A 144,179-nucleotide genomic window follows, 5' to 3' on the forward strand; every position below is an offset into this window, starting at 1 on the left:
TCTTACAGTAGACGAATGCTTTAAATGCTACTTCATTAGGTTAAAGCCATCTAGAGCGGTCAGCAACCTTTTAGCAGCCAAGGGCCACATAAGTAGTTAACGAAGTTGACGTGGGCCGTACTTTGTTAATATTTATGACTTTATCAGACATTGTCGTTTGTCAATATTACATACAAAATAGCCAGGGAGGCTCGCGGGCCGCGGGTTGCCGACCGCTGATCTAGATCCGCTGAAAACTGCATTGAAAGAGCCATTTGTATTATTTCGGTAGTTTCGAATTTTGTATATGAGTTCAATGTTTTGTAAGTGACAGGAAATTATTGTGCTCGCTAAAACAAATAAAAGCTTGGCTCTTGATAAACCTGGCTCGTTCATGCCACTTTCCTCCTTTAGAGTGCCCGTCTTGAGTGAGTTTTAACTAAAAATAAATAGTTCTACGAATTGAAGACCAAAGCAATTTAGCTTAGCATATACATATGACAAAATTTTATTTACCTTGTTTTTAATTCTAACTTTTTATTAGCATTGCGTTACAAACCGATATATTTGTTTCAAGAACGTAACATGAACCTAGAACTGGCTATTTGGATGGTAATGAGCAATACTTAACGTTTTAATTTTTTTAATGTTCAGATTCAGATAAGTATGTTCGGTTCATAATAATACACATTATTTTTTAAATAATGGTTTATACGTTAGTGCATATCCATTTATCAGTGCTGAACATTTTTGCGCGCCCTATTTAATGCTTCGCAATGTGGCAATAGTCGGGTAAAAGGTTCTTTTCAGTTAATTTAAATTTTATCAGCTTGTATTCGAGTGCTTCCATTTTTTTTGTCTATTGTTACATTTGTTACTTTGATTTAGGTATAAGTTATTTTTAATTTGTTGACAGCGCCATTGGCACTATTTCGGTGTTTAGAATTTTCTAATCAAAAATAAATTATAACATATTTATTCAATATCTTTAATTTATTAGTAGTCAGTCTCAAATATATTACGACGCAGTTCAGGGAAAGAAACCAAACCTTATGAAATCAATTTTGTAATTGGAACCCTTCAGCTTAAATTGAGCCTACGGTCCGAGCCAAGGAACTACAGTTTATATCGGAATGTATGATACTTGTGTAGGTAGGTAGATTTTTTAAAGTTATCTTTAACCCAATGAAATGTATTAGTGTTCCGTACAAAATTGTTAAGGGATCACTTCAGTCTTGTTTAATTTACAATGTGCAATTAGAATTCACTTTACCGTTCAGACTGCAGCTCCATCTGCGTTTACTTTGCTCATTGAGCCTAATTTATATATTGCCGTTTTATTTACATTAAAATGAATTTAAAGTACAGATGTACTGCATAATTATTTTCCTTCGTATTTTCACGGAAACTGACGAACGTGTCTTACTATTTCAGTCAGTCTCGGTACAAAATGTACTGACACTTATTGAACCACCATGACATGAATAAGAATAATTTATTTATAATAAAATAGGTAGGCAATCACAAAGGTGTCCAGTAAGCACCAAACTAGGCTGAGCCGGTATCTTGGGGCTTACAAAAGAGTAGGTAACATACGGTAACTAATAAATAATAATATTTATTTACAAATACGAACGTTTCCGAGAAAATACGATGGAAAACAATTATGCACTACAGCTGTATCATGTATGTAGTTGTTTAGATCCGCCATGAAATTTATTGAAAATTATCATTAACAGAGGGGGTTATTTGCCATTTTACATGTCCCCTTTCACTCAAGTTGTACATAGAACATAGTGTTGATGAGTATCATTAATAACGGCGTAAACGGTAAATTCCTATCACTCGTTAGGTTAATACGGAACGACACACAGTATCAATGTTTGTCCTGTAAATATTTTTTATAATAAGAATGATAAGATAAATGTGTTTTGTATTCATTCGGTTTCTTCAATGTGGGGATTTGTATGTGAATAAATCATGTGGTCCGTTATTAGTTTTTTTTTATAAGACATGAACCCAATTTCTAACTTTCAGAAGGTAACTTCAATGATCAAAGACAGACGGCATACGAGGGGTTAAGAACAGTTAGATAGAAAACATTGCTAAGATTGTCTGAATTTATGGTGTTTTGTCTGATATTAATTATTATCTCAGTGACCTCACTGGCCGTATGACCGAGTCAAGCCACTTTTGTATGTTTACATAACTTTATATTTAAAAGGAGACATATTTTTACTACCTACTAAATACATCCGAAGGTATTTTATTGAAAAACTTTTAAATTTACAATATTTTATTTTTCACACATTCGGATTATTCGGAATGAACATTTCGATTGGATTTGTGTAAAAATGAGTATGAAATTAAAATGGTTTTACAATTGATGTCACAACATGTACTTACACGAATGAATTAAATAGCAACAATTAATCACATTTGCAATCAGCAGTACTACAGAAGCTAATCATCGGTGTCCCCTCAAATTGTTACTAATTACTGTATTGACCTGTACATAAACATTCATATAACTCCATATAAAGAAAAAAACATTTTCACAGCTCACATAGTTAATGATGTCGAGAAATTCTTTAGCAAAATTTCAAAATATTTACAAATGCAACTTGTTTCGTTTGCATCCGAGTTAATTATAATCAGAAATTAGGACTCTGGTAATACTTAATTTACAATGTACTAAACATAAAAAGTAAAAAAAAATAAAACAGAACCGATAGCTGTGTTCGGTTGATGGCTAAAGCTTTGGATTCCTCCGAAAACGGTGCCGTCATATGACGGCCGTCATATAGCGGCCGCAAAAGACGGCCGTCTTTACGGTGGCGACATGTGGAAAGTACCACGGCGTCATAACACACCGTCATCCACCAAGGTCAAAGCGGCAAATTTGAAAAATGTAGGCGCGATGGGATAACATCCCATAGAAAATTTGAATTTCGCGCCTTTTCCTACTGACAAGATTTGCTTGATCATCTATAATTTAGTTGGAGGATGAAATATCATCAGAAGAGGAAAATAATCGTAGTACGGAATCATTTATTCAAATCTCGTGTCATTTATTCAAAATGGCGTCACCGCTATCTAATAAAACGTTCACGAAACTCTCGACACCGTCATGACGGCCGTCATCTTACGTTACGTTGACAATCAACGCAACGTAACGCCGTCTAGGAAACCGCGCCATCTTGTTTACATAGACAACGTTCTAGTGACGTCAGTCAACGCTATATAGCGGCCGTAATATGACGGCACCGTTTTCGGAGGAATCCAAAGCTTAACCTTTAAAATCTACAGTAATAACAACAAGGATCATAAAACTATCTCAGTCTTCATTCAAACGTATTAACATTCACTCATGATTCAGTGTTATCGTTTGCCACTTCACGATGCGCTATCACAGGCATCAAACACAATAATCAAAATAAACGAACTATAAAAAGTGGTGAAAAATCTCGACAACATCGATATATTTACCCGTCACTAACTGTATTCGCTTGTTTCAAGCACACGAGATGAAACAATCAATTTTCTTCAGCGATCAAAGAAAATGACAGTTCCTTACACACACAACTCAATATCACCATAATGTGACTAGTGTTCAAGGCTGTCATTATTTAAGTAGTCAACGAAATTTTACATAGTCATCAAGAAAAACATGTCACGGCGTGAGCCGGTTCAGCGATTTTCTACAGGATATCCAAATACAATTAGACACTTCTAAATTTTACCTAATTGGAGGATCTGAGCGTGGTTTAACTGCTTAGTCAATATCATCAATGTGCAAGTTACGAAAGTTTCCAAAAAGTTCTCGAAAATTTCAGGAACATTTCACAAGTAAAAAGTTTCAATTTTGTAACTGGAAAGTTTCGCTCCCAATAAATGACGAGGAGCTTCCGAAATGGTCCCATATGGAAAAATTGCAAGAATTTTCTGAAGGCACATTAGAGACGGTAAAAGCATGACGAGTAAATCGTGAACTTTGGGATCTTACGAATTATATTTTTTCCCTGTCGTGTTTGCTTAGAATCTTAGATGGTTTTAGGTTCACCCAAGCTTTTAAACCGCACTGAAATCCACCCTATAATGTTGAATAGACATGCCTGCACAAATACGTCACTAAGTTTAGAACAATGTCGAATTTTTGGTGTCGTTGTTTAATATAACTACATACCTACTAATTTCGTAATGTTTAGAAAAAAAACAAGTGCCTAAAATCGAGTGAGGACATTTTCATAGGGCTACGATCGCCAGTAGCACCGTTATGTCGTCTGGTTTGCCCCCTGCAAAAAAAATACAGATAATTAATAACAATACAACTATACTAAAGGGAAAACAATCAGGTACCATCATTCTAAACTAAACTAAAAGTCTAAAACCAAAGCATTGCGATATATGCAATTGATAGTATCCACAAAGTGGTTGATCAGAGACATTCAAATCATTCAATATTCACCGTAGCTTAATAAAGGGATTATTACAAATAGATGTCTGCGGTCTACAAAACTCTCGCAGACAGCTTTTGAGAATAAATAAAATTAAAAATGACACCCATTAAACCGACAAAAACGGTATCATGCGCAAAAAATGTTATTGAATTGACTTTGGTCGCCATTTGAGTTGACCGATGGGTGGGTAGGAACGCATCATCAAAACAAAAGAACGTCGCTTTGCAGGGCAGGCGTTACTGTTATAAAACGTCAGTTTTAAACAAAAAAGGACGGGTCACAAAATTATTTTTTAAGCGGCAGAAAACAATGACAACGTACGTACATAATGCTGTCTAGCGTTCTTTACGAAGGGCGATATGTGGAGTACAGTCTGGTGAAGTCTCAATGGTAGAAAAAATAATAGAAACACTCACCGATAGCATCAATTCCATTCTGCCTAGCGCTCTTAGCGAAGGGCGACATGTAGCAGCCGTCAAAGGACAGATTCCTGGCCATCCACGCGATAGAATTGGCCACAGCCTGCAGACGCGGCGAGTCGCCGGCGAGTGTTTTCGCCCGTCGCAGCTCGGCGAGCAACACTGGTTCGGGCACGTTGTCGAACACGCCATCGGTGGCGACGAGGATCACGTCGCCGCATTCCACGGCGAATTCTGATGTGTCCGCCGACTCTGGGCTGGAAAGAAAGACATTTAGTCATTTATTGTGGAGTCATGTGTTGTGGAGTCTATTTGGAGACAAAAATTGTTAAAACTAGGTACAGCTCGCGACATACTGTTGTATACAGTGTGTAAATCCAATACGGGCGAATATTTAAACGGTGGTTAGCATAGGACCTAAAAAGTATATTGAGATAGATTTTACTTAGAAATGCATTGAAAATTATAACCATACAAAATAATTCGGCCCGCAATGTAATACACCACACACGTTACGGGATACGAGCTTTTTAAAGTAACTGTCAACGCTTGTTGGCAGTTACTATGAAAAGCTCGTATCTCGTAATGTCATTATCATCTTGTTTCTTAATGTTTACAGTACATTGCTGCTCGGTACATGTGGAAAAAATTAATCACGGGGTCATAATTAAGTGTAACTTAAAAAACATCTTAATTAATGATAAGACGGGTAAATTCTATATCTGGTTTAATTTATTGCCCGTATTTGACTTACACACTGTATACTTTCATAGTAAAGTTTACCCCCTGTTCAAACACTTAAGGCATGGTTTCGGTGATGAAAAGTTGAAAACCATCCTGTCCTTCACAAATTTCACCTTTATCGGTTCAACGTATTAAAAGGTGACCGGCAGAGTTATACATTCGCATTTATAATACGTATTAAGTAGGGGTCTAGAGATGCTGGTTTAACATATGCGCAACTGGACTCACAAAAAAGGATAGGTACTTAAGACCGTGCGAAGTGCAGGAGAAAGTCTGAAAGCGGACTCCGAACCTACTGACCTATCATTCCTCTCTTACGCTCTTTAACTTAAAGTAACCGTATTATTTGCTATGACTAGACTGACTTATGACTGCTATATATTATATGCATGTATGTATAATTATTTGCTATATAAAGTTTTGCGGCTAGTCATAAAATGTACATGTATCGCTCGTCTGTTCAGGGTGCCCCGAACTACGTTTACAAATATACGAACTCGTAAATCATATGCTTCAATTCAGCTGCTATTTATACCTACATATCTACATACAAAACATATGCGAGAGTATAGGTCGTCACTCATAAATCGGAGGTAGGAATAAATAGGACATTTATTGGCCCAGACCATAAGGCGATTTAGAAGAGTTAAAACCATCTGTGCCAAATTGAACCTGACTCCCTCGACTGGTTTAATCCAAACATTATAAAAACATAACCTGTTTGAACTACCCAATCTGGAGGAAGCTGTACAAATGCAAAATTAGCCTTTGGATAGCAGTCAGATTCACATAATTGTGTATACAATTTTATACCTTACATCATTGTAATAGCGGTGTAGATTAAATAGGTACCTAATGTCATGGTTATAGGATACATTATGTAGTTAGGATAAGCGGATATGTTTGTGACATTGTGTATAAGAGAATATAATGAGATTCTTTAAAAATACGTAGGTTAACTGTGCCTGTGCATTTGACTCAACGTGCATTTGATACCACTGGACATTGCAGGCGTCCAATGGCGGCAATAACCACATATCAGTACGGGCATACGGGCTGTCCCTATACGTGACAGCCACCAGGATGGTAAACAAAGCTGGGCTCTTTTTTGATGCACCGAAGGTTCAAATTCGTTAAAAATAAATTTGTATTCCACAAATTCCAGCATGTTTATGCTTTCACATAAAATTCAGTCACGAGCTCATTTACAGTTACATTGAATACGAAATGCATGAAAATTACCATTCCGAACTTCGCAATCTTCGCATCATCACCGAACGCATTTAGACCACAGCGCGCAAGAAAACCACGGGATGTTGTAATCTAATTACAAGCATATGAGTTGAATTGGATAACACGTGCTGGTCCCCCGTATGATGCATCCTACCAGATGTAAACAAAACAAGTCATGGGATTATGTACATATTACATAAAATTTAAACTTATCACGTGAATTGGCAAAGGTCCAGGAAACTAAAAATTCTAATATTAGAAGTCGAAATACAACAACACGATTGTGAAATGAGCACATGACTTCTGATGCCGAATGCGAACATTTAGCTAATTGACAATGTTGGGTTCCTTTGTCCTCTGACACCTAGAGATTGATTACAATGTAGATGTTTGTTGTTATATGTTTTATCAATCGGCGCTTCTGGTTGTTTATCAATAAATAATCGGTTAGCTGGACGACTGAAAAGTATTTACGCTGTAGTTGATCACTATAGGAATGTGTAAGATTGCGTACAGATAGAGGTAGATACTAACAATCTTCTTTACAGATTGAACAATAATATCGCTTTCTTATCAAAGTAAAATACCTACCTACTAGGTACTCTATCGGCGAAAAAAATAGATCAAATCTTAATCATCATCATAATATATTACTAACAATCGTATGGATATCTGAAATAAATTGATTGATGATAATACAGTCATACTCTAACAACGAGACTTTTTACTTGTTTCTGCCATAGAGCTAGAGTAGTAGATACAGACCTTTACCGAGACTTTTCTGCGTAGAATTCGTATTCGCATTGCCTATATACTTTCATAGTAAATTTTACCCCCTGTTCAAACACTTAAAGGGATAGTTTCGGTGATGAAAACCATCCTGTCCTTCACAAATTTCACCTTAATCGGTTCAGCGTATTAAAAGGTGACCGGCAGAGTTACATTCGCATTTATAATACGTAATAAGTAGGGATCAAAACTGGGGATTATGGAGAATATACTAGTGTAGGTCTTCCAAGGGTAGTGACTTATCCCCTGAATAATACATTTTGTTAATAAAATCCGTCCTCACAAGACACATTTTACAATGCTCGCGCAATGTATAGCGGACGTTCTAGCACGCTCATGCTTCTTCGTGTGCAAATAATTAGTACTTACATGTTTGGTAAGACTGTCTGAAAAATGACCTATAATGGCCGCCGTTATGCTTGTAACTGAAGTTTGCTTAACCTTGTCGTGACATACCGAGGACATACATATGAAGCGTAAGGTAAACAAGGTAACAAAACCAACAAAACGTTAGTGAGATTAAGCATTTGTAAACATTTTTAACTGCAATAGCTTTTGTTTACATACGAAATGTACTGTACCTATTACTAAAATAAGCTGAAATAGCTGGTTCTGTTTAGAAAAAAAATACAAGAATCTTGAAGTAAACCTACCCACATTTGCCCATTAAATTAAATTTCAATCCAGAAAACTGGCCAAACTGCGACTTGCTCGCACGCTATGAGGGTTACATTTAATTAAGGTTTTAACATGTATTAATTTTCGTTAGCCCTAATACTCATACTGGACCTCTATTTATTTCATGATTCTTTAGATACATACATACATTACGCTTGACACAGACAGACGGACGAACGGTCAGCAGAGGCTTAGGTTCCTTCTATCACCTTTTGAGTACATAACCCTATAGAATAGATTCTTAGGTAAGATAAGATCTAATATTGATACTGATCAACATTCGATACTTATAAATGAAATCTTGCTCTAGCCGATTATGAATAACATGCTTTTTCATTATTTGATAAAATATGTCCCGGTTCCATAATTAGATAACATTTTCGTGTTATCTGGCACAATTCCAAAACAACATATAAACAGATAGATGCATTTCGAATTCCAAGGTTTATATTCACGACATTGTACCAAGCGTAAACCATTTTAAGGCAGACAATACTAGCTTAAAACCTATAAAATAATAAATATTTACTTTCCTGCATATTCCTGGTTAGTCACCTGAACCAACCTAATATAAAGCTCGAGTTCTCTATACTTATGTTTTCGAATTGTTCTGACAAACTTTGTGTCACAGTAGACCGTAAGTCGAGATCTAACTCTAAGAAATCTACGACAACCTAGCATGATAATCGACTTGTTATTTTAGTGTCTAGAAGACATATTTTTGACAAAATGGTTGCGTCAATATCTAAGTATAAGGCCATTACTATATTTTTTAATTAACTAAACAAAGTGCTGCTTTAAAATTGTACTCGTGCTACAGGACCAAATAGTGCGTATACATATATAGGAAAAAAATCTTGAATCTCAGATATTTTTACCTCATTCTTAATATAAATATAGCCTTTGGCACTTTCCTCATTTTTATTTAGATAGGTAGGTACACGGATTTGCAAAGCGATTGTATTTATATATTCTCGTCTCATCTTTGCGTCAGAGATAATTACCATATACTTAATAAACTACACCAACAACTGCTTTCCGTTTGGCATGGCGTTTAGCATAGCCTATATTAAACTTTATTACCTAAAGGTAGGTTCCTAATATAAATTTCCAAATATGTAGTCATTATGATCTTTGGGTGCATGGAGCATTTGGATATATCCTATTAACGTGCCGTGAGTGTAAACTGTGTAAACTTATGTACACTGCGTGCCTTGTCACAATAATACCTATGAGACTACTAACGGCTTTCATATTACTTGTCACTGATGTGACGCTCGAATAGGCAAGAGTGATAGAGAGGCAGATAACGAAATTTCGATTTTCGTTCAGCAGGTACGAAAAGGCGTAGAAATTTAACTGTACCATAGAGAAATATAGTAAGACAAGAGTGCTCACTCCATACATCAGTTCAGACTATTACTTTCAGTGTCTACATCTAGCATCGAGTAGCGGAACTATCAGTACTGCTACTTGACAATAGATGTCGCACCGACCGGAAAGTCTTATCTCAACAGCATAAGACTTTCCGGTCGGTGCTACATCTATTGTCAAGTAGCAGTACTGATAGTTCCGCTACTCGATGCTAGATGCTAATAGTCTTTTTGATACTAAAACTGATGTATGGAGTGAGCACTCTATGTACTTTTTTCTCTATGACTGTACGTAGTATTTATTGTACATATAAGATTGTCTAAGAAATAACCGTACCCGCGTTCGACTGAAGGTTCCAAGTTTTTGTGGTAGGTAACTGAATTGTCAACTTTTGACAAGCAATGTACGGAGCGGTAACATAAACTTTCAATTTTAAAGTATGATATTCGGTTATTTGATTAGTTTTAATTAGGATTAATTATGAAATCCTGATTGTTTGATTGTTGAAAGCGTATTCAGCATCTCATTACGCAAATGATGATACAAAACCTTGACTGACTGTTTACACATTTATCTAATAACCTTTTGCTTTACTTCTTACAGCCATAACGATAACAACACAGCGATATATTTAATTGATCTAATAGTCTCAAACGCATTTCATAAATAACAATAATTATAATGTTTGTTTTTATCATTTTAATGTGCTATAAATGGTTATCCGGCATACGCAGGTCATTCATATAGTTCCTAGCCTTTATAAAAATAAAAGTTATTGATAGCATCATGCTCCCGAGTGATGCCAATTACGTCAATTAATACATTAAACATTACATATAAATCTCCAAACCGATACCGACCGACCGATAGAATAAACCGGCTTTCAAGTTATAATACGAGTAATTGTATGAGAAACATCACATCAGAACTGAAAGTGGGGCAAACCGGGTGTAAAAATATGGGTGTTAAACTTCCTCAAAAATATGTCCTTAGTTCGCTGACATAAGAGCTATGGGACACATGATTGAGATGATTTGTGCACCCATATATTACACTAGACCAGCGGCCGGCAACCTGCGGCCCGTGAACCTGTCACTTGCGGCCCGCGAGCCTCCCTGGCTATTTTGTATGTAATATTGATAACCGACAATGCCTAGTCTAATCATAAATATTAACAAAGTGCGGCCCGCGTCAACTTCGTTACCTACTATGTGGCCCTTGGCTGCCAAAAGGTTGCCGACCGCTGCACTAGACTGTACCAAGAGTCAGGGGCCTAACATCGAAATATTCGCCATATCAACGATTCGAGCGAAAAATATGATAATAGACGATCGAAGACGAAAACGTAATTTAATTTTTGAGGTAAGTAACCCCCCCAACAGGCCAGCAGGTGTACGATGGACGCTAATAGGCGTGACAAAGCACTTTTATACCGTGCAGTTGGTCTATCAGGTAATGCGAGGGGCATTACCTGATAGACCAACTGCACGGTAAAACGCTTCACACAAATTACTTAATTTAGTAACTGACGACTATGCGACAGCTATGCGTTGGCACTTCTATGTATTGCTTCGTCCCTGTCGTCAGTAAGGTGTGTGAGGTTTAAGGGTCATATACACTTATAAAATACAAGGGTAATACTGTCGCATAAATTATTTTGCCCTTGTCTTGCAAAGGTGCTTGTCTTGCTATAATCTATATGTACATTTATGAATATCAATATGGAATGTCCGCGCGGTCGTCATGCGCGACTAATGGCTAATAAGCTAATTATAGATGGCGCTGTTACATCCATAAAATGTATATACATAGAAAGATAGACAAAGACAGAAGATGGAAGGTCCTTAGCTATGTACATATATTCAGAAGGCTTTTGTTAGGCAAGTTAATTAACTTTTAAAGGAAATTAACTTTAATCCATAACCTTTTAATGCTAGGATTTTTCTGAAAATGGTGGATTCCCATTTCGGAAAAATTCGGGTCGAAATAATGATACCTTTTCGCAAAAAGACTTCCCACCATATCAATTTAGCTGAACATGTTCCAGTCGTGGCCTCCCGGCAACAGACTAAGCTGGAAGGGTGTGTTGAACTATACTATCTTTTTTAGCATTAGAACTTCACAGAAGCAAACTTGCAGTTTTTATCGGGCTCTTAAATTGTTAATAATAATCGAATAATTATCTTATGTAGCATGGTTATAATTTACTTCAAAATTTTACCGAAAAAGTACCCGATTTGGAACCACGAGCTTACTTCTGCGTAGTTTTTTCTAATGCGAGAATAACGAAATAGGTATAGTGCTCCTGCTCGTACGAGAGGCGCGGCGAATTAGGACTGATTTAGACGGCGCGCGAACTCGCATGCGATTTTAGTTAATACATTGCGGACCATTGGGGTGACAACGATTCAGCAACCGATCAAAAGACGCAATGTAATGAAACTCGCACCGTCTAAATGAGCCCTTAACCGCCGTGGTGATGTTACCTGTCGCTGAGCACGTTCCTGTCGTGGCCCGGCGGCGGCAGGCTGAGCTGGTACGGCGTATTGAAGTAGTGCTGTTGCTCGTGTGAGCGGTGTACGACGCGACCGCCGCGCACCACCATGTAGCCGCTGTCGCCGATGTTGGCCGCGCGCATCACGCTCTCCGTCCGGTCCAGGATCATAACACAAGCTGTGCTGCTGCCTGTATCAACAAAAGTAGTATCCATCAGTTTTTATTTACATAAACTGTTAACCCATTGACCGCCACAGTCGGCTGTGGCCGTCATCGGAAAGTCCTGCCAAGGGCGCCAAAGACGGCTACAGCCGACAGCTTCACCAATGCAGTAGGGACTTACGCGGAACTCCGTAAAGTTCAATTTCGCTTAAATAATCACGATCGCCTGGCGTCCGGGGCACGGCATATTCCTTCGTTGTCTGGCGTTCAAAAGGTTAACCGATTTGGTGCGGCGTGCCATCAACCATCATATTCTATGGCGTAAGACATGCCTGCCTGTCGTGTCATGAAATAATTTTCGCCGCAACAGCTAAAAGTTTTCGAAAATGGAACATGCAACGAAACAGTTAAACTGTATTCAAGCTTTTACTGTTCTGTATAGAATTGGAAGTAAAGGGCAGGTTTTATTCTTTAGGTAAGAATGACCTGAAGTAGACAATACGGAAACTAATAGGAAAGCTACTTTGAGCCCTACAGCCTAATGATAAACAAACCAATAAGAACTGAGCATAATGAAAATAGAGTGTCTAGCACAGTGGTTCCTAACCTTTTCAGTCCGGTCACCCCTATGACTAACTAGGGAACCTGATTTTACCCCTCCTCCCAATGGTAATAAAAAATAAAACGTGTACGTTTGTTGTATTGTTATATTAGGTTAGCTTATTACCCCCGTAAAATACCAGTTACCCCGTAAAAGACAACTGTTTTCAACTGATTATGAGCCTTGTAGCTTAAAATAAATGTTTTTTTTTTAAATATTATTTTTATTTTAGGTAATTTCATACTGCTTTAGATGATAATGGTTTCCAAAGTATTAAAAATTAGTGTGATATTTATTCCAGCTACCAGATGTAGTAAAACATTCAATAATATGTGAGCATCATTGCAATATATTTACATCTAACAGTTCTTTCATTTCATATGTCATTATGTTTTGGAATATGTAAGGCATGTTGCATATATATTTTTGTTGCCGACTGTACAGCCCTGGAAAAGTTACAAGTTTGCTGCTGACTATACCAGGAAGGAGCAAACATAAAAAAAACATTGCACTTAACTTAAAGCACATTATGAGTGTCATAGATAATCATTGACATAATAAATTGCACATTTAGCACAGTATATACTTATGCACATATTGCAAATTAAAAGGAAACATTTCTTAAGTGAAGGGTAAACAAGTTTACCGGTCATATTTTCCTTATACAAAGAATGAATTTAAAACCTTCAATACTAAGTATTTTTATATACGTGTATATGTGTGTAGTAGTGTAAAATTTCGTTTTTTAAACAGGAAGAATTAATGCTCATTAAGGCACAATTGACATCAAAGATATGTTCAAAACTTTGGACCTTACTCCACTGCAATAAGGCAATAAATGTGTAAATAAGTTTGACATCCACCATCCAATGCATCTGGAATAAGCACTTTGTACCCGCTTGAACTGGATGTTTAGTTAGTTCTCATATTACTCATTTAATCATCAACTTGGACTTTGGACCTAATGTAAAACTTACCTAGTATAGGCTTCTTGTGTTCAAGTAGCTCATAGTATGACTTGGCTAGGAGGTCAGCAGGCTCTGACAACTTGAAATGGCCCATTTGGACCAGTCTCTCACATGTCTTCATTAAATAGGAGGAGAATTCCCCGGGATCAATTCCGTAAGCACGCCAGCCCCCCACTCCGTCTGCCACTCCTGTAAGAGTACAACAATAAAATAACCTATAAAACATAATAAAGGTAATTTTAGTGCAATTAAGCTAAGACCTTGAAGTAAATAAGGACATATTTGCATGTCAAATCTATAATGAAATGTGTCTATACCATTGAGTTGTGCAGTTTTCAGATTATAGTTATGAATTTCAAATATAATATATAGATTAATAACAACAGCTAACATGTTAGACAAAAACAAAATAGGCAAGATAACAAACAGTACTCAAGCAAATACCACGCTATTTCTTGTAGTTAAATTGAGACTTCCATAGAAGAGTTTGCAAGATAATAACATTTAAAATAGAATACAAACAAAAACAACATCAACTCACCAATAACGTCCGCATTGTTGAACTGAGTAGAGAACCATGCGTCGTCCCCAAATTGCCCTTTACGAGTTCTTCCATTGACAATGTCTTTGGGAAATCCACACACAACTGATACTAAATATGGATGTTTCTTGCTCGAAACGTTTAATTCAGCAGAGCTGGATAGGTTTGAAATCCCATTCCTTATAGCACGTGATAGCACTCTGCCTGTCCAGAAAATAGACTGCATCATTCATTAGTTGTTTTGCACTTTGACTCGTCATTCACAAACAAACATCTGGTATCAATGACACCATGGTTATGAAGGGATTTATGTAGAGACACGCAATAATAGGAGCACTACTCGATTAAACAATAATAAAATAATTTATTTCCTATTACTAGTCTTGTGACCCAACAACCATAACCAACCACTCGACACACAGACGTAGTGATTATATGCGCACACAGACTGAATTAGGTGCGTGCGTCGCGATATTATGCTGGGGTACTGCGACTATCCAAATCTGATTAATCTGACAATATTTGCCATCCTCTCTCGCCATGCAAAAAGCGTTGAGGAAAAAGGGAGATAGAAGTAATATTCTCAATGCACACAAAGCAAATAAATGCCTCAAACGCAGATTGAATTTCGGCTCTATTACAACAGTATTAGAGTTTAGTTTAGTTTCCAATAAATACTTTTGACAGCATTTGACCCCTTTTGTCCTTTTCTTACATCCACAGATAAGTCAAAGGAAATAAGGAAAGTACACACCATTCTAATATAATTCTTTATAATATATCTCAAAATAAACTAATAGATATCCAAATAAAGATAATTATTCGGATTTAATGAAAATAATATTAAAATTATCAAAGTAATATATTTATTTATTTAATGCAAACATTCATAAAATTCTTCAAACTAATATCGATCCATAAACAATGAGTACTGTGTCTGACGTTTCAGTTTCATAGATATAGGCGTTGTAGAAGTAAGCTCGTCTTCGGTCGGTCGAAGTATTATATCGTTCATTGATGACGGCTACTAATGCATTGATTAATCGAGATTTGGAGCCGTTTCACCCCGTTTACGCCTCCTAAACTAGTGATAGTACGCGGTGTCGGGTCTTGTTTCTAAAGTGTAAAGAAAAGGCTTAAAACTGGTGTTCGACAAGTCACTTGGCAATATGCCTGCCGTAAGGGGTGATGGAATGCGAGGACTCGCAGTCTTCATATCGGATATAAGAAACTGTAAAAGTAAAGAAGCAGAAATAAAAAGAATCAATAAGGAACTGGCAAACATAAGAAGTAAGTTTAAAGGCGACAAAACTCTCGATGGATATCAAAAAAAGAAGTATGTCTGCAAACTGTTATTCATCTTCTTGCTGGGTCACGACATCGACTTCGGACACATGGAGGCGGTCAATCTATTGTCTTCCAACAAGTATTCCGAAAAGCAGATCGGGTATCTGTTTATCTCCGTGTTGGTCAACACCAACAGTGATCTGATCAAGCTCATCATTCAGAGCATCAAGAACGACTTGCAGTCGCGCAACCCCATCCATGTCAACCTCGCCCTCCAGTGCATCGCCAACATCGGCAGCAAAGACATGGCGGAAGCTTTCTGCACAGAGATTCCGAAACTTCTTGTCTCAGGAGACACAATGGATGTTGTGAAACAGTCAGCTGCTCTCTGCCTACTCAGACTCTTCCGTAAGTCTCCTGAAATCATTCCTGGGGGTGAATGGACTTCTAGAATAATCCACTTGCTAAATGATCCCCACATGGGTGTCGTAACCGCAGCCACATCTCTTATAGATGCTTTGGTAAAGAAAAATCCAGAAGAATACAAGGGGTGTGTTACCCTGGCAGTGGCTAGGCTCAGCCGCATTGTGACTGCCAGTTACACTGACTTACAAGACTACACATATTACTTTGTACCTGCACCATGGCTCTCTGTTAAACTTTTAAGATTGTTACAAAACTACACTCCACCTTCAGAGGAGCCTGGGGTCAGAGGTCGCCTTTCAGAATGCCTAGAAACTATCTTCAACAAGGCCCAGGAACCACCAAAGTCCAAAAAAGTCCAGCACTCAAATGCTAAGAATGCTGTTTTATTTGAAGCTATCAGTCTCATCATTCACAATGACAGTGAGCCTAACTTGCTGGTGAGAGCATGCAACCAGCTGGGACAGTTTCTCAGCAACCGTGAAACTAATTTACGTTACCTGGCATTGGAATCCATGTGCCATCTTGCAACTTCTGAGTTTTCACATGAGGCAGTAAAGAAACACCAAGAAGTTGTGATCCTTTCAATGAAGATGGAAAAAGATGTCTCAGTTAGGCAGCAGGCTGTTGATTTACTGTATGCTATGTGTGACAAAACAAATGCCGAAGAGATTGTTCAAGAAATGTTGGCATACTTGGAGACTGCCGACTACTCCATTCGGGAAGAGATGGTGCTGAAAGTTGCCATATTAGCAGAAAAGTATGCAACTGATTTTACTTGGTATGTTGATGTGATTCTTAATCTTATAAGAATTGCTGGAGACTATGTATCTGAAGAGGTATGGTACAGAGTAATTCAGATTGTCATTAACAGAGAGGAAGTCCAAGGCTATGCAGCTAAGACTGTGTTTGAAGCCCTACAGGCACCCACATGCCATGAAAACATGGTTAAAGTTGGAGGTTATATTCTTGGTGAATTTGGCAATCTGATTGCTGGTGACACACGGTCTTCGCCTTTGGTCCAATTTGAATTGCTCCACTCTAAATATCATCTGTGTTCTGCTGCTACTAGAGCACTATTACTTTCTACATACATCAAACTTGTCAACCTGTTCCCGGAGATCAAAAATCGTGTCCAAGAAGTATTCAGAGCTGACTCCAACCTACGTTCTGCAGATGTTGAGCTACAGCAACGAGCATCTGAATATTTGCAGTTGAGTATAGTGGCTAGTTCAGATGTATTGGCTACAGTATTGGAAGAAATGCCTGCATTCCCTGAAAGAGAATCCTCTATCTTAGCAGTGCTCAAAAAGAAAAAGCCAGGCCGCATTCCTGATACTTCTGATATGAGAGAATCTAAGAGCCCTCAACCTTCATCAGCAGCTGCACCAGCTGTCAACTCCACAAACAACACTAATGCGTCAAGTGCAGATCTCTTGGGATTGTCCACACCACCCGGTACAGCTGCCCCCACTGCAGGCAATGGATTGCTTGATGTCCTTGGAGATCTCTACACCACTCCTAAAATTAGTCCAAGCAATGCTGCGCAAAATAATATCAAAAAGTTCTTATTTAAAAATAATGGTGTTCTCTTTGAGAATGAATTGATTCAAATTGGAGTCAAGAGTGAATTTAGACAGAATCTAGGCAGAATTGGCCTGTTTTATGGCAACAAGACACAATTTCCAATTCAAAGTGTCAATCCTGAACTGCACTGGACTGATATGCATAAATTAAATGTTCAGATGAAGCCTATGGAACCAGTTTTGGAGGCAGGAGCTCAGATCCAACAAATGTTAACTGCAGAGTGCATCGAAGACTATCTGGACACTCCAAGCATGTCTGTTTCCTTTATCTACAACAATGTGCCACAAAAAATTACAATGAAGCTTCCTTTGACATTGAACAAATTCTTTGAACCTACTGAGATGAATGGTGAATCTTTCTTCGCAAGGTGGAAGAATTTGGGAGGAGAGCAGCAAAGGGCACAAAAAATCTTTAAAGCTCAAGGGGCAATAGATATTGCAGCTACTCGCACCAAACTGGCTGGCTTTGGGATGCAACTGCTGGATGGCATTGACCCCAATCCTGATAATTTTGTATGTGCTGGCATCGTGCATACCAGAGTCCAACAAGTAGGATGTCTTATGAGATTGGAACCTAATAAACAAGCTCATATGTTCAGACTTACAGTAAGATCTAGTAAGGAGACAGTCTCACAAGAAATTTGCGATTTACTGGCAGACCAGTTTTAATGATAAATAAAATAAATTTACGAATACGAACAACATTGTTATTGGCAATGTTAATTGCTGTTAGGTTCACAGTTGCAGAAAATTCACAAATGCTATATGTTATAATGAAGCAAGAAGCATGTTAAAAAGTCACTTGTGAACATTGCACTGATTCAGTAGGAATTTGTTATAACTCACATACATTTTGAGATGACTTTTACTTACTAACTGACAAGATAGGCTTTGTGGTTTGAAAAAGATAAAAATTTGTTTGAGTTAACTCATACACTATAGGGATCATATTTTCGAGTAGTCCATTACTATAGTCCTATATATTATATGTATCTATTCAACAATCTTTCTTGTAAATCAGATTCCATTGATAGATAAATAATATCATTTGATGGGCTATTGTATTATTTAATTTATGAAGTTAAGTAAAACTTACTGACAAGTAAGTTTAGACTTAAATTGAATATATTTTTATTTAGACCATAATAGGTTTTTGGATTTTTTATGTTACTCTGTACAATTCATATGTGGTACAGCGCATAATTATAATCATTTATTTGTACATAGATTTTTTATAAGTTGTGGCCAAATTTTGGCTAAGTGTTGGATGTACATTTGTTTCTCATATTCATTGAAAATAATGTATTGTATTAATATTTAATCTAAATTCAGGTGTAATGAGATATGATAAAATGTATAACATGATCATACCAAAGTTAAATGTTTCGGCTGTTATGTGGCATGATAATTTATATTATGTAATCATTCGGTTGGTTTATCTAAAGTATTTGCCACATGAATATAAATTCTGGGTGTGATCTGTTAGCCTATAATGAAAACTTATCATCATTCAAGTTAAATACGTATTTATAATTTCGGAAAAACAATCCATTTGGGTGGTACTTATTTTGTTGATTTATAATACTGAGCACCACTTGGTAGGTCAATCGTGTAATTTCACATAAAAAAAGTGTTTGACCACTTTTGGAGTGAAAACAATAATGAACTATTTTCGCAAGGGGGCGTGTTGTATTACCTATTTGACGTTATTAAACATTACGGTTTTTAAATATTTTTTATTAGAGTTTTACGTGGCACCACCTAAGGAATTTATTTTATTCCTTAGCGGTGTTTAATCGTTATAGGTACTCGAAAAAATTTAACATCATCACAAACGTTTTTTAACGTCATATTATAATACATACTTACATAGGTACATCGGGCCTATCGGATAAAAAATAACAAATACTTTTTGCTAAAGTACTGTAGGGTTTTTTTTCCTAATCACCAAATTTGTACAAGGGTCAGCTATGTTTTTAATATCAAATAAGACAATAAGGGGATGCCCGGCGAAAAACATAACAAAAAAAAGGACCACCCAATTGTAGCAGATGGACTTTGTTGATGAATATTTTTTAGGTTTTTTATTTACTTATAATGTTCCTGTTAATTGTTAAAATAACGTATGCTTACCAGAGATTTATTTTGGAATCGTTACGATTCAGACGTCGTCCTTTATATTGATATAAAATATATTTGGTTAAGTAACGAAACATTTTTGTTATCATGTGTTATTCATACATTCCTCATATCTATTTGGTTAATATAATAAACCAAAAACTATTAGTGATTTTAAAAATATCTATGCATGCAATTTATTCGGACCTTTAGCTCTGTGAACGGAAATATACATATTTACGGTATAAGCTTGTATGTAAAGCTGGAACAAAATCCCATTGTCTGTCATTGTATGCGTACTGATAAGAAAAGGAAGAGAACTGAGCTCACCCAGTTATCGTTTTACATGTGAATGTACTCATATTACGAGATTAATAATGTACAATACAATGTGGTATGTGTTATGGTTTGTTCATAGGAATCTCACCACATAGAATATCATAGTTGTACCACATGATAGTGTAGGTTCGTAGATACAATTGGTATTAGGGTAAATGGCTTGGAAGAAAGTTCATATAACCAGTTGTTCGCGAAAGAGTATTAAACATAAAATGTTTAACATTGAGTAGGGGCATAGTAAAATTTACTTTGCATGGTAGGTGATTAAAGAGTAGTAAGAATATTCACAACAAACTGTTTATGCATAACTTCATCTCGTTAAAACACGTGGTATGAGAATTATATGTATATTATGAAAGTAAGAATGTGTATACTAATACTAGACTTGCTTATTTGATAAATACCTTCAGTGTATTGTGTGAGTTGAATATCAAAATGTACAATATCGCATGGTTAATAAATTGAGCGTGATACATAGATTATATAGAAGTTCGTTTCCGCGCTTGAAGCCACTTTGTAATTGTCTAACCTAAATATTTATCCAATATATAATATATTTAAACTGAATTGTTTTTCATTTAAACAATGTATGCAAGAAAAACGGCAAATTACACAAATCACAAAATCTTTAATATTAAAACAATGAATGCACTTACTTAATGACATTAGAATTATCTTATTTTCCTTAAATATGTTTACGTAAAAGCTTAAGTTAATCGAACCACTCTTCAACATTTGGGGAGTTCTCCAGCACATCATTTGATTCACTGTAACAAAACATCATTTCTTAGTCAGTTCACCTAAGCAAGGAGTTAAGGTTAAGGGTTTTCGTGGTATAGATTTAAAAAAATGAAGCAGTAAAAAATTAGACGTGTACCGGCCTTGCAACATCTTATACGTCCTCGAATCTCTCGCTACGCTCAGGGTGCTGCTTACCCTTTTCTAGGCCGCGCCAATGTAGTTTAACAAAGAAATATCTCAAATAGTAGTTTTGCATTGGTGATTAATTTGTAAAGTGAAATGTTGCATTAGTTAAACCCAAATTGAACCTTAAATCAGAATGCTAAGGTTGAAATTGTATTGACACGTATACATTGGCAGTCTTTGAATCAATCGTATTAGAAAATAAAATTGAATTTTTTTTTTATAAATCAACCGAAACAAAAGCAACTCTTCCCTTTCATTGTAGGTAATTATGTCTTGGGGGTTGAGGGGGGAGCGGGGAAACTATCTCAGGGCCAAACAGAACTTGTTAGGCTTATTACTGTCTATGGAGGATTAATAATAATAATAAATATTATAGGACATTATTACACAAATTGACTAAGCCCCACGGTAAGCTCAAGAAAGCTTGTGTTGTGGGTACTCACACAACGATATATATAATATACAAATACTTAAATACATAGAAAACAACCATGACTCAGGAACAAATATCTGTGCTCATCGCACAAATAAATGCCCTTACTGGGATTCGAACCCAGGACCGCGGCTTCACAGGCAGGGTCACTACCCACTAGGCCAGACCGGTCGTCAATTCTACTAATAATATTTGCATCCTCATCTTACCTGTCAAGTGATGGGTCATTACTAAACATCTCCGTAGGTACAGTTGGCGGCGCTCGCTCAGGAAGCAGTTCCACATAGGACTGCCGCGACTGCAGATGTCGCTCCACCTCCTCAGGTGTCATGTGCCCGTCCCCAGGCGATAGGCCGAAGCCGAGAGCGGGGGACGCCTTTGACAGCATGGCCATGTTGGTTTGGTGCTGAAAATGTTTTGTTATTTGTAATGTTTTTACTTGCTGTCTCTGCTGAGACGAATCATAGGAAATTTAATAATAATCTTTATTTACTTGAAACCTAATACAGTAAGTATTACAGCCTTATACAATTACAAAAAAGGAAACAAAAAAAAAACTTATAAGTATTAGGTTTGTATCAGTTTCATTTTGGATTGAGCCTCTGTTTCCTGAACTAGGACAAAGCCTGTGACTCAGGATTCAGCGATTCCTCCGAGGAAAGTGCTACAAGTTATTTTATAAACTTAAGTACTAAAGGAACATAAGAAGTAAAAATAAAAATAAATACTACTAAGATAGAATTTGGACCCCTGTTACATATGACGCGCCATCGTATACTTTATTGGAACGCATGAAGGTTTATTTTACACTGTAACCGTGCGCTGTTTCAGTGTAATATAAGTACATATATAGACCTGTAACATTAAATCTGTGGACACGAACCGAGGTTCGAACAAACTACCTCCGGTTTAGAATTCGCACACCTAACACAACCACTTAACTTGATGAGTTACCTACTTAGAATAGAATCGTAATATCCATATCACAAAAACAGAATGAAATGAATGCCATGAACTACTTGTACTTGTAAGAACATCTTTGGTCGTTCGTGCGTCTAAGTGGTTCGTGCGCTCCATTATGCAAGAGCGATAGAGAGGCAAATAGATGAACCAAATATATTCACTGTTTTAACAGTGGGGAGACACTCCTCCTTTCGGGAAAACTCGGCTCCATTCGGCTCAGCATTGCTCCGAACAATTATTAGGGTTGGCACCACTTCACGTCCTTTTGCTTGCACGACCACAGACAAGTTAAAGAAGAGTATTTTGATAACCCTAAATAGCCGAAAGGGATAGTGCCATACATTATAAAGGGATAGCATGATTCGTCCCTGAATAGCTGTCAAACTTTTGTTTTGTAGGATGTGTACTTTCTGTACGGTGTACGCCGTACGGTAAACTGTAGTACTATTCTTTATTCTGTGGTATTAATTATAACCCGGGGCTGGTTAAAAAAAAGCGGCCAAGTGCGAGTCGGACTCGCCCATGAAGGGTTCCGTATTTAGGCGATTTATGACGTATAAAAAAAAAACTACTTACTAGATCTCGTTCAAACCAATTTTCGGTGGAAGTTTACATGGTAATGTACATCATATATTTTTTTTAGTTTTATCATTCTGTTATTTTAGAAGTTACGGGGGGGACGACACACATTTTACCACTTTGGAAGTGTCTCTCGCGCAAACTATTCAGTTTAGAAAAAAATTATATTAGAAACCTCAATATCATTTTTGAAGACCTATCCATAGATACCCCACACGTATGGGTTTGATGAAAAAAAAAATTTGAGTTTCAGTTCGAAGTATGGGGAACCCCAAAAATTTATTGTTTTTTTTCTATTTTTGTGTGAAAATCTTAATGCGGTTCACAGAATACATCTACTTACCAAGTTTCAACAGTATAGTTCTTATAGTTTCGGAGAAAAGTGGCTGTGACATACGGACGGACAGACAGACGGACAGACAGACGGACAGACAGACAGACAGACAGACAGACATGACGAATCTATAAGGGTTCCGTTTTTTGCCATTTGGCTACGGAACCCTAAAAAGGGTGAGAAGTGGATACCTAATTGCATTAACTCTTCAGGAAAGTAACGTATTTTATAGTTTTTATACCACTGACTTAATATAAAAGAAATAGACACACAAAGCAGAACAAAAACGTCAAGAAATGTGGATCCCAATGACGTTTCGCACCATTTGCATTGATGATAAAAACGCTTACGTAAATTTTGAGTCAAGATAAATGTTTCGTACAGAAAAGAGCTTAATGTCGTAAGCATTAAGTGTCAAATTTGCATACATAAGTACCAACACTGTTAAAAAATTTAGTCCGATGGCACTAAACGTAACGTATTTACGTCAAGCAACGTCAAACGAGAATAATGAACGAATGGAGTCACTTTGGTACACTTGAATAGGTATTACTGTACAGAAAAACCAATTGAAGTAATAAATAACACAAATTTAATTTAATCGGGAGTTTAAATAAAATTAATTCGTGGTTCAAATTCAAACAAATTAAATTTTGAATAAGTAAGTATACGTCTTTAAATACTAATTTCCTTGAAATAAATTCAACTTATTAAATAAAATAACTGTGTATTTTAGATCTACATTTACTCATCGCACGGGTGCACGGGGACATTTAGGTACTGATTGGATTTTTTTTATAAAGTCCATACTTTATAAAAAAAATCGGGTTGTTCCCACTAGTTACCACCAAGTTGATATCAGTGGTAACTACTAGGATTTTTTTTTCCCACCTTTTACCACTGGTAACTACTGGGAAAAATAATTCCCACTAGTTACCACCAAAGCGAGTTGGTGGAAATAACCCAAAAAAATCCTGTGGTTGTCACTGTGTTCAGACAGGTTTAGCATTTACAGTTAGTCGATATAAGCCCTTATTGGTTGTCGGAAACAGGGAAATGGGCCGATCACACAAGTGCCGTTTTGCTTTGTTTAAAACTGCATCACCCCTATCTCTTGCTATAATTAAATAGCAGTCAGTGATAGCAGTCCACTTTGCACGTCGCATAGGTTTTCTTGGAAATCTTGAATTTAAACATAATATTATTCCTTACGAATTCCATATAAAAATAAAATAAATATTGACCTCACATCGACTCATTCGATTTTTGTTCCTTGACATCCCTTCTTTGGTACTAACAAATTAATTTATTCAAAACCATAAAATTACCACCAGATAACATAAATTATGTAATGCTATCCAAAGAACTAACCGAAAGAAATACATTCCATCCTTTTTCCTTGTTTTATCATTGTTATTTTTACATATTTTAACGGCACATTTCGTAATTGTTGACAACTTCACATTTGAGCGTTTCAAACGAGACTAAACGAAAAAGTAACGCGTGATCTGTTTCAACGTTACTTTTGTGGGGCCATTTTTTGCGGCTGATTGGGTATCCAATCCAGTTCTTTATTCTATATCAATGTTTTATACTTACAAGGTGCGTAGTATTAGGAGGCTTCTTAGGAACCGCTGCTCTTTTTCTTTTCACCGGATTGGCATTCTTGTTTGGCGTGGCAGCAGCAGACACAGTTTGGTGGGCAGAACTCGATTCAATTTTCTTTCTGAAGGACATTCATAGAATTGAGCATAATTGTGACGTTATATCTATGAAAAGGGACCTTATTGTCGATGGCGCTTACGCCATTATTAACGATGCTCCGATATAAATACAATGCCGCGCGACGTTGTGCGGCGTAAGCACCATCGACCATAAGGTCCCTTTTCATAGAGAATGCCCCAATTAAGTAAGTTTTTACACAGGATGTTGCATACGATTAACCTTTTCGACGCCAACGACAGATATATCGAATCGCAGTTCCAATCTCAGACCACAGAGCATCATAGACCGACGTGCATATGCATAAAGTTCAATTTCAGTTTTGACACTTCGGTGATGTGGCACCTGAGGTGGAGTGACAGCTTTTGTGTTTGACACGGCGCGGCGTCGAAAAGGTTAAACGAAGGCCAATGATAGGTCATAGCATAGATAGAGGGCCTAAAGAGCTACCGATTTGATGTACCTAGTACACGTACAGTCAGCAGCAGAAGTTGCTAAGCGGGCCAGGTGTCAAAATGTTCTTGACGCGACTTTATTGTTAATGGAATAAGAGCGTGTCAAGGTAATTTTGAACACCTCGCCCGCTTAGCAACTTCTGCTGCTGACTATACCTATAAATAATTGTTTCTGAGAAATCATCGGATATGGGTCCTTTAATATCAAATGGCTAATACTAATATGTACTAGATTCTGCTCTCCTATATTTTGTAAGGGCATATTTAACTTACATTCATTCTTTTTAGGGTTCCGTACCCAAAGGGTAAAAACGGGACCCTATTACTAAGACTCCGCTGTCCGTCCGTCCGTCCGTCCGTCTGTCACCAGGCTGTATCTCACGAACCGTGATAGCTAGACAGTTGAAATTTTCACAGATGATGTATTTCTGTTGCCGCTATAACAACAAATACTAAAAACAGAATAAAATAAAGATTTAAGTGGGGCTCCCATACAACAAACGTGATTTTTGACCGAAGTTAAGCAACGTCGGGCGGGGTCAGTACTTGGATGGGTGACCGTTTTTTTGCTTGTTTTGCTCTATTTTTTGTTGATGGTGCGGAACCCTCCGTGCGCGAGTCCGACTCGCACTTGGCCGGTTTTTGAAATAATTTGTTAATAGAATGAAGATTAATGTGAACTTCCGTAAAATGTTCCAAGATGTAGGTAACACATCGACGCAGAGATCGGCCAGCGGATCTATGCCGCTATACAAAAAGTACGGTCGACATACGATAATTACTAGGGATGTACCGACTAGTCGCCGACTAGTCGGGAAAGCAGACTATTCGGCCTCATTTGTAGTCGGCGATTAGTCGGCGACTAGTCGGCAAAAATGGCCGATTAGTCGGCACTTTATAGTGACAGAAAAACGGCAAAAATAAATAAACAGCACATATTTTCATAAGCTTTTTACCTATTTTACCCAAATTTTTATTTATGGTGCTTACGAAAACTTTTCGAAATTATTGACCTTGTGGTCGCTTTTTTATGACCGATTGTGCGGTCGCCGTATGAAATATAACCTTAGGATTTTTTTTATTTAATTTTTTAGCGTTACTATATGATAAATAGCGCGACGAAAGGGTAAAACGATTGTTTTTTAGTGCATTTGAACCGAACTTAGACCAAACTAATGATCTGGCCGACTAATCGGCCATCCGAGCGCCGATTAGTCGGCCAAATCAATAGTCGGTACATCACTAATAATTACACATTTAGGTAACACATTTAGTTTAAACAAAGATAACTGTTTTAGTAATGGTACGGTGCCAGTTGTTAACAATTTCATAAATGGTGCATAGCTGTTTCTTATATAGTGAATGCTCCCGGTACTGAGTTTGTATGGCGAGAACCGGGAATTCCCGGTTTCCGGTACTGTATTCGTATAGAAAGCCAAACTTACACATATTATAACTTATTGCTCAATCACTTGTCAAACAAAATTTATATACTAAGGGTCGGTTGCACCAAACTGTTTGTATCGTTAAAGAGTTCGCAAAATTTTTATGTAAGGAAAGGAAAGTTTCATAGTAGTTGGCGCGCCGTCTGACATTGATCAGTCTGTCAAATGTGGTTGATGCAACTGGCCCTAAGTGTAGTTTAAACTCCTTACTTTTTCAAAGCATCTGCACGGTTGTAGTCTGTGTCATCAGAGGATTCTGTTTCATCGCTCTCTGAAGTGCTACTATCAGGCTTCTCATACTGCAGCAGCCTGTCGAGGAGGAAGCTGCGATCCCGGGACACCTTAAGGAGTCGCTTCTGGCTGCATCTCAGAGCATCTTGGAAGCACTCATTTTCCTGTAGAGGGAAAATCTTTAATTATTATCAAAATATTCTGTTAATGTCAGAAAGAGGCCCGCGCCACGTCAGCGCGCAGACGAGGGGTCATCAAAAACGCAACGCCAACCTAAAAATTTCAAACTAAATTTGAATACTACGCTAATTTCTTATTGCCATTCTATGACCAGCAAGTGTGCAGGTCCTGCTAATGAAATAAATATATGTTTAAAGTGGTGTTCAATAAAAATGACAAATAACGTAAACAAACCAGTTTACCTTTTTTTTGTAATCTCGCACTTTTAAGTATACTCAAAAAGAGTGACTTGGCTGACAGGACAATATTTACTATAAACCTATTATTATTTACTAATTACTATAAAACAGTTTAAAGATTGTTTTCTTTAATTAGTGACAATAGGTCATGTCCTGTGCTGCTATGATAAAATGGTATTTTTATGCTTTCTCCAACTTTTTAATTAATTTGCTTGAATTAGCAAAGTGTCATATACAGTTAAATAGCACCAGCTGTCTTAGATATCCACAATGCTACCTTATCACTACAAAAAGTACCTATAGAGCTCACATAAATAAGATATTTCAGCTTTTTCTTAAGTGTAAGGTAATGTGACTTGTAGTTAGTCTCCGGCTCGGGTTCGCTGCTGCTGTCACTGGAGTAGTCTTCGCGCGGCGGCGGCTGCGGCTCTGCGGGCACATTGTTGCTCATACTGGCGGCCTCGCTCGCCTGCATATTGGCTATGGAGCGGCAATACCACCCATCCAACATTTTCTGCAAAATATTATTAGTTCAATGTCATGCCTTTTACTAACACTATCAAACTGAGAGCTTAATAACGACGACTTCCACTGATAAACGGCTAATAGACGCCGAGGCGCGAGGTATAAACTAAACTAATTAGTGGGGTTTTGGTGCTCTCGGAATTGTATACCTTTTTCTGTGGCTAGCTCTAAAACTATATAGATAGACGGTTGCGATATATTTAAATATGGGTAGAAGGGAATCTATTAAAGTTATGTTAACTATTTTATTTCCATTATTTAAGACAAAAACGATAAAAAATTTAAAACAAATTTTACATACATACAGACATTATTGTACCTTAGTATAATTTTCTGACGCCAGCCTGTTAGTTTTTCCAAAACTAGCTCAGCAAAATACCTATTATTTCACTAAGAAACGTGTTAATTATTGCGATTTATCCACTGTTTTATGTATAATCAAAACTTAAACAAAAATAGTAACCTCAATGTTTGACAACGAATATGACAGTTTTGACAGCAGTGAGCAGATTAAGCAGATAAAGTCCGTCAACCAAATCTTGTCAGTAGTAAAAGGCGGCAAATTTGAAAAATCGCGGGTTAGCAACACTGTGTTCAAATAATTCCAAAACGCGTGTCATCTGTGTTTTATCTGTGGAATGTGGATCGTGAACGACAGCCGTCACCTTATTTGTTTTCATTCTGAATCGTTTCTGAGCGCCTACCGCGAACCACGTTCGACGTTTTGCCTCTCTGTCGCACTTGTAAATTCGTACGTAAGTGTGACAGGGAGGTAACACGTCGAACGTGGTTCGCGGTAGGCCCTCTGTTTCAAGAGATATTTCTGCTGTCACCATTAAATACCAATACATTAAATAAGAATAAGCAAAGCTAAGGGGCCTACAATGTACAATCATGCTCGTTGGCGTTGTTGATGGTAAACATTACTAAAAATTGAGGTTATGACAAGTATTGGAAGAACTCTTTCGAACTTTTAAGATTATGTTCAGTCTTTTGTTTTAGGGTTAAAAGGCATAAATAAAATTAAAACGTATGCCTAAATCTATCCAACAAGACCATAAATTGTGTCCTGGAAACCGTCCATAGGCCCACATGTCTAATATTTTCAGCAATCAGTTGTGACTATTTACAAAGGTAAACCTTTTAAACAGTATAAGAGCCTTGATTATATCGCCGTTCTTTCGCAATATCTACCTAATCCATACATGTTTGTTGCAGGATTAAATCTTGCCCAATATAAGGCGTTCGTAGTAGGTAGTATCTTTTCAGACAATACTTACCTATGGCGGTTTATGTACGTGTACAACGCAACCAAGTCGAAAAGTGACCCTTATCTTATTTACCTTTAAATTAAATAAACACCCAAATATCAGTTGTTTTATTTTTAATATGTATATTGTACAATATATACCAATCAAAAAAATTACACAGGTATGTCATATTCATCCAGAACAGTACACTAATTTACATTAACAAGTGGCATATTATATTGTAAATAACAAATATATGCACTATCTAATTATCTGCATTTTGATATGATTTTATTTTAGTAAACTTAGAAGACATAGATAGGGAACAAAGAGAATATAAGCAGTTGTTTTTGATATCTTCAAATTTGTTCATCATTTTGATTAACATTGTTTTAACATCGCTTTTAAATTGTCCGTCCATGTTTCAATTTTTTTCAATAAACCGCGAGTGACAATTTGAATTGACGTACGCAGGGCGCGCTCAGCGGAAAAAAAAATCTGTTGGTTCGATGTACATTGCTGCTTTTCTTAGCGCAATACTGCTCTTTGAGTGTTGCCCTACTTTAGTTTTCTTTACATTGCTACTGACAAGATTTGGTTGACGGACTATATATGCAGTAAACTTGGAGGATACAACTAAACGGAGTAGCCATTAACAGGCTTTCCCCTTTGTCGAAAATAGGCGGCCAACGATCATACACAATGTATGGACTGACGTTTATCTGACATGGCTATTTTTACGTTACGCATACATTTGACGTTCCCCTCCCCCGCAAAAATCGGCAGAAAATTACAGACATGGCGTCTCCGTTTGATTATATCCTCCAAGGCAGGAAATGAGACAACGTTCCAAAACGTATCGATTGTACTAAATACAAATTATTTATAGTTTGTCAAACCAATTTGTCAGTAAATAATTGGTTCTTATTTACTGACAAATTGGTTTGACCAGCTATAGTTTGTTGTTCAATGGTATAGTTGGTCAAACCAAATTTTCAGTAAACAAGAACAAAAAAAAACTATACTCAACCTTTTTTTTTTAGGTGCTAGTACTAGTGTAAGACAAAGATAGTATGATTCCCTCTGTCTATGTTTGAAATGAGACAGTCCTTTGACAAACTATGTATTGTTACATGTATAGCCCCCTTAAAGTTTAAGAAAATTTATCTATATACCCCTTAAAAGTCAGGAAATATATGAGTGCATCTCGTTTGCACATGTGCAATTATGTATGTATACATCTCTTTCATTTAATTTTGGCTCCGCCATCTATACATACTCTATATGTGGTCATTGATTTAAAAAATTAGATATTATCCGGAAGAGGTCGCTACTAGCGCTGAAACAGAAAAGTCATTCCGACCATATTCCGACATAAAAAGGTATGTCCAAAATTATCACTTCCATTGCTTACTTGGATCTTGTCAACTCTGTCTGAGTATTATACTTTTGCGCAATGTATTACGTTTAATTTTGTAATGTTATTTTAACGGTAAAACTGTTGTTATCGCAGTAAAGTGGTATTATTCGCCTGAATTAAATGAGTGGGATTCTGATAGGATTTACTTTTTGGTGAATACCAATTGGAATTTAGCTTCATTTCAGGGAGTACATTACACTGTCAGTCGAAATTGAACCTTAATTGTACCGCATGTGCTGCTTCAGCTGAGTGTGGGCCGTGCTTGTCGCGGTCAATCGGTGCCGGATTTGTTCCTCGTGTTGTGATGGCTCTCGGAAGTGAAGTGAATGATGAGAATTCTACAAAAAATACTTCCCAAAAAGTGAAAAACGGTTCGGCTAGCCACAATGTGAAGGACAAGAGTGGTAGCGAGAATGTTATCAAAGGTAAGTTTTAACTTTATAAATGTTCATGCATTCAGTTATGTAACATTGAGCATGGTTATTACCAGATTCTATTATTTTAACTATGTTTTCTTAGCTAGAACAAAGTTCATCCAGTCAAAATTTTAGGTCATGTGACGACCAAATTTTGTAGTTCAGTATCATGTGATCAGCTCGGTCTCTTGTGCACTTTGCACGCATTTCTCTGATATCTGAAAAACATGCAAGTATGTTTTGTTCTAGTTTAAATGTTTTTAATTATGTAGTGAACTCAAGACAATTTTGCTGCATATGCACATACTATAGGAGTCCCATGTAATACTTGTAAGAAGTTGTGTAATGATTACATATTCAAGGTAATGTCATTCATTGTCATATTATTCGTTTTTACTACTACTCTACATTAATAAGCGCAATACGGGAGATATTTGAGCAAAGATTAGTTTGCATGTGGTAACTATTAATATAGGAAGGGCTTATCATATCTAGTTGAACTGCTTCTTATTCAAGTAGATGGTGTGGCAAGTGGCAGACAGTTAATGTGCAATGTTAATACATACATAACAAAATATTATACTTGCCAATGCAGTACTACCGTGACCTATTGTGCCCTTCATTTCTAACTTTGAATAAATAAAACCAATAGTATATGATTCTATGTTGCCTGATAAAGATCAATTTACTGTTATCTTCAAAACTGCTCTTTTTAAAACTAGAGTAACAGAAGTGGAAAACAGAATTAGCTTTTGTTTAACAAACATTATTTTAGTAATTAATACTATTTAGAAGTCTTTCAGGAATAGAGACTTCTCCCAATTTTAACAGGTGATTCAGAGATCAGGTTATCAAATAAATTTAAACAAATACACAATACTCATATTATACAGAACATTTATGAGATTAATCTATTGGAAATCCTTACAAATGTATAGACTATAGGTATTTCCTTAAAGAAAACTTTATGCAACTTCCTTAAAGTGTATAACATTAATTAGCATATAAACATCCTATTCATCCATCTGTACTTTTTATAAAATATGTATATAGTCCCTATACCCTCTAGACTTTCAGAAGTTTAAAAAAAGGCCTTGAATTCCATCTTTTTTCAGAAAAACAAATCACATTTGCCTTGAAAGGTTTTGCATTGATTTTGGCTAGGGCTAGGTGTTTAATTTTCATACATTAATATTTGCTATTCTTGCTGATCTGATCTGATCCAATTAGGATAATTACCGCTGCCATGGATCATCAAGAATTGTAGAAGCTAAGCTATTAGTGTTTTTTTATAATTGTGAAAAGTACAGTGGTTATTTATTACACAAACAATCTAGTCATATGGACTAGACTAATTGATTAAAAAAAACCTAAAATAAGAGTCTTTTTTTATTACATCTATGACAATAAAGTCAGTCATTCTGTTGAATTTGTGTATTGCTGCCACAGGGTTATCTCATGACACCTAATTATTGTATTCAGGGCAACTAATAGTGATATCCTTATTAGCCAGTTATCCATTTGAATAACAAGAGATGTGAGTTGTATTCAGAATATTTGACTGAGTCAAGTATTATACAAACTTTTAATCTCCCTAGCATTACCTATTATCCTTGCCGTTATTGCTCTTGACAAATTAATTAACAATACCAATAATGTACAGTCAAGAACACAAATATCTATAGCAGTATAACAAATATAAATTCTTATTTTAGAATTCCATCATCTGAGAACAAACTAAGAGTACAAAAATGTATGAATATTCATGTTCTGACATATTAAATTCATCATTGTCATAATATTGAGTAGTTTTGGCAAGTCTGTACCATGATCAGGGATCTTGATACATCACACTTTTAGTTCCACCCTTTTCTCTCTAAAATCTTAATTTTTCCTTCTCTTTAGTGTTTATCATTATTTTCAGGTCTATCTTATTTTCTTTTTCTAGCTGTTTTGCTAATGTATTATGGGTTTCTTTTTGTTGGCTTTGCCATCCGTCAGTTAATGTTGTTCTCCCTAATTGCATTAAAAAAATATCCCAAATTATGTTCTTCTAATGTGTCATGCTCTTTCAGCTAATTAATGATAGCTAAAAGGTATTTAAAGCTCATACTTAGGGATCAGTGCCTTATGATAATATGAAAATGGTATTTAGATTAGGAACTCCACTTTAGTCCAATCCATCCAATTTGACTACCTATTTTTTGTTTGGGTCATGTAAGTTCTCATTTTTGCTAAGTGTCAGCAGTGTCATCACCATCACTTTTTGTTTGCTTTTTGCAAATACATAATTATGTTTAGACTCTTTAGAGCACTGGTTCCTAACCTGGGGGTAATTACCCCCGTGGGGGTAAAACTGGTATTTTACGGGGGTAATAAGCTAACCTAATATAACAATACAACAAACGTACACGTTTTATTTTTTATTACCATTGGGAAGAGGAGTAAAATCAGGCTCCCTAGTTAGTCATAGGGGTGACCAGACTGAAAAGGTTAGGAAGCACTGGTTTATTTAGAGCTATGATTCTATGATACAAATGAATATGGATACAGTAGATAACTAGATAATAAATTTGAGTATGAGGAAATTTTCAACTGTTGTCTGAAACCTACAAAAGATTGGCTCTCTTTGCTTCTTGGATAAAATGAGATACAAAGCAGTGTTACTATGCTTAGCATATCTTTACCTTAAAATAGAAATTGTTCTTTTACAATATCATATCCGGTTCTTTTTCCTAGTGAATAAATTATCTTATCTAAGATTAAATGCAGGGTATATGTAATGTATACATTATCTAACAGTAGAAAAATAAGGTGTATACAGTTTCGGAGAATGGTTTGCACCTTTGGGTCACCCTGGGGTCACCAAATCTAATAGAAGTTTCGGAACAATTTGATGGTGACAGACGGACAGACAGACAGACACACGAATGATCCTATAAGTTTCACGTTTTTTCCTTTTGAAGTGCGAAACTAAAATTTTTCTAGTTTTCTGGCAGTGAATCAAAATATAAAAACGAATTGGTTGCATGTAGGTACCTATTTCGCAGGCTAAACCACAGCAGTACGCCGCGCCGTTATAGACGGAGAGATAGCCCCGGAAAAGGATACATAGCGGAATGTCCAAGTCGCAATATGTGCAGGCTACGTAAAATGAGCAGATCGCAAAATGTGCAAATCTCATAATGAGAAGATCGCAAAAGGTGCAGATCTCATAATGATTGGATCGCAAAATGTGCAGATCTCATAATGAGCAGATCGCAAAATGTGCAGATCTCATAATGAGCAGATCGCAAAATGTGCAAGCAGATCTCATAATGAGTAGGTCGCAAAATGTGTAGATTTTGAAATAGAGCTCGGATTCTACAGTTCCAAAAAGCGTAATCGTTGCCATTCTGTTGATTACCGAATGTTAAAATATTTTGAAACAAGCAATAATTGGAATAATATATATGTCAGATTCCATTTCTCATCCGCTTGCGTTGTGTGAACCTGAACTTGTGTGCCCGTAACTATATGATATTCACGCAACGCAAGCGATGTGGCATCTGAAATTTCAGTCCATATATTACAACCGTGGTGTGCTATATGTTGTGTATATGTCAGCACAGACAAAAATGTAGCGTGCAATTGCAACGTTTATAATTGCATTGAAATGGTACCTATAAATAGGTAACGTAATTGGTATTCAATTTTCATTTATGAATAAGACAGCAAGTTACTTCTCTTGGGAACTGCGCTACGATTATTTTTTTTAATTTAATTAATCAGTATTACCAAGGCACCATGCTAATATTATTAGACACGCAGCTATCATCTATTGATGAATAATTTTTAAGCGTCCAAATTACGGTAATCCGAAATTGCTTCCAAACTACTAGATCTGCATATAAATAAATAAATATCAGGGGACATCTTACACAGATCAACCTAGCCCCAAACTAAGCAAAGCTTGTACTATGGGTGCTAGGCGACGATATACATACTTATATAGATAAATACATACTTATATACATAGAAAACACCCATGACTCAGGAATTTGTATCTGTGCTCATCACACAAATAAATGCCCTTACCGGGATTCGAACCCAGGACCATCGGCTTCACAGGCAGGTTCACTACCCACTAGGCCAGACTGGTCATCATGCTCGCTCAGCGCCACTTGCACCATCCCACTAAACCAGGGTTAAGCAGGTATAACCAGGTAACCCCGGGCTAGTGAGATGGTGCAAGTGGCTCTCAATTATTTATATTTTCAAGTTAATTCGACGGTCTGGATGTGGGTTAAACTTGACTTGCAAAATCTGGGTAATGATAACGTCGTAATCGCAATATCTTATACCTTTAAACGAGCAATTCTTGTATATTTATTTATTTATTTATATGTATGTATATATATTTCGGGGATCTCGGGAACGGCTCTAACGATTTCGCTGAAATTTGCTACATGGGAGTTTTCGAGGGGGGGGGGAACGATCTAGCTAGGTTTTATCTCTCGGAAAACGCGCATTTTTGGGTTTTTATGTGTTCTCCGAGCAAAGCTCGGTCTCCCAGATATTGTACTATTAAATTTATTATCGTCCATAGGTCGTTGCTATAAATAAAGTGTACAAATACTCAATAACGTATTTAGGCGTGTCGGCAATTGTAACTACGAACGAAGTACCCACAAGTACATATATATGACACGACAATGAATACGGTCATGCTTGTATTAAAATTAAGACACGTCCTTAAATAGTTTTTACTTTTTTGTGCAGACTTGACTGCTCTAAGCGAAGACGACAAAAAACAGATAGAACCAGTGGATGCCCCCCAGGTCTTTCGACACGTGTTTATCATATGTTTGTCGAAGGTATCTTTTGACACAGTGGGCCCGGCATATCACCGGGAGACATGATTGATTACGTAATTAAATTACGTTTCTTGTTTTCATTGCGATACGATGGGTGGAGGCCGCAGAATCGTGATAAGAAATGTACAGAATAAGATACTAATCATGTATGAGTTAGCGTTATAAATTATAATACTTTACATTTTGCTTATTAATTCTTCTATCGTTGCCTGAATTATCTGGTTACAGATACAGATAGATACTGTCGTCTGTAGAAATATGTTCCAGTTATGGCTAAGCTTTAAATGGGTTAAAATATTTATAGAACGCTAAAAATGTTATTACGCCACTTATAGTTTTCACACTTAATTTCGTTTTGGGAATTAACAGACCCATCCTATGAATAACTCGACCGCTATAATAAAATAAATAAATCAGGGATCGGAACCGGTTTTTTGCAAAAACTTAGAAATAACCATATTTTTCGAATTATTTTATACTCGAAATGTAGGACTCAGTTGTGTTTTTAGGTCACGACTTCGTATTATTAGATTGCCCAATTAGAAATGAAGTAATTAGCAAAGAACGAAAAAATACCGTTTCCGTCCCCATACAAAAAATACCGGTATCCGATCCCTGAAATAAATATGTGGGGACAAACTTACACAAATCAACCCAGCCCCAAACTAAGCGAAGCTTGTACTAGGGGTACTAGGCGACAATATACATATACATACCTACGTATATAGATAATACATACTTAGATACATAGAAAACATCCATAACTCAGGAACAAATATTGGTGATACACACACAAATAAATGCCCTGACCGGGATTCGAACCCGGGACCTCCTGGTTCATAGGCAGGGTCAGGTCACTACCGACCGAACCTCCCGAATTTTAAGCGACCTCTTTAGTTTTTGTCATCCCATTCCAGTCGTGTGCATCTTTTTCGTACACTTCATTAACCCATTCAGGGCCAGCGACTCAGCGTATGGGTCATGCTCAAACAGTTCCGCAGGGCCAGTGACTCACATGTGAGTCCTGAATAAATTCTGATTTAAACTTAAACGAAACGTAATTTGATGTAATAACGTAAGTAGCATATAAGCTAACAATCATTTCTATAAGGCATATTAGGATAAAAATTATAAACACGTTTTTTTTAATGAAAACAGGGTCTCGAATATTCAAGTTTGGTTTACTATCAGTGCAATATAGTAAATATACTGAAATTCTAGATACATAATGCGATGCAAGCAAACTGAAAAATCTATATTGAAAAAATACAAAAAATATATATATTTCAGAAGTTATTGACAGGGCTCAAGGTATGGGTCACCGTGGCCTGGCGCTACTTGTAAAAACTGTTAATGTTTCCGTAGCAGGCTAAAATAAACTTTATTGGCTGGTTTTAAAGCTTATTTCATGTTGAAGCTGTTTGATATTGTACCATTTTACAACTGATTACTGTTTGGATGATGGTAAGCAACAATTTGTAGGAACCAAGCCGTAGTATAATAATATTTTGTTTTGTATGAGGGGTAAGGCAACGAGGATTTTCGCCCACTGTACTTTTATGTCATAATATTTGGTGATCGTTGTATTGTATCTTAGGCAATTACCTACTAACAATGATGTTAAAGTTAATTTTTTTTCGTTTCAATATAGAACAAGGCGGTTGAAACAGTCACCACTAACTAATATGTATTGTATAACAAATAGTTTGTGACAAATATTTACAAGTTTTTTCAAACATCGTGGTTTCTACGGCAGATTAGAAAGTAAGTACTATAATACATTTTAAGTTCTCTATTGTTACTAATATAATGGCGTTTACCAAAACAAAGATAATGACCGACCAGGTGTAAGCGTATCGGACACACTTGGACAATAAACAAGGAATGCATCCGAACGGCGGCGGCGGTATTATCTTTCATGTGGTATTTGTCACAAGAGTTCAAGATGTGATTCATCCCATCCCCCCAAAGATTTGCCCCAAAAAACAACAACAAAAAACACGGCAAGTTAAATAGAATCAGACTAAGCTAAGTTGGCAGCGATTTTGATAGCACAGGCTGAGTACCTAAGTGTAATTTAAATGTCATACTTATATGAAATTATGACGTTTAAATTAACACTTGCACAGGCTGGGCTATAAAATTTGCTACCAACTTAGCTTGGTCAGACATTAAACGCTTGTAGAAAGTAAAAATATTCACTCCTACAAACTGCAATAATTAGTTTCTTTTTTGATAGGCACAGAAAATCGGTGGTTAGTAAAAATGTTGCATAATGCTGTCCAACTGGCCGGCTTCATAAGCGGCGATTTATTTACCGTTCGCGCCAGGCTCGAGACCCATAAGCTGAGTCATGCGTTTTAGCTAAAAACGATTTGTATGGTGGCCTGGCGTATTGTGTACGCTCGGCGGTTCGTGGCCATGAATGGGTTAAGTAAAGATATGCAAGAGCTACGCCACATTTTTCGGGCATGTTGTTCATGTTTTTGATTTTTTTATACGTTTTCCGTTTCAAAAGTGCTACTAGACCTGCGCATAGGTCACATTAAGAGTAATAATAGAGTTGAGCACTTAGCGACAATCACAATTCACATCGTATTGATTGTGTTATGGTGTAACCATTGTCGGACCCCTGTATTGTAATTGTATCTAGCTTTCATTTCTAGACTGATTATTGTGTGCACTCTTCCGATGTAAACATGTACTTACCTTGTTATTTCATTTTAATTTTGACTACTTCCTGTTATCCGTTTGAATATTAAGCGGGTTGGTTTCACCAACACGCTATATAATTTGCATATAAGATAATTATTGTATGTAGTTGCTATTTAAAGAACTATATTTATGGTATGATATTTATTTGAAGTACATTAGGTACATAAAAGGGTGGACATGTAAATTGAAAATGTATTCCACAGTAGGTACGTATTTCACGGACACATTCTTTCGTACAATGGAATTTCATACCTATACGATATACCCAATTCTCTTGTAATTCCAGATACGTCATTCTCTTAGTCAATAGAATGTGCAGTTACATGTACAACGTAGAATTTTGTGAGCAGGTTCAATTGTTAAATATATTTATTTTTTTGATTCAGTTTTTGGAAATGTTTTAAGCTATGCTCGCGAGGTCTACAGCTCACAAAGCCACAGCTTAGTATATTAGTATCAATGCAACAACAGATAGTATCACTGGCAATTTATTTTATGATCAGAAAACGCATAGGGGGCTCCCCTTCTTAGCGTCCCTAACTTGGAAGGCATAGACGTTCTTGTATTGATTGGGGCCGCCAAGGGGGGCCCGGCATTACTGCGGTGGAGTTTTCATCCTTTCCCTGCTATATTTCTTTTATACTCGGGCGGTTTGATTTCACTACAAGAGAAACTAGATTAGATTTAACTATTACTTTGATTTAAACCATCCCTCTAGTCACTAGCTATATAGATATAGCACTATATGTATTATTTGATTGATTTGGTTTGATTTGAAAGCTTCGTACTACTGTAAATCTGTGTGGGATACCAAACAGATAGTAAATCTGTTTGGAAACGATTTTGAATATGCTCTTTAAAATCAAGATAGAAGTTAATATTTTAATACAGGTATCCTTATCATTAAGTATATTTCGTCATTTTTATCACATTTGGTTTGCAGGTTTGATTTAACCATCACAATTTAAACATGAGATAAGGTTGATATGATTTCTGCCTGTATGATAAGGATATAGATTGGTGTAAAGTACAACGATGATGTACTTAAACCTCTATCTACTTTAAGTGAGGTAATATAATTCTCTCTTTTCTACATAGTGTTGTACCCGGCTTTTCACCTGAGGAGTTTGCTCTCCGTTCGGTAACCGCGTAACGTAACTTAATCCGAAGAATCGGATAAGGCACTTAGTTTTGAGAAAGCGACTGTCATCTGTCTGACCTCCTAATTCTAAATCAAAGGAAAAACGGGTGATGGTGGTAAAATGGAAGGCGGTAATGAAACGATGTAGGTATCCTAGCTGTGTTGGGAGTTGGGAGTGTTGGGACTAATGATTTGAATAGCAGTTTAAAATGCCATTCAAATCATTTATTAAGTAATGTCCGATTTTAAGGAATTCATTCAAATGTATCAAATTGTTGTTGTTCTCTATACCAAAAGCCACAAAGAAAAATAAATGAACAAGTCACTTTTACTACCTGCTTTATTTGCTCGGGGACGTGTGAACAAATATCTCTTTCAGTATAAGTAGGCGTCTATTGAAATTTGTCGTTAGAGTTACTTGGAGCTCGTTCAATTTGTATATGAATACTGAACTGTTATATTTGTAAGAATACGTGTTAAGTTACGAAATTCGGCGATGGTCGTGACTGGCTACTTTGAGTTATTAAGGTGTCGTCGCTCGGTGTCTGTAATCTGAACATCTCTAACGCATGTAAGTCCAATATACAGACCCAAAAGCGATAGGAATAAAGAGTTACTTTGAATCGGAACACCCTTGAATACCATTAATTGGCTCATGATTAGGTGTCTGTCGAATAGTGATCGGACGTTGGCACCAGCCTGCTTGTTACCCGCCCAATTATATCGACCACCTTCACAAAGCTTTTTGTCGCGACTGTGAGCAAACCCTTGTATATCTTGATCTCAGAATCGTTGACATACGCATATTAGAAACCTACACTTGTACTGGTGTGCCCGAGATTGTCCGTCAGCAAAACGTTGTGAATAGCAGTCCTGTAACTGAACCCATTGATACATGCATGCGTGCATATATAATAGTCCAAGGCGAGTTATTAGTCGCTCCATTTCTGTTCTTCTGAAACACTTTGTTCGCAAACGGTTCATAAATTATCTTGCTTACTATTCGTCAACTCTGACAGAGTTATATTGAAATGAATGACAGAGAATGAGAATTTTAGACTCAAAATACTTAGAGACATTTTCTTGACCAATAGTTACTGTGAAAACACTTTCTAAGGATTTTCAGAGCGAGTAAAGATGCAATTTGGTTTGGCCTGGTAAACTTATGAAGCGGAGTGGTTCCAGGCCGTTCAGTCGGGTTCAGCTTGTTGATTTTAATTTAGAATAGCCGGAAATACAGCGTGGTTATACGAAAATGGAGCGCTGGGTCATTGTATTTTACGGACTCGTCTATGACGGCGACAAAATGATCTCGAAAGTTACCAACACTATAGTCTTAATTTAACCACTAATCACAGAACTTCTGAAGTTGGTTCTAACAATCAAGCTGTGAGTTGAATGATAAATACTATTGTGTTCTGATATAAATGTAACATGTAGGTACTTGACATAGCAGACTTGTGTTTAGTTGGCTTTTGATGTTTTTTTCTTTTCCTGGTCGAGTGGTTCGACTCTCGATTGCAAATTATATAATATTGGTTCGATTCTAATGGTGGATTTGGCTCGCCTCCGCGATAGCAGAAAATGCAGTGTAGATCCCCTCTGCCTTGGTACCTGTAAGGAATTTTGCTTTTAGTGGCTACTAAATTAAAAATATATTAAATACATATATACAACTTGACTGGCGAAATATACTATATTTGGGAATGTTACACGAATACCTACAATTATCCTACCTAATTAACCTACAATTTACTGCAGCACAATTGTAAATAGTTTAAGTCACACTAGTGTAGTGTATGTGGGTCAAATTGATAAGTTTTTTTTTTAAATTCGAGTAGTTAAAACATGTTTCATGTTCATACCTATGCTTAAGAAGTTAACATGCAAGTCATCTCGTAATAAGGATCTGAAATCATCATACGATAAAGTATAGTCATGTAATTATTTACTGTGTTGCTTAACACTATAGGAACACGATAATTATAACAATAACTTTGGTCATCATTTATTGTGATGCAGGTTTCATCGGAGACAAATCTGAAATCGACTTATTTTTGTATTCTTCAATCCTACTAGAGACCTCTTTGATCCTACACAGGAACATTCCATGAACAAATCTACATCGATCACACATATTTATCAATTAAATACCGCGTCTTAGCGTGCAAATATATTAAAATCGAGCAAAAATATCGAGCTTCATATTATAAGTAGTAGTATATATTATCTACCTACTCGATAAACGAATAATGTAGGTGAGATGATCCATTTTTCATAATAATCTTTCGTAGTACTCACTCGTATTGAAAATTCCATATGATCATCCCATTTTTAGTTGCACTCAGTCTGTGACTTTCAATTGTAGAATCCACTGTAGAATCTAGGAAAGAAGGTATACCCATTATTAGACAATCTACATAAATGAAAACATAACTTGAATGCCCCGGTTCTTGAAACGGTCCCAATAGTTTCCACTTTCAATTTTATTCCTATATCATTAGAGGTAACAAATAGGTTGTGAACTATTAGTGTAGAACTACGTTAAAGCTACCCTTGATTACGTATGTACTGTACACACCTTTGCTAACATTTACATTGAGTCGTATGCCTTACATTGAATGATGCGATGCAGTTTGCTTGACCTCTATTATTGATCCTGCCCGTTGTAATCATTATGTGCCGTATAATATATCTAACGACTAGCACTATGTATTTTGTTACGATTCATTCTCGTCTGATAACTGCTTTAGTAGGATGTCGTGTAGATATGTGTGCAAATATATAAATATAAATACATCAAAATTTTATCTGCTTACGTACTTTTGGTTTGTACTAAAATGTGGGAAATTACCTTTTGTAAATAATACTCACATTGTCCAACGGTCTGTTTGAAGTAAGTTCCCGATTTCTCCTTTTCGCTCTTGTTTATTGCTCGATCTCTCTGAAAGCCTATGATTCTGAGACTGGGATCATGCACATGTATCTAAAAAAGTGAAGTTCAGATTTTGTTAGCATTTGACATATAACATAACATAACATTTTTACGGAGGTTGTTTTCTCTGAAATACTAATTAACATTATATTTTGAGTAAAAAATTATATAATTAAAAAGAATAAGTACCTATAAGTATTAGCATTTTGATAAAATCGTGGTTGTCCTTAAAAAGTTCGAGATTATGAGGTACCTACCTAATGAAGGTAAAAATTGTTTACATCATTTGCAATTTCTATTTACTTGTACGAACATTACGTATTGGGTATTGGGTGCGCCATAATAATGATAATTCATTCAATATTTTATTCGTTTTCGTGTGTTAGGTAATTTAAGTTTATTATATTGCCTCATAAATTACACCTGTTGCTACCCAAATATAGTTTTTCTGATAACCCTTTTTATTTTACTTTTTGGTGCAATAAAGAATATTTACTTACCTACTTACTTGCTACTCCATATACAGGGTGGATTTTCTTTTTGGGTCAGTGAGGGCAGCTACCAGATCCCGTGCTGCTACGAGAAAACGGTCTTAGAAGACCTTCCCTCGATTTCAAATTAATGAACATTGGCTTTTACAGATTTTGGAAAAAACATACAGGGTGCGAGAAAAAGGTCATTTTTGACAAACTTTTTTTATGCCAATCGATCCCATTCCTATTAAGGATCAAAAGCTTGTATGGAAGCAAAAAAATATTTCCGGCTAGAAAAGCCACAAATCGAAGAAAACTTTTCTCATACAATTTGTATGAAAATGAAAACTTTTATTTTTCACATGCTATTTTTGTATGCCAATCGATTCCATTACTATCCAGTATCAATAGTTTCCTAGTGGTCAACTTACGATAATGTACTAAAAAGCTATAAATTAATAAAAACTTTCTCCATACATTTACTATGGAGAAAATGTGAAATTTTATTCACAATTTTCTACCTCGCCCATCAGTCCTACAGCAATGTCTTCATCCAGTATTATGGTTCTTAAATGTAACAGGACTGATTGGCCAGATAGAAAACTGTGAATTAAATTTCACGTTTTCTCCATAGTAAATCTATGGAAAAAGTTTTCTTTAATTTGTGGTTTTTAGGGTTCCGTAGCCAAATGGCAAAAAACGGAACCCTTATAGATTCGTCATGTCTGTCTGTCTGTCCGTCTGTCCGTCTGTCCGTCTGTCTGTCCGTCCGTATGTCACAGCCACTTTTCTCCGAAACTATAAGAACTATACTGTTGAAACTTGGTAAGTAGATGTATTCTGTTCTGTGAACCGCATTAAGATTTTCACACAAAAATAGAAAAAAAAAACAATAAATTTTTGGGGTTCCCCATACTTCGAACTGAAACTCAAAAATTTTTTTTTCATCAAACCCATACGTGTGGGGTGTCTATGGATAGGTCTTCAAAAATGATATTGAGGTTTCTAATATCATTTTTTTCTAAACTGAATAGTTTGCGCGAGAGACACTTCCAAAGTGGTAAAATGTGTGTCCCCCCCCCCCTGTAACTTCTAAAATAAGAGAATGATAAAACTAAAAAAAATATATGATGTACATTACCACGTAAACTTCCACCGAAAATTGGTTTGAACGAGATCTAGTAAGTAGTTTTTTTTTATACGTCTTAAATCGCCTAAATACGGAACCCTTCATGGGCGAGTCCGACTCGCACTTGGCCGCTTTTTTTAGTACATTACCGTAAATTGACCCCTAGGAAACTATTGATACTAGATAGGAATGGAATCAATTGGCATAGAAAAATAGCATGTGAAAAATAAAAGTTTTCTTTTTCATACAAATTGTATGGGAAAAGTTTTCCTCGATGTGTGGCTTTTCTAGCCGGAATTTTTTTTTTAGTTCCATACAAGCTTTTGATCCACAATAGGAATGGGATCGATTGGCATCAAAAAAAAAAGTTGTCAAAAATGACCTTTTTCTCGCACCCTGTATGTTTTTTCCAAACAATATCTGTAAAAGCCAATCTTCATTAATTTTAAATCGAGGGAAGGTCTTCTAAGACCGTTTTCTCGTAGCAGCACGGGATCTGGTAGCTGCCCTCACTGACCCAAAAAGAAAATCCACCCTGTATATTAACGTCATGGGCCCACGTTTAATCCGTCTGGGCGCGACACCCCGTATAATAACGAAGCAAAACCCATAGCTTCGAGCTGCCAAGCTTATAAACTTGTAACCTCACAATATTTCAAGCATAAGTAGCATTAGCATTGGAATACATAAAAATGCTTGGATAATTTAAGTTTGATTCAAAACCGAATTGTCATTGACTTAACGCTGATGAATTATGTTGTTTAGTGCTTAGGGCTTTGTCGACTATCGACATAAGCGACTAGGTACAGTCAGCAGCAGAAGTTGCTAAGCGGGCGAGGTGTTCAAAATTACCTTGACGCGCTCTTCTTCTCTTAACAATAAAGTCGCGTAAAGATCATTTTGAACACCTCGCCCGCGTAGCAACTATTGCTGCTGACTGTACGTAGTACGTACTACAGTTTCCGACCAAGTTTTATCGGGTTCAAGGGATTTTCAGGCTAGGATTAGGAATATGACACGCACGCCTGTTTTTTGCTATAAGAAATTTACCTAATTTACATTACATTGGGTCGCTTGTTTTGTTTGGTTTGAATTTACATATGTATAGGCGTGTGATGCTTATCCTGAATTTGATCTCTGATCTCTAACAAAATATTACACGTTGTTTAAACTCAGTTCTAGGGCAGCCCCCTGATTTGTTTTAGGTGCTTGTAGACTTGTAGACGCATTTTTGCGAATAAATTAAAGCAAAATAATAGTATAGGTAGTCTGCGTAAACTTTTTCAAACACCTCTAAAGTCTAAAATCAAACAAAGCTTAAATTATGTCAAAATTGTCAATGTTTATTGTCATTCGTAATGTTTTGGTTACATGTGTCAAATTTAGTAAAATTTTCATGTTGAGTTAAAAATTACTAACGTTTAAGTGCATTTCTAACTAAGGAATGATGTACAGATAGTGTTTCAAAAGGAAACGTAAGGTCAAGGGAAGAAATCACACAATAATCGGTAAGCTAAGGTTAAATATGCGGCGATAGTCGCTGTCGCTGACGCTGGTTGTCCCTTGCATTATTCATTGATCGACGGCGCTCCGGCCCGCTTATAGGCGCCCTAGCAACATGCTTCTTATTTTTCTGAATCCCAATGTTTTTTATGACGTCAAACCCTCCAATCACACTCGCCAAGGTTTCTCCGCCCAATCCAGCCCGCGGTTAAATGGGAAACCTTAAAATATCGGTGGTGTGAAAATCGTGTCAAGCGTGATTTATAAAACGCGGAAAAGATTCCTCGTGATATTAAGGTTTAAAGTTAATCTCTACAAACTGTTCAAAAATGTTAGTATGACTGGAGGCTGAATCTGTGATATTTTGTGCCTGTTATAGTATGCCAAATCGCTGAGTCACGTCGTTTTATTTGTTTACATTATTTTAAATACCTGAAAGTTTTAAGTTAATTATATTATGAGCGCAAGTGTTTATATTAACCTTTACCTAAACCTTAACCTTTAAACTACTCTAAATAACTTGCTATTTGTTATCTAGATTTAACGGCTAATAATTTAAACAGCTGCGATAATATGTTACAAGAACGAAGAGCATTTATCAGAAAATTTCACAAGTTTTCATATATCTGAAGGGGCCGTTGGCGCCGCGATTTGTTATCTCGTTTGTAACGGGAACATAGATAACTCCAACATTTAGGTTGATATGAAAGTTTGTCTTCTCAGGCATCACTCAAGTATGTGATTTTTCCGCTCTAGGTAGGTAAATAAGGTGGGATAGTGTTCATTAAAAATGTTCCATATTGAGGTCGTGTTTTATTGAGAGCAATAAATTGTTATGATTGCTTAGTCGTATGTCTCCCTTATCGCTCAGCGTCACGACCTATGTATAGTAGGAGTAGAAGAATGGTTTCGTTCTAGATAATATTTAAGTACATACTTCGCCTGTTGATTAATCCGAGAAGCAATAATCAACATTAGTTCTTTAACGTTTCTTGAAGTCGTTTTTTTTTTCAATAGACGGATAATATTGTTATGGTGACAATAAAAATATGATGACGGCTTGGTTCTTTTGTTAATAGGTATTTGTAATTATGGAGATTTACATAGAAATCATTTTATTTAAAATTACCAAAAATGAACATCTTTTTAAGAATTAATTTATCGCATTAAATTGTATTCCCTCGTTTAAATATTTCAGTTATTAGGTGTAGAAAATTAATGATGATTGCGTGTATGTAGTTAATTTTGCAGATGCGAGCACAGTGCATGTTGCGATGCAGATGGAAGGGCTTTAACGTCATCGTTGTCTATTTAGAAAGAGATGCAAAAGTATATAAAATCTGCTTCGATTAATTCTTGCGCTTCGGTAGGTTTTTGGCTAACTAGAGGTTAACATTATTGTCTATGATACTTCAACCTCACCACTAATACTTATTCGCAAAACAAGATTGTACAACGCGTATGTAGGTCTTCTAGCATCAATATTTGTCGAAGCGGCAAACCCGTTAGTGTCAAGTATTCGTATATTCTGTAGCTAGTGCAATAGTATCCTTACAGCCACGGAAAATAAATGAGTATTAGTTCAGAACAGATGCACTACCCTGTCGCGATGCAGACTCGTCGTCGATGGCGTCTATTGTTGGCGGCATCCCGTTGCCGTCTATTATTGACTCGCCGCTGGAGATAGTTGGCGCTGCGCCAGCGGCGACCACGTGCGCCGTCACGGGACCGGGCATGCGCGCAACACACCCGGTCTTCCTATAGATTAACTGACAATCGTCTCGGGAAACTAGTATAAATGTAACTATGTAATCCGTAACAACTACGCGTTATCACTTATCATACTTACACTGGTTCTCTGCAAGCTATTGCTAGCCGGCTGTCGCATGCTATTGGAATAACAACCAAGCTCTTGTACCTTATTCTTAAATAAAATACTTCTCAATCGGCGATATTTCGGTTTCAAGATCGGAAACGTTCTCGAAGATCACTCTTATACTGGTTAGCTAGCGATGCGCTCTGTTAACGCCGTGAATTGCCCTTGTAGCCTAAAAAACCGGCATCAGTGTTTAAACATATGCGGTTACGAGTAGAAATAAACTCTTATAAATACCTCGCCCTAGAATTATAGTATGTTATTTTACGAATATAATTGAAATATGACAATATCTTTTGATGTTTGAACGACTATAACGTTGTCGCCAGCTGTCGTTTACAGGGTGAAGAATGACTAAATTATTACAGTTGACGGTTGAAAAGCGCCGACATGCTTTCAAGAAATATTTAATTTTAGGTACAATATGTTGCTAAATTCGAAGCGAAGGGTTATTTGATACTTAAAACAAAACTATACATATAGGCTTAAAACTAAACCGATAGTCTTTAAAAGAACTGCAACGACTATCTATGTTACGACGCGAGTTTACGGTAAGCCGAGTAAGCTCCGGGAGCGCTAGCATAAGTCTGTGTTTTTGTACAATAGTGTACAGTGTTATGTACATTAAACTATTGATTTTTATATACGTTGTACTGTCTTGTCGAGTTAGTGTCACAAATGTAGTTTATATAGAAGAACAGACAACGCCCCCCAGTGAACTGTCTATCTTTTGAACTCTTGAACTTGTCTATTAATCATTATCTTGCACAATATCGCGAATAACATTACATCACTTGGTACACCTTATAAAACAAAGTTCCCCGCCGCCTCTGTCTGTAGTTTGTGTGTATGTATGTTCGCGATGAACTCGGAATCTATTGAACGGATTTATGTGGTTTTCATAGGTGAAAAGAATTGATAGGTCAATAGAATGATTCTTGAGAAATGTTTAGGTGTATAATTTGTTTTTGTGTAACCCGTGCGAAGCCGGGGCGGGTCGCTAGTACTGTACAAGTATTTGCTAAATTCGACCATGTTTTTATGATACTTATGCGATTTTATGTTCAATCTGTTCGAAGGAAATTTTCTTGTCAAACACGTCTCACTTTATTCAATGTTGCTTTGCTTGGAAAGGAAACTGTTAACATAACATGTATCTTCCACAGCCGACAAGGTGGAGGTCACAAAGATGAAAAAGAACATATCGGTTAAGACGGCAGGCAGCAACGGGCACGCGCGCACGCCCAACGGCCGCGCCGACGACGAGGGCGGTGGTAGCGCGCGCGTGTCCTACGCGGCCGCCGCGCGCAAGCCACCCTCCCCCGGTACCAACTTGGCACCGTTCCCTATGCCCACAGGTATGTTCGTTCCCTTAGGCTTAGCACGCACTGCGGTTTTTAAAAAGCGGTTTCGCTACCGCAAAAAATGTAACGTACGGCATTCTTTAAAGGGCACGCACGCAACTTGCTACATTCTGACCGCAACCGCAAGAAAAAAACCGCAGTGCGTGCTAAGCCTTACGGTAAAAAAGTTCTTGGAGGTGTACATTGTTCACCATGTAAACGCTACACTAAATAAACTATAGGGTAGAGGATGAATAGAAACAACGTGCTTCTTTCTTTCGTGTGTTTCGCACTTAAGAACCTAGCCAAAAGCTTCAGAAATTGTGCGATTCATTGTTAAACAAAGATAAATGGCCTACTGATTTGACGAGGTGTCCCCAAATACCACTTGGTCTGGTCGGCCTGTATCTATAGGTACACTTATTATGGTTTCTTAGTTGAACTGGATTACAACAGCAGAATTACAAGCAGCAGAATTAGAAGAAGTTCTTATAGTCCTTTGTATTTGATGGGGTAGTGCTTATAACCAATATTTGTAAGATGACAAAAAATATTTCGGTCTATAATTACTAATTTATAATTAACATTCTTTATTTTTATAGAAACCACACAAAAATCAAAAATCAATAACGAAAAGACACAAACGAATTCCAGTAAATCCAATTCAAAGCTGAACGGGGTAGAACGGATACCTAGCGACAGTGATGTTAAAGAAGATAAGTCACACACCAAAGAGCAAATTGTAAATGGAACAAATCAATCGCACGAGACCATTGTTAATGGCGATGCTAAAAAAGAAAATTCAGATTGTGATATTAGTAGTAGTAGTGATAATGCTAAAGTAGTTTCTAATGGAATTAATAGTGATTCAGACGATTCGAAGTCCAGCAAGTCTGACGAGGGTCATGATGTCGTATTACCGAAGGTTTGTCCGAAGAAAAACTCTGAAAGTAGGGTATCTGATAAGAAAAAAGAGAGCAAAAAGACTAAGGCGGCAGCTGACAATAGTGAGTCTGAAAAGAAAGTGACTGTTATCGTAACGGATAAGAAAGAAGAAGATTCAAAGGCAGAGGATGCAACAGAAAAAGTTAACGGTGAATGTAATAAAGTCGTTAATGGAGATAAAGATAGGGAGTCGACGCCCAGTGAAGATGGTGATGACAAAAAGAGAGATGCTGAGGTGGTTTTCATTCAAGACATGGGATTCACTGTTAAAATTGTTAGCCCTGGAGCGGAACCATTAGATATTCAGGTATAACTTAAAATTTCATGTAATAAGAATTTATTATTTGGGCACTCGTCACTTGCAGTGTTTGCTAATAGCGTAAAAAGATGACAATGACATCAATGAACATAATTCATTAAGTGACTAGCCTGCCTCTTACATTTCCATATATTTAATATTTACTTACAATTTTAGGTATTGAGTATGGAGCTCGTGCAAGAAATCCATCAGGTTTTGATGGATCGCGAAGACACCTGTCACAGAACCTGTTTCTCTCTGCAACTCGACGGCGTCACCCTGGATAACTTCGCGGAATTGAAGAATATTGAGGGATTAAAGGAAGGATCTGTTATCAAAGTACGTATTTTTAAGACACAAAAATGTTTTTTCTCGACTTTGTTGAAATTTTGTTCCTTTGAGTACTCCATACGGTATTGAATCATTTGGAAGCATTGTACATGTCGACATTTTGCAATAGTATAGGTAGTAGCTATGCTGGCATTCGATTGTTTCGGACGAAAACGGTTGCAAGAAGGGTGAAGGGCGTGATTTAAAGGGGCCCACTGACGATCAGTCCGCCAAACGATATCGACCTGTCAGTTAAATGCATAGTTTTACAAGTCTTTAGATGTCTTATCCTCCACAGATCCAGAAGCAACTGTTTTATATTTGAATTCGGAAGGCTTATAATTCAATACAGTTTCAAATAAATGCTGGAATATGTACAGCATTTTGTACGCTGGGCCTCACGAGGTTATTTGGGTGAACCACCTTTTTCTTGTCACTCGTTGCCATGGTTACATTCTCCTGGGTAACTCTTTAAAACCTGATTTTTAGGCATTCAAATTCACCAAACACGCTTTTTTGTGATACTTATAAACCCTTTCCATTGAGGGTTGTCTACCAAGCGTGTCAGAAGGTGGTGTACAATGTCTTCTAACTATGCTACTAGTGTCTCCTGGCTGACCGGACAGAATAACAACAAGAAATAGTTGATCCACCCATTTACCTGTTGCAAAATATTGAGGGTATCGTATGTCACAGGTGGTAGAAGAGCCGTACACGATGCGGGAGGCTCGCATCCACGTGCGTCACGTGCGCGACCTGCTCAAGTCGATAGACTACACCGATGCCTACGCCGGCCAAGAGTGCAGCTCGCTTGCCTTCCTCAATGTTATCACCCAGGGCGACATTCTAGGTAAGAATTTATACCATTCTCTTCTAAAGTGTCATTCTATGGAACTTGCTAGAGTCTTTTCGGAAAGAGAAGAGTCGTGGAATGTATCGGGCGCCATACATTCCACAACTCTTCTCTTTCCGCACTCTATGTAAACAATCCGCCATATTAAAATTGTCTCTAAGTGTCAATTAGTGACTTTTGTTTACATAGTTAGCAAGTTATTAAATTGTACACCGGGACTTAATCGCGTATCTAAGTTTTAAGATTTACCTCCGACGTTTCGAGGACGGCGTTGTCCCCGTGGTCTCGGAGAAGACTGGCTTAAGTTGACATCAGCATCTTCTAACCGCGCGAGTTTTTCGAACTACCCGCACTTGGTCTTGTTTATCAGCTTGAACGTTTTGCGCACTACGTTTTACAATTTAATAATGTGTAAAAATCGTGAAAGTTTAAATCAGTGTTATAGTTAGCAAGTTCCATAGAATGACACTTTATATACCTATTGTTACGTAAAGTGTCATTCAATAGAACTTGCTAACTATGTAAACAAAAGTTACTAGTAATTTGACATTCAGTGTCAATTTTAGTATGGCGGTTTGTTTACATAGTTAGCAAGTTCTATTGAATGACACTTTACGTCACGTATACTTACGTCAGACGCGCGACCTGCACAACTCTTAATCTTCTTAGCCCTCAACGGGAAAATACAGGTGTGACGGCGTAGCTCCCCAATAGACGAACCGATTTAAGTGCATTTTTAAATGAAAGTGTTGTCTAGTATTGTATGTGTGATGGTTCTTTGATGGCGCTGTTTTCATTTTGTCGTGGGTTTTTAGTGGGTTAGAGTTTAAATAACTTCAAATGCTTGCCTGTGCCATGCCTACCTATAGCAGGGACAAGTTTGTACATATGTCTCTCTGAAATTGAACCTACGTACGTCCTATCGTAATATTTCTGCTTGTTGCTTCGTTCAGAAAAGAAGAAATCTCGCCCAGAGAGCGTGGACTGCACGCCGCCCGACTACATAATGCCTGGCAGTACAGAGCGGCCATTGTTGCCCTTGCATCCGGGGCTGACCAAGGAAAACAAAGCTCCCCAATGTTTGAAGGTATGCCCTCTACAAGTACTTAAATATTTCGTGAAAAAACGTTATAGTTATTTGGGCATATTTGTATATAATGTGTAATTTAGGGGATAACAGGCAAGTGAAAACCAAAACTCAGAACAACCATAACTATAACTACACTATAGTTCTTTTTCAACAACCATAGTGAACCGTACTAGTAACAAAACTAGGTCGATTTTCGTTTAACTTTCTTTTTGCAATTGGTGAATTTTGGTTTTCATCTAACGATTTAAGATCTCGCCGCGTTGCGCTAAAATATTCCTAATGCATATAAATTAGGTATTTGCAATGCATTAGTGTGTTTGTTATTAAATTAGTGTTGTGACTTGTCATCGGGCAACAGGCAATCAGAATATCAGGAGTAACAGGATATCTGTACATTCAGCATCCATTTTGTCAGATGGATGACAACCAAAACTCTACGGCCACAAGTGAACCGTAAGTGTAAGGCCTTAGTGGACGCTCGAAGCGGAGCGTTCGGCGGGGCGTGCAGCGTGGCGTCGGGCTCACAAGTAATTCGAGCAGCGTGCACTAAGGCCGCTCCTATGCGCTTGCATTTGTTTAACATGCACGCCGCACGCCCCGCCCCGCTGCACGCCCAACTCGAGCGTCCACTCAGGCCTTACACGAATTAATGTTTTGGTTGCGGAAAAATATACCTTATCTATACCAACAAAAGCATCAAATTGGTCCTGTCATCGAACAGGTGCTGACGACTTCTGGTTGGAACCCGCCGCCGGGCCCGCGCAAGATGTGCGGCGACCTGCTGTACCTGCACGTCGTCACTCTAGAGGACCGCCACTTCCATATCACGGCGTGCCCTCGCGGATTCTACCTCAATCAGTTAGTATTTCTATCCTCTATTAACTTATGGTACAGAATAAGTAATAGTATTATCATACAGAACGGACACGCACCGCCCCGCCCCGATTCGGATTACCTCGCCCGCGACAAGCCGCGACATGAATGTGTGCGTAAGTCGCTCTACTGAGATTCCGTCAGGATTCCGTCAGAAACTCAATGACGCGTGTACAGACGTGCCGCGCACACATATAAACGCAAATCATTTTTGATGTATGGCGTGTCCGCCCTGTGCTTATGGGTGTTAGGTAGATATAGTTGCTAGCTTGCGCAAAGTAATTGCAGCATTCACAGCTCTTTTTAGGGTTCCGTAGCCAAATGGCAAAAAACGGAACCCTTATAGATTCGTCATGTCTGTCTGTCTGTCCGTCTGTCCGTCTGTCCGTCCGTATGTCACAGCCACTTTTCTCCGAAACTATAAGAACTATACTGTTGAAACTTGGTAAGTAGATGTATTCTGTGAACCGCATTAAGATTTTCACACAAAAATAGAAAAAAAAACAATAAATTTTTGGGGTTCCCCATACTTCGAACTGAAACTCAAATTTTTTTTTTCATCAAACCCATACGTGTGGGGTATCTATGGATAGGTCTTCAAAAATGATATTGAGGTTTCTAATATCATTTTTTTCTAAACTGAATAGTTTGCGCGAGAGACACTTCCAAAGTGGTAAAATGTGTGTCCCCCCCCCCCCCTGTAACTTCTAAAATAAGAGAATGATAAAACTAAAAAAAATATATGATGTACATTACCATGTAAACTTCCACCGAAAATTGGTTTGAACGAGATCTAGTAAGTAGTTTTTCTTTTATACGTCATAAATCGCCTAAATACGGAACCCTTCATGGGCGAGTCCGACTCGCACTTGGCCGCTTTTTTTTTTGTAAAATAGCATGTTAACTAGCCAAAAATATCAATTTGATGGTTTGGATTTTGAGGAATTACTACTTCAAATAATTTCTCATTATGTAGGAGATAAAACGGCAATGAAATATGAGGAAATCACGCCCCCTTGCGTGACTGATGCATTGTTCGTTTTTTGCATACTTACTCGTAAATGTCATTTACATCGAGTCAAAATCAAAAGCGTCTTCGACCATGCCTCTCTGATTAGTTTCGTGTTTAAATATTTAATACACGTTTATATTCCACTGCAAATTTCCTATACTATTATCCGTGATTTACCTTTGTACCCTCTTCGGAGTATGTTGACGTAATTTGGCCTTGCTATCATAAAATATATATGAAACGTTAAAAGTGATAAGATATTATTTGCCATGCATAGTTAATATTGTTTCACGGTTTCTTCCTATTTGTTTGGTGCAATACAAATTACATAGCTTCACTTCTAAGTTAGGTACTTTTAAAGTACCTAAACCATTCTGGGAAAAGTACATTCATCAAATCAAATTGACAATTGACACAGAAAAAATAGGTGTTAACTCGATCAAGAAAAAAATATTGAGATAAGTTCATACCAATTTGACTTTTAATAAAAGTGAACCCCATATGCATTGTTAAACCTTTTCCATGGCGCGGGAGTCAAGAAAAAGAGATTTTTTTTGGCATGAAAAAAAAATTACGGCTTCCGCCTGTTTTCTTTTTTTACCTTACCACAGAATAAATAATAGTACTAGGTACAGAAGACTCACTCTCTAACAAAACGCGTCTGTTACGATCAGCACAGATATGGCCGCTAGGTGGCGACAGCGCCACGCGCGGCTTATGGCTTTCTCCAAAATTGGGGCGGAACGGATGTACTTTTAGCTACCTGTAGCAAAGCGACGAAATCGCGGAGTGAGCCACGCCTGACCTTACACAGAATTTGCATAAGGGGTTCTCGAATACTCGTAACAATGCCATGCTATATTATATTATAAGTTTGCCATTCTATTCATCATCAAAGTTTAAAAAAAAAACCCTTTTTTTTTCGCCCCAGGTCCACCGAGGAAGTGTTCAACCCCCGCCCCTGCACCCCGTCCCTGCTGTGCCACTCCCTCATCGAGCTGCTGAGCATCGTGTCGCCCGCTTTCAAGCGCAACTTCGCTCTGGTCCAGAAGAAACGCATGCAGAAACACCCCTTCGAGAGGGTCGCGACACCCTACCAGGTAATATTGAACGGGTTATTCCCACTAGTTACCACCAAGTTGTTACCAGTGGTAACTACTGGGATTTTTTTTCCCACCTTTTACCACTGTTTTTATTAGTATTTAACTCTAACAAAATTTTGGTGGTAACTACTGGGAATAAAGATTCCCAGTAGTTACCACTAAACCGAGTTGGTGGTAACTACTGGGAATAATTTTTCCCAGTAGTTACCAGTGGTAAAAGGTGGGAAAAAAATTCCCAGTAGTTACCACTGGTAACATCTTGGTGGTAACTAGTGGGAATAACCCTATTGAACGATTAAAACTCAAAAATAGCTTTTGTTCTTAAAATAGAACAACTCTGGACAATTTCGTCTCTTTCTAATAAAGATAAATGTCAAAATGACCACAGAATAAATAATAGTACTAGGTACAGAAGACTCGCTCTTAACAAAACGCGACTGTTACGATCAGCACAGATATGGCCGCTAGGTGGCGACAGCGCCACGCGCGGCTTATGGCTAGCCACCAAAATTGGTGTGGAACGGATGTACTTTTAGCTACCTGTAGCAAAGCGACGAAATAGCGGAGTGAGCCACGCCTGAAATGACGGAAAGGAAAGAGTATTTAAAATGTACGTCATAAGTTTATGGGTTGATTGATTTATTTTTAGCTTACATTGTGGCTGTAGGGTAGGTTAATCTTTATTAGTTTAACAAAGTTTGTGCGGTACACTAAAAAGATAACGTTTTGATGTGTTACCTATATAAATAACACAATAGGCTTGTTTTTTGCATTGGTTTATTGACTTCTAAAAACCTATCAACATGTCTTGGTCGCTTACTGATAAATACAGTCTGAACCCCTTATTCATAAAACTTTATGGATCTGATTTAGTTAAATTATGTTTTATCCCTTTCTTACAAATACATAAGTCAAAATGACAGATAAAGACAAACGATTCTTACAGGCCTGTTACACGTTTATATGAATAACGCCATGAAAGTCTCTTGCCCGCCGACACTCTGTCGCGGAATACTTGCGGTTGCAGTGTAACTTATAGAAGTGACTGCATAGATAATTAAATCATTTAGAGGTACCAAGGTTATTCGCTATATAATATAACTAGCGATCCGCCCCGGCTTCGCTCGGGTTAACAAATTATATATAAACCTTCCTCTTGAATTACTCTATCTATTTAAAAAAAACCGCATCATAATCCGTTGCGTAGTTTTAAAGATCTAAGCATACATACAGACAGACAGACAGCGGGAAGCGACTTTGTTTTATACTATGTAGTGATAACTATCTGGTGATGTGGTCATCATGGCACAATCCTCAATAGCCACTCTTATCTGCTATTGCTATGCGATAATATTTGCACGACAAACCGGGCATAAAACACCGAAGAATGGTGCATATCTTATTCAGCATTGTATTTCAACGGTGCAATGACACTTGCATCTGATCCGCCTTATCTTTTCAGGTGTATCAATGGGCGTCGCCTATGCTCGACCACACAGTGGACGCGATACGCGCAGAAGACAGTAAGTATCACATCCACTGTTCATTGATATTTCATGAACCTTATTTGCAAGGGCTTAAGGTACACAGTAGGTTAGTTGAGTGTTGTTACCGAGTGACTGAGTGCTTTAATTATACTGTCAATCATAATGTATTCCAACATGATACATGTTTACGTCATTTACGGGTGGTATTAATATGTACTCTCAAGTAATGAGTTGCATCGCAATATGAATTGAAATAACATTTCTAGTCATAAATACAGAGAAAAAAAGTGTTTCATGCAAATTTGCAAACAATTTTTCATTAACCATTTAGTATCCGATTGAGACGTCTATTTATGAATGTCATACAATACACACGATAAACGTATTTAAGGAATTTCTAACGCGGGACTTTCCATTTGGTAGGTATTTATGTGATACGAGTATTGTTATTTCCTTTTACCACAAAGGTATGTTCGTGGTTTGATGATTCAAGCTTTGGTTCTTTCCCCATAGTATTGCTTGTTATATCACATATGATTTGAGTAAAAGGTACTAATAGTGACAACTTTATTTATAACTATTAACATTTCAAGGTGAAACTTTATCGTATATAGCAGGTCCAAATTTAGACAAAATACTTAGATGTAAATTTTTGCGAAGTAGGTCATTTGAAAAACAAGTTACTTACTTACCCCAAACGTTAGTCACAAGAACTTGAAGTACTGCATATTACCGGTAACTATAATACCATTTGGACAAAGCTCACTCTTCATAGCATAATTTGCAATAACAAAGTTGCCAAAGTTGTGAGAATATCTTCCTTAATGTCAATTTTCTATGAAAATATGATGTTTATAATGACACTGTCTCACTTTGTTCTATTCGAGTCGGTGTAAAGATAGCTTAGACGGATTCGAAGTATGTCGCCGAGTGACACGATAGCGATAAAAGTCCAACCATCACTATGTACTAATAGTGTTAAATACTTCTGCGACAAGGAGTCGCGCAACCTTTATATCTGATTATTAAATTATACAACGGGACTTAATCGCGTATCTAAGTTTTAAGATTTACCTCCGACGTTTCGAGGACGGCGTTGTCCCCGTGGTCTCGGAGAAGACTGGCTTAAGTTGACATCAGCATCGTCTAACCGCGCGAGTTTTTCGAACTACCCGCACTTGGTCTTGTTTATCCGCTTGAACGTTTTGCGCACTAGGGATGTCACTCTGTCGACACACAACACTAACGATATTCGATTTATCGACTGTCGATATTCGTTTACGCTTACATTTACTAATGACTGGATTCCATGTGGATGAGATCTTGAAACCCTCGTCCCGATTGACCACGGGGACAACGCCGTCCTCGAAACGTCGGAGGTAAATCTTAAAACTTAGATACGCGATTAAGTCCCGTTGTATAATTTAATAATGTTTAAAAATCGTGAAAGTTTAAATCAGTCTTTATATCTGATGTTTGAGTAATAAAAATTATCTTCCACAGCATTTTCGTCAAAGCTCGGCTATGAGGAACACATCCCGGGGCAGACGCGCGACTGGAACGAGGAGCTGCAGACCACTCGCGAGCTGCCGCGCGCCACGCTGCCCGAGCGGCTACTCCGAGAGAGGGCTATCTTTAAGGTAACCACACAATATACGATATAGCTGGTCAACCAAATCTTGTCAGTAAAAAAAGGCGCGAATTTCAAATTTTCTATGGGACGATATCCCTTCGCGCCTACATTTGTCAAATTTGCCGCCTTTTTCTACTGTCAAGATCTGGTTGACCAAGTATATTTTCCTATTTTTTTACATTCCTGGTCATTACTCCAGCTAATCCAACTTAATGTGAAAAGAGCACCCCTTATAAAGCTAGAATTTTTTCTTAGATAGCGGTGAGCATTAGATTGCAAGTACGAGAATGGAAAGGGAAATGATAAAAATATGCGTTTTTGCTTGTGACGCTTCAACAATTTATTTTCTCTAGGTTATTTTAGGTTTAGGAATATTTGGTATAAAAGCTGCAATGCGTCCAGGTCCAATGATTTTGACTGTATACTTGTGACGTGCGGACGAAATATTTTCTTAAGGTTGTATCAGTTGTTCGGATTCGGAACTGTCACCTTTTGCATTTAACTGACAGGCTGATATCGTCCGGCGAACTGGTAATCGTGTGGGAATTACTTAAAAATTCCTAAATGGAATATTCAAAAATGGAAATCTTTAATTCCTGTTACTTGCCCAGAAAACGAATACCTATACTTATTTACCCCAGGTTCACAGCGACTTCGTGGCGGCGGCGACGCGCGGCGCCATGGCGGTCGTGGACGGAAACGTGATGGCCATCAACCCCGGCGAGGAACCCAAAATGCAGATGTTCATTTGGAACAACATCTTCTTTTCGCTCGGCTTCGATGTGCGCGACCACTACAAGGACTTGGGGGGAGATGCGGCCGCCTTCGTCGCGCCGGTGAGTGCCAAAGCAATGTCAACTTTATGTTAATTATTAGAATAAGCCCCAAAGTAACTACCCAGCAGCGGTAGAACGATGGCCATCAACCCCGGCGAGGAACCCAAAATGCAGATGTTCATTTGGAACAACATCTTCTCGCTCGGCTTCGATGTGCGCGACCACTACAAGGACTTGGGAGGAGATGCGGCCGCCTTCGTCTCGCCGGTGAGTGACAAAGCAATGTCAACTTTAAGTTAATTAGATTAAGCTCCAAAGTAACTACCCAGCAGCGGTAGAACGATGGCCATCAACCCCGGCGAGGAGCCCAAAATGCAGATGTTCATTTGGAACAACATCTTCTTGTCGCTCGGCTTCGATGTGCGCGACCACTATAAGGACTTGGGAGGAGATGCGGCCGCCTTTGTCGCGCCGGTGAGTGCCAAAGCAGTGTCAACTTTAAGTTAATTAGAATAAGCTCCAAAGTAACTACTCAGCAGCGGTAGAACGATGGCCATCAACCCCGGCGAGGAACCCAAAATGCAGATGTTCATTTGGAACAACATCTTCTTGTCGCTCGGCTTCGATGTGCGCGACCACTATAAGGACTTGGGAGGAGATGCGGCCGCCTTCGTCGCGCCGGTGAGTGACAATAAAGCAATGTCAACTTTAAGTTAATTAGATTAAGCTCCAAAGTAACTACCCAGCGGTAGAACGATGGCCATCAACCCCGGCGAGAAGTTTGATGTTGATGCTACTTGGGGCGTATGGATAGTTCCCGGATAGAACCCACTAGGGTCCTTGCACTTTGCAACTAAGTTTGTTCTGGGGCTTTACTCAAATGCTTTGGATTCTATTCTGCCACTGTAAACACTCCGATGAACCCCCTTATCCCATCCCTTTATAGGGCGCAATCTGTGCTGTAAGGAAAAAAGTACCATCCATTAACCATTAACATCATCTTTTTGTATTTTTTCTTATGTAGAATTTTTAGGACTATGAAATAGCAATGAGGCTTGTGGATTTTTATCAATCTAAACCCTTGAAGGGTTAAATCGCTTTCATGACGCATAGTTTATCCAGAACCACAGAATAAATAATATCACTAGATACCGAAGATTCACTCTCTAACAAAACGCGTTACGATTACGACAGATATGGCCGCTAGCCGCGCGACCTATGGCTAGCCACCAAAATAGGTGTGGGACGGATGTACTTGTAGGTACTTGTTGCGACATGACGAAATCGTGGAGTGAGCCACGCCTGCTAGAACTAAGATCGTGTATATTTAATTACACAAACGGGTCTAACGCGATATAATTTCATTGTTTTTACCTTTAATTCCGACGTTTCAGCTGAGTTGCACCAGCTGTGGTCACGGAAAGACTGACGTCTCAACAAATGTCAACGAAGATATTAATAAAACACCACTAAACTACCCGAAATTAGTTAATAAAAATGTTGAAACCAGCGGATATATCTTCGGACCAGTGTGCGGATACTGTGAGTGTTGTGTGTCGTGCCGTGGACAATAAACATTAAACTTTGACGGGTAGCTGCAATTTATTTGTCTACCCCGAACATTTTTATTAACTAATTTCGGGTAGTTTAGTGGTGTTTTATTAATATCTCCGTTGACATTTGTTGAGACGTCAGTCTTTCCGTGACCACAGCTGGTGCAACTCAGCTGAAACGTCGGAATTAAAGGTAAAAACAATGAAATTATATCGCGTTAGACCCGTTTGTGTAATTAAATATGTGTACAAAACGCGAGAGTTTAAAGTGTTAAGATCGTGTAATATTTGACAGCGCAACGACCTCCAAGGGGTCCGCGTGTACAGCGCCGTGGACACCCCCGGGCTGCACACGCTCGGCACGGTCGTGGTGGACTACCGCGGCTACCGCGTCACCGCGCAGTCCATCATCCCGGGCATCCTCGAGAAGGAGCAGGAGCAGAGCGTCGTTTACGGCAGCATCGACTTCGGCACCACCGTGCTCTCGCACCCCAAGTATATGGAGCTGGTGAGTGCACTTGAGGTTTAAAGAATTTTATTACTCATAAGAATATTACAATTCACTTACATGAGTTAACATTACTTATACTAAGAAGTAAGAGTTAATTATCTTGACGAGTACATTTTTATTACTTATATAATATTAATATTATTATGTGCAAATTTATTAAGTGTTTGCAAAATATAGACAAGAAAATATATATGTCGGTAGGTAGACATTTTTTTTTATTTTGCCCGCAGCGACTTACACAAGTAAGTACGCGAGCACATTAGATTAGTTTAATCAGCTGCGCGAGCGGAGGCGCGAGGTCTCAGGCTAACCAGAACTGCAGATCACGGGATGGGTAGCGACTATGTGTAATTAGAGATCATGGTTACTAAGCTAGCTCAGGCGCGCCATTAACTTGCCCGCGCTCGGCAGGCGATCAGAATAGTGCATAGCGATAACAACTAGTCAGTATCATAGCTTATAAAACAGAGGACGTACTTATAACTAAACAAACATTTTGGTATGTATTTTAATAGATTAATTTAGATTTTATATTTCAGTGTTAAATATTGAATACTTGAGGTACTTTATCAAGTAAATCTGGCGCTAAAATGTCCAGATCGGGCTGCGATACTCATATAAATCGTTTATTCCATTTTTATTTTAAGATACAAAAATGCCGCACAGTATGAAAAAAAATTAAAATGAAACATGATTTATTGGTTACACAATAAGTTTTAACTAGGACCAAAACAGGAACCTTCTTTTAAGTAAACAATACTTGTGCCAGAAGGTCCGCTCTTCCATTAATTACAAGGTTTACCATAATTAATAATTATCTTAAATCTTCGTTATAGTTCGTTTTTTAGCATTAGAAAAAAGGTAAACAATCTTGACGCGTCTTTTTATTGAAAATGATTGAAAAATGCTTTAAAAAATAGTTTATACATCATGTATTACTAATTAAAGCAAAAAATCTTAAATAATCGTATATGATTTATAATTGTTACATATTTTCTGTGACCTTTTTTAAAGGGTGTTTTTAATAAAATGACACGTCACTTACCTTCTTTCTAATGCTAAAAAAACGGACTATAATCGAATACAGTTTTTTTTTAATGCCAATAATGGCTGTTAATACACATTGCTCTGTCTCCTTGGGTGTTTTGAGCACGTTTGTTGCCTGAAACGCGAGTCTATTATGGTCAAACCTCTGTAACTTATAAACATAACAGTCTTATTTTGTGCGTACAGCTCAGCAAAGCCGGCCAACAGCTGAAGATAATGCCGCACTCCGTAACCAGCGCCAACGGCGAGACCGTCGAACTGTGCTCGAGCGTCGAGTGCAAGGGCATTATTGGCAACGACGGCCGCCACTACATCCTCGACCTGCTGCGCACCTTCCCGCCCGACGTCAACTTCTTACAGCGTACGTAATAAGGTTCATTCTCATTCAGCATAGATTTCTACATTTCAAATATAGACAGAATCATACTGTATTTGTTTTACTCTAGTACAGCGGTCGGCAACTTGCGGCCCGTTTACCTGTCACTTGTGGCCCGCGAGCGTCCCTGGATATTTTGTATGTAATATTGACAAACGACAATGTCTGATAAAGACATAATTATTAACAATGGTATGGCCCGCGTCAACTTCGTTAACTACTATGTGGCCCTTGGCTGCTAAAAGGTTGCCGACCGCTGCTCTAGTACTAGCACCCAAAAAAGGAATGAGTATAGCCTATACTTTAGGTAATATTTTTTTGTTCTTATTTTCTGACAAATTAAGTTTGCCAGACTATTTTTGAAACTACCTTCCCCATGCTGATAACAAACAATGTAGCCCACTTCCAAAAATGACTCATTTCGTACCATGTTATTATTAATATTTTAATTAATAAATCTTTTTGTTTTCCAGTTGAAGACGACGAGCTAAGAGAAGACATCAAAGCTATGGGCTTCCCTATTATCCACAAGCACAAGTTGTGTTGCCTTAGGCAGGAATTAGTTGATAGTTTCGTTGAGTAAGTATGCTTTTCGTTTAATCCTGGAAGTTTTGTTTTTGTCCTTTATGAGTACAAATAGTTACGTAAATTTTGTTTTTATTTATCTGTTGAAGACAATTGAGCATATTGTTTGCTCTTTTCTGTCTTTAGACAAAAGTCTTTAGACTTTTGTAATGAAGTTTGAATGAATTTAACATAATTTTTCTCAAAAATGGACGGCAAAGTCGACGTTGCCGGTTAAAAAATAGGTCGCGAAGTGCGTAGTTTATGGTCATTCAAAAAATTAAAAAGTTAAAAACATTGCAGTCTCGATTTCGGGACTGCAATGTCGCATACAAATTCCATTATTTAACGAGTTCCAAACTTTTTAAAACTTTAAATGGCCATATCAAATGAAGGCATAGGTCCCTTAAACAGCCAAACAGATGATCAGCACTTATTATTATAAAGCCTATAACAGACTATCGCACCGCACCGCGACCTTGGAGCGTCGCACCCATAAGTGAGAGCGAGAAACAGATATCTCTTTCTCGCTCTCACTTATGGGTGCGACACTCCAAGGTCGCGGTGCGGTGCGATAGTCTGTTACAGGCTTAATGTTGGTACCGCGACTATTTAGGTGTCTCAAATAGGTTGGCGTATTTTCAGCAGAAAAATACACTTCTTTTTTTTTAAAGGTGGCAAGCAAATTTTTTTAATAGTTGTATTTTTTTCTGTGATAATTAGAACGTTGCTTCTGTAAGTTCTGTAAAATATTTCTATTTCTTGCACCATTTTTGAGAAAAGCACTATATATGACTCGGCTGGAAGGCTACTTGCGAACCTCGACAATAATGTACTATTGTTTGTCACCAGGGCCCGTTACTTCATGTTCATCCGCTACGCAGCGTTCCACCTCCAGCAGCTCAGCGCCAAGCGCCAGCGCGACTCCGGCGACGCAAAACCCATCGAAACCAGCAAAGAGCCAGATGTCAAAGAGCCGCCCAAGGAAACCAAAGAGCCGGAGACTAAACGCGACAAGAAGAGCCAGGAGAAAGAAGCCAAAGATAAGAAGGATAAAAAAGAGAAGGAAAGTGCCAAAAAAGAGGAGGTTAAGGTTGAGAAAGACAGTGAAAAACCCAAGGAGGATGATTTATTGTTGAATGAGAACTATTCGGATATAGATACCGATGTCGCTAAGAAGATTGTAGAAAGCATCACAGATTCTATCTGCGGCGACAAGGATAAGGAAGAGAGTGATAGTAAGTTTTTTTTATTTGTAGATTATGCTATTACATAATACCATAGAGAAAAAAATACATAGAGTGCTCACTCCATACATCAGTTCAGACTATTAATTTCAGTATCTACATCTAGCATCGAGTAGCGGAGCACCGACCGGAAAGTCTTATCTCAACAGCATAAGACTTTCCGGTCGGTGCTACATCTATTGTCAAGTAGCAGTACTGATAGTTCCGCTACTCGATGCTAGATGCTAATAGTCTTTTTGGTACTAAAACTGATGTATGGAGTGAGCACTCTATGTATTTTTTTCTCTATGATAATACATACTTCGCGTTTCAAACATTTTAACAATTAATATTATAAAAAGTTTAGTTTTTTTCTCGCAAGCGTGTTGAAAAACGTAAGAAACACGTGTGCCGTCGTCATTACACACATCGGCTTATTGCGCGCTCGCTTCCAGCTCGAGTGTAGTGGCTTATTATGTACTAATCCAGCTCTCGTACGTACTTGCCAATCTTGCCATTCGTAGGGATTGTCGCATTTTCTGCACGCGTGTAACGCCTGGTGCCTCGCGCTAAAAACGTCCGTGCCGTGGTCGAGGTAATAGTACATTATTGTCGAGGATCGGAAGTAGCTACTTGCTGGCTGAGGTTTCGTTTTAAACGGACGACCTTGGGAGTCCGTTTAATTGAATCCGAAGCCAGCAAGTAGCCTTCCAGCCGAGTCATATATAGTGCTTTTCTCAAAAATGGTGCAAGAAATAGAAATATTTTACAGAAGCAACGTTCTAATTTCCACAGAAAAAAGTAAAACCATTAAAAAGATTTGCTTGCCGCCTTTAAAAAAAAAGAAGTGTATTTTTCTGCTGAAAATACGCCAACCTATTTGAGACACCTAAATAGTCGCCGGACCAACATTAAGCCTTTAGAAAGAGATATCCGTTTCTCGCTCTCACTTATGAGTGCGACGCTCCAAGGTCGCGGTGCGGTGCGATAGTCTGTTACAGGCTTTATAATAATAAGTGCTGATCATCTGTTTGGCTGTTTAAGGGACCTATGCCTTCATTTGATATGGCCATTTAAAGTTTTAAAAAGTTTGGAACTCGTTAAATAATGGAATTTGTATGCAACATTGCAGTCCCGAAATCGAGACTGCAATGTTTTTAACTTTTTAATTTTTTGAATGACCATAAACTACGCACTTCGCGACCTATTTTTTAACCGGCAACGTCGACTTTGCCGTCCATTTTTGAGAAAAAGTATTTTATTTAGTTGTTTTTTGTGATTGTAGCAGGCGGACGCTCCCGTGCGGTAGTGGCGGCAGCAGCTCGCGCCGTGTCTTCCCTCAAGGAGTCGGAGTTCGACGTGCGCTTCAACCCGGACGTGTACTCGGCCGGCATCCGCCACGCCGCGCCGCCCGGCTCGCTGGCGCGCCAGCGCCACCTCGTCAAGGAGGCCGCCGCATTCCTGCTCACTACACAGATACCCGCCTTTGTGAGTAGATACATAACTGGATATAGTTTGTAGCTTTCTAATAGACCCCGAAGGCTAATCCTATTGTCTATTGTTAAGAAAAACCGCTCGTGCCACGTGCCACAACCACCTGCATAAAAAATCGGTACTTCGGTTATAGTTTGTAGCTTTCTAATAGACCCCGAAGGCTAATCCTATTGTCTATTGTTAAGAAAAACCGCTCGTGCCACGTGCCACAACCACCTGCATAAAAATCGGTACTTCGGTTATAGTTTGTAGCTTTCTAATAGACCCCGAAGGCTAATCCTATTGTCTATTGTTAAGAAAAACCGCTCGTGCCACGTGCCACAACCACCTGCATAAAAAATCGGTACTTCGGTTATAGTTTGTAGCTTTCTAATAGACCCCGAAGGCTAATCCTATTGTCTATTGTTAAGAAAAACCGCTCGTGCCACGTGCCACAACCACCTGCATAAAAAATCGGTACTTCGGTTACTGAGTGCCGGCGAGTCGAACGCTACAGAACCAGTCTAAAATGTGTCATCGAGATGCGTAACAAAGGCGCGTTATCGGAGAGCGCACCTACACTGGTTTTTTGAGCGTTGGACTCTTGGAGGATACAACTAAACGGAGTAGCCATTAACAGGCTTTCCCCTCTGTCGAAAATAGGCGGCCAACGGTCATACACAATGTATGGACTGACGTTTATCTGACATGGCTATTTTTACATTACGCATACATTTGACGTTCCCCTCCCCTGCAAAAATCGGCAGACTGTTTTGTACAGAAAATTACAGACATGGCGTCTCCGTTTGATTATATCCTCCAAGGTTGGACTAGCCCGCGCTCAGGTGCCAAATAGAATAATTAGGACCCTTTTTTGCAGGTAAGTAGCACGTGCGGTTTTACTGAACAATAGACAATAGGATTAGCCTTCGGGGTCTATTAGAAAGCTACAAACTATACAGGTGGATTTTTTCAATGTGGCACTGAGAGCAGCCACCTGATTCTGTGATGTTCATACATCGGTGCGGGAATGTTTTACACTAGCCAAATAACAGGTAAAAACTGTAAGAAACGATACTAATTTAACATTTCTAAGCACATTTGGATCTTACTACCTACGTTTAATTCATAGTTTGGTAATTATTTTACAATAAACAAAGTTATAAATACACAAAATCATTCCCGCACCGAAAACCCCGATGTATGGTGATGTTACAAAGTGCAAACCCTCCCTAACTTTATTTACTTATTACCTGGTCAAACCGCCAAAAACGTCAATTGATGCGCGCGGCTACAGACCAAAATCAACCTTCGTAGACTCGGACAAGGTTCACAATGACGCGTCGCACACGATAAGTGTGGCGTTCAATAAGGGTTAATTAACGACGATTGGCATTGACAGATTTTGAAATAAAATGTACAATCAGTGACGAAATCGACCATAAAGTTGATTTTTTTTTAAATATGTTTCATTTTTGTGCGGCTAGCAATGAAATGAGTTATCGATGAGTGTATACTGTGTATAGGCTAGATGACAAATTTTCATTTATGGTATCAATCAATTAGGTTTGTTTTAGGATCAAATGTCTATATGGGACCCATTGCATTAAAGCAATACAAAAGTCAGTAGTCAAAGTCCGACAGTCGTACTTCACTCGCGAAACGCTCCGAACAAAACGCTCAAGGTCACCGAGATCGCATCTTGAAATATGAACTAAACCAGAAAATTGCATTTTTGTCGGTGAAATATTGCGTTTATGTATATAGTTGCTATACAACCCTGTTTTAGATCAAATGTGAGGAATCGGATTGTATCCTTACTTATTTCGTTTTTGAAAGTTAAAAAAACTTAAATTTTGAAACTTTCAGGTGCTGTATTTATATATTATTTCAATTTTTTTTAATATCCACAATATTGTGATAAGTTGCTCATTTGCTATCTATTTTACTAGATTTTATTATAAAATTCAACATGTGTCATCATCCCTATTATCCAGGTTCGCGAATGCCTGGAGCAGCAGGCGGCGCCCATGGACGGCGCGGGGCTGGCGGAGGCGCTGCACGCGCGCGGCATCAACGTGCGCTACCTGGGCCGCGTGGCCGCCGCGCTCAAGCCCGTCGCCTCGCTGCACTACCTGCACGCCATCGCCGTCGGCGAGCTAGTGCTGCGCGCCGCCAAGCATCTCTACACTGCCTACCTGCAGGTATCAACACTCTGTATGCTTTGTTCTTTGGGCTCAACTGGCAGGGTCGCCATGTGACTGTGGCTGACTGACTGAGGTTTTATATATTGAAGGAGGCGTATTGTGATATTTTTAATTTCCACTTGAGAATGCTAGTGCCGGATTACGACATGTTTTGACCGTCAAAGGCGTCGACTGACGCGTTCGGTTACAGTGTAATATCAACCTTTTTATATTTCGATAAGGTTTACTATATCGCATTGTAAATAATAGGCGTGACGTTCAAAGGTTAATGACATTTCTAGACCATGGTGGGCACCAGCTCTCTCCAGGGTCATCCATCAGATTCGATCGATTCCTAAGATTTTGATGCCCCGCATATCCTAAAAGTGAACCCGCGTTTAAAGAATACTTTAGATCGTTTTATTTTAAGGACTCATTCATGTATATCGAACCGTATTTAGAGTCAAATCCGGGGGGGCTAAATTTAAATCGATCTAGCAAACTGTTCCGGGACTCCCCGGACGGCCCGGGCCGGGAGTCTACCTCTGATTTTCAGTTGACAACCGAGCGCAAGTTAAACGTATATCAACATTCCAGGGTTGCGAGCCGATGTGCATCGGGTCGGGCGTGGCGCACTTCCTGAACTGCCTGCTGGGCGCATGCGCGGCGCCGTATTTAGAGTCTAAACCGGGGGGGGGGGGGGGGGGTAAATCGATCTAGCAAACTGTCCCGGGAGTCTACCTCTGATTTTCAGTTGAGAACCGACACGTTAACGTATATCAACATTACAGGGTTGCGAGCCGATGTGCATCGGGTCGGGCGTGGCGCACTTCCTGAACTGCCTGCTGGGCGCATGCGCGGCGCCGAGCGTGCTGGGCGCGGACACGCCGGCGCCGGCGCGGGGGCGGGGCCGGGGCCGGCGCACCCGCCGCGCGGGCGCGCAGCCCGCCAGCCCGCTGCCCGAGTGGCAGAGCCTCACGCCCAAGGCGCTGTTCGCGCAGATCAAGCAGGAGCTCAAGGTCAGCTGCATACTGTTCTTTTGAGACCCTGACACTTGGAGAATACAACTAAACGGAGTAGCCATTAACAGGCTTTCCCCTCTGTCGAAAATAGGCGGCCAACGGTCATACACAATGTATGGACTGACGTTTATCTGACATGGCTATTTTTACGTTACGCATACATTTGACGTTCCCCTCCCCCGCAAAAATCGGCAGACTGTTTTGTACAGAAAATTACAGACAAGGCGTCTCCGTTTGATTATATCCTCTAAGCCCTGACACGAAGTCCCTAATGGCGTTATTCATAAACGGCAGCTAACTTAATCAGTTGATTATCGTCGTTTGTCTGTCTGTTGTCATGCCATAGAGAGGGACAATAACGCCGTAAGGGGATATTGACCGGCGCAACCTGCCGGGGCCCGCCTCTAGGAACGACGTAGTGTAATGAGAAACTTGGAAAAGGGCCCCCGAATTGGGCGAAAAAATCGACGGGGTGATCGGTTCTGCCCGTTAATAAGTGAAACGATAAGTGATTTGAAAATAACATAATACATTTATTTCTGCTTTCAGGCGTATTGGGGCTATGAATTGGCTGCGGATAACATGGACAATGTTATTGAAAAACACGGCCTCCAAAAAATATCACTTCTCAGGTTGGTATCACTCAAATTAGGTACTCATTCTAGCGTTTAAACAGTAATTTCAACTGCTGTCAGGTTCTTCCATCCAATTCGTACCGCTCTGGTAGGAATACCGCTTTATTTTTAGTTTTTGTGCCACGAGTATAACTCCTTATGTCACATATTATCTGTTAGTGGGACAGAAAACCTGCTATCTGACACTGACATTTTGACATATTTTTACAGGTCTTTCGCGTTGAAAGTCGGACTCCAAATTATGCTGCGGGAATATGACTTCGACAGCAAGAATAAGGCCACATTCACCAGCGCGGACATTATGAATATCTTCCCCGTTGTCAAACATATCAATCCTAGGGTAACTACCATCTTACTAACTAAACTACCCAATGATTAATATCTGATTTGTGATATAATCCGTTTTAATAGTTTTATTTCATGAATAATTATCGCGGTTAACCGAAGACAACATTATCTGATTTGTGTTTTTTTTTGTAATTTAATTTATCAAATCTTTTGTTCCCCAGGCATCGGATGCCTACAATTTCTACACAACGGGCCAAAACAAAATCCAAGCGGGCTCCGTATCTGAGGGTCACGAATTGATCGCGGAAGCTCTCAATCTGCTCAACAACGTGTACGGAGCTATGCACGGCGAGATCGCGCAGTGCCTGAGGATGGTCGCGCGACTGTGCTATGTGACGGGTGAACATAGGGACGCGATGGCGTACCAGCAGAAGGCCGTACTCATGTCCGAGAGGGTCAACGGCATCGACCATCCTTACACTATTACTGAATATGTGAGTATACTGGTTGAGTTGATAGAAAATAAGAGATGATACAATCACTCTGCTTTCAAAGACGACTTGACGATTAAAATTTCGCAGTTCCATAAATATACCTAAGTTACTTTGAGAACTTGATTAAGGTTGATGGGTCACTATGAGGTCAATTGGGCTGTCTGTTCTGGCGCCTGACTACTACCAAACAATCGGAAATATCATCACAATATATAGATAGATACTTCATTAAAAAATTAGGCGTTCGAAACACGCGTTATACGAATTTAAAAGCAAACTGAAAAACTGGACATACCTTTTATCTTTCTCTACTTTCAAAAGGTCTTTGACATTGTAAACTTGTGTCGTTTCAGTCGCACCTGGCGCTGTACTGCTTCGCCAACGGGCAAGTGAGCACGGCGCTCAAGCTGCTGTACCGCGCGCGCTACCTCGCGCTGCTCGTCTGCGGCGAGAACCACCCAGAGATGGCGCTGCTCGATGTAAGTACCGGCTAGGGTTTGCACGACGGATCCGAAATGTATGGGAAGATCCGCGGATCCGGATCCAGATCCGGATGATTTCATACATTTCGGATCCGGATTGCAAACCCTAGTACCGGCACTGGCAGGGTCGCCATGCGGTGTGTAGCGGAGTGAAACAACTGTTAGGTTGGACCTTGCGGTGTAACGTACAATAATGAAGTGTTGCGTTTGCCATCTTTTGTGTCGAAGACACAGTGTCTTATGTTGTCTTATAGTGTAATCATACTAATCATATCGTGACATTTTTGAATTAGGGGGCTACAAATGTGTTAATATGCATAAAAATCCTCTTAATAGCATTTCACACCACAAAATCCGCCCGGGCTGAAGTCTTTCTCTGCGTGCGACCGAGCCATCGAATGTGACAGTTTCATCTTAGGCGTAAGCTGTGACGAAGACGATTGTTATAAAAAGTGTTATCGTTTCAGAGCAACATCGCGCTAATACTGCACGCGGTCGGCGAATACGAGTTGTCCCTCCGCTTCGTGGAGCGCGCGCTAAGCGTGACGAGCGCGGTGCACGGCGCGCGCTCGCTCAAGGCGGCCGTGGCGCGCCATCTGCTCGCGCGCACGCTGTCTTGTCTCGGCGACTTCCGTGCCGCCCTAACGCATGAAAAGGAGACCTACTCCATATACAAGCAGCTGGTGAGTACTTGTCTTCATTATTAATACGTGACGAACGCTCACTTAGGCGGCCGTGGCGCGCCATCTGCTCGCGCGCACGCTGTCGTGCCTCGGCGACTTCCGCGCCGCTCTAACGCACGAAAAGGAGACCTACTCCATATACAAGCAGCTGGTGAGTACTTGTCATCATTATTAATACGTGACGAACGCTCACTTAAGGCGGCCGTGGCGCGCCATCTGCTTGCGCGGTACTTGACCTATCTCGGCAACTTCCGCGCCGCGCTCACGCATAAGAAGGAAGGACTACTCTGTTGGTGTGTATATTATCTGATTTATTATAAGAAAAGATCCCTAGACTTTTTGTGGCAGTCGTCATTGCCGGATCGAGTAATTTACGGCATTTATTATTTAATTGACAGAAGTATTTTCCTGTGTTTAGTAGGGGCACGAATAAAAGCTGATAATTATTAATTTTTAATAGTCGTAGGCATCGTTTCTGGATCACTGTCATTCCTCACTGATTAGTAATTCGTGATTACTAATGTTGTTTCTTGCGGACGAATGTAGCAACAACCGCCTGCAAGAAACCGCTAGTGCTGTACAGTATATATGTCACCGTAAAATTGTAAACACTCGTCATATTATAATCTCGCTAGTTACATTATAAACTGACGGTAGGGAGATTATAATCTAACCTAACATAACCTACGTTAGATTATAAACTAACGGGTTCACAATCTTACGGTGTCATATACAGTGCCAGCCACTTGAATAGCCTCACTCAACAAAATTAATATTTCTCATAGTAATATAAAAAGGAGATATATATTAAACATTAAATATGAAATAAAACAAGAAGCCTTGTAATAGTAAATACAATATTTATTGTTATCTAATCAAAGTTTTAAGAAATAACGTCAAACAAATAAATTGACCCTTCCACTTGAATAGCCTCACATGCTAAAAGATACTGTTTAGTTATTAAAACTCTCGTTTAATATTTCGTATACCTTCCATTAGACCTTATTAATTCGAAAATACGTTTAGGTAGTGATTCATATAAAGAATGTATGTAATTAACGTCCACAGAATCCCAAACAGTGTAAATAGCTTGAATGAGTTCTTCTTTATTACTAAACTGTCTTCCGTTGTAATATACTTGCCGAGAAAGCCAACCCCAGGCATTTTCCATGATGTTCAGATCAGGGGACAAGGATGGCCAATCTAGAACTTCAATCTGGTTTTCTTCAAACCACTTTGTAACTATGGCTGACTTGTGTATGGGAGCATTATCATGCTAAAAAAACACTTTTTTTCTACCTATTACTTTTCTGATCTTACTTTTTGTTTCTTTTAATAAATTTAAATACTTTTCAGAATTTAGTCTTCCGTCTACCACAATTAAATCAACAGTACCATAGTAAGAAATTGCTCCCCAAACCATCACCGATCCGAGAGTTGAATGATGACGTGATAGTACTTTCGGTTCTTTTCTTAGGTCATGAAAATAATATTTAAATTCATCTGGACCATCTAGATTAAACTTTTTCTCATCACTAAAAATCACATTTCGCCACTCGGTTTTCCAGCACATGTACTTTTTAGACAAAGACAGTCGACCCGCCACATGTTGTTCGCGCAAAGGAGGTTTACTCATGATTTTTTTTCGTTTGAGGTGGGATGATGTTCTAATAATCCGTCGAACTGTAGAGAGAGGTGCTCTAGTATTTATTTCACTAGCTATTTGCCTGGCGGTCTTGGTGGAATTTGAAGCAGTGCGTAAAATAAGTCGACGTTCACGATCCGTAGTGGCAAATTTTGTGCGTCCTTTATACTGGTGGCCGTAATTTTCCTTATTTTTAACATAATTATTAATAACTTTAGGGCTGCTACCTATTTTTTGAGCTATCTCACGATGGGATAATTTTAGAGTTAAATAAAAATTAACCTTTTCAATTTCTAAACTTGTAAGTTTTTTCCACGTCCCATAGTCACAAAAACACTGTGTTTATCGCGTTACTGCAGGTACTTAATAGAATGCCATCTGTATTATCTAATCATAATAAAATAAATTTGAAAGCGAAACTTAAATGCACGGTTTGGACGATTATGTTACACTGAGGCTATTCATGTGGACGGCCCGTATTAGCTCTTGCGTCCACAACGTTTCGCGCGCAGACAAATTCGGACTTGTTAATGTGTCGTTCGATAAACGTCAGGGCGTACAATTCAAATTTAAGATATATTGATAAAAATAATCACGTATAATTATAATACTCACAATATATAGGTGAGGCTATTTAAGTGGTTGGCACTGTACATAAATATACTCTCCCGGCCGATTTCGACCACGGCGACTGTTTCAACTCCGCTGCTGAAGACGTTCGTGTGCCCGCGTGTGGCTTGCGTAGCCGATCTTATTAACAAAGACCCGTGCACACAACGGGCAGGTAAGGACACCATTGTTGTAAGTATACCTAATAGCCGCTGGCGGTCGGGCTTTCAGCTCGTCCCGTCTGATATCTAGTTCCATAAGTCGACGGGATTCAAAGTCATCAGTTTGTTTAATGACAAAAGACCTCCACACAGGGCGGTCGGCCGCCTGCTTCTCCCACAGAAGCGGGTCAATGTTGCAGTTCTTCATGTGGCGCTTAAGCACATCTTTATATCTGAGAAGTTGCCCGCCATGCTTTCGCTTGCCCTCCTCCAGGCATACTCTGATACATCAATAAGACGTTATCGGTTTGTGATCGCAGCTGGGCGAGAAGCACGAGAAGACGCGCGAGTCGTCCGAGTGCCTGCGGCACCTGACGACGCAGGCGGTGGTGCTGCAGAAGCGGCTCGCGGAGGCCTACGCGCGCGCGCCGCACCAGCCGCCGCAGCACCCGCCGCTGCACATCCAGCCGCCCGGCATGGCCTCCGTCATCGACATGCTCAACCTCATCAACGGCATACTCTTCGTGCAGATCAGGTACCATCACGTTACCGATACCACTTCACATAAGACAAGAAAAATATTTGATAAACTCACCCTAGTCACAGAATAAATAATAGTACTAGGTACAGAAGACTCTCTAACAAAACGCGTCTGTTACGATCAGGACAGATATGGCCGCTAGGTGGCGACAACGCCACGCGCGGCTTATGGCTAGCCACCAAAATTGGTGTGGAGCATTGTACTTTTAGCTACCTGTAGTAAAGCGACGAAATCACGGAGTGAGCCACGCCTCTAGGGTATATATTGTGGAAAAACTTCCCCCTCTTTTAGAGTTGGTAATAAATGTAAGCTATGCCACCCGTGATAACCACGAGTCGATTGAGAGACACCAGAGTCACCAAAATCGAGCAGTAGTTTTGACGCCACGATGGAACACATGCCACAAACATATACACATACATACTACTGACGAAATGATCATTATCACTGTTTATATATATATTTTTTTTACATTTTCAGCCCTCAAGATATTGAGCAGTTCAAAGCAGAAATAGAAAAAAGACAACTAAAAGACTTACCGATCCCGGGCCTGGCTGAACTGAGCACCGGCAAAGAGAAAGTCGAGAAGACGGAGCTGAACGCGGGCGGAGACGCGTCCACAGAGAGTTGAAACCGCCGGCCGTAATCCACTCCCGCTTTACATCCACGGCCGATTATCCATACAGGCAATGAAGGCAGGCCTATTTAGGGGCTGATTAGGTTCTATAGACTACCGAGTTTACTGGATTGTTACCGTTATAACGTTAACAGTTTACAATCTACGCCGCAAAAACGATAGCCCGTGAGTGCATAGTTCGGGTATAATTGAAATATTCTTCGAATCGATTCGTGTTGATTGATAACTCGTTACAGATGTAGTACATAATCCTTTGCCGTCGTATTATCTCGGAAAGGTTCGTATTTGTCATGCTCCTTCAGTCAACCTCGGCACTTTTTGTACTGAGACTGACTGAAATAGCACAACGTTCATGCGTTGAAAATACGATGGTAAAGGATTATGCACTACATCTGTGTCTGTCTGTGGCCCTATTCAGAGAATTACACGAAGGGAAATTCCTGACGCTTGCAATGCCGATAGGCCGATGCACACAGCATGCGTAATCTAGCTCGGCTCCTCTTCTCTTCGCAGCACATTGCTTGCGTTGCTAGACACTGGTAACGAATGCGGCGCATAACGCCAGCGATGTACTGCGTAGAAAGCAGGAAACAAGATACATACGCAACTGATGTGTCCTGCCCTTAAATGCCTGTTTGGTATAATCCGGCCCTGTGAACGTTTATTATACATTGTTACTTTGTAATTTATAATTATTGATTGATGATTGTTCCTTATTATCGAAGAATGTATGCCGTAGTAGGTAGCGTGCTAAGGTTTGATGTAGATTTTTTTTATTAGTCAAATTTTGATGGTAATTATTTCGATCAAATAATTATGCGTTTATTTAAGTATCGCGGAGTGCAATAGGTTTATGTGCATGTGCGTACGTTGCGTATTTCGCTCAAATCACGCAATGATTTCGTAGGACCTAAAATCGGCCTTCAGTTTTCTACATTCTTATACAAGAAAGTAGTGTAACATTGGTTGAATTCTGTATACTACGAAGAGAAATAATATGCCTAATGACATTCGACTCTAGTCGAAATGGTATCAGTAAAAAAGCTCAAAACAAAGGATATTTGGGATTATTACACTAACTATTATGGTTCTTACTCACTATTAACGTTTGTCCGGAAATACAATGTTTCATATGAAATCCATATTTTATTCGACCTTGATTTTTTATATGTAACTGACCTGATGGACCTGATTTAAATGAGGAAGCTATTTATATTGATTCTTTATGAAAAATATTATTTATATTAAATAAAGATTTCCTCGTTTCGGCAGTCGTGTGAATACAGTAAAATACCTTTTCACCTTTGTTTCACTTAGCATGTATGCATGCATGAAATATTTTGAAAACTGCCGATACCGATTTTGAGGTCCCGTAATCACTGTGTGGATGTAGGTTTAATTTTATGCTTCCGTTTCAAATTCACAATTTGATCGTTATCCGATGTAGTGCAATGGAAATGTAGTGATAATAGCAATAAGTTTCGGTTGTGAGCCCGGACCGCACTGCGCCATGGTGTCCGGTGTCCGGCGTCTGGTGCTACCGGCGTGTCCGAATAAACAAATGATTTTATGAATTGTTATGTCGAGTATTATTTCTTTACTTAATTAGTACGGGAGTATATTGTTGACATGCCCATAGTCGTAGGAATTTTGTTATATTGTCATTGAAATGTAACAGGATTTGAACATTTCTGTAGGTTTTTAATTACGTAAGAAATTGATATTAATCAGATTCCTAGATTGGATTTTGTTTAGTAATTAGTTACCTGTCTGCCATGATCCGTGTCGTTACTCAACCGCAGCGGGGATAGGTTCTCTTTCGACCAAAGTAATTACTATGATGAGTGATGGAAGATATACGCGACGTGAGAGCCTGGATTGGAAAGACGTAAACTAAACTCCGAATTATCTACTTACTGATATATTACACTGCCTTTGATTGTTAGCTTTCTCTCAGATTTTAGTGTGATTAGTGCCATATATGTAGTGAGAATAAATCTCTCCGTAATATTTCTGTTAGTCTGTGATATAAATGAATTATTTTATCAACGAGCCACTTGCCTTGCTTATCCATCTTCTTTAGGTATTTAAACTGGTCACTCTTAACTATCGCTGTGTAAATAATACTAATTTCCCGTTCTGACAATAATCTTCCGATGCTTTGTTATTTCATCTTGTGTCTGATAATCATGCATGGCTTGAATGAAACGGAATCAATATTGTTAGGTTACTTTAATTTTTTATTTCTATGAAATTTAGAATCGGATTTTTCTCAAAACTTTCTGTGTATGTGTAAACCAATGAAACTGTCAATTGAAAAGATATATACAAATCCGAATGACAGACCACACTGTATTTTCTTGATGACGTTTATAAAGTTAATCAAAATATACCTAACTACATAATTTTAAACGGTATCTCAATATTATAGTGCATCACAATTAATGTAATAAATAAAAAAGCTTATGCTTATCGATTTTTAAGGCCCGAAAATAGTTTTTATCGAGAAGTAAGCACCATTGCAAGTGTAACTTAACAATCATACCATGTATCCTAAATGATAACCTCCTCCCATAACTAACAATTGAATGTTACTTAACTTTTAAGGATGTTGTTAGATGAAGTATGTGCCTAAGCAAACAATAATAGTTGTTGTTGTTACATTTCTTTAACAATATGACGACCATGTAAATACGGCGCTGTTCGTAGTATACTAATAAAAATCGTTTTTAACGTGATTGTTTCATTTATTCACCTTTTATTAAATTGCAATGAAAGTGGCCTCGAGCTACCTCAAAAGCAATTGTATACATTTACACTTGTACTTCTAGATATACCTAATAGCTAAAGTAAAGCTATGATGCTTACAAAAACTTTAGATAAAAAGAGACATTTGAGAATGCAGAAATTTTCAAGAACAGGAAAAAGAATAGATAAGGGGACTAGAAAACCGATATTATATACTGAAATTTGTCAGTGGAAGGCGAATTTAAAATTTTCAGTGGGAAGCCAAGTATTCGCGCCTACAAGTTTTAAATTTGTCACCTTTTTCTAATGACAATGTCGCCGTGCCAGAGTATAAATATTATAAGAAACTCAACCTCAGCTTTGAGAAAATGATTGGCGAATAATAAATAAACTATAGCCTCCTTACAGTCCAATCCCAGCAGAAGCTTAAGTTTTGTTTTCGTATTTGGAACCCTGATATTACGGAAAAGGGCCTCCGGGACTGGATAGCATAAAACCGGGCGGTATCAAAAACCTTCAGAAGTATATGTAGTCTGTCAAGCCGGATATGTCAGTAGAAATGTAAAGCAAACTAAAGTATGGTATCCCTAGGAAACGAACAAAAAGCAGCAATGTACATCGAACAACGATGAAATGTAAACAGTTCCACAGATAAGATATAAATGACACACGATTTTTTAATAATTCAAACGTAGTGTTGCTAACCCGCGATTTTTCAAATTTGCCGCCTTTTTCTACTGACAAGATTTGGTTGACCCAGTATAGTACAAGTTGTTGTGAGTCGGGCTCGTCACTTCCTGGAGCGCGCGCTGGCGCGCACCTGCGGGCGGGGCCGGCGCTGGCGCTGGCGCTGCGCGCGGCGCCTGCGCACGCGCGGCGCGCGCCCGCGCTCCAGCTGCGCCGCCACCAGCTCCGCCAGCGACCCGCGCTCCGTCAGCATCGACAGGAACGTGCAGATGAACTCGTCGTAGTTGTGCGTGCGCCGGCAGTCGTCCACCTGTCGGTCGCCCCACACGTGTCACCCTCCACGCGGTACTCACTATTTAACACATTCATTGCCACCCGGCCAAACAAGACATCCGCGCCGAGCCACAAAAATTTCGACATATTATAAAGCTGTGATCGTGGTAACGATCCCGACTATCGGGTCGTCCGGCCTGGGAACGAAATCATAAAATACCCGATAGTCGGGTTTTCGGCACTGAATATGTGAATCTTATTGTGCAAGTACATAATGTTTCCCAATGGTTATATAAGAGTGTTGCTATCGTACGATTCATATCAAAGGCGAAGGCGAGTCGGTGAGTAAACAGTCAAAGGAATTTAAACCTTCTATGCAATAGTTACATTGCTTACTCAAGTAGCGGTGCCACACCGAACAGTGCGTCTGCGGTCCGGCGCAGCTATTTAAATACAGAATGTAACCACTGTACAGAAGATTCAAACTCCATCAACTTAAGTAAAATACAGACAGATTCTGGATATTTGTGACCGTCTTATACATATAAAGAACCGCCAAATAATATATAAAATTAGTGTATTCCTATACCTAACAATATTAAATAAAAAACCGGCTAAGTGCGAGTCGGACTCGCGCATGGAGGGTTCCGCACCATCAACAAAAAATAGAGCATAACAAGCAAAAAAACGGTCACCCATCCAAGTACTGACCCCGCCCGACGTTGCTTAACTTCGGTCAAAAATCACGTTTGTTGTTTGGGAGCCCCACTTAAATCTTTATTTTATTCTGTTTTTAGTATTTGTTGTTATAGCGGCAACAGAAATACATCATCTGTGAAAATTTCAACTGTCTAGCTATCACGGTTCGTGAGATACAGCCTGGTGACAGACGGACGGACGGACGGACAGCGGAGTCTTAGTAATAGGGTCCCGTTTTTACCCTTTGGGTACGGAACCCTAAAAACTCAGTTAACTCTTTTACGTGTAAGTATATATTATGTCATGTTTTACCCTTTTTTAGACGAAAAAAAAATACAATACCTTATACATATCCCTCTTATCATTCTCGTCGTTCAACGCCTGCTGGCACAGCTGTATCTCGGCCACGATGCAGCTCATCATGGCGTTCAGCTCCGCGTGCGTGAATAGCACCTTCCGCGGCTTGAAGGGCTCCTCGGGCGCCACCTCGCTGTACGCCAGGATGGGTGTGTCATTGCTCTTCACTATAGCTGTGATGGAGGTGGGATAAATCTGGAATATATGTTCTATAGTTCGTTTTTTTTAGCATTAGAAATAAGGTAAACAATCTTGATGTGTCTTTTAATTGAAAAACACATTTTATTTATTTATTTATTTACATAAGGAGATCCAACAGCTAACTAAATGAGATTGGAATCTTAAATAGATATATAGAGCCAATTACAGGAACTCACAAATAGATATGTAATAAAAACATATACTTAAGTAACACGCACATTTTAAAAATAAGTTACGGTAAATATGTAACAATTATGAATCTAATACGATCTTTTATAGTCTTCTGCTTTCATAAGTAATAGTTATTGATTTTTAAAAAGTGGTTTTCAATTAAAAGACATGTCAAAATCGTTTACCTTCTTTCAAGTTCTTTCTAATGCTAAAAAAACGAACTATAGTATGTAGAAGTATTTCAGCTGACGAACTAGTTTTTCTTAACTCTTAAATGTATAATGATGTAGATCTACATCGTATATTTTGTAGGGCCGTGGCTCAATATGCATATATTATTTTTTAATTACTATGATTTTTTTCTTTATTTTTCCCACAATCTATACAATATTACCCATCTATGTCAATTTATTAGGAAATTATACAGATAATCATGCATTTAAGGGTTAAGGCGGGATTCCAACAGTGTGCTGCAGCAGCTGCTGCACAAGCATTTTTGTACCGAATTAGGGACCGTGCTTTTTGTGACCTAAATCGAACACTTCACGCCAAAGCAGGTGCTGCCCCCTACAGAGCACGCACGCTCTATTGCGCGTTGTATTACTTTGCGCCATTAATCAAGGGGCTCCTGTGTTGCCCCCTACCTTTCATGCACGTTTCCTATATACTTGCGCCGCAGAGTGCTACGCAATGATGGAATCAAGCCATTAGACTTCACAGTTGTGATTATTATCAATACCTAACTCTTTGCTTATACTAACATAGTTTGTTATAAATATACTTACATCTCCAAGTATTTGACTGTCCCGATTTAGGGTGAAAAACTTCACCACTTCACCCTGCTCAACAGGGTCCGCTGAAATGTAATTTCTTTTATATAATTTGTAATTTTTTATAATTTTGATAAACCTTAATAATTTTTCCAAACATGTAATAAAAATTCACCACGTTCATGTTCAGGATAAAATGGTTATGCATAGACACAATTCAAATCTCAATCTTATTACAAGTATAGTGGAGACAAGGTTGCTTAAACTAGGTGCCAGTCAGGTCTGATATTTTTTCTAGTGCTTTGTTGCCTTCAAATAATGTTACAAACCTAAAATAAAACTAGTATCTTGGTTCTGCCTGTCTGTGGGGCCAATCTCTATGTAAACTGGTTGTGTGTAATCTATGTCATATAACTGCGACTGTGCCTGTTCTAGAGCCAGTAGGATGGTCCTCTCACTGAACTCTATCTCATTATCTTGCAATGAACTTTCATTTGATTCTGGGTTAATTTCTGCTTGTTCTGAAAATACACAAAAAATATAACATTGAAATATAAATCATGAACGTTAATAGCTTGAACTACTAGTAATTGTAAAACTATAAAATCATCACATCCCAGCACCATCTAGTGGCTCTGATTTTGCAAACTCAGTCCATGAAAAATTTATTTGTTTACCATTGTCCCTGTTTTTAGCAAGTAGATGTCTCAAATGTTTTCCTATTTTCGATATGGCATCCTTTACTCTTTTCTGGTTGACTTCAAGTGCGTTCAGTTTCTGTGTTATGGCAAGTCTTCGGTCTGGCACCACAGCCATCAAATTGAATCTGAAATATTTCGTAGGTTTGATTATAACATTAGCTTATGAAAGAGCACATGGTATGGAACTCCTAATTGGCACAATTTAATTTCTAATCTTAATCTTGCAGCTTTGTTTTGCAGAATACTCTGAAATTGGTCCGTTCTAGTTCTGTTATCTTTACCTGATATCATGGACCTGTTCTCCAGCATCTCTGCCCAACCTCTCGGCCATGACTCGCCGGAACTTATCTGTCCAGTCTTCGTCTGTGGCCCAGGGCCCATGGTCTGTGGGAAATGGCTTCAGGCCGTCCAACTCAAACAGATGTCCATTGATAGGTACAAAGCTAACAAAGTGATATGCTTCACCTGAGGACATACAATTAAACTGGGTAAATACAAGCTGACAAAAAAAATATTTTTATAAGAAATGTGTTAGATGACATTGTAAAGCCCCGTCTCCATATTGCGCGGCAAGCTATCGAACATTGGCTCGCGAGGCAGCCGCGCGCAATCGATACCGGGCTGGCTCGCGAGCCAACTCGATCATTCGCTCACTCGAACGCGGCTCGCGACAGTCGCGACGAACCATTCATTGTCGGTGTTTCGGCGCGCAGCAAAGGAATGTTCGCGCGCAGTTGGGATGAATATCGCAACAGATCATTAAGAAGTGATGCATGGAATTAATGCTTTTAAAAGTTCGTAATCTTCTGATGTCATTCTTGTAAAATTTTGTAATGTAACAGCAACTTTATATCTCATGTCTTCCATAAGTCTCACACCACCATGTAGTATTCTATCCATATACATCTTTTTCATCCACCATCGAACTTTCCGTTTAGGTTTCTTGTGAATAATATGATAAATAATTATAAAAGCGGCAGCTGCACGGCGACGTACATCCATGGTTCCCGAGTACAAACTGGCGTCAGATTCGTCGGATCGCCTGCCGCGCGAGGCCGCCGCGCTATAGTTCAAGATGGCGCCGAACTTGGCTCGCGAGCCAAAATACAGGTTTGCCGCGGTCGAACATTGCTCGCGCGGCCGCCGCGCGTAATCGAGACGGGGCTTAACAATTGAAAATATTAATTCAGAAAATGTAATGTATCAGAATATACATTAAACAGTAGCAAGAGATTTATTTATTTATCAATAGGATATGGAATATTGATTTTGTTTTAAATCATAAATAAATTAGAACCATAGGTAGGCTTGTGGGCCTTAATAGAGGTTATATTACATACAAGAAATTGCACCATGTAAGATGATAATTGGAATGTTATTGGAATAGTTTTAAAATAAATTTAAAGAATAGAGCTGACCTGTAAAGCGTCCTGTAGGGACCACAGCATTTTTGTCTGTCTTCTTGCGAGCTTGTGGTATGGCATGTGAATTGTGAGCACATGCTAACTCTGGGGTGTTTCCAATTGCCCACCCCTTGTTCTCGGGATTCATACCTACTGTGTGGTGCTATTAAAAACAATAAAAAGGAGAAGGTTAATATTTGTTGAACCTTAAACACTATTGTAAATCATTATATCATACATACCTTTAATCTACTCAAAGTCTCTCCTAAATGTAGATTGGGGCAGTTGAGTAATATAGATAGTAAAGCGTGTGTGGCACAACTATTGGGCACCATTTGCTGAGCGAAAAATATATTGTTAATTGTCTCCTCATCGCGTACAAAGCTTTCTATTTGATCTACGAATTTGCGACGCGACCGTCTCTCTTCAATCCACCGGAATAAGAATATAAACCCATAGACTGGACTCTCTAATGGCTTATGCAGATCATATATTTCTTCGACTTGTACGCCTTTGACGCCGAAATCTTCTAGCAACAAAGTAAATAAACCGGGGTCGCTTTCGAGCTCTAGCCATCCTTCCGTGAGACTATTCAATTCAACAGGCATGCTTTTCATGTATTATAATTCCTATTAACTCTTATTTGTATATTATTAGAAGAAATGCTTTGTTTAGAAGATAAATAAATAAAAATGATGCGTTTTGTGCTTTACAGATTAATTGTGACAGTAACACGTTACTGACAGTCCACTGACATATGTGATAATGTTACCACAAGCAAGAATTGACGTACGTATTAAAATTCAAATAGACGTACGGATCGGACCACCATTTGGTATAGCCTGACCAGTAATATATGATAATTGTCAAGAGGGCGCTGTTATTCTCATGTATAGGGTGACAATTCAGTGTAGTATGAAAAAATTAGTTCCAGTGAAATTCCGCAACATGGCGCACCCTCAATAGATCCTGGTTCACCTATACGGTTCGAGGCATGTTTGATCCTATAAGGTCTGTCCAGACGAGGACAATTTCTCGCCAATCTGATTAAATTGTCCGATCAAATGGGGCCGGACCAGGCCGGACGCAAACGCTTATTTGGCAATTTTCACCAATTTTAAATTTATGGTGATATTTGAACGCTATAAAAAAAATGCACCCAGACGCGAATATTGGCGTCACAAATTGGTATTCTTGCGTCCGTAACCCATTTTATCGGTCATAATCGGCTGTCGAATTCGGCGAGCCAAATTGGTGTTTGTATGTTATACTACTCTTTGCGTTTGCGTCCGCACGGCTTGATTTGATCGGACTATTTAATCAGATTGGCGAAAAATTGCCCACGTCTGGACAGGCCTTATGAAAGCAAGTACACTATTATACTCTGGCAAACCCACTTTGTCAGTAGAAAAAAATGCGAAATTTTAATTCTCTATGGGAGGACAACCCTTCGCGCCTACATTTTTTTTCCGCCTTTTCTACGGACGGAAGTCAATGATATTATATAACCATAGATAGGTTATACTCATACTTGAGGAGCACAAAAAAATACTTCCATATTTATTTCTGTGCCTACGATGAAACCTGTTATTTTTGATTAATTTTCTCAATCCATCCATCTTCGTCACACTCGTTGTTAAAAATAAGGTCGTCTCTTTCTCTTTCAGTGTGCGTCTAAAGGCAACTTGTCCAATTTGTCACAAGTTAAGCGCTTCCATTTTGGAACGCCTATAACCTATCTTGAGTTATAAATCATTGACGGAAGTGGCTTGTCAAACTATATCCTTTTCGCGGTCTTCATCGGTGCAAGGCGCGTAAGCGCTTAGTACGAACAGTACCTACGAACTTCACCAATATTACCAATAAGTGCATGCGACATTGCGGCATTTGATCGATCGATACCTTAAGCTTTGGTTTCCTCCGAAAGCGGTGCCGTCATATAGCGGCCGTCTCCATACAAAATACTATGACATCCATATTTAGTATGGAGACGGCCGCTATATGACGGCACCGCTATCCTAGGAAAACCGATCTTTTGTCTAAAAAAACTACCTTAGTCTCATGCACATTTTTTACTAGCTGTACCGTTGTTTTTCAGTGGGAATATTTGATTGATATCAACTGCTAAGTAATTTAGGTATAATCTATCAGAATATTTGAATTGTTTACCACTTACTAATATGATTTGACTGGATTTGACAGTCACAAATCGATATTTAATCACCCACACTATTTACTCTTTGCGTAGGGCGTAGCTGCGTACCCACTGTCGTAGACGTCAAGTTTCTACTACCTATGAGCAGGTCACGTTGTTTATTCGATAAGAAATAAAACAATCATTAAAGTAACGACATTTATTTTGTATGTACACTCAACTTCACAAACTTTGTACAATGTACAAATAATAAATGCACAACTTCAGTATCGTAAAACACCAACGACTCGCAGGCACACGCAATAATTATTAATTACAAATTTAAAGGTAGGTTAACATAAGCGCACATTAACGTTAGATATTGGTCCCATTTTTAATTCATGATATATACAATCGACATTTCAAAAACAAATGGTTAACCTAACCAATTACCTACTTATTATCTTTAATAAGTTATTGATTTAGTAAGTAGGTAGGCCAGAAGGCAGTGTCAAATTCCAGTTTTTTTTTAGGTATTTGTTGATAACTCCAAATCAACTGCAGTTAAACATGTCAGTTACAGGTAGATGGCTCAAGTCCAACTGAAAACGCACGGTGTGAGTGCCAATGATTGCAGTGAATACCTATTTTTAAACTGCCTGATAACCTCTATTCTGTATTAAGTATAGAAACAGCTACTCATACATACATTTAACATAAACTTCATTACACCTAGACTACAAATCCTTTTTTGCTATGCAGATACAAATATAATGGTCCTTCAAGTTGTGCAATCAAAATGTGTACAAATTACAAAAACACATTAAGCTTCAACTCGTGTCAAAAACACAGTTAGTTTATCGCTAATTTAAAGGACTAGATCGAGAAGATGGACATTGAAATATTAATTAATATTCACTAATTCATTCCAACTATACTCATTTCAAACATGGTTGCAACCGAACTTTATGTTCTTCATATCAACTGGGCAAATACGAAATACAGTCGAAAGGATGGAAGTATATATGTATAACAAAAGCTACAGCTTTGGCTAGGTTAGCGTGAGAGAAATAGGTAGGCTAAGAAAAAAAGACAAGTGTCCAATTGGAACTTCTGTTCTGAAGAGATATATCTTGAAAGCTGAGCTAGTAAGTCGGTATTCACTTTTGCCTTCGTCTTCCTCGTGTGCTCGAACACTGCGTCAGTTCACCTACTTGGGGCTTCACACCCTGGCAGCCTGCTGCTTGTCCCGTCCCAGCTCAACTGAGACACTCCTACACACATTATCTCATGACTATTGCTTTTATACAATTTAAACTCAACTTCATATGTAGGAAAATATCATACTAATAACAATTGGAAGAGGTTCATAACTTATCCTAAGATACTTTCAACAAAATCTTCTTTACAAAAAATATTATGTACAGTAATTAATATTAAGTATTTAATAATTACATTCTTAATATCACATAAGTACGCATCGCTAAGCTCGACAATCTCACAAACGATCGTTTCATGCGCGGATATGTACGTACAATAAATAATACCGTAGCACTGCCGAGGCTTCAATATCGACTCGAGTCGAGTCCTTAGCCTAAAGTTCCATCACATGAAACAGCAGTCGATTTAAAGTAACAGTAGCACATGGGCGCGGTTCATCTGATGGCGTGGGTCGGTCTGTAGGGGGGAGGGGGGGTTTTGGGGATCTGCGTGCGGTGCACGGGGGCGAGCTCGTCGGGCTGGCCGGGGATGACGGAAGGCGTGTCCACGGGCGGCAGCGGCGTGTGCACGTGCGCGCTGCTCGTGGCGGGCAGCAGCCGCGCGGGGTTCAGCTTGATGGCGTCATCGTACGTCGGCGGCGCGCCCGCCACCGTGTCGTAGTCCGGCGGCTTCTGCTGCATCGTCTCCTCGTCCGGCATCGATATCACGTGGATAGGGTCGTCGATCTGTAACCGAACAAATCATTGTAAGTTGTAGCCAGAAAAACTGAATGAATGTCAAGGTACAACAACATTAAAGCGCGACAATCAGAGCGAGGAAACATCTACGTGTTGAATGGTAGATTGTTATCATCTCCAGCGTGAAGCGGATGACCTGAATTTGTTAAACATGTGATTATAATAGCCATGAAAGATGGTTTTAAATGCGCATTTCTAAACTGTTGAAAAGGTTTGGGCAAAAAACATGTGTTAAAGTTTCTTAGAATTATTAAAGTAAAATGAAATCAATCTTTATAATTACAAAGTTACAGGGGTAACAAGCGGTTAAAAAAATTAGGAACTACTATCCTAACTCGTTGTAACCACTGTACAGGATGAGCCAGGCAATATTAGGACAGGAGTCCAGGAGTACCTACTGTATTACAAATTATTACGTTATTCGTTTGTGTACTGACCTGATGTGTGTCAGGCGAGGAGCGCTCGTTGTGCGGCTGCCTCGCGGGCGACTGCAGCCAGCAGCACATGGCGGCGCAGATGAGCAACGCGCCGGCCACGATGCAAGCCACGCCCACGTAGCGCACCGGCTCGGCGTAATCCTCTGCTAGTCCTAGCCAGTTGATCAGCGCTCCGGCGCATAGCAGCACCATACCGTACCGGTACGGCCGCTGCGACTGTCTGCCTTCGTCGAGAGACATGCCTGGAAACAAACAAAACAAAGGCTTATTCATTGTCTTATATCGTTAGAAAGATTCGTAATGCTTGTACTTTTAACCCTTTGACCGCCGTTGGCATGTATACAAGACAACGATAGAACGATACACTGGCGCCGATGTCTTGTATACAAGACAAAAATTCAACCGCTCGGTAAATGTGGAAAAAATATCAATTATATATTTTTTTTACACTCATGCTAATGTTTTAGGTCCATGTTTAAAAAAAATTGCATTTAAAGCAGCTATAGAAATCCATTCTTTTATAATAAGGCTCTCAAAAAATTGCTCCAGATTTCAACGTTTTTCTTGTTCCTCGTTGCCGTTGTCTTGCATACAAGACAGCTAGGGATGGGAATGTTAACTCGATATGAGAATATTCAAAATAAATATCAAATCGCAAATCTGGTTTTATTTAAGCATTTGAACACTTGTTAAATGCCAATTGGTGGTAACTAGTAACTAGAATACGTAAAACGAGACGAGAGAGACAGGCATTAACTATAGCTGAAGTTCAGGGAGCTTCTTCAGCTGTTGATAGTAGAGTCAGACAAGTAAATCTGTCCTTGTGGTTTATTTGCAGAACAAAAGATTCATTTTAAGATGATAGTGTAGTGAAGAGTGATACCCTGCAGTGACCGCTTCGCACAAGAATGGTACAGGCGGACGCTAGGACTAGTCAGTGTCGCCTAACTATGAGAATGTTATATATGTACTTATTTGAAATTGACGAAAAATTGTCATGGTAGGGAGGATGTAATACGGGAACTGAGAAACTCATCTAAGGAACATGTCGAATATGAAACATGCATTCCCGAACATTTCCGATCCCCACCCTTTTCCAATATTATTGTTCTTCACTCATTGACAATTCAATTAACCCACGTGTAATTTTCCCCAATGCAGTTCCGGTACTTACATTTATATTATCGACACACGATTCGCGGCTCTAACGTTACGCTTATAAAGTTTACGTACCGACAAGCGCTTACGCCGTTGACCTAGAGACTATTATTACTTAATCCGCACGGAAACAGTCCTTGTCAGTCTGCACTGCGGACAGTCCATGCGCGCCGCTGTCTTGTATAAAAGACTTCTTGTACAGCCTAGTGCGGTGATATTACGTCATGAATCGATATTCTTTAGTGGTTGTTTATATATATATATGATAAAGACCTTTATTTTTAACATTGTCGTGTGTAAAAAATATGTAAATTTTTGGCATTTGCGAAATAAATTAAAGTTGGATAAGAACAAAGCCAAATTGAGAAGATTTTTACCATAAATTGTAAATCGATATCACTATTTGCAATCCCTAAACTTTTTATTAGTTGTTTACTTAAAATTTGCTCTGGCGTGTGAGTGAGCGTCTTTGCGGACTAGGTCCGGCGGCCAAAAGCCGCATGTGGCTCTTTACCACATGCGGCTAGCAGCTAGTAACTAGCGACCGCTGTTTGCCGACCCTTGATAACATTTCGACCATTACGTAGTACTTACACTTAACGGTATTTAAAGTAGTAGGTATTTTTATACGAACAAATACATGTTTGGGTCGTATTTATCTGATTTGGACTATAATTGGAGATGAGTTGATGTTGGAAAACATATCAATAATAAATGCAGTATTATCGTACACAAATATAAATACCTACCTAATAGAGTTCCGGGTAGCACTATTCGGATACCTTCCATCAACCTTCCATAGCAAACGAAGCACTCATGGAATTGTTGAGTGACTTTCGTATTTCGTCGTTAATCTCTACAGGTTCTCAGAAATCTTCCAATTTCTAAATTATATATTCAATGTTTGTTGAATACCTAACCCACTTTTACTGAAACTAAATAAATTTGTAGAAAATTACTAGTTTAGCACCAGCTCGTCAGAACATGGAAAGTGTTCATATTAAGCTCAGTAGGGCAGCGCATCTAACGGGATTCGGAAACTGGTAGAATCAAATCGAAAGCTGGGAAAGTTCACAATTACATGAAACAAAATGTAAATATCAAATAGGTAAACGCATTAGCGAGTTCGCACAAAATGTCATTGGCGAAACGTGGGAGTTCGTTTTGAGCTCAATCAGAATGTCGTTAGGTGAAGTGGGGTTCTGTAAGTAAGTGTTGACTTTTTGAGGAAAAATGTAAGATGTCAAGCGGCGGGTCGACGAGGCCGGGACGAAGACAATGGTCTCGAGAGATGTAGGTCAAGTTCGGCCGAGCCACGGACGGTCACGCACCGCGGACACTATATAAATACCCACATTAGTGTGTCAACATCCGACTGCCATTATGGCTACCGTGCGCTTGTATACCACGCCGCGGGAGAGTGAAAGCTTTCCTTTGATTCGTTTCGGTGAGGGCGTAACAAATGATATTCATAATTCATGGTTCGTAACCTATTAGATTTTCCAGACCATCTTTTGCCGTCAAATCCACATGGGCACTTTATGATTAAAATAAAAGGACTTCTGTGTCAAAAAAAGGTTTCATAACTTACAAACCGAGGCCCCTCCTATGTTGGATTGGGAAGTAATTCCTGGATACAAATATCGCCAAGGCATTCTTCGAGGTTCAATTCAAAAGGTTTATTTTGAGTTATAAATTAATTAATTTCCGACTTGCACGTAAACGATACGTTCACGATATGTTTTTATATTTATAAAAGAATCTACAAATTCAGCTTCCGGGTAATAACTAACTCGCGAACACACTGAGCAAATATATTTATGAGTTCTTATCTCCAATAGAGCACCTACTAGCCTGATAACCGATAAAGTGATATCTCCGACACAATCTTGCCCCTGCATGTAAATAAACAGTCGTATGCATTTCTTGGAATTACCTTTCGGGAAAACAAGCATGATTTTGAGATTTTGTTTATATATTCAGTTGTTGTAAGATTACGCTATATAACGTAATCTTTGATAAAAAGGCAGGTATGAACAAAAAAACTATACAATAACATAAGCAGCTCCACCACAGAATAAATAAGAGTACTAGGTACAGAAGACTCACTCTCTAACAAAACGCGTCTGTTACGATCAGGACAGATATGGCCGCTAGGTGGCGACAGCTCCACGCGCGGCTTATGGCTAGCCACCAAAATTGTTGTGACTGGTGTGAACGGATGTACTTTTAGCTACCTGTAGCAAAGCGACGAAATCGCGGAGTGAGCCACGCCTGGCTCCACACGAAATCGATTTTTTTCTGAAAAGTATGTTCAGAGAAGAAAATCCGTGCGAGTACAAACTTCGTTAAATACTAGAGATTACGACTAGATCTATATCTAGGTACCTATGTATCTACCTATTATTATCACCGGCATAGGCAACCGCGGTCCGGTAGGCGACACTTCTAAGCCTCCACCCACGCAGCGTAATAGGGCTTCGCCGGCGCGGCGGCAACTCCCGTAACACGATAAGTCATATTCGTTAACCAGATTAACTTCAACTAGGAAGCTAGGTGCTAGCACATTATACAGCCGTTACATACTAGCTAGGCTTAAAGCCTTTCGTGTATTCGGCGGATGTAACTTTCGTAAGCCTTTCGTAATCACAATGAGATCTCCTTAGTGACTAAGGAGAGACTAAGGCTTAGTCTCTGATAGTTTCGGAGTCGATTTTCTTTTTAGTAGTAGAGACTTGTACTTATAGGACTTTGAGGAGTTAGTCGGAATTGCGGAGTTGGTTTTATAGAGAGAAAGGAACCAGCATTTGTTTATTCACTAGGTGCACGACTGGTGCTGCCCTCATTTTGGCGGACTTTCTACGTTAAATCTTATGGAGTAAAATTAGTTCATGCGGCTGCCGCTAGTACTAATGGCGGACATTCCATAAGATTACCTGTGTTTGTGACGATCAGCGCCACTTCCCCCTCCACCGACTTCGCACCTTGCCAATTGGGTTTATGTTTTTTTTAGCTAACATGCATAATCTTGCAGGTCTTACAGGATTTTAGGAAGCATAATAAAAGTAGCCAGTTTGCATTATCTTTTTGATACCTAATATTTTCGTTGCAAATTATATTCCATATTATTTGTTACATATATTTTTAGTACTTACGGTGTTAATAGGTACGTTAATTGCACTGGTTATTATAACAACGCATTCGAGCATGAAAGAATGTGCACGACAGTTAAATATTTTCACATGCACACTGATAACGGTAAAATTATTACTTGGGTACCTAGTGGAACAAGTAGGTAAGCAAATATTAATATATGTACATAGTACATATTATGTTTTGGACGTTTAAATAGGTATTTATTACAAACAAACTATAAATCCCATCCGCATGAATACAATTATGTAGTTAATTTTATTTATTGCGTAACTTATAAAAAATGTAATTTATACCTACTATCATAATCATGTCAATGGTTTTTATTTAAAAAATAATATCTACAATAGGCTACATGACAATTTTTTTTATGGTATCAATCGATCGGGTTTGTTTTTAGGATCAAAATAATGTCTATATGGGACCCATTGCATTAAAGTAACACAAAAGTCAGAAATTGTAGTCAAAGTCCGACAGTCGCACTTCACTCGCGAAACGCCCTATACAAAACGGCCAGAGGCCGTGACGTCATCGCCCACGTTGTAGTATGGACAAAACAAGAAAATTGCGTTTTTGTCGGTGAAATATTGCGTTTATGTATATAGTTGCTATACAATATTTTTTTTGGTGAAATGTAAGGAATCGAATGGTACCCTTACTTTTATCGTTTTTGGAAGTTAAAAAAAACTTAAATTTTGAAACTTTCAGGTCCTGTATTTTTGTAATTTTTCAATATTTTATTTTATTATCCACATTATTGTGATAAATTGCTCGTTTGCTATCTATTTTGCTAGATTTTGTTATAAAATTCAACATGTGTCAACATCCCTATTACTAACTGTATTTAAATTTAGGGAAAAACAAGGGTGTTTTTGAATCAACTTAATATATAAAGTCGTCACTAAAGAGATGTTATTATGTCAACACTATTATTGATTCAGTACTCGTAGCAATGTTAATAAAATGCACATTAATCAAAATCAATCGCTTTTATCTAATCGAACAGAGTAGGACACCTACTTATAAAATATCTAATAATAAACACTTAATTCTTTTTCTAGATGTTTCCAGTGATACAGATTTTTAATACAAGTGTGTTATTGCTAATGTGTTATTGCTATCACTATCACTACACCTTATAAAACAATGTCCCGCGCCGCGTCTGTCTGTGTGTATGTATGTTCGCGATAAACTCAAAACCTACTGAACGGATTTTCATGCAGTTTTCACCTATAAATAGAGTGATTCTTGAGGAAGGTTTAGGTGTATAATTTCTTAAGGTTTGTGTAACCCTTGCGACGTCTGGGCGGGTCGCTAGTAATTGCTATGAGGCAGAGGGCTTTATCGTTTCGTTATCTGCTCCTCTAACACTTGCATATTCGAGCGATATAGGCAGATAACGAAATTTAGATTTTTACATTCATGTGTTAATTAGTTTTCTTCGAAATGTTATTAAACGGTTTTCAATAAATTAAAACCACGTTATCAAACACGACTGAAATACTGGAACAGAATCAGAAGCGCACTTATTATGCAAAGCGGTTCCCACCAGATTACAAATAGCTCATAAATTAGCATAGCTTAGCCATTGGAAGGAGCTAGACGACATAAGTGGTACCTACTAGTGGTACTATACTCATGTATATAAAGGTATGTACGTACATATAGTTAAGAGCAAGTCGTGAAAGCGGTCGTATTTACGAGCTCTTTTACGACTCGAGAACATCCCTGGGCGGTCAGCGCAGCGGCAATAAGGTGCGGCATTATGCGCTTTGGTTGCACTACTTCTTATTGGGCCTAGAACTAGAAATACAACAATACAACAATTGTATGTAGGTAGTTGTACGTACGATGGTACACTACTAAATGGAGACCGAACCAGAAAGCTTTTGTAGGTATGGATTAAATATTTATTTAGCTAAATATTTACGGTGATTTATGAATCTATTGTGATTTATAGATTTCAAAAGAAAAAATGTTTTTAGCGTTTAGTCCAATAGGCGCACTGTAAAATGAATATTGTAATTTAGTGTTTCGCAATGTCACGCAACCGCAACAATTTCTTAATTTATGTTTTTTTGCGGGACTATCGAGTCTATCGACCGCTCCGTAGAATGCCATATCATGGTCTCCCAAGGTGACACGGACGGCGATAGGTCCTATTGAACCATTAGAATGTTCTACTCGACTTTTGTCAGTTCGTGTAATCGATTGATAGCCGGCGATTTGTAGCACGATCAGAACCGTTCGACTGAATAACATGTTTTTGTCCAACTGCTATATAATCGATACCTATATATATCTACGAACAAAAAGTCAAGCTATTTTTAAAACGAGACTAATAGTTGCGAAATGGATACCTACGAGTCAGTCTACGAGTAGGTATCTGATATTTTATATAGTCAATATTTCTCGCCCACAAACAAGTTATTTATAAATAAATAACAAATTAGGCAATTAAGCTGTTAATTGATATATTTTAATCTTTTACTGACGCACTAGGGCAAGTTATTAAGTTACTTAAATATATTATGTTAATAAACAAATACGTAATATTTTATAAATATATACCCAAAACATAAATGCTATTATTTAAAACGTGCTCAGAACACGTTTCCGCCTTGGAAGTTGGGATGGTGAGTTCCTAACTTTGCCATAGACGTAAGTAATGCGTTTTGCTTTAAATAGCCCGGTTTGATGTCATAGCATCAGCAGCAAATAACTTAAAATAACCCGTATTTAAGAGCAATTGCAGATATTTTAGTCCCGGCGCACGAGGCCATCGCCTCGCACAGGTAGTCAGATCGGTGACAGCAGAGTGCTCCTAAAATAGAAGGCAATTAAGAGGAAATAAGTAAAATAGAATGGAGGCAGACGTTTCTTTACATTGCCGCACAAGGAAGGAAACTTTTCCGTAAAATTGTGAAACAGTATAAAAAGTCATCAAGGCAAAACTATAGATAACTAGCTGTTGCCCGCGACTTCGTACGCGTGGATTTGTATATTGGTGGTTATATATTCTACATTAGCTTAGAACATTATGCAGCAAGAGATTGCGGTAGGACGGTTAATCATTTCTTAATTATTAATATTATACAACGCATGAGACTTTTCTTTCACAACCTAGGTACGAAGTTTCAAGCCCCTAACTGAATAAAATTGTCCTCGATGTAATCCCTCTAAACCCCCTTAGAAGATTTTCATGTCCTCTATTTAATAAAACCTACTACCTAACTACCTATTTACGAAGTTGCAAGTTCCTAGCTTTAAATAAAATTTGCACCCTAAGACGAACTTTCATCCCCTTTTTAACCCCCTTAGGGGTTGAATTTCCAAAAACGTTGCAATTACTTTTTTTGTAATCGGCTATTATGCCTTTCTAAAAAGTTTCAAAGCATTTGTAATGGATTCAAACTTTCAACCCCTGTTTAACCCTGTTAGGGGATGAATTTTACAAAACGCTGAAATTACTTTTCCTGTATTTTAATAATATCCCGAAATACAAAGATTCAAGTCCCGCGTTCGAAAAAATGTTTGATATCCATACAAACTTTCAACCCCTTTTTCACCACTTTAGGGGATGAATATTCAAAAACGCTGAAATTAGTTTTCTTGTATTTTAATAACATATATTTTTACGAAGTTTCAAGTTCCTAGCTTAAAATAAAATTTGAACTCCATACAAACTTTCAACCCCTTTTTAACCCTGTTAGGGGATTAATTTTACAAAACACTGAAATAACTTGTCCTGTCTTCTAATAATATCATCAAATACAAAGATTCAAGTCCCGCACTCTCAAAAATATTTGATATCCGTACAAATTTTCAACCCCATGTTTTACCACCTTGGGGGATGATTTTTTAAAAACGCTGAAATTTGTTTTCTTGTATCTTAATTTAATACCTTTTTGCAAAGATTCAAGTTCCTAGCTTAAAATAAAATTTGCACCCTAAGACGAACTTTCATCCACTTTTTAACCCCCTTAGGGGTTGAATTTCCAAAAACGTTGCAATTACTTTTTTTTGTAATCGGCTATTATGCCTTTCTAAGAAGTTTCAAAGCATTTGTAATGGATTCAAACTTTCAACCCCTGTTTAACCCTGTTAGGGGATGAATGTTACAAAACGCTGAAATTACTTTTCCTGTATTTTAATAATATCCCCAAATACAAAGATTCAAGTCCTGCGTTCGAAAAAATGTTTGATATCCTTACAAACTTTCAACCCCTTTTTCACCACTTTAGGGGATGAATATTCAAAAACGCTGAAATTAGTTTTCTTGTATTTTAATAACATATATTTTTACGAAGTTTCAAGTTCCTAGCTTAAAATAAAATTTGAACTCCATACAAACTTTCAACCCCTTTTTAACCCTGTTAGGGGATTAATTTTACAAAACACTGAAATAACTTGTCCTGTCTTCTAATAATATCATCAAATACAAAGATTCAAGTCCCGCACTCTCAAAAATATTTGATATCCGTACAAATTTTCAACCCCATGTTTTACCACCTTGGGGGATGATTTTTTTAAAAACGCTGAAATTTGTTTTCTTGTATCTTAATTTAATACCTTTTTGCAAAGTTTCAAGTTCCTAGCTTAAAATAAAATTTGCACCCTATGACGAACTTTCATCCCCTTTTTAACCCCCTTAGGGGTTAAATTTCCAAAAACGTTGCAATTACTTTTTTTTGTAATCGGCTATTATGCATTTCTAAGAAGTTTCAAAGCATTTGTAATGGATTCAAACTTTCAACCCCTGTTTAACCCTGTTAGGGGTAGAATTTTACAAAACGCTGAAATTACTTTTCCTGTATTTTAATAATATCCCCAAATACAAAGATTCAAGTCCCGCACTCTCAAAAATATTTGATCTCCGTACAAATTTTCAACCTCTTTTTTACCACCTTGGGGGATGAATTTTTAAAAACGCTGAAATTAGTTTTCTTGTTTCTAATTTAATACCTTTTTACGAAGTTTCAAGTTCCTAGCTTAAAATAAAATTTGCACCCTATGACGAACTTTCATTCCCTTTTTAACCCCCTTAGGGGTTAAATTTCCAAAAACGTTGCAATTACTTTTTTTTGTAATCGGCTATTATGCCTTTCTAAAAAGTTTCAAAGCATTTGTAATGGATTCAAACTTTCAACCCCTGTTTAACCCTGTTAGGGGATGAATTTTACAAAACGCTGAAATTACTTTTCCTGTATTTTAATAATATCCCCAAATACAAAGATTCAAGTCCTGCGTTCGAAAAAATGTTTGATATCCTTACAAACTTTCAACCCCTTTTTCACCACTTTAGGGGATGAATATTCAAAAACGCTGAAATTAGTTTTCTTGTATTTTAATAACATATATTTTTACGAAGTTTCAAGTTCCTAGCTTAAAATAAAATTTGAACTCCATACAAACTTTCAACCCCTTTTTAACCCTGTTAGGGGATTAATTTTACAAAACACTGAAATAACTTGTCCTGTCTTCTAATAATATCATCAAATACAAAGATTCAAGTCCCGCACTCTCAAAAATATTTGATATCCGTACAAATTTTCAACCCCATGTTTTACCACCTTGGGGGATGATTTTTTAAAAACGCTGAAATTTGTTTTCTTGTATCTTAATTTAATACCTTTTTGCAAAGTTTCAAGTTCCTAGCTTAAAATAAAATTTGCACCCTATGACGAACTTTCATCCCCTTTTTAACCCCCTTAGGGGTTAAATTTCCAAAAACGTTGCAATTACTTTTTTTTGTAATCGGCTATTATGCATTTCTAAGAAGTTTCAAAGCATTTGTAATGGATTCAAACTTTCAACCCCTGTTTAACCCTGTTAGGGGTAGAATTTTACAAAACGCTGAAATTACTTTTCCTGTATTTTAATAATATCCCCAAATACAAAGATTCAAGTCCCGCACTCTCAAAAATATTTGATCTCCGTACAAATTTTCAACCTCTTTTTTACCACCTTGGGGGATGAATTTTTAAAAACGCTGAAATTAGTTTTCTTGTTTCTAATTTAATACCTTTTTACGAAGTTTCAAGTTCCTAGCTTAAAATAAAATTTGCACCCTATGACGAACTTTCATTCCCTTTTTAACCCCCTTAGGGGTTAAATTTCCAAAAACGTTGCAATTACTTTTTTTTGTAATCGGCTATTATGCCTTTCTAAAAAGTTTCAAAGCATTTGTAATGGATTCAAACTTTCAACCCCTGTTTAACCCTGTTAGGGGATGAATTTTACAAAACGCTGAAATTACTTTTCCTGTATTTTAATAATATCCCCAAATACAAAGATTCAAGTCCTGCGTTCGAAAAAATGTTTGATATCCTTACAAACTTTCAACCCCTTTTTCACCACTTTAGGGGATGAATATTCAAAAACGCTGAAATTAGTTTTCTTGTATTTTAATAACATATATTTTTACGAAGTTTCAAGTTCCTAGCTTAAAATAAAATTTGAACTCCATACAAACTTTCAACCCCTTTTTAACCCTGTTAGGGGATTAATTTTACAAAACACTGAAATAACTTGTCCTGTCTTCTAATAATATCATCAAATACAAAGATTCAAGTCCCGCACTCTCAAAAATATTTGATATCCGTACAAATTTTCAACCCCATGTTTTACCACCTTGGGGGATGATTTTTTAAAAACGCTGAAATTTGTTTTCTTGTATCTTAATTTAATATCTTTTTGCAAAGTTTCAAGTTCCTAGCTTAAAATAAAATTTGCACCCTATGACGAACTTTCATCCCCTTTTTAACCCCCTTAGGGGTTAAATTTCCAAAAACGTTGCAATTACTTTTTTTTGTAATCGGCTATTATGCCTTTCTAAGAAGTTTCAAAGCATTTGTAATGGATTCAAACTTTCAACCCCTGTTTAACCCTGTTAGGGGTAGAATTTTACAAAACGCTGAAATTACTTTTCCTGTATTTTAATAATATCCCCAAATACAAAGATTCAAGTCCCGCACTCTCAAAAATATTTGATCTCCGTACAAATTTTCAACCCCTTTTTTACCACCTTGGGGGATGAATTTTTAAAAACGCTGAAATTAGTTTTCTTGTTTTTTAATTTAATACCTTTTTACGAAGTTTCAAGGTCCTAGCTTAAAATAAAATTTGCACCCCAGGACAAAGTTTCATCCCCTTTTTTACCCCCTTAGGGGTTGAATTACCTAAAACGTCGCAATTATTTTTTTTTGTCATCGGCTATTATGCCTTTCTAAGAAGTTTCAAAGCATTTGTAATGGATTCAAATTTTCAACCCCTTTTTAACCCTGTTAGGGGATGAATTTTCAAAAACGCTGAAATTACTTTTCCCGTCTTATAATAATATCCCCATATACAAAGTTTCAAGTTCAACACTCACAAAAATATTTGATCTCCATACAAACTTTCAACTCCTTTTTCACCACCTTGGGGGATGAATTTTCGAAAACGCAGAAATTAGTTTTCTTGTTTTTTAATATAGTACATTTTTACAAAGTTTCAAATTCCTAGCTTAAAATAAAACTTGCACCCCATACAACCTTTCATCCCCTTTTTAACCCCCTTAGGGGTTGAATTTTTCAAAATCGCTTCTTATCTCTTGTACACTTTATAAATTCAACCTAGTGTGCAAATTTCAACTTTCTAGCTTTTGTAGTTTCGGCTCTGCGTTGATGAATCAGTCAGTCAGTCAGTCAGTCAGTCAGTCAGTCAGGACACTTGCATTTATATATATAGATTTATAGGTAAAAGCGAAGGTTTCTTAGGTTCCATTTCCTTCCTAGGCTCTATTTTGTAACTTGTACGAGCAATCTATCATGATTAATATGTTGGGTCCGGTTTTCAAATAGTACATATATTTTTAGGGGTACTCGATAAGTATTTCTAGGCTGCGGTGGTTATAAGCGATAGATAGATAGAACTTTAAGATTTAATCTGCAAAAATCCTTAATTTTGTTAAACACATACAAACCCACGAATAATGTAAACAATAAAATATTTATACGTAGTTGTATGTTGATAAGTGCGCTAAAAATAAATCACGACGCTGCTCTGCCAAATTTTCGGATTAGTAGTGTATTTTCAATTTGCGAAATAAACAGGTTTTATGTCATTGGTTCATTGAACTTTTGACACTGAAATTAGTTTGTTGTTCCATTTATTACATAAATACTTTTGAGTATTCGGTATGTATTGGCATTACATGATAATGTTTAACAATAGGAGTTAAACGTTTGTGTGGGAGCTTAGTTAGGTGGTAGTAAAGATTATTTGGCTACCCGGATCGGATATCTGTATTCTGGTTTATAATATTTTACTAGAAGTAATTCCTAACAGTCATTCGCAAAAAGGTAAGGCGCCCATACCCCACACGTATGAGTTTTTGATCATGAAGCAAATCAAATTCAATTCAATTAGAGCTAACAACCTAACCTAATAGTTAGAGCACGGGCTCGCAAACAGTAGATTACGTATCAAATCTTCCGCATTTTGAACCTGACTGACCAGCTTTCGGCGAGCATTACGTGCGCTGCGCAAACAACCTGGCCCCTATTTCACCAAGCTGACAGGTACGACAATTGTCAAAAAAATGACAGACCTTTGTTTCACCACGCCGACATTTGTCAGTGACATATGTCGAGTGACAATTGTCAAGTGACAGGTGACAGATGACAATTTCGTAAATTGTTTTGTATAGAACTTCATATAAACATGACAGGTAGTTTAGTACAATTGTCCATCTTAAATTTAATGACAATTATTTTGTGAAACAAGGGTAATGTTTACTAGTCGACATATTTGTCAATTCTTCACAAGAGATCGTTAATTGCTTTCGATGTGCCGTGTTGTCATCACTAACATGATATTGATTGAGATCCCATCTGTGTCCCGACCCCATTTAATGCAGCGTATACTCGTACCTACATTATTTGTTGACAAGGCGTCAAAGCATTATTTTTTTGTTTGTTTTAAGTAATTTTTTCTGCAAATGCAAAGTCAGTGACGTCAAAGTAGGAATCTATTCGTACTTTATATATTCGCTTGTATAAGCATATCACCACTATTGCTTTCGCGGAGATTCATTTTCTAACTAACCAAAACCCTAACTTTACTGTTAGTGCCCAACTTCGCCCAAGTAAATTATTAAAAAAACAATACCTACCTAAACATACCTAATTTCGCTACCGGTCCCCAACTTCGCATTATATTTTTTTTTAAACTATACTGAGACTTATTCCAAATCCTAAATGTTGAATTACTAAACGCCTTCATAGGCAACAATTACAATTTATAATGGAATTATGATTTAATGCTAGTTAAGAAGAATTTAAAAGTGATTTAAAGCGATTTTTATTTGTACCCTAAAGGCGAATTTAGGGTACACAGTTTTGCGAACGTTTATTTTCAATGAACTGCAACAATGATAACGGGGTTTGCTAACAACGAAAACACTACAATTGTCACCCAAGCCTGACACAGCTCCGATCTCATGTCAAGAATTACCGACAAATTGACAAATATGTCGACTTATAAAAACTACTCTTGTTTCACCAAATCATTGTCAATTGGACAATTGTAACTAAATGCCTGTCATGTTTATAAGCACTTCTATACAAAAACAGTTTACGAAGTTGTCACTTGTCACCTGTCACTTGACAATTGTCACCCGACATATGTCACTGACAAATGTCGGCGTGGTGAAATTGGGGCCTGCTAGTCTGCAAACTGCATGATCAGTTGATCACACATTATGTAGTCAAGACAACGCGAATCCAGGGTACCTAGCCATTAGCCAAGATGCCAATCGTTTGCGCTACGACAACGAAACGCTATCTGTCTCTCTATGGCACTAGTATGTAGACAGATAGCGTTTCGTTGTCGTAGCAAACAATTGCAATTTTGGCTAGGCCCCCTACAGTATAATTTTTAGGGTACCGTAGCCAAAATGAAAAAAAAAAAACGTAAATCTTATGGTTGCGTCATGTCCTTCCGTCCGTCTGAATAATTTTTAAAATAGTCACTTTGAAAGTCGAAAATAATTTGTCCCTCCCTCTAACTTTTGAACCGGGCGTATAAAAAAATGAAATACAATTTCGTGAACATGATCGGTTAACCCATTATATAATTACTTTTCCAAATAACTTTTTCTTAATCATGCGTGGCCCGACACGCACTTGGCCCGTTTTCATTCGATTACTTAACGAGAAAGACACGCCGGCAAGTTAATTATAGACAAAATATCGATGCAACGAAGTACTAATGACCACACTAAGGACGTGTTTACATATTTTTGGTTGGTTTTAGCATAAAAGTTTTTTTTACATTTAAAACGATTAGGTATATACTTCTATAACAATTAGGTAAAATTGAATTTATCTAAGGGGCTTGCATCTAAGATAAACAGCCACGAGTGCTAGAAACTTATTCCCCGGATGCGTTGCCTGCCAAATTATTTGGGTATATTCGCGGCGCTTTATACCAATATTATTAGAAAAATTCTCTTAGTATTCGGTTTATTTAAGATCCTCGGTAAATTCCTTTCCGTGAAAAACAACAATATGTTTATTTACCTTTTTTATGAGTTTTCGTGAAAGATATGTACCTATGTGTTTACACTCGAGATAAGCAGAGATAGCAGAGAGCCTACACTGCACCACTTATTTGCGTCGTATCCTTGGCGTACCGTGACATTGTAATTGATTTTTCATTGTTAATAAATGCACTCATAATTGCTCTAGATCCGATTAAACTGCTTTTTATAGCCTTTTCAATTCATTAAGTACTAAGGACGAACGTCATAATGGACGTCAGAATTAATGCATTTTTACTGACTGCATATTTAGATTATAATTCGGTATACCTATGCGTTCGGTATTTGCACAATATGCATACGAGACCCAATTAGTTAATAGTAAAATTGTTACTTACATTACATGTGTAGGAATTGTGTAAGAATATGTTTAATGTTTGCTTAAAACAAAACTTTATTATTTCTTATAATAAAATGATGAGTCCCTTTTGACTATCACGCCTACGTGTAATAATTATAGATACGTGTGATTTCATTTGTTTAATAACATGTTAGTATCAAACTGTTAATTGAGAAATCCATTGGCCTAATTTCGCTGAGGTTATTTACGATTCGACGCACAAATCAATTTTAAATTGATCTACTTAAGCCTAATGGGGTTTATGGGCACCATGAGAGCAAGTACGTCTAGCGCATCGCATTCTGCCCAGGATGCGGGTTTCCGGGCACTCATTGATTTTCAAATAAAAATATATAAAAGCTATAAGTAAACTGGCATGTGATGTGCGTAACCGTTTCGCTTGCGTCGTCATTCAATCTGGATCCTTACCTGAAACAAACAGAAGTCATTAAGTAAGTTTTAATGTTGAAATCAAACATCGCAATTTTATGTTTGTAACTGTTTAAATGAGACAATAAAACTATTGTGTCAGTGCGATACGGATACTAGTTTAGTACAATGGCTGTGGGTAGTGGGTAATTTGTAGAAAAGGTTGGCTACAGTACAGGGATTGTTTGGAGAGGAGGCAGCTTAGGGCACGCCGGCCGAGCGCAGCGGCCGTGTCGGCGCGGCGGCGCGTGAGCATCAACCATTGCTCACATCGCTCCAAAACAAAAGACCGTGTAGTTTAATAAGCTACCATAATATTTTAAACTTAATTCCGCCAACACAAGATTGCAATTGCAACCACTTGAATTCATAAATACGATGCATTTATGTTGCGAAGGCGTGACATGTCAATGCTATCCAGCTATACTGGCACATTTCTAACAAAACTTTTTAACACACAATTTGAATCGTATATTTAACGCAATATAAACAAAATGGTGTGTAGGGATATGCATAAACAATATATTTATGGTCATAAAATGTATCTACGAACGTTTGACGTTAAGTATTAGTTAAGTTTAAATTACTGCCAGTTGCACCATCCGCACTTGACAGACTGATTAACGTCACTCGGCGCGCCGCGCCGCGGCGGTTTAATATGAAACTTTCCATACAATACAATTTAGCGAACTCTTTAACGATGACTTAACAGTTTGGTGCAACCGACCCTTAAACTACTTTTATTGTTTGTCATGGCAGGTTGTTAAAATCGCTATGTAGATATACTTAAATGGGTGTAATTATTGGAAAAGTCCTATTAAATAAGGCTGACTCGCATGGCGTTTACCAAAGTTTTTGTCAGCTAGGTACAGTATATCAGTTTTCGTTTCACTAGTACATACATCTAATCCACGTACGTTGATGCCAACATAAGTTCAAGTTACGCTCCAAAACGGCCTGAACTATATTTAGGCGAAAGGTGAATCAAAATAAGTTGCTAAACTCGCTTGGAGTCGCCGACCTTTCGACACGGAAGCGATATGCCCGTTCTTAACCTTCAGATGTGTAGCCGGAGGCCTGCCGATGCCGGCTATTCGGTGACCAGGGCCGCACGTACCACATAGCTTAAGATTACATGACGAACGACAAAGCGATATTATGTAATTTAAATGATTTTTGCGGCCAATGTCATGGTACGTTTGAAACTTTGTAGGTAGTTGTCTTAACAAAAAGTAATAATGTCTGCTTTTGAGTCTTACAAATATAAGGGGTGAAAATAGGGTTGTTATATTGACCGCGCTTTTGGTGTATTGTTATTGTTATTCACTCTGCAGGGCACATCGCTAGCGTGGCATACGAATGACATCATTACATGTAATGGATTCAGCATGGCAATACGTTTATAATAAGTAGGCCCCACTTTCACTTAATTTGTATTTGTATGGTCACAAAAGTGTCGTGCAATTGTCAATGTGCAGTATCTACGCATGTAAATACCATCGTGAATTACTTGCGATTGCACAAATAACAACGCGTAGGTGTTCCATTTAAGAATAGATGAGAAAAAAACATCGAAAAAATTGTAGCAGTTTTTGCTAACAGATTAAGTATAATAATTATACGAAGCTCATATTACTTTGACGCAATCGCTACTGGAATTAATATTATTACAAGAGGATAAGTATGATATTGTTGCGATATCCATTGCTGAATAAGTACTACCTATACCTAACGATTTCCTTTGAAGTTGGTGCAGAGTAGTTTGTTTTCACTTTAATCAAATATATATGTACCGCCATTTGGTATTTGTATGTACAGGTGGCGCAGCAGAGGCATTATGGCAGATAGGTTAAAATACAATAACAGTAAAGTAACACGCCAAAGTAGGCACAAGCTGGTTCAATATGGCAAAGCAAATAAAAATACAATTTACACACGCCAAAGACAAAAAGCGATTTGCAGCGTGCTATATCGACTGAATCCGATAATTTGTAATGTTATCAATTTTGCGCTAAAAATTATCTTTCAGATATGTAAGTATACTATGTAGTCTATTAAGTACATACATAATTATATGCCTATGTAATCGATATTTAATCTAAGAAAACAACTTAAATCACACGTAGACTGCATGAATACCTGCATGCTTCGTAATGGTTGACATCATGAGGATGATCATGCACATGCTTATCTGTTGCATATCGGGGTATGTGATAAACAAAGATTTTAATCAAAAATGTAACCATAGGTAGGAAACAAATACAGACGTAATATTTAGAATTTTGATTATGTATGCGTGTGAGACGTGGACACTGACACAACGGGACAGAGGGCGATTGGAGGCCTTTGAAATGTGGTGTTGGCGGAGGATGCTAAGGATTAGCTGGACAGAAGGATTAGATGGCAGGAGACAAGAGATGCCTGTTAGACGCAATAGCTAATAGAAGGGGCAAGATGGTTGGCCACCTGATACGGCACGACAGATTCTTTTTAAACATCCTGGAGGGCAAGATTAAGGGTAAAAGACGCAGAGGAAGGCCCAGGATCACATATCACAGCCAAATAAAAGATATAGTTTCTGTCGTGTCGTACGAGGGAGTTAAAAGGCTGGCCCAGAACAGAGAAGAGTGGCGATTACTCCACCGACAAGAGCATAGCTCTTAAATATAGAGAGAGATAAACGCTACATGTCCCTACCAAAATTAAATATAAAATTGATTTTGCATTGGAGTATCGGAACACTTTCCGAGTTAAAAAGAAGAATAAGATGTTAAAAACACCGTATAAATACTTTAACATAAAATAGGCAGTCTAGGATTAATTAATTTATTATGGATGGGTTCTGAAACCCTCCTTGTAAAAGATATTATTCGTACAGCGCAGTGCATTAAGGAGTAGGTAGGAAAGGAGATGCGTATCTTACAATCAGTACTGTTGTAGGTACAACAGACAACATGACAATCGCTAATGCTTCGTAGCGAACGAAACGCAACTGTCACTGTCGCACTTAAGTATATGGAAGAGTGCATAGAGAGACACAAAGCGATTCGATGGCGAAGCGATAGCGATTGTCACCTTGGCTAGGCCGCCGCTGACTGACTGATTATAGAAGATACGCATTTCCTTTCTTTTGTTTTTATATTTATTTGCTAGTTGAGTTTGTCAGACGATATCTAAATCTAGCTCGTTGTCCCAACAAATTCACATTTAGTGTTACAGGCACTTTCCCCTTTTTGTGTTTTGACATTGAACCTAATTCCATGCTGTTGCACCAGACGTTTACTGGAAAGTAAGAAACTTTCCTAAATGTTGATTTAAACTATGTACAAGGTTTCGTAGGTACTTATCTACGTATGACTCGTGACTGTAAGAGAAAGTGGAAATGACTTTCATCGTCTCTTTTGTACGTTGAAAAAGAACGTCAATGGAAAATACAATACAAAGGTGCATTTCCTATTTTTCGGAGCAAATTGCGTGAAGCGCATTCCCTGGAGGCATATTGCGAAACGTAAAACACGATACTAACAGCCATATTCGAACTTTAAGATACGTCAAATAATAGATATGGAAACGATATGGATCGGATATGTCAGTGTCAAACAAGTGTCAAAAGTGACGTTTTTATTTGAAGAAAGGTCACTTTTGACACTTGTTTGACACTGACATATCCGGTCCATATCGTTTCCATATCTATTATTTGACGTATCTTAAAGTTCGAATATGGCTGTAATTTGATATGCGAGCGGGATACACTGATATCGGTATCAAATTAACACTATATTTTACATTTCTGAATACGCCTCCCTATTGGCAACATTTCCGCTTGCCGCACTCAAGGAGACTTTCCATAGGCAAATGTCGACACTCGATGCGATTAAAATCTAATACCAAATTAATTGTTGTCTGACAGATAAAGTAGTCCTTACTATTTAAACAAGTACTAAATAACAGGTATTCAGGGTGATAATATGTTGAACCTAGGGCCCATTTACCGAACGGTATTAGTCTAATATAATTAGTGTGTTGCCATGGTAACCCATACTATTTGACAGTTCGTGGACTAATAATCAAGACCAGTTCACTTCCTAAGAAAGTTATGTCCCCTTATATTTGCGCATGTGTGCGCCTGAAGCTTCTATGTGTGCTTTGGCCTCCTAGAAACAGTTGCCAGTAATAAAAGTAAAAACATTTTGCTACAGCAACATTGCTCCCAACTCTGATTTAAATTTTCACGAATTTTTTACATTATTAATCATAAAATGGGACATAAAACACTTAAAACTTATAATAGTAGCAAATAATATTTGCTTCCAACTGTCTTTATCAATGTTCATAAAATATATAGAGGGTAGAAGTACGTCTACCCGCCATAATAAAAAAATATTTGTCAATGACTCTGTCCAACTGCTGTGGATAAACTTCATAACGAAAATTTTATTTATTATCGTTAAATAATAAATACAACGTAGCGGTACTACCACTTAGACTCTGAATCTGTACCAATGGATATAGAAAATGTGCTAAATGCGGAGCAACGACGGCTGTTGAAGATACATATTTGAGTAAAATTCACAGCTTTAGAAGGTTCAGAAGGAACCGCGTCATAACGCATCTGGAAAGCGTATTAACCGTGAAGAAATGTATGAATGAATTCAAGTTGGAAATCTGTCTAAAATGCCGTGTGTAAAGTTTAGTGTATCTGTGTGTGTAAAGTGGGTTTACATTGCAAATATACGACAAATAGTGTAATAGGTAGGCATGCCTAAAGTTATTTGTATTATACTGAAAACTTTGTGAATGCGCTTTATTAACGTCAATTTATTTATTAAGTTGTCAGGGCTTTTTTTTCAGTGTATATTTCTATATGTAAAACATATTTTAATAAATAATACAATGTTATAAACATAAATATGCCTTTTATTTAAATCAATTGATAATACCACAAACAAGGGGTAATAAATAGCCTGTCCTTGAGGTACTTATTTGCATCTTTAATATATTTCGTGATATGAAGATAACAAATATGTTTATCAACAGAATTACTACCTATACCTACCAATACCCGCTAGGCTAAACCGGTTGTCAACATTAGTTTCATTGGTAGACAACGAGGGCACCACTAGTATAAACGTATAAACGGAAGGGGATACTTTTTTTGTATGGAGTTACCGTTTTTCTCCTAGTGAGTATTATATTCTTTGCTAATAATATTAGTCTAATACCGTTTGAAAAATGGGCCCCTGGTATAAAATCAACGATTTCGGCTCAGTCACCTAAACGTATCGTATAAAAAGTATAATGGATAAGTTGATTTATTTTATTCATGCTTTTAAAAACGGAGCTGTCTAGAGAAAAATCTCTATTTTAGTTGAGCAAATTCGGTTTTCGTTGGTCGACCCTTAGGGGTAAGTTTTAAAACTTTATTGAGAACACTATTGTATTCCGCGATAATATGGTACAATATGTATAAACTATTATTGTAGATATATTATAAAATCATAAATTAGTTAAATATATAAGCCACATAGGTGCAGTACTTGCAAATTATATAAATGGTCATCTATGTAGAACAAAAACATTTAGTCGCCAGGTGATTGAATGCCTACACTCACAGATCATTTTCAACGCAAAGTTGTCATGATTCATCCGCGCTCGTTACAAAGAAGTGATGCTGTATGAATGGCAGTTTCTCTTTTTACCTAAATCTTGTGAAGCCAATTCATACATTTTTACTTTGCGTAATCATCCTTGCCGATTATTAAGCGCTTCTTATGAAAGGTAGACTATATTATTATGTACCTAATATATGTACATTATACTTCAATATTGCACCTTCGATATTTTAAGACAACGGTTAGTACTCGTATCCATATATCCATCCCACTATATTTTAGAGATTACGTAAAATACAATTATGCTTAATTGATTTTAGTTGTTTTTAAAAAGAATACAAGACACTCACCGATAACATCATAATACCTGCCTATTGAAATGTGCAAGCATCTACTCACTAACAGTTTTGAATGATTTAAGTTTAGTTTTTCTAGACTTATGTCGGGTCTTGTTTAGGTACCCGTGAACAAATGCATGTAACTGCGTCGAAATATCGGGAGCTCGAAAACCATACAAAAGGTAATCACAGTTATGTCATAAGTAAGTAAGTCGTAAACAATGTCTGAGAAAACAATATATGTACAACAGTAAAACTGATACATATAAATACATCGGAAATCTCGAACTTGAGAGAAAATGTCAGATAAGTAAACAAGACCCGATTTTACGGTATTGCTCATGCCTGCATATTGTTTATCCTACGAGTAGGTAACTACTTTTTTTACTCCCGTACTTTTATTTGTTATTTAAAGGGTCGTGCACACACCTTTAAACCCCTACCTTATAGTTGTCAATACAAGTCTTTAGTCTATTCCCCAAAAAAGAATTTGTGCATACACGCAGTATCTTTTTGGCGATTTTACAATACTTCGTGTAATGACTACTTAAAAAATATTGAATGAAATACAGTGTTGCCAACCTTATTTTAAATGTCATCTCTGACAAATAAGTGAACCATAGACATGTTTTTTTTAATTTCATTCATTCATTCATTCTTTTCCCGCCCGTACCCTCCATTTTTGCTACTTCTTGAATTAAAAATATTTGTTAATGTACAATTTTATTTCAAAGTAAGTGCTCGGTCGTAGAAAAAGTATTGTATGCAACGTTGTTTAACTGAGTTAAAAAATACTCGTGGCGTGTATATTAACAATTTACTCACGCCACTCGCCTTTTTTGACCCCTCTTAAACAACGGTTGCATAAAATACTATTATAAACGTTACTCGTCCATAATTCGAGGGTAGGTACTGGATACTCCGAGGAACTACGATGTCAGTGTTTCGCTATGACTGTACTTTATTTATTTTAATGCTACAAAAAGGGTAAACAATATTGACGTATTTTTTAATTGAAAAATTATTCTCTGCCAATACGTAGGTAACAATTATATAGTATAGTATAATATATGATCATTTATATTATTTTAGTTTTTTAGGTAATAGGGGGCTGGAAGACTTGACCAGGTGGGAAGACTTGAACCATTATATAATAAAATGAAGTGTCCAAATATTTTTTTATTTTTGTATGCATGTGTCATGTCCAGATATACATATATAGTTAGGTGATATTGGAGTGCTGATAAAATAAATATGTAATTTGATTTTGGCACTTTTTTAAATAAAATGGGTCGAGTCTCCCGGACTAGTACCGGGTACTATTACTACTATTTAAAGGCGTTTTTCAATAAAAAGACACGTCTAGATTGTTTACCCTTCTTCTAATGCTAAAAAAACTAAGTATAACATAATTAATTATTTAATTAATTTATTTATTTATAGAAGTAAGTGGGCGATTAAGAAATGTTCATTGACCCTTATAACTATAAAAAAAACCTACTTAGTTATTCTATATTTTCCGGTGGTCCAGCACGCAATCATAAATAGGATTAATGATGTAGGTAACTAGGTAAAAACTGAATTAAATAATAATTAATCTAATTAAAAGAAAATTACATAGCTTGTAGTCTTACAGTCCCTCGTAAGGGAATGAGGGGATAAGGTTGTACACAGGTTTATTAGGCACATGAGTAGCGTAAAACTTTATAAATATTAATAATTAATACCTGGAGTCACCCTAGACGGAAGATCAGATATCCTCGAAATTTTGAAGCCGGTTAAAGCGCACACGCACTCTAAACTTTATTCAAATTAACCACAAATCGCGGAAAAAAGCTATAAAGTATTGACGTCAAAGCACTTAATATTATTGTCCGTTATCAGTTATCAGGTTTAATTGGTATGATAAGGTCGCGTCCGCTCGTGGTGGCGGATGGGTTACGTGTGTCGTGTGGTGTGACTGGTGTGTGGCCGCCGGTACTCGACGACATGAGTGACGCGACGGCGGGTGACGTAGCCAAAGCCCAGACGGCGTATTCCGCTCCCGTTTATTGAACCGAAGGATTTCCCATACCAATTCCAACCTTTTAACTGTTTAACTTGCCCGTACCGAAGATAACAAAAATGTACAAACGGGTAACACTGGACTGGACATCACCAACGTCTTTGTTACTACATATTATACAGGTTTTACTATTCTAGTTGGTACAAGATAAAGAGTAAGTGACTTCTAGAATTTTGCACTTCAATTGCACAATGATTTTAGAAGATTAGGGGATTACCGTCGGCTTTGAATTATAACACTTTACAAACGTTGTTAACTGTAATTAAATATGAGATAGCTTGTACCTGCACAATAGCATCATAAAAAGTGATTTCCCCGTGAAATCAGTCTACGTCATTAAATTGTATTTTCACGTTTCAACTGAAATTAAGCCGGGCTCCATATGTTCTGAATGACGTATCTTTAAAATACGTAGGAATTAATTACTCCCTAACTGAAATACTTCTCCACGTCATAAGTCTAGGTTCAACAACTAAGCATGTTATTTTCGGTCAATTACGTAGAAAGAGATAATAATGGTGTTCTGGAGCGAGTGGGTGGGAATTGGGTCAGACCAGGCCGAAAAGGTTGACCTTTTTTTGGCGTCACCGCGTGTATTTATAAGGGGTTGTTGACGTAGATAAGTATCTACTAATATCTACAGTAGACGCAAAGGGAATCCCTCGTTTCCTTGAAGATAATTGTATGAATAAATACTCGAGTATTCAAATAATTACATCTATAATAACTGATATATATAAGGGCCACCCCACATCTAGCGTCTTTCGAGCGTCGGCGTCTCGTCGGCGTCTACAACTCTATGGCCCTGCTCGACGCAACGTCGACGCGACGTCGACGCAACTGCGCAGCGACGTCTTTTTCCATAGCGCTGACCGACGCCGACGCTCGAAAGACGCCAGATGTGGGGTGGCCTTAACTTGTGAATATTGAGGAGGAAAAACTGGCTTTAGGTACTTGTGTGTCGAGGTGACCTCATGTGGAATGTCGATAAAACGGACATTGTCCTTAGGTAATGCATGTATGTATTGCTTTTTGGATGATCTTTAAGTTGAAGGGGTTCCTTAGATGACTGGTTCAACAGACATGTACGACGAAGAATACCAGTACTGCTGAATAGCGCATACCGTCGGGACGTTACTTGTACATACATTTATATTGGTATACATGACTGATGTAAAATACCTAGTAACCCTCAACGACCTCAACCTAGACCGATAGCAATACTCGGGTTATTCCCACTAGTTACCACCAAGTTGTTACCAGTGGTAACTACTGGGAATTTTTTTCCCACCTTTTACCACTGGTAACTACTGGGAAAAATTATTCCCAGTAGTTACCACCAAGTCGGTTTAGTGGTAACTACTGGGAATTTTTATTCCCAGTAGTTACCACCAAAATTTTGTTAGAGTTAAATACTAATAAAAACAGTATAAAATAGTATAGTATAAATATAGAGTGATTTAATAAACAATTATAAGTCGATTAGTGTTTTAGTAAACTGCCTTAAACGTGACCAAGAATATTGAATCAGTTTAACCGGTACTAGTACAAAAACTATAAAATATGTAAGATAAATTTAATAATCCATTTAGATTATTTTTCAAGTGATTTTATTAGGTAATTCAAAATGACTATATATTTATACTATACTATTTTTATACTGTTTTTATTAGTATTTAACTCTAACAAAATTTTGGTGGTAACTAAAATTCCCAGTAGTTACCACTAAACCGAGTTGGTGGTAACTACTGGGAATAATTTTTCCCAGTAGTTACCAGTGGTAAAAGGTGGGAAAAAAAATCCCAGTAGTTACCACTGATAACAACTTGGTGGCAACTAGTGGGAATAATCCCAATACTCCCAACGTCAGGATACCAGTTTACCCTGTGCGATGTTTTGATTTCATAATTTGTCAACATCTGCTTTCCTTTACCATTTATAAACGAATTATTATTTACTTTTAACATTTAGATTTTGTGTTATCTAATTAATAGTTTATGATTTTATTTAACGTTATTATTGTGATTAAATATTATGAAGGTAATTTGACGGTTTAACTCACGTATTTTTGAGTGACTGAAAAAATCCATATTAGCCGCCATACCGAGGATTTTGTCAGTTTTGTCTGTCCATACGACCGCCCACTGAACTGCTGGAAAACTAGCAAAGTAAGTAAAATGAAAATATAAATAAACGAATGCCGTGTTTCATAGGGTTTCATACAGCAGAATACATTAAAGGTGTTATCCATTTACGAGTATAACGACTACCAGCTACTTTCATGCCATGCCATTATTCATAAATTAAAACTAACATGGTTCACATTCATGCGGTCACATTCAGTCACCCTTCTAAAATTCTGTGACGAAAATACATAAAATCACGTGTTTATATTAATGGTCAGCGATGCTAGGAGCCTCGTTATTAATGAAAATCACAAGGATGCATGGCGCGCGTATTGTATCAATTCATCGCATCTCGTGAACAGAGATTCGAATTAACGAGCGCAGGCGAGAGAATCGCTCAAACGATCCAATTAATGTTTGTTTTTCAATAACGTGTAGTTCCTAAGGTTTTCGGGGTCTAAGTAACACTGGCCAGCCTGGGTACCAACCCGTGTACGTTCGGTGAGCAATGGGATTACAAGACCAGCAGTAATTGCTCGGCGGAAATATCCGTGTCGCTATAGAAACTTCAATAGAAACTCAATTCACTATACCCTTATCACAGTTTTAAGAGGTTAAGTGATAATTGACGGATAGGTCCTTGCGTAATGTGAGGGTATCACTGTGGAAATATTTGTAGGTCATTAGTAGGTAGCGTAATCTGGATTCTCTTTTGCCGTTGACATTTAAACCAAGTAATCAGTCTTCAATTACTAAACAAGTTCAGTGCAGCAGCACCGAGAAGTAGCGAAAAGTTGGTTGGTTAATAAATCGGACCGGAAATCGCGCCCTCGCACGTTGTCAGGGCATCGATCTAGTAAATTTGACCTTTGTTCGCACAATATTTTTTGCACACTGCAGTTATATTATATTTCAAAGACGTCGGGCCGATTACCGATAAGGCGCTAACTCGGATTATTTACGTGCAAAAGTCGCTCTAACAAAATTATCGCCGTAGCTTCCGCGAGGCTGGAAATAGCCGCTAAATTTGTAAATGCCGTTGTGCTAATGTACGAGGCACACCTGATTGCGTTGCATTCTATTTATGCCTCGACGCTTGGTCTGTCATGCTTGCTTGTCATTTAAGCCGGTTCACACGCAGAAGAAAAACAAAAACACGATAAAGAAATACAGAAAAATAGGGATGTTTATCGATTTGATGCTAATTTGATATTAATGATGCGATACATATGTTACATAGTAGGTAGTATACAAATTCGAAAACGAAATATTAACACATTTTGAGAAAACTACAACTACAGTTGCTACTGTAGTTAGGTATACATTTTAATTATATGTGTCTACGAATTACTAAGTACATGAATATATCCTGTATCACACTTTAAAATAGACAAATGTCAAGATCACACAATTCGTTTGAACTGCAGGTGAAAGGCTTGTCAAAGAACTAGACACATATTTACATAAAGCATACAAAAATATATAGAGACCTGTGTGCAACTATGGCACAATACCTTTATAAGTTTGGTACGTAGTTAAAAAATGTAATACCTCTACCATCACATATTTTTATTATTGACATCAGTTGTTAATATTGAGAAACTTCCAGATGACCTACAATTATTTTGGTCAGCGGACGACGCGACGAGGGCTTCGACCGTTGAAACTTCGGTCAATTTTTACAGTTTTACACGTTTTAAAGCTACAATATATAGAATAGACCATTGTGAATTAAAATACTTATTCAACACAGATATATCAATACTCATTGCATGTAACAATCGATCATTTAGGGCTATTGGTTTGTTCTCCATATCTACTAAGTATATCTAGAATGACAGAGTAAAAATGATCCTTTAAAAAGTATGATTTTGACATTTTAATTTAATATTTGACGTCATGTTCAACCAATTTTTATGAATTTTAAAGGTGTAAACCTGGCAACTAGGACTACGACTTACAAATAGGAATAGTAATTATCTCTATATGTTCAGCCCATATTCACTTACTGTTGAATATAGGCATATTTCGTCGTCAATGGTCTATTCCCTGATCTGAATATCGAAAATGGCCTTTTTAAATTCCATTGCTTGTTGTAGTGTGGTTGTAGTTTACCAACATTTAATGTTTTATGGTCAAGTGATCGCCATGTTGCTTTAATGAACGGCATTTCATTAATTTGCTTTAGCTACTAGGTACAGTATAGCGTTCTTAGCACTTAACTAAGTCAATCATCTTGGTCAAATTGTTTGTCGATGTTCTAAATAATTTGCATTAATTATATGCATAAAATAAATAGTTAAATTTAATTTATGCAAAGTATCTATATACAATTGCAATAATGTATGCAAATCATGAAGCATGTTTACAAACAGTTTTATCTTCCGATTGATAGGGAGTATATAGCACATATGGTATACGTAGATTACGTAGCAGGGCTGCCAGTACATAATTTTTGATTATACGAGCCAGGGCCTGCAATTATACGAAATTCGATTGCATTATACGAGAACACAATTAAAAAACAAACGATAATATTAAATCGATATTTTAAAAACTAGGGTCTTACCGCAAAGACCGAAATTCGCAAATTGCGGGAATCTTTCTCTTTTACTCCAATGAAGGCGTAATAAGAGTGACAGAAAAGGACGCCCGCAATATGCGATCTTCGATTTTTGCTATTAAATATAGCCCTGAGGTTGACGTACGGTTCCATTAAATTTTATAACAGTAGGTATTGACACACTGCTTTTTGAAGTATTGTCAGTAGTTTGACATCGGTGTTTTATTTCGTATCCAATTATACCGATTGACCACCTATACTTAATAGATACGAAAAAAATTCCATTATACGAATTTCGTATCCCATTCTACAATCTGGCAGCCCTGTTACGTAGGTATACCTACATAGCATAGGTGTTGTGTTAGGTTAGCTAGATCATCTTCGCAACGGCTCAAACGGCTTCAGAATATGAATTATGCCATTATCTATGATAACGGGTCTCAGTAATTGTATTTTGCCACATGAAACAGCTAATGTTAGTTTGTACTGTATGCCAGAGTTATTGCTTGAAATGTTATAGTCAATTAAGATAATTTTTAAATTGTTTGGAAGCCTTATTTCCGTTTCTCTGCCATTCTACTGTGATTTTGAATAATTAGTGGGAGTGTATTTTTACAGCTAAGATTCTGGGTAATAGCCGCCTGCTAGGCGAGCACGCAACGGCAAATAAATACGAGTATGTATAACAATATGGTTCCGTAAGTATTGTTTTACCGTGAAGATTCACGTTTTTGTGACGGGCAATACAATACGAGTATTATGTGATTTTAAACTAATCTAAATATTTGTTAAAGCCTTTGAATGCTGTATTACGATTACTATTGACACACGGTATTTCCAGTGACATATACCTGCCTCGTTATTGCTCGTAAGATTGACAAACGGTTAAACACTTCACTGTTTTTGTACCAGATTTAATATGTTTGGTTCAAATAGCTTAGTTAACCGAAAAAAATCGTTTCAGCCAGTGAAAATAAACTAATCTTAACATTAAATAAAGTCTATTTTTTATTCGGTAGACTAAAATGACATTTCATAGTATGAAATGACATTTTATGTTCATACTATGAACTGTCATTTCAGTCTATCGAATAAAAAAAATAGACTTTAGGTACCTACCTAACAAAATCCTACAAAGAAACTTTGCCTCATATCAGTATAATCTAAACTACAACCAATTAAGAAAAAAAATAATAATTAAGAAACTAAGGTTTCGTTTGAATAACTTGGTTATTTAACCTTCACTGTAATGAGTATTAAATCGATCCAGTACTTGACGTCACGGTATAATGAACATATTTACCCCACACTACACAATCAAGTGTCGTGGAAATGAATCAGTTATTCTATATTTTGTGCACGAGTTGCACAAAAAGGTTATTGTTTTATAGGTTGTGAACCATGTTAACCGTGATTGCCGCTTGACAGACCCAGGTCAATCGATAGACGGGTTAGTTTCATTAAATATGTATCAACAAAGTGGATAATCATTGTGCGACTGTTCACAGGTAGTCAATTATTCAGACGCGGATTTGTCAAACAGTGGACAAAGTAGCATCAAAGATATTGGCAGCAAGCCTTTTGAATTCCTTGCCTAATTTTTTTCGATATCTATGATAGTATGATATACCTTAATTATTAGTTATTACCTACTCTATTTATTAGATTATATCGATCGATCAATCGAACAATCATTGATTACGTGTATTTACACGTAAAACATTGGATACTTTCTGCGTCAGCCGCGTCAAATATAAGTAATATATATAATGTAAGGCAAATACTTTACTACTGCCCGTAAAAAATAGTTTTGAAATTACAAAGTACGCTAGTAAAAAAGTCAATATCCGTTTACTGTTTGCCTACTAAATAGAGGTGTTAAATGGCACGCCATAAAACAATATTTGTTTACATGCCATGTATGGCTAACGGCGGGTGAACAGCGTGAACATCTGTCCAGATAGCTCAGGATAAATGCCAGAAAATTTTGTTTCTATCTTCTGTCAGCAGTTTCATGAATTCTAAATAACACTTTAGGTAAATAATACGACGTTTTGTAGGTACATACAGCATTTGCCATTATTTATTTTTTTACGTTGAGATCATATTTGAAAAATAACGCAAATAAAAGTGGGTTGAAAATGTGTTAAAATACGTAGTTACCATGCCGTGATTTCGCATGTGTGAAGTTTAACGCTAATTAAACGCTTCACAGTCGTACGCCACAGTCTTAGCACCTTTGTTAGAATTGAATACAGAATTTTAGGTCAGGCCTGAGAACTGGATGTCCGTTTACTACGTAAACTATAAAGCTAATCCGAGATGAATGTATGTGGGTCGGTAATGCTGCAATCTGCTGCTTCGCGTATGTAGTAGTGTACCGAGTATTTACGAGGGGTGTTCAAAATATTCTCGGTATGAGAATGAAAACAAACAAGTACGAAAAGTTTGATATTTTTATTTTTCAATATACTCCCCCCCTATGTTCATACACTTAAAAGATCGATCAATTATTTTTTTTAATCCCTCGTAAAAATATTTTTTATCTTTCGTGTAAAAATGCTCCTCCACTGCCGCCTTCAATGCTTCATCGTCAGAAAATTTATTTCCACGCAGATCCTTTTTAAGATTGGGGAGCAAAAAGAAGTCGCTGGGGGCTAAGTCCGGACTCTCTGGGTCATAATGATGAACCCAGGTTTCATCTCCAGTAACTATTCTTTGCAGCACCTCATCAGGATTTTCACCGCACAGGTCAATAAAATCGGAACAACAAGCTACACGCATATCTTTTTGAAGCCGAGTCAGCATTCGCGGAACCCATCTTGCACTTACTTTTGACATATTAAGATGGTCATGTATAATATCATGTACGGTACCAATAGAGAGATTGGTTACTTGTGCTATAGATTTTACCTTCACTCGACCATCTTCCAATATAAGTTTTTCCACTTTATCAATATTTTCTTGTGAAGTAGCTACTACAGGCCGGCCAGGTCTAGGGTCATCTTCAATACTCTCCCTTCCGCGTTTAAACTCGCTTGACCACTTTTGAATGGTAGATAAAGAAGGAGCAGACTCACGGTAAACACAATCCATTTCCTCTTTTATGGTTTTTTGATTTTTACCCTGTTTTGTCAAGAATTTTATCACGCATCGATGTTCTAATTTAGTTAACATTGTCAATTCGCACATGATGTTCATGTTTGTTCAGCAATTGCAGAAAAACAAAAGACCATCTCGGTTCGAATTATACTTTTTTTTAATGTCAATGAATAAACCTTAGCGGCCAGTAACGAAAGAAATTTTAGAAGAGGTCGTAAGATATCAATACCGAGAATATTTTGAACGCCCCTCGTATTTCACACTGGTTGGCGAGCCCAGTCTAGTGCTCAGACCAGTCAGATGAAAACGTTACGTTATCTCAAAATCCGTAACTGGACCATTGCATTAGAACAAAGGTAATAGTCTAATCGTAAGTTTCGTCTAATATTTATTTTATTTTTTATTTCAACATTTCGACAGTTAAAGTCGTAGTCGTAAAGTTGAATTCATCGGTCGATGGTATCCTTTTTTGTGTAGATAAGTAATAAATGTAAACTGGTTTACAGTAAAACTAGATCTCTATTTTTGAATTTGATTCATAACATTAATGTTATATAAGTCACAATTTTAATTAATTATGCTCGATACAATTGCGTTGTGTGGGAGTTTCAATAATTATCTGCTGAATTACGGTTATCATTAACTACTGTGTTGGTATATACCTTATACTGGTTTGCTTTAGCCTCGCTCGTAATCTTCGGGCTAGTATAATAACAGCCCAGGTTCGTTACCATACGGTTACGGTCATACCGTGTCCTGTGTGCGTGCACGGGCATTTCTTATATCTGGAATCTGGGTGAGTATACTTTACAATTATTTATGAGCATTTGCTGCAACACACGTGTAATCTCTAGTCCGAGCTGTCCAAGTTAAATTGATATTGCTTAGTAATCTTTCTGGCTCAAGAACCTGTGCAATATATATCTGCTGCAAGCTAATTTTGTGACTCATACAATTTACTACCACATATTGACTGAATTGAAGAAGAAACTTTGAGCGCGATACAACATTAGTTTTATAACAGCTTGAGGTGCTTATTCCTGAAGCTGTGATTTATTTTGGTTAAAGTTATAACTACAGCTACTATTATAGTCATCAATAGAAACAAGCAACAACGGTTGCACTCCAGGAGTGCCGATAGAAGTGAAAACTCACCTCACTATGTTACCGACGCCCGGTAACACGATACTTACGTTTAGCGGAGGTATTCTATTTATTTATTATATATTATTATCATTCTCAAATAAGATCACACTTTTTCATTGACATGTTTATTTACATACTGCCATGACAACGTCAAATTATTTGAACATAGGTAAAGAGTCTTGAAAAGGAGTCCGCAACATAAATGTCAAATAACATTGAGGTTTTCTTTATTGATTTAAATGCCATTTAAATTATGAGTGGCCACCTTACGGGGCTTACGGTCACGTGATCGCCTTACGCTGTCTCGAGTTTATTTATAATTTTTTCCCCACCTCAAAAAGTGCCCAGCGCCGCTAAAGAAGTTTTCACTTAAAAAAAAATTGTTACCATAAAATACTTAACACAACTGGATCTTCCAATAAAACGAAGTAATCCCAAGTAAATACCGGAAAAAAGGACGTCAAACGAATGTGACATGTGTTTACTGCATATCGTATTTATCAAACAAGGTACGAACAATTAAATAGGATGTTACGCCTTATCGCACGCTACATGCTGGAAATCCTGGATTTGTTAATGAGATTTATTATTTATTAAGGTCAGGGCTGACATTGAACTTTACATAATGATAATTACCTGCTAAATAGGTATATTGTACTTATATGTTTAGGGATATTAAACGTATGGTCTAATTATCTTAGTAATTATTCTTAGTACCCAAATAAGTTAATTCCATAATAATTACATAATTATTATGGAAAATAAAAATTAAAGTAGTTTTAGAAACAGAAGACCAATAAGAACTATGTCGATGTAAAACATGCATTTGATCCTAACGCTCCTTAATATGACGGCACGCCTTCTGTTCATATTTCGAAACTGTTCAATTTTGGGGCTTCATTCGACATTATTGTTTTCACAGCACGCTTCGTCAAATATTGTGCCCTGTCTGCAATTTCACGAAATGCCTGAAAGCGTTTATATCAATTAGATAAGTCTCGAGACTCTTAGATGTACAAATATGAACGGTTAGTTTATTATGGTTCTATTTCAGAATATAGCTGTTTTACAAAGTTACGGTAGTCATGTCACAAAGTAATTATTAAGCAAGTTGAATTCTCCTGGTCAGATTATTGAAACTGGTAGAAGTCACGCGATGACATTGCCGTGTTACACGTCCCTCGGGGCTAATTAAACGAATCCTGACCTCTTGTTTATGTGCTTGCAAACTTTGCACGGATTGTTTGGAGAGCTAAACTTTGTTGTATGTGATGATAGTTTACAGGCCGGTTTTGATTAAAAATGTAGTACAAGCATAAGGTAAATACGGATACTTAGCAGCTTAGTGCTAGTTCATATATTTGCCACTAAACGCAAGCAGTAATAAACACTATTAATCAATGTGTATGTGTATTGTATAAACATAAAACACACTAATTTTTTATATGCTTTTGAGCACAGATACTATTGAGTCTGTGCTCTTGAGCTATCATTCCAAAAAAACTAAACAGACTTTCCCCTTGGTTTGATTAATTATGATTATGACGTTATTACGTGTAATGTCGTCATTTATTCCAACTATAAAGGATAGAGACTTAGAGTTAACCTAACGTCAAGTTCACTCGCCTGCTCCAACTAGCTACATTAAGTAGTGTTTGGTGAAGATTCTATTGATGAAATTAACAATTAAACATGCGACGTTTTTCTGCACAGACACCCATAACATTTAGAAGTGGTTTGTGCTGGCTCCGTTTGGAATCTTAAGTAGGCAGTCAAACTTGATAGAACGCCCATTTTAGCTCAACCGGATTGCATATTTAATTAGATCTCTACACAGAGAATATCTAAATAAAAATATAAATAGATATTACACGCATAACAGTCAACCGGTCCGTTTGGTTATTTACGATTAAGTTAATTCCATAATAATTACATAATTATTATGGAAAATAAAAATTAAAGTAGTTTTAGAAACAGAAGACCAATAAGAACTATGTCGATGTAAAACATGCATTTGATCCTAACGCTCCTTAATATGACGGCACGCCTTCTGTTCATATTTCGAAACTGTTCAATTTTGGGGCTTCATTCGACATTATTGTTTTCACAGCACGCTTCGTCAAATATTGTGCCCTGTCTGCAATTTCACGAAATGCCTGAAAGCGTTTATATCAATTAGATAAGTCTCGAGACTCTTAGATGTACAAATATGAACGGTTAGTTTATTATGGTTCTATTTCAGAATATAGCTGTTTTACAAAGTTACGGTAGTCATGTCACAAAGTAATTATTAAGCAAGTTGAATTCTCCTGGTCAGATTATTGAAACTGGTAGAAGTCACGCGATGACATTGCCGTGTTACACGTCCCTCGGGGCTAATTAAACGAATCCTGACCTCTTGTTTATGTGCTTGCAAACTTTGCACGGATTGTTTGGAGAGCTAAACTTTGTTGTATGTGATGATAGTTTACAGGCCGGTTTTGATTAAAAATGTAGTACAAGCATAAGGTAAATACGGATACTTAGCAGCTTAGTGCTAGTTCATATATTTGCCACTAAACGCAAGCAGTAATAAACACTATTAATCAATGTGTATGTGTATTGTATAAACATAAAACACACTAATTTTTTATATGCTTTTGAGCACAGATACTATTGAGTCTGTGCTCTTGAGCTATCATTCCAAAAAAACTAAACAGACTTTCCCCTTGGTTTGATTAATTATGATTATGACGTTATTACGTGTAATGTCGTCATTTATTCCAACTATAAAGGATAGAGACTTAGAGTTAACCTAACGTCAAGTTCACTCGCCTGCTCCAACTAGCTACATTAAGTAGTGTTTGGTGAAGATTCTATTGATGAAATTAACAATTAAACATGCGACGTTTTTCTGCACAGACACCCATAACATTTAGAAGTGGTTTGTGCTGGCTCCGTTTGGAATCTTAAGTAGGCAGTCAAACTTGATAGAACGCCCATTTTAGCTCAACCGGATTGCATATTTAATTAGATCTCTACACAGAGAATATCTAAATAAAAATATAAATAGATATTACACGCATAACAGTCAACCGGTCCGTTTGGTTATTTACGATTAAGTTAATTCCATAATAATTACATAATTATTATGGAAAATAAAAATTAAAGTAGTTTTAGAAACAGAAGACCAATAAGAACTATGTCGATGTAAAACATGCATTTGATCCTAACGCTCCTTAATATGACGGCACGCCTTCTGTTCATATTTCGAAACTGTTCAATTTTGGGGCTTCATTCGACATTATTGTTTTCACAGCACGCTTCGTCAAATATTGTGCCCTGTCTGCAATTTCACGAAATGCCTGAAAGCGTTTATATCAATTAGATAAGTCTCGAGACTCTTAGATGTACAAATATGAACGGTTAGTTTATTATGGTTCTATTTCAGAATATAGCTGTTTTACAAAGTTACGGTAGTCATGTCACAAAGTAATTATTAAGCAAGTTGAATTCTCCTGGTCAGATTATTGAAACTGGTAGAAGTCACGCGATGACATTGCCGTGTTACACGTCCCTCGGGGCTAATTAAACGAATCCTGACCTCTTGTTTATGTGCTTGCAAACTTTGCACGGATTGTTTGGAGAGCTAAACTTTGTTGTATGTGATGATAGTTTACAGGCCGGTTTTGATTAAAAATGTAGTACAAGCATAAGGTAAATACGGATACTTAGCAGCTTAGTGCTAGTTCATATATTTGCCACTAAACGCAAGCAGTAATAAACACTATTAATCAATGTGTATGTGTATTGTATAAACATAAAACACACTAATTTTTTATATGCTTTTGAGCACAGATACTATTGAGTCTGTGCTCTTGAGCTATCATTCCAAAAAAACTAAACAGACTTTCCCCTTGGTTTGATTAATTATGATTATGACGTTATTACGTGTAATGTCGTCATTTATTCCAACTATAAAGGATAGAGACTTAGAGTTAACCTAACGTCAAGTTCACTCGCCTGCTCCAACTAGCTACATTAAGTAGTGTTTGGTGAAGATTCTATTGATGAAATTAACAATTAAACATGCGACGTTTTTCTGCACAGACACCCATAACATTTAGAAGTGGTTTGTGCTGGCTCCGTTTGGAATCTTAAGTAGGCAGTCAAACTTGATAGAACGCCCATTTTAGCTCAACCGGATTGCATATTTAATTAGATCTCTACACAGAGAATATCTAAATAAAAATATAAATAGATATTACACGCATAACAGTCAACCGGTCCGTTTGGTTATTTACGATTGTTAATATTTTAGGAGAAACTAAGACATCGCTAAATTAAGAACTGTTATTTTCGCGCTTTCGCTCATTTAGCAGCGAGTTACTTCGCCTCATTTGCAATGCCATGTGCAGTCAGTATCCGTTATTTTTTTAGAAATTCATAGGATTTTCTTCTTCTTTGGAATTAAAAAGACCTGACGCGGCCAGATTTCACCCAGACACTAGGCAAAACTATTTAGAGGCGATTTCGACTCATTTATTAATCGTTTTAGTAGTTGACCACTTTTTGAAAAGAATTTAAGTGGCGTCTCCAAACAATCTAATCTGCTAATCGAAATACTCAGATTATCTGAACAAGATTTAGAAGATGATGTCACGAATCGCTAAAAAAAACATGAATGAGCATTAAATGAATTTGGACTTTCCTAGAGGCAACTATTAAGGCAATTTGTAGCGTTTAAGTAGCTTAATTAGGTCACAGCTCACAGGCCATGCAATGTCACGATTGAGCACTATGTTATGTAATAGCTGTATGTGCCTACGCAGATGACAACCATTCATCCATATTTCACCTATCGTGACGGTTGCAATAACACGTGGTTGGTTGCATTTATTTATAGTAAGTTTAATATAGCAATAATAGTTAGATCCCTTTTACTTATCATAATAACATAATAATGCATATTTGTAAAACGTTGTTGGGATTCCTTTTTTTAATCTCAGTTTTTTTATCTTACTTTTGTTGTTGGGAATTTTAGGAAGGTTTTAAATTTTTTATTAGTGAACATTTACCCAAACGATATTTGCTGTAGAACTAGAAACTGCTCGTGATCATATGCTCGTAGCTGAAATGATTCAATTCGTTCTAGCAATCAATAAGCACTATGTCCTCACTCTATGGCCGTGTTTGACCCGTCACGTGGTCGTTTAAATATAAATCGTCCACTATTTCGTTCATAATCAATACAGTGTAGGTATGAAAGTAATATTCAAGAAGCTTCCATTCCAATTGATTATAATAGTTACTCGTCAGCGTCTACTACAATATTACGACTCGTTTGCCACACATCGAAAGACAAGATACTAAACTTAACTAATTGAATTAAGGAACTGAATCACTCACTCCGTCAGTACATATGTCTATAGGGTCAATAAAATTATGTTCACATATATTATGTTTTAAGAAAATTAGTAAGTATGTAGTTTTAACGTATAATTTTATTGTAGAAGGCTACGGCTTATTTGTTTCTTCTTCTCGTAACCTAGCGAGCCGTTGTTGAATTTGTAATATGCCGTTACGGGTAATCATTTATGTATGTCAATCGTTTAATTATCATCTAGGTACATTCACGATCGGTGCAAATGTACTTGCCTCTGAATTAATTAATATTGAATGTTAAGATTTATTTTCAATTACATATCATCAGATCAGCATTCAGCAGGATGATCCAACGTCGATAGGCTACGATGATTAGGAAGTGTTATCCTGCCGGGCCCAATTGAGTTCAGTTCAGACATTAAATCTGTTCGTTTTAATCACTGCCCAAACAAGTCATATCGTTGTCGTCACCGCCAACGCAGTAATTATCGCGTTCGTGTAGTCGCTACCTTCGCGGTCGTCGAGTGAGACGAACGGATTATGTCGGTTACGATTTCGAACGAACCGATCAACCGTTACGGATTGCGCTCGATCAGAAATAATAACCGCGACGTCGGGCAAGGAACCTTTACCACGATTTACTCGAGTCCAGATGTCTTAATTTTGTGTTTGAATATGATTATCTATTTAGTGTCAACCAAAGTGGTTATTTGGCCATTATATTTCCAATATATCTGCAGATTTTTGCTTCGCTACATAATGCACATATCCTTATTCCTGTAGTAACACTAGTAACAATACATTATAATATCGCCTTCTTCTATTTATTTTATGCAGTATATACTAGGTGCTGTGCACACTTCACCTTAGCGCTTGATGGTTATATCCTAAATAAACTTGGGCTCCGTTCGACCTAATTCCAAAAATACGCATAAGAATTAGTTTTTCTTTCAAAGGTGTCTGATTAAAAATACACAAAAAGGTATTATGGGATTAGACTGCATGGGTTATTCCCACTAGTTACCACCAAGTTGTTACCAGTGGTAACTACTGGGAATAACCCGACTTCATCTAATGAGTCTATTTCCCCGGAGGTTTTTGATAATGTTAATATTCTTGTTCCTTTGATAACAGATAATTGGCGGCTATCAAGCCATATAAACACTATAAAATAATTAAAGCCACAATGCCTGTAAATGTGACCACGATTAACATTATGGGGGCGTAGTGCCCAAAGCGTGTCAACAGATTTATTCAGTTTTATGAGCCTACATTGAGGATGTTCCAAAGCTGGTCGTATCACTAAACAACGAAGATTGCATGGATTCCCCGGCGTACGGGCGAACGTTATCAGGCAATTATGTTTCTACTTATATTGTAATAAAATGAGCTACGTCGGCACTTGCACAATATTATACGTGTCTGCTTTAGTTATACTGCGTACGAAACTAAACGCACTATTCTGTTACTTATGCGACTAGTGTGGCTTTACGTATTGTAGAAAACGTACGTACTACTACGAAGCTCAAAAATTTCGGTTTTCACAGATCCTACTGGGTTTTCACACAAATAAACACTGCACGACTCGACGTGATGTATATAATAATTCAGCATGATTAAAGTAAAAATAGAAAGAACGCTTGTACGTGTAAAAGTAATCAGACGTTGCTTCGTAAATTTAGCGAGAAGGTCATGGATCCGGCATTGGAAGCACCTTGAAAATATTTGCCTAAAACGAAGTGTTCTTTGCAATGCGTTCGCGCATAGTGGTCGACTATTTATTTGATTACCTTTTCCATGATGACTCTGTCCGACAAGGATACAATGGGTGTCGGACTAATCACATTAATAGCTGTGCATACATAGGTAGGTAACGATTGTTACAGCGAAGGAGAACCTACGAATGCCGAGCACGTCCAGCGGCGTCAGGCCATGTTGTGGTAATGTTACCGCGCCACTAGTAAACAGAGCATAATGACTAATGAGGTAAGTAGGTACCTTCACCTCACCACTTACATGGAGATTAGCTTCGGGAAATAAAGGCCTTAAATTTAATGCGCGACCTACTTTCAGAGTGGACTCTGAAACGCGTATTTTCACTTAGTCGGCGAGGCTCAGGTCAAATAAAACAGTATCGTGTGCGAAATATAAAACACTTAGGTAATTTGGATTTATCAAGCAGATCACGTCATTCAACATTCATATGCCGATGGGTGCTGGTCACGCAATTTTTTTGTTTAGTACCTACTTAGGTGTATGTAATGACTTTGTGTGATTTAAGTGCACATACATATTAATAGCGTGATAAGCCTCTTATATTGTGACGAGACTAGATCACGCAAAGTAGATTTAATCTCTTTATCACACTGTAACTAACTCAGGTAATTAGGTACCTATCTTGACTATAGGTATCATACTTTTTATTCTCGTAACTTCCTGTTACTCACAACAGCTCATATAAGATATTTGTAGATACTGTGTAAGGAAACATTTCCAGGTTTTCCTAGTTATCTTTGTCATAGGAAAAACATTTGCAAAAGAAATGGACCGGACATAGCCTCAAGCTCAAGCGCTCCACTTCGCAGGATCGCGCACAATATTGTGACTAAAGAGTCACAAGCAAACAAGCTGCAAGCTGAAAGCAGCTTAACAACACGTTTTATTTGGCTTGTCGTAAAATGTTGAGGAATTTCACTACCGTCTTAACCGTAATAGCTACTCGCGTTTTGTCCAGATGAAAAGTTTATATCTCACAAAAGTTTATAGCGGTTGTTGGGATAAACGAACCACAAAACACAACGCGTATCATGCTCGCTTCTTACCGTGGAAAACGAAAAAACCTTCGAATAATACTAAGGTGAGCCGTGAACAAAATTAAAGTAGACTCTGGAGCGAATAATAATCCGTCCAATTTTCTGCTCGTGACTTTGAAACACCATGCGGAAATGAAGGAGGTGGCTAACCTTATTAACAAAGATCTCATTATTTCGCTTGCAAATCAACCCAAATTTTAGACGTTTTCTATTGACCATGAACATAATGAACGACTAATCTCTAATTACTTACATTGTTAGCTGCAGATTTCATAATGTCAATGTGGGAAATATGAATCCTATCGGATTACATTGGAATCGGTGTAGCATTAAGGGTGTCAAGGCGTAATGCAATGCTAGATCTAGACAAGTAGCTGAAGATGTAGCAGACAAGCAATACACTCGCGTTTAAGTGCATTACGTAACTAGTAACACTGGGTGCTTAAATTAAAGTCAAGAGTAATACCTGTGACTCATTACGACGTAACTGGTAAAAGAAAAAAAAACTATTTAGTTTGTAAACACTAACAAAATATTGGTGATATGATATCATTCCAATGATCACTCGTATTTAGAATCTATTCTAGTGTAAGCAAATGATGTATTGGTATTGTATCAAAACAAAAACATAATGTGGCTATTTTTTAACGCCCACTCTCGCGTTAATGGATTGGTTATGTTTATGTACTTTATATTGTACATGACTGTGACGGGGATTAGCCTTTTATTTCGAATAAAATTGTTAATACCTTCTCAATATCACATGAAGGGATCATTGGGCAATGCCATCGGCTCACGTATTGCAACCGTCCGGATTTTCGCACGTTCGTATCTGGCGTAGTGTACGCTATCTGTTGAGAATATCTCATTGTGCAGGAAACCAGTCAGGGCCGTTCTGTTTGCAGATCTGGTTTGCGCGTCAACAGTGAGAGTGGAGCTCTCGCCCGCTCCAACAGGATATAAATATCTATTCATTCATATGGATGACCTTGCACAATACCACAGAGCGCTTGGACATTTATTAGCTTTTACAGTTATAAAACTTGATCACAAATTAGCACCTTTCTCTCATTTAATGACACTTTCGACAATAAATACTAAATCCTGTCCAGGCGTTTATTATCTAATGGTCTAGTTTAGAGATCAATTCTCAAACTAAAATTTGTTGAACTGGTACCTACTAATTTGGAATTGTATTGATTCGTACATCGTACTTACTTCTGCTAGCGTTGAAAATTACATTGGATTTATATTTGAATTATATAGAGATAATAGACTCTGCCTGTGGCTAGGTAATTACTAATTACGATATCGCCTTGACATGACATTTTTTCTCGAAGTAGATAAGTACCAGTAGTAGTTGTGACAGAGCATCTTGCTGTGCTTCTTTTTTCGATGTTAATTAGCTTTGTAATCAAGCGTCATAGATTCAACTACTTGTCTGACCAGTAACCTTCATTTAGCTATTTGTTATTATGGTTGCCAATTTGTTGAGAAACGGGTAGTTATCACTGAGTGATCTTAATGTTTATAAACAACCATATTGAGTGTACTGGTTACGTGATAAATATAGTCTGACGAGTGACGACTATACCTGGGCATATAAATTTCCAGCCAGTAGGTAGCAGGCGACTAACAAAAACATTTTTTATATCCGATATAAAGCATTCCGCCTTTTCATGCACTCTTGCGTACTTGACAGAATAGATTTATAAAACGCTTACCAAATATATATGTATATGTACATATGTAACTCCTTATAAGATAAGTAAAGTCTAAGAAAAAAACGTGACTCGGAAAATGAAGAAAAACTTATGCTCGAATAGATGGCGCCATACCTTTGGCCTATACTCGTGTAGATGGTGTCACCGTTTGATATTTAACAATTTTAACACATAGCAGTGAAATAACATGGGTCAGTCATATGGCGTTCTAAAAATAATAAATAAAATAAAACATTTATCCATATATGTATCTACTGTATATAATATATATTTTTATTCATTTTCATTTTTAGTTTTAAGGGCAATTACATTTTAACTTGTACTTTAAAGCGCGACTTAAGTCTTGTTTCAGTAACGTCTAACCGTCACAATCCTGACAAAATATATGTGATTTGACATTGACCGTCAGTTTTGTGACGATTGTTAACCGGCCGTTAATGGTACACTGCAGTTAAGTGAAAATGCCCATATAATTCCTGTGTTGAAAGATGGCAGTGAATTTACTGTGACTGCAAATTTTAAGTACTATGACAAGCACTTTATTCTCTTTGCGCTTACTTACCTAAAAATAAAAATAACATTCGAGTCTGTTCAGAAAGAGTTGAGAAAATGCAGTTAGAAAATTCCTAACAGGCGCCAATGTTAAATGAACTTGTAAACAGAAAGCGTAAACAAACCGCTGGCGCCGAGGTGGAAACATCATGAAACAGCAGTCAGTGGCGCAAACAATGAGACGAATGACCCGCCAACAAATGTCAAAACCAGATGTCATTCGTTGAAAGGTGATAATTTTACGTTTTATGAAGTACCGTTGATTTGTTTATTTTGAATTTGTTTAACCGAGTTCACGTAAGTATTACGCAGTCGTTTTAGTATCGCGTTACAATTAGGTGTTATCAAACAATGGCAGTTTAGGAAGCCTGATAAGTTCGTTAAGCTTAAACTTGCGAACGTTCGACTTATAATTATGATGCACGATTAAATCAGCGAGCGGCTACTTAGTAACTAGATAGGTAGGTACTCGTAGTGTCTATGAAAGAAACTCCTGGGCATCTCATCTCACCTGCTCCACAAGTGTTCCTCCAAAAGTCTGCAAACTTGCTGCACGCGCTCATCTCGATCGAGCGTCACTTCGCACTAATGCCAATGTATTTATAAACTTCACTTGTACAGTTTCGCAATCCTTCAACTCAAGTCAGGCTACGGGAATCTTGGTAAAACGTGAATTCGCAAACATGGGGCCTACGCGTGTACCGTTGTGTAGAAAGCTACCGGGGGCACTGTCATCGTACGCGCTGCGTGAAGCGGACTCGCGGGGCGGCGTGCTACCGGCGCGACTGCCCTCGTGCGACTACTACGGTAGTGTAGTGGCCGAGCGACGAGCCGAGCCGCCAGCGGAGCGCGAGCACCGCGGCCGCGGCAGACGCCAAGCGCGGGTGCGGCACTCGCGCGTTATTAACGTTTACCCGCGGGGAAATGGGACGATTAGAGGGATTACGTGTCGGGATACTCGGGATTGCCAGGGCTGTGCACAAGGAGCACCATTTTGATTTTGAATTATTGGGGTTCCATGGCCAAAATGGCAAATACGGAATTTTTATTTTATTTTTATTTATTACTTATTTTATTAAAAATAATTAGTGGCTGCTTTCCATAGGTACATGTACGAGTAACTAGAAGTAAAAAACATATTTACTAAAAATCTTAGTGTCATTTTATAGGTCTTTAAAAACAACTTTTAGGTTTCTAAAAAAGCTATTAAGTAAATAGTTTTGAAAATAATTGCTTCGAACACCAAAAAAATGTGCCCCGTTAAAGTACCGCGAAAGTACGCACTTTTGATTGTATAACTTTTTCATATCGTATGAAAGTACGGAACGCTTATAAGTGGCCCGACACGCACTGACCCGTTTTTTAGGATAGAGCATGCTAGATCTCTTGATGTCGACTGAATATTCTATAAGTACATGTAATACATGCTACGCGGAAATAGAAAATAAATAGTTAGTTGTGCATGTAACCAGTTTTATAATAACTGTTATTAACTTATTACCAATTTCTTTGAATACAAATGCAGTTCAATAACTTCCTGATTGGAAAACGGAATATTAAGACTACGATAGCATCATCAATCTTCTAGAAAATTGATTATAACTGAATTTTCCAACATAGAAAAATATAATAAAATTGTGATAGCGATCCGTATACTGCGCGGGACCGTCTGTTTACAATCGCGTACGCGATAGTATCAGAAACGCAGCTACCACCGCGGGCTTTAAGTATAGATTAAAAACGTGGCTCATGAGCGAAGTGTTCTATGATTATGGAGAATACTTTAACCTACCTATAATGACATAATTAATATTATTGTTAATGGTAGTTTTATAATTTGAATTATTCACGGTGATCTTGTAATGAATTAATAATTAAAATCAATAATTACCTATACAACTTGTCATTTTAAAATAGTAATTTACAAAACATAATGTACAGAATGTACCCACTATCCCGACATGACTTGTAACTTTTTGTTATTAATAAAATATTAGTATTTGTATTTGATACTTAATGTGGCAAGATCGTCCTTGCAGAAAATGAGAGGATTATTGTGTGGAGGCTGCAATCGACGGTGAGCCTCCGGTGGCTGGCGGGAAAATTGGATCAACAGCTCGTTACACGTTCATCTATCCGCTAAACATCTAACTACACTACATTCTATAGTTCACCCAGATTCCGATTCCGATTTCGAGGATATAAAAAATATACAAGCTGTATTTATGGACTCTTATTTTATTCCTCAAAACGCTCACAAAATTCACGTAGTTTTTACGTATAATTACCTTTAAACTCCGCTGAAATATTCATCATATACAGTTTATGTACAACTAAGTAGGCCTACAACTTATACCGCGGTATTCGGAAAGCAAGATCCGTTCTAGAGAAGAGAACGATATGATACTTACTAGATACCTTGTAGTTTAGATTTCAACTGTATAGATATCTTTTGCAGCTCAATTCGGGCAAACAATGTCACTTTTACGTTAAATTATCGTAGTAAGATCGTTTCAAAATCGTTTTGAGGTTTAAAAATACATAACGAGACGTTTTAGACACTGTGGAAATCGATCAAGAGTATCTCCAGAATCGCGGAAATGTCAAATTTGACAGGCTAGATCTTAAAAATATCGTTGTCGTATCTTGGTGATGTCTAATAGATATCTAGTTCAAAATCTGAACCAATTGACTTTTTGTTGTAACGGATGTAAATAAGAACTAGTTTCTAGCCAAAAAATTCCGGCAGCTATACTGTATGTAACACAAGCAAATTATTTATATGTATATATCTGAATCGGGCCAATTGACTTTTTGTTGTAACGGATGTAAATAAGAACTAGTTTCTAGCCAAAAAATTCCGGCAGCTATACTGTATGTAGGGCTTGCAAATATTCGAAACTTTCAGATATTCGAATATTCGACTTTTTCTGACGACGTATTCGAATATTCGAATAATTATTCGAATATTATAAAAAATAAGAAAAGGAACGAGAAATCGGTTTATTATCGTTTTATTCAAAAGCTTTTTTCACATATTGCTAAAACTAAGGATATTTGGCAGAAATCCACTTAATTGACTAGATTTTATCATCCTATTATTTATAAGATGCCCACATTTATAAAAACAAGTAAAACGCCAAAATTAGACGTATTTAATATTTCTAGATAAAACTCATTATAAATGCGTCGTTGCGTGAAATAATATAACTTTAACCATCCAAATACCTAGGCATGTAAGATATATTTTTTAGTAGGTAATTATTTTCCGACTTAAATTAACTTGTAATCACTCAGAGGCCTGTAAATTTAATTTCATTGTATTTTGAATCTTTATTGCCAAAACAAATAAAGTCATTTGTTTTGGCAAGTTATTATTCCTAATGGTCGCCTAATTATATAATATTGGAATATTTAAGGGAAAAAGTTAGTTGAGTACTGGGTGGATTATTCGTCAGCTAAAGGTGCATGGTTAAATTACCAAGTTGGGCAGGTTTGGTATGATTAAATTTGAGAATTGCGATAAGTGGCAAGGTTTAGACTTCAAAAATTCGCTTAACGTACGCTTGTACTGATTAAACAGAATTACCCTTTAACTTAAAACTTACGCACCGTAAAAATAACATACTTTTTGATTTCGTTTTCTTTTAAATTGAGTTAGGTTAGTTGAGTGAGGAGTGTATTCACGAAGTCTATCGAGAGGAATACAGTAAAAATATTATTTCCTTCGTATTTGGGTACCTACCGTTCCTCATTCACTGTAAATACCCGTAAAACACACAGAAACTGTAACTACAGCGGATGACATAGATTTTTTTATAGTAATAAAAAATATTCGAATATTCGAAACCTGAGCGGCCGAATATTCGACAAATTCGAATATTCGAATATTCGAATTGCAAGCCCTAACTGTATGTAACACAAGCAAATTATTTAATTGTTATTAAGCCCACGGAAGTTTCTCACGACTAGAGTTGAAGAAACGTGAAATAATAATTTAAATACATGATGCTTAATTCAAATTAGCTAAGCGATGGTTACTTAGAATATTCCCATACAAAAGAGTTCAACGAACTTAGTTCCGCGAGTCCGGAACTGCTCTGCTATTCCCATCGCTTAATACACGCTCGACTCAGGAGAACCAATACAAAAGTGAATCCCGTGCTTCATAAGTACGTATTCGAGATTAAAAAGTACGCTTACTGTTGGCGACTGGCTGGCGTGCGACCTCTTTTATACCTTTTTAATTTGTATTTCTAATTCGAATCCTTGTCGATGTCAGTCTGCCTGTCACCGTGATACTGATATCATCTTTGTGTTTGATTTTATTTATTAATATACTTAATCATATAACATCTACGAGTTTCCATCATCTCCATCAATACAGTCCACCCCATTAGCTATCACTTACATTGGTTAATCTGCGGTGAGTTCTGTGTAAGTCGCTTTTCGTATGTGTGTCGCTGATCAAATTCGGGCGAGTCAGACTCTTAGGCGAATCGAAGGTACCTCGAGATAGTCGCTCTTATGCTGGTTCCATCGACCAGCTCACGCTGGGTAACGATTGTAATGATCAGTGGTCCGCTATTCCATCGGGTAAAGGGACCGGACACTGTGGTCGTGATCACCCATTCAGCAATTATTGATTGTATACCATAGCTGGGGCATTAAACGCAAGAATTTACGCGAACGAGATAAACGTGAATGAATGAGGTTTGATCGAATTCTACACGAGTGCTACTAGCCTTCTAACCTAGGCTGCACAGTTCTCAGTCCCACATTCCACTTTCGCATGGTTTCAGCACTTGTATGAGCTATGTGCGAAGTATGTGGTGGGGGAACAAAATGTAGTGATTACGCTCGACTTGGCATTTTCTTTAAATTATACCCTTATATTATAATCCATACTACATTTATCATCTTTACTACTACTACTACTACTACTACTACCAAATAATACACACACACGCACTGCCAATAACTCTCCCTTATTAATAACTTTTTGCAAACCGTCTCAGTTAAGTAGCATATACTTAATGATATCGCTGGTACGCACAGCCAAAGCAAGGAAATGTTATACAGACACAATACTGACAACAGTAGTCACCACTCACCTCATTTCCCGATAGTTAAGAGCACTGGAACCTAACTTCTAGTTGTAAAATAAAGCCTATCGGCCAAAACAGCCCTAGTTTTGACGAAAACAAAATTGTAGATTCATCCGTTGTTGATAATGTATTGCTGTATATATTTTCTTGTAATAAAATTAGCATACCTATACCTACATTATTCGTATAATTATGCATCACCGATAATCGCTAAATGTACCCCGAGTGGCTTAGACACTGAAACTGCATCTAGCTGCATAAATTAGGTAAGTAAGTGCCTATTTAAAACTGTTGACGTTTAGGAGAAATCGTTTATGCAAATTGACGTAAGTATCAAGCGCAATACCAGTTAGTTGAATACATTAAATAATTCCTTATTAAATGCTTACAAATACATACGTTCCTACTCAAGCATACAATAATAATCCTAAGATTATATATTGTTATAATACAATATTTATTATTTTATCTGTCACACTATCACTATGTCTGGATCAAATGTTATCGTCGCCATATTGTTATTTATTGCATTAAAATATAAATAACAAACATGCGAGACACGCTACAAATAAACTATTTGCTTGTTAAAGAAAACAAATATAATGTATTGATATGTAAGATTGAACAATACCTATTAATAAGTTACTAATCATAACAGAAGATAATTTAGTAGTGACACTAGTGACCTACATGATAAGGTGGGTGACTGGAGCCAAGATAAATACTTTTACAACCGCTGAATATGTTATTTCGTAGAATATAAGACAAATCTTTGAAGATTTTTAATATATCAGCGGAAACACAATGAAATGGGGAGCCGATGCGAAGCGCTTCACACGCGACTTAGGACGTCGACTCAGACAGAAAGGGGAAGGCCCCCGCTCCGAGTCGTTCCTCGTGCAAAGGCTGTCCGTGGTTATCCAGCGTGCCAATGCTGCGAGCATCATGGGCACCTTTGCACCAGGAACGACTAGAAGCGTTTTGGCTTTTTTTTAATTTATAATTTGTAATTTTAGATATAAATATAATAAATATTTTATTTATATATCAAAGATTCGACTCAAGTTGCCAATATTTTCTTTGTCTATCGTTTTAAAATAACGTTGGAGAGGCTAGCCAGAAGCGGCAGGCGCTGTTTTATTTGATGATGCAAAATAAATAAATAGATGAATTTGACCACGAAAGGAAAGTTTCATCGGATAATTCGAAAACAAGCACATCTGTCATAGTTGATTAAACCATATTATTTTGGTATTATTCAACTCCGGATAAAAATCGGGTGCTGTTCTTTACGTTTTTGATTTTATTATTGTTTAACTTAAAAAACATGCTGTGGGGAAAAGCAGGTATACCTACTTGGAGAGTTGTAGTTTTATGTTAAGCTGCATACTAATGCAGCGTTATTTAAAAGTAGCCCGCATTTCAGACTCCAGTTGGTCAAGGATTACTTATAGTTCGTTTTTTTTAGCATTAGAAAGAAGATAAGCGATCTTGACGTGTCTTTTAATTGAAAAACTCTTTTAAAAAATCAGTAACTATTACTTATGAAAGCAAAAGAATGTAAATAATCGTATATGATACATAATTGTTACATATTTGCCGTGACTTATTTTTCAAAAGTGTTTTTCAATAAAATTAAGGACACGTCAAGATTGTTTACCTTTTTTATAATGCAAAGGAACTAACTATAGTAGGGTTAGCAGGTTGGTATCTATTAGACACAATTATTTTTCATTCTAATAAGAACTCTTCAATTAATTTTTTACTTTTTATTTAACCCGTTTCATGAATGCCTCTCTAATTGTACCTACATATGTCTACGTTGTTATAGTCCCGTTATTGTAAATGGCCCTACTGATATTTTTACTATTTATTCGGAGATTTGAAATTTAGATAGGTAGCAACAAACAGGGCGAACCACCCCTTATCATCTATGACCTCGTAACTAAACATGGCAATAGCAGTGTGAAAAAAGTCAATTCTCGGCAATAGTAATTAAATTACCAAGAACCACACCACACGCGACCTCTCCCTGTAATTCCATGGAAACGTAACGCTGTAACTCAAGACAAACAATCTGAAAGCAGTGCCCCGTAATCTGGTAACACTATGCAAATGATGGATCCATCTGTGTATTTAACTCGGACAGTCAGCAGCAGATAGCTAAGCGGGCGAGATAGGTACCTACTTCTTTTAGGTTTGCTATTGTATTGAACTAAGTATTATTAAAAGGTCGAACCATAGTAACTAAGTATAATGTTTCCGCACATGTAAGCGTTCAAAAACACGAGGCAACTAATTTTAATCATTTTTCCGTTTCAAATTTCCACGCCATTATTGCGTAATGCATAATAATAATAAAAACTGATTACAACGGTTTTGTTATATACCTACCTACTTTAATTTTCTAATATCATTTCAATATAAGGAAAACAAGATTGTCATTACAAAATCAATTACAGCCAATCCGGAATACATCAATTCCTAACTTGATTAAATTTGTCAATTAAAGTTGATGTCGTCGACCTTAATAAGCCGTAGCACTTACGAGTCAAGACAATTAGTACTTGAGCGTTCATTACGCCCGCACGTTAAGCTTGTTTGTAAGTACCTAGTGCAGCGTTGATAATTAGGGAACGTACGGATTTAGTAAGGGCAATAGGTTTATACCAACTGATGTTATGATCTAGAAACCTCAAACATATTTAATTAAAAACAATGGCACCATAAGATAAAATGTAGCAAACATTGATCGAATCGCCGTTTCCTTTAGGTCGTTCAGGAATGAGGAAATCCGTAAAAGAATCAAGGTGTCTAAAAGCTTGTGACGTATGCAAGTACATATAACCACAGATTATATAATAGGTATAGCTCTCACGGCATAGGCTCATATATCATTTAATCTAGCCCCCTTTTGCTATAGAATGGGATAGATTAAATAATGACTAAAAACCTGATGTGTGATAATGATAATCTTATAAGTAGGTATATAAGTTATAAAAATAAATTACCCTTTGAACCTTTTTATATGCTCCATTATCAAGCGCATACCAATAGTAAAAATAATCCAAATATATGCGTAGGGAGGGAGGTATAGGGAGGTTTTAAACATAGGTAAATAACATTGTTTGTCAAAAAGTATGATCAAAGAGTAGTTCTTGATGTGATGATGACGTACATTCAGTGGACGTAAGATGGTCGCACTTTTATTGTCATCCAGGTGATCGCTTTCTAACAATAAGTATGTACCTAAGTGCGAGATGACGCATGGTATGATATAACTAGAAGTGCAATCATAATATTACTATGTAGTTGGTCGCTTTTTGCGCGGAGCCCGAGGGCCCCGCGGTGTGCGTGTTATTGTTGTTGTCATTCAATCAACCTTCGGGTTGCGGCTTTAGATTATATTAATACATAAGTTTTTTTTTTAATTTAAGGAAAAATGGAAAAAATTACCGGTTCGTGCAAGATTCGAACTTGCGAAGTTTCGATAGCTCATTTGGTTAAGAGCGATTTGACAAAAGTACAAAACTAAAAGGAGCTACTTTAATTATTTACATATACATGTAGTAAAGGCTATTATTTTTGAATTGTGACATAAATATAGTCGTAATTTAAATCTAGACACCACAAGTTCTCTTCCGTAGGTAGGTAATTGAGTAAGTAATTATTGTATTAATGTATTGGACTGTTTGTGACGAATATTAATAAGTGAACAGGTTATGCGGCATTCACAGTGGCTGCTGCGTAGGTAATGCACACACATAAGATTTAAATCAGTAAGGTATAGGTACAAAACAAATACAAGGATTAATTCGGCAACTTAAATAATCTGAAGAACATACCTATAAATTTAAAACTTTATTATTGGGACACAAAAAGACAAACTAAACAATAAATAATTGAGTTAAGCGTAGTTAAAAGATAATTTGAAATATTTATCTTACTACTGTATTTGTAGCTTTTTTAAATATCAAAATGACACAAGCATGTGAAAGTTTACGAATGAATAAAGTCAGCGCTCATGGAGTATTTCAAATTCAAATTTCAAATATACTTTATTCATGTAGGCCTAGCAACAAGAACTTATGAATAGTAATTAGGTATTACATAGGTACATATTATCTTAATCTAATTATCAGAGCAATTTATTGATGTTAATATTATTCCATAATAACATTTACTATCATACAGATCAAATTTAACACTAAGAATTTCACAAAAAGATCGTCAAACATAAAAAAAAATTGTATAAAAAAATACTAGTCTAAAATTTCTAGAATAAAATCTAATGTAAAAAAAAACGTATGATTATAACAGCTGTGGTATAATAAGTAACGAAAGCCCAGCCCAGTGCTTATTTAACTGTTTATTTAGTCTACTAGTTTATACAAAGTGACTAAATATGGTTATGTTTAACATAAGTGGAACAAAATAAAGACACCTACTAAAATAGTACCTACTGTTTACTGTGTGTGTAGTAGAAAAATAAATCGTATCACACTAAAAAATATTCAGATCCGTACCTAATACTGTTGTCGCAATGTGCACTGTGCACGGCTTATCTCGCTCGTATGTATATAAATAAGTAGGAACATGCAAGCAAGCATCGGTGAAGGCCGGCCAGCTGGTGAAGGAAGCGGGAAGTATGAGACGATGACATAGTCGGTGACCGATGTCGTCAGCTCAACCAAGTTGGTGACACAGGGCCAAAGTTGGGACGCTGGGGAAAAGATTGTTGCTGTCGTTTTCAGAAATTTAAAAGCAGAATACCTTCCATCATCTTCCTCGCGTTGACCCGGCATTTTGCCACGGCTCATGGAAGCCTGGGGTCCGCTTGGCAACTAATCCCAGGAATTGGCGTGGGCAATAGTTTTTATGAAAGCGACTGCCATCTGACCTTCCAATCCAAAGAGTAAACTAGGCCCTTATTGGGATTAGTCCGGTTTCCTCACGATGTTTTCCTTCACCGAAAAGAGACTGGTAAATATCAAATGATATTGAATACCTTTATAGAAAGTAAATAAACAGGTATTATACCTTCGCTAATCTCTGGTAGGTGAGTGGTAAGACCTGCGGCTTCTATGCTGAGGGTCGTGGGTCCAAACTCCGTCTGGTACAAATTAGTTCTTCGGGAATTTTGGACTCTATCTAATCTATATACCACCCGCTCTTCGACAAATAAACATTTTGAGAGTACTTATCAACTTACCTATGCTAATGCTTTTTTTTTATATACCTAGAAGTGAAATGTTTTGGTTCGTGAACTAAGAATGTTGGAATATTATTATATTAATGTATTTATGAATTTGCTATTGACTTTGCGAAATGGACTTTTACCGCCAGACAAAAATTATTAAGATAACATATCAGTGGTTTATCCCACGTCGTAAACATAAAACATATGCCCTTGTGTAGAATTACATCAAAACAGTAAAAATATGTATCCTAGTTATACCATTCATACATTGTTTGTAGTTTAGTCTAGTCTGAACTGAACTGAATATCACGAAACCAACGCGTGTGGGAGGGCTTATAAGGAATTTGGTAACATGTTTTATTTGTCGTTATGAGTCAACTTTGTTACCCAGGTTCATTTATAACACATGTCTTTATTTAGATACCGTAACCATAAAACATTCTCTTAAAAAGTAAGAATATGAAACTACATTTTATAATATTATCTATTAGGAGGGTGTTAATGAACTTTATCTATATTGTATATAAATGCAAGTGTCCTGACTGACTGACTGACTGATTCATCAACGCAGAGCCGAAACTACAAAAGCTAGAAAGTTGAAATTTGCACACTAGGTTGAATTTATAAAGTGTACAAGAGATAAGAAGCGATTTTGAAAAATTCAACCCCTAAGGGGGTTAAAAAGGGGATGAAAGGTTGTATGGGGTGCAAGTTTTATTTTGAGCTAGGAATTTGAAACTTTGTAAAAATGTACTATATTAAAAAACACGAAAACTAATTTCTGCGTTTTCGAAAATTCATCCCCCAAGGTGGTGAAAAAGGGGTTGAAAGTTTGTATGGAGATCAAATATTTTTGTGAGTGTTGGACTTTAAACTTTGTATATGGGGATACTATTATAAGACGGGAAAAGTAATTTCAGCGTTTTTGAAAATTCATCCCCTAACAGGGTTAAAAAGGGGTTGAAAGTTTGAATCCCTTACAAATGCTTTGAAACTTCTTAGAAAGACATAATAGCCGATGACAAAAAAAAGGAATTGCGACGTTTTAGGTAATTCAACCCCTAAGGGGGTAAAAAAGGGGATGAAAGTGTGTCCTGGGGTGCAAATTTTATTTTAAGCTAGGACCTTGAAACTTCGTAAAAAGGTATTCAATTAAAATGTAAGAAAACTATTTTCTGCGTTTTCGAAAATTCATCCACCAAGGTGGTGAAAAAGGGGTTGAAAGTTTGTATGGAGATCAAATATTTTTGTGAGTGTTGGGCTTGAAACTTTGTATATGGGGATATTATTATAAGACGGGAAAAGTAATTTCAGCGTTTTTGAAAATTCATCCCCTAACAGGGTTAAAAAGGGGTTGAAAGTTTGAATCCATTACAAATGCTTTGAAACTTCTTAGAAAGACATAATAGCCGATGACAAAAAAACAGGAATTGCGACGTTTTAGGTAATTCAACCCCTAAGGGGGTAAAAAAGGGGATGAAAGTTTGTCCTGGGGTGCAAATTTTATTTTAAGCTAGGACCTTGAATCTTCGTAAAAAGGTATTAAATTAAAAAACAAGAAAACTAATTTCAGCGTTTTTAAAACTTCATCCCCCGAGGTGGTAAAAAAGGGGTTGAAAGTTTGTACGGAGATCAAATATTTTTGAGAGTGCGGGACTTGAATCTTTGTATTTAGGGATATTATTAGAAAACAGGAAAAGTTACTTCAGCGTTTTGTAAAATTCATCCCCTAACAGGGTTAAAAGGGGGTTGAAAATTTGTATGGAGTTCAAATTTTATTTTAAGTTAGGAACTTGAAACTTCGTAAAAATATATGTTATTAAAATACAAGAAAACTAATTTCAGCGTTTTTGAATTATCATCCCCTAAGGTGGTGAAAAAGGGGTTGGAAGTTTGTATGGATATCAAACATTTTTTCGAACGCGCGACGTGAATCTTTCTATTTGGGGATATTATTAGGAGACAGGAAAAGTTATTTTAGCGTTTTGTAAAATTCATCCCCTAACAGGGTTAAAAAGGGGGTTGAAAGTTTGTATAGGGTTCAAATTTTATTTAAAGCTACAAACTTGAAACTTCGTAAAAATGTATTTTATCAAAAGAGAAGAAAACTAATTTCAGAGATTTTGATAATTCATCCCCCGAGGTGGTGAAAAAGGGGTTGAAAATTTGTACGGAGGCCAAACATTTTTTTGAGTGCGGGACTTGAATGGTTGTATAAAGGCATATTATTAGAATACAAGAAAAATAATTTCAGCTTTTAAAAAAATCATCCCCTAAAATGGTTAAAAAGGGGTTGAAAGTTTGTATAGGGTTCAAATTTTATTTAAAGCTAGGAACTTCAAACTTCGTAAATAGGTAGTTAGGTAGTAGATTTTATTAAATAGAGGACATGAAAATCTTCTAAGGGGGTTTAGAGGGATTATATCGAGGACAATTCTATTA

General features: G+C 37.5%; 6 protein-coding genes across 8 annotated transcripts in view; 2 read left to right on the plus strand and 4 right to left on the minus strand.

Moving 5' to 3' along the window:
* Positions 1-4,028: 4,028 nt before the first annotated feature.
* Positions 4,029-14,875, minus strand: LOC134652979 (protein phosphatase PTC7 homolog). Its single transcript, XM_063508245.1, has 5 exons — positions 14,445-14,875; positions 13,913-14,092; positions 12,163-12,361; positions 4,856-5,115; positions 4,029-4,274 (listed from the first exon to the last, which is right to left on the minus strand). The coding sequence occupies exons 1-5, from the start codon at positions 14,671-14,673 to the stop codon at positions 4,225-4,227; spliced, it is 918 nt and encodes a 305-aa protein (XP_063364315.1). The 5' UTR covers positions 14,674-14,875; the 3' UTR covers positions 4,029-4,224.
* A 515-nt stretch (positions 14,876-15,390) lies between these two features.
* LOC134652940 (AP-2 complex subunit alpha) lies at positions 15,391-19,306 on the plus strand. Its single transcript, XM_063508175.1, has one exon. The coding sequence runs from the start codon at positions 15,614-15,616 to the stop codon at positions 18,407-18,409; it is 2,796 nt and encodes a 931-aa protein (XP_063364245.1). The 5' UTR covers positions 15,391-15,613; the 3' UTR covers positions 18,410-19,306.
* A 1,224-nt stretch (positions 19,307-20,530) lies between these two features.
* Positions 20,531-28,708, minus strand: LOC134652941 (INO80 complex subunit E). Its single transcript, XM_063508176.1, has 6 exons — positions 28,550-28,708; positions 28,016-28,219; positions 27,266-27,450; positions 25,033-25,159; positions 21,767-21,963; positions 20,531-20,964 (listed from the first exon to the last, which is right to left on the minus strand). The coding sequence occupies exons 2-6, from the start codon at positions 28,214-28,216 to the stop codon at positions 20,910-20,912; spliced, it is 765 nt and encodes a 254-aa protein (XP_063364246.1). The 5' UTR covers positions 28,217-28,219; positions 28,550-28,708; the 3' UTR covers positions 20,531-20,909.
* A 2,264-nt stretch (positions 28,709-30,972) lies between these two features.
* Positions 30,973-75,971, plus strand: LOC134652993 (clustered mitochondria protein homolog). The gene is made up of 25 exons (XM_063508266.1): positions 30,973-31,325; positions 49,111-49,302; positions 49,890-50,539; positions 50,708-50,869; positions 51,557-51,710; positions 52,667-52,800; positions 53,525-53,661; positions 55,620-55,788; positions 57,254-57,314; positions 58,782-58,918; positions 59,553-59,747; positions 61,536-61,748; positions 62,985-63,159; positions 63,648-63,753; positions 64,591-64,976; positions 66,250-66,452; positions 68,435-68,641; positions 69,415-69,642; positions 70,195-70,277; positions 70,491-70,620; positions 70,790-71,062; positions 71,416-71,541; positions 72,012-72,227; positions 74,963-75,177; positions 75,664-75,971. The coding sequence occupies exons 1-25, from the start codon at positions 31,205-31,207 to the stop codon at positions 75,812-75,814; spliced, it is 4,824 nt and encodes a 1,607-aa protein (XP_063364336.1). The 5' UTR covers positions 30,973-31,204; the 3' UTR covers positions 75,815-75,971.
* A 3,387-nt stretch (positions 75,972-79,358) lies between these two features.
* LOC134652734 (ubiquitin carboxyl-terminal hydrolase calypso) lies at positions 79,359-84,526 on the minus strand. Its single transcript, XM_063507896.1, has 8 exons — positions 84,073-84,526; positions 83,846-83,993; positions 82,709-82,892; positions 82,404-82,552; positions 82,056-82,247; positions 81,742-81,812; positions 80,570-80,779; positions 79,359-79,565 (listed from the first exon to the last, which is right to left on the minus strand). Exons 1-8 carry the CDS (start codon positions 84,445-84,447, stop codon positions 79,359-79,361), a joined length of 1,536 nt encoding a protein of 511 aa, XP_063363966.1. The 5' UTR covers positions 84,448-84,526.
* A 2,602-nt stretch (positions 84,527-87,128) lies between these two features.
* Positions 87,129-144,179, minus strand: part of LOC134652983 (uncharacterized) — a 77,965-nt gene continuing 20,914 nt past the window's right edge. For 2 of the 3 annotated variants that reach the window (XM_063508249.1, XM_063508250.1), the window contains 2 exons: positions 88,360-88,601; positions 87,129-87,910 (listed from right to left, as the gene is read on the minus strand). In XM_063508249.1, coding sequence (XP_063364319.1) covers positions 87,620-87,910; positions 88,360-88,601 — 533 coding nt within the window. In that variant the 3' untranslated portion in view covers positions 87,129-87,619. Of the gene's footprint in view, positions 87,911-88,359; positions 88,602-131,940; positions 132,229-144,179 lie in introns of those variants that run through there. The other variant, XM_063508251.1, reaches the window with a different exon arrangement.

Source organism: Cydia amplana, chromosome 12 (assembly GCF_948474715.1).
Source record: "Cydia amplana chromosome 12, ilCydAmpl1.1, whole genome shotgun sequence".
NCBI classification, from domain to species: domain Eukaryota; kingdom Metazoa; phylum Arthropoda; class Insecta; order Lepidoptera; family Tortricidae; genus Cydia; species Cydia amplana.

Coding starts and splice junctions, on each gene's coding strand:
- LOC134652979 (XM_063508245.1), bottom strand. CDS start 14,673: ATGATGCAGTCTATTTTCTGGACAGGCAGAGTGCTATCACGTGCTATA. Junction 14,093..14,444: donor CAACAATGCGGACGTTATTG/GTGAGTTGATGT, acceptor GTACTCTTACAG/GAGTGGCAGACGGAGTGGGG. Junction 12,362..13,912: donor ACACAAGAAGCCTATACTAG/GTAAGTTTTACA, acceptor TTGTTGATACAG/GCAGCAGCACAGCTTGTGTT.
- LOC134652940 (XM_063508175.1), top strand. CDS start 15,614: ATGCCTGCCGTAAGGGGTGATGGAATGCGAGGACTCGCAGTCTTCATA.
- LOC134652941 (XM_063508176.1), bottom strand. CDS start 28,216: ATGTTGGATGGGTGGTATTGCCGCTCCATAGCCAATATGCAGGCGAGC. Junction 25,160..27,265: donor CGTGCAGATGCTTTGAAAAA/GTAAGGAGTTTA, acceptor AATGTCCTTCAG/AAAGAAAATTGAATCGAGTT. Junction 20,965..21,766: donor AATGACCCATCACTTGACAG/GTAAGATGAGGA, acceptor GTTTTGTTACAG/TGAATCAAATGATGTGCTGG.
- LOC134652993 (XM_063508266.1), top strand. CDS start 31,205: ATGGCTCTCGGAAGTGAAGTGAATGATGAGAATTCTACAAAAAATACT. Junction 61,749..62,984: donor ACCCCAAGTATATGGAGCTG/GTGAGTGCACTT, acceptor TTGTGCGTACAG/CTCAGCAAAGCCGGCCAACA. Junction 68,642..69,414: donor TCTACACTGCCTACCTGCAG/GTATCAACACTC, acceptor TCAACATTACAG/GGTTGCGAGCCGATGTGCAT.
- LOC134652734 (XM_063507896.1), bottom strand. CDS start 84,447: ATGAAAAGCATGCCTGTTGAATTGAATAGTCTCACGGAAGGATGGCTA. Junction 83,994..84,072: donor AGACTTTGAGTAGATTAAAG/GTATGTATGATA, acceptor TGTTTTTAATAG/CACCACACAGTAGGTATGAA. Junction 80,780..81,741: donor ACAGTCAAATACTTGGAGAT/GTAAGTATATTT, acceptor CATATATTCCAG/ATTTATCCCACCTCCATCAC.